General features: G+C 36.3%; 2 protein-coding genes and 1 pseudogene across 2 annotated transcripts; all 3 read right to left on the reverse strand.

The window, feature by feature from the left end:
* Positions 1-2,990: 2,990 nt before the first annotated feature.
* On the reverse strand, positions 2,991-63,826 carry LOC109101203 (annotated as a pseudogene).
* LOC109097516 lies at positions 45,786-47,475 on the reverse strand. The gene is made up of 2 exons (XM_042769374.1): positions 47,025-47,475; positions 45,786-46,852 (listed from the first exon to the last, which is right to left on the reverse strand). Exons 1-2 carry the CDS (start codon positions 47,433-47,435, stop codon positions 46,490-46,492), a joined length of 774 nt encoding a protein of 257 aa, XP_042625308.1. The 5' UTR covers positions 47,436-47,475; the 3' UTR covers positions 45,786-46,489.
* A 38,339-nt stretch (positions 63,827-102,165) lies between the features above and the next one.
* On the reverse strand, positions 102,166-114,280 carry LOC109100904 (secreted frizzled-related protein 5-like). The gene is made up of 3 exons (XM_042769375.1): positions 113,404-114,280; positions 107,639-107,716; positions 102,166-103,350 (listed from the first exon to the last, which is right to left on the reverse strand). Exons 1-3 carry the CDS (start codon positions 113,927-113,929, stop codon positions 103,022-103,024), a joined length of 933 nt encoding a protein of 310 aa, XP_042625309.1. The 5' UTR covers positions 113,930-114,280; the 3' UTR covers positions 102,166-103,021.
* Between the last annotated feature and the right edge of the window lie 29,899 nt (positions 114,281-144,179).

Consider the following 144,179-nt stretch of genomic DNA (forward strand, 5'->3'; position numbering starts at 1 on the left):
GAGAATAAACAATTAAACTACCATGATTTATAGGACATTGTTACAAAGTTACAATGCCATTTATATGAATATATTTGACTGAAGAATGCCACAACTGGGCAATCAGATACAATAATAATTGTACAGTTATATTAATTGTCAATTTTGTGTATCTTGAGGGTGAATTTGCCATAAATAGCATAAATATTAAATTTATATTTAAGTAGTTTGCAATAGTTTGTTTTGCATTAGTTAAATATTCTTTTTTGTATTCAGTGCTTAATGCAGGTTGGCAAAGCATGCAACTGCTGTGGATAAAAGTGGTTTGTTTTCAACAAAAAAAGTTAATGTGTATGTAGCAGGAAGCCGCTTGTGTTTGGCACAGATCGGAAACCCTGTCCTCTCACAAATGCATCCTGAGCGCTGATGTTCTGCAGGGGGTTACAAGACAAAAACTGCTATTTTTTGACTTACATGAACTTTTCCTCTGCTTAGTCAGAATACGCAGAAACCCACTGCAGCAACTAGATAGGGAAACATCCTCTTTAATCAATGCTCTTCTTGGCCGTCAGTGATTCCTCGTACAAGAGGATGTAGCTCTAATTACAATTAATGATTGTAAGATAGTAGTGATTTAGATTTCAGTTGAGTCCTCCTGCCCAACCCGACTCTGTTGGCATGTTAATCAATTGGTTTATTGTAAAGAGCAATTAGGGGTTGCTGGAAACAGCTGTAGTCGTCTCACGTAGCTCGAAGAAATGGGCCAGCTGCCTCAAAGTGAAGACGATAAAGCGCCATCACCACAGACTCTAAACCTGACAGTTCCTCATATAAAGGTGGCTTCATTTCTGTCATCTGTGTGTTATTGGACAAACAGCGGGAGCTCTACTACCTCTTTTCATCTTTCTCTCCACTTTCTTGCTCTAAATCATTTTTATTTCATTACAAGGTTGATGGGCATGTCCTGCTGGAGGCGAGTGGGTGTATTTGGAGGCAAACGGGGTGGCAGATAAACTAAACACCACTGCTTGATGCGCAGAGGGCTCTGCCAGACGGAAACAAGAAGTGACTTTAATTGTTTCTAAGTGCTCACAGGTGGCAATGTTTACCAACCTCGGTCTGAATAGAAACATCACGTTATACCAACCTGCGTAAATAAAACTTAGTCTAGCATGAATTTCCCTTAAGGTTTAGGCTGATCTAGATGTTTAGCCAAAATGCTTACAAGTAAAGCTGGTTGAAAGTTTTGCTTGTTAACCTTAGTTAACACTATAAATCCTACTGTATTATATTTGATATGCAGATTTGTAAAGCCTCTAATTATTTACAAACTATTGTAATCTCGTTGAGTATGAGCGCCATGTTCTCATTCTATATTAGCCATAAAAGCATAAAATAAATAAATAAAAAATTATATCACTATAAGTCTACATGGTTAAAGATATTCACCTAAAAATCACTTTAGAGAATCTTAAAGCTTTTGGAGAATCTTAAAATTAAATTCTGATTTCCAAATAATGACTGTTTAGCATGAACAAAACAAAACCAAAAAAACACCAAAATCTAATCATAAATCTATTTTTTGATTATACAATTGCATGATAATGTAATTTATGACAAAGTAAATGTAATCCATACAGCTTCTAAAGTATTCTGAAAGCGAAACGTGAGGGGGAAAAAATCATCAGTATCCACTACAAAAGCTACAAATACGGCTGTTAGTTTTGCGGACAGGCAGACAAAATTACAACACTGAGTATCAAACAAAGGATCTGTCATCATAAAGCACAGGTAACAGGACGGAAGGTAGAACAGTGTAAACCAAAACGAGACTGGACCCTGAGCACAGGAAAAGGATGAACTTAAGTGCTAACAAAACCAAGGTAAATTAATGAAACAGCTGAAACCAAAGAACTAATCATATCAGAAACCATGACAACAAATAAAAAGTGGGAAAATCAAGCCAAGGCAGACAGGAACTAAAGACTACAAGCTAAAAGTCCATGAAACTGAAACTAATGGTCACATGTTTAGTCCATGAACCAATGATGTTTAAAATCATTGATCTGTACCCATTTGAGAGCTACAGAGGATGAGGAAGATTTTCTGTGAATAATGGAAATGGTTTTGAAAAAGACCTGCATGGAGATTCTCCAGAACCTCTCCTTTAGTGAACAGCAAAAAAAGAAAAGAAAAGAAAAACAGCATATGGAACAACATGAGGTTGAGTAAATCATGACAGAATATTTGTTTTTTTGAGCAGACTATCCCTTTAAGACAGCTAATGGGAATGCAGCATCCCGTGGTTCTTAGTACAAAGCTGTGCTCTGAATTAAAAGAAAGACAGAAACTGATTTTTTAATATTGTATCCTTAAGTGAGAATGTTTTAATCACAGACATCCCACTGGTCAGCAGCACACATCACAGAATCCTGCATGATTTGTCTGTGCGGTGTGGAAAGTTTTGGCAGTATTGCAGTGATTTGTATTGAGCTCAGCAGGAGGCAGCAGACCTGAGCGACTATGATAACTGAGGCGACCACTGATGTTCCCCTTGAGGACAGAAGCAGTGGATGTCAGGTTATATATAAGACATATGAAAAAAAAGATAAACTTAAAGAGAAATATGAAAGGGTTTAAAGACTGTATTGAAGAACACCTGCTGTGAAATGGGAAGTATGGGTTAAGTATTTGCTAATACCCTTTAGTTTACATTATGTCCTTTTTTTTTTTGTTTAGATAATAATACTAATACCCTTTAGTTTACATTACAGCTTGGTAAAAGCAGAACTGAATTATTTTATTATGATTTTTTCATTCTAAACTACAGTTGGAGTTTGACATTTTCATTCCAGGAACCGTTTTGTTTAGATAATAATAATAATAATAATAATAAAAATAATAATTATATATAATAATATATAGATATCCATTATATATATATATATAATATATATATATATATATATATATATATTTTTTTTTTTTTTCATTTAAAAAATGCCCATAAATGTACATGTTTGTTGTCAGTAAAAACTTTGTGTTTTTGAAATAAGTCGCTTATGCTCTTAAGTCTCTTATGATCAAAAGTACAGGAAAAACAGTAACATTTTAACAAAAATATTACAGTTTAAAATAACTGTTTAATTGAAAGTTTTCAATGTACTGTAAAATAACCTCAGTAATCTCACGTGTCTCATTTAGAGCTTCATAAGACATTTCAACAGTCACAAACTCCGGTCCAATTTGTCGACACAGATGTGTGGAAAAGTAAGAAATAAAATTTTATCTTTTTTTTTTTGGTCTCATTTGTCTGTATTAATTTTTTTCCTACAGAATATTAGGAGAATCATCTGAGATCAAGCTGGTTCTTACTATAATGAAACCATAATGATAATTCCATTAAGTCTCCTTGGCTATCAAGAAAGCAATATCTTGGAAAGATTGGAAGGAAGGGAGTATCATTCAGGACAGCAAATTCTCACTCACTTGTTTTGGTGTTTGGAGCCCTGGAGATGTGCGTGATACTGTTCGATTGAATTCAGCACCACGTTGCAAACGCTGCACGAGTAACTCCGGCGCAGGCCTGCAACACAAAGCAAAAAAGAAATTCCGACTTGAAAGCAGAATGGAAACAAGTCCCTGCTGAAACGCTCTTAAAATTGTTTTGTCCCATTTTTCGTTTTCTTTTGAGCATTATTGATTGCTTTTTGTTTTTGAGATTGCCTTGGCTGACAAAGAGCAGAGAAATCTATATTTAATCCCTGTTGTTTTGCTTGTCTTGACATGACAAGGATTTTGTTTGAAGACTTCATTCTCTGTGTTGTCAGATGAAAACATACCCACTCCTATTATATGGCATCTCATTCTGCATTCTTCATGGAATCAGAAGTATTAGCAATTATACTGTAGCTTGCTTTTGTCCTGATGGCCTTTTGATTTGGGGTTATGATTCATGATGGTCTTTTACAGTGGAGGGGCGCCAAGTGCATCAGTTTGGGAGGGAGTGAAGCAGATGTGAGCTAATTAAAGGCTTTGCAGGTGGTATCACAAATAACGAAGAGCGTCGGACCAAAAATAGACGGATGCGAAGAATGGGAGAGAGACGTAGAACAGAAATGCATAGAGGCTCGTTCATCACATGTGGAGAGACCATGTGTGCTCTTTGGGCAATATTCTCTCAGAACATCTGCAGAGTTATTTTTGATGACACTGTTGTCTGTTCCTCGATCTGTTCAAAAATAGGCTTTTCACAACCCTTACATTATATATTGCTGTTACACTCTCACACCAAGAGCTCTGATAATATAAACTGTTCTCAGGTCAGGAAAGGTAATTACACATGTGAATGCATATGGAATTAGTATCAAGCCAGCCAAGATTTTTTCATATATTTTATGCATCAGAAGATTATACTTTATGTATAGATCCAACTCTTAATTCTGAATGAATGAGCTGCATTCAAAGCTGAATGCATACTTGTTACTGCAAATTTCACTGCTTAATAATGTGACAAGTTGCTACAGTACGTTGCTTGGAAACTGTAAACAGCATATTTCCGCACCAATATTAACAGTATCCATGCAGCATTACAGTATTCATATTGCCAGTGAAAGCACGGCAAAGCTGCATGAAGAGTTTTGTTCTGAGTCTTTTACACACACACATATATATATATATAATTATATATATATATATATATATTATATATATATATTTTTTTTTTTTTTCATTTTTTAATAAATGCAACTTTTTATTGAACATTAGTGTCTTGGGATGTTGTTCTTGCTGTTTAATAAAAGCAATATCCATTTAGGTTTTGTGTTAAAGTGACTTTACCATGGTTAATGTGGCTAGAACACCTAATGCTCATCCTCTCAAGGCTTAATGCTTTATTAAGTACTCTGTAAATTCACAAGACACCAATTTTCACAAATTTGCTTCCATCAAGGTCTGGAATACTTGACAGGAATCAGCTGAAGGGTCATTACAAAAGAAGACTAGTTAAATAAAGACTTCTCCATATTCTTTAGTCTAACCAGGTCTACGGAAATTAGAGGAAACTGAGCAAGTTCTTAGAGAAATGCTGTGATTCGATACCTGCTTTAATTTTTGATGGATTATCATCATTCATTTAAAGCAGGTTCATCAAGGGCATCTAGACTTTATTCAAATTTTTAATGCCAGTGTTTTGTCAGCGTATTGATTTCTCCCATAAAAGATAAAACAACAAAACAATTACTTACAAAATCAATAAACATCTTTTATTTCAAAAAATTAAAAATTTTTAAACATCTTAACATCCATACTCAATCAAAAATAAAAAAAAAAAAAAAAAACAAAACAAACTCATTAAACATTCTGAATGCTTTCTGTGAGTTGGGAGTGATGTGATGCATGTTCACAGACAGCTTGTGGTGTCAGTACACCAAACACATGGTGACAGCAAGTATGTGTAATGAATCCACAACACTATTCATAGCAAGCTATTAATATGAACAGGATGTAAGGCATTACAGAAATATTGCACTAAAATTTAACTGACATTATAAAACATAGTTTACAGGCTGCTTAAATTAATCTGAGATTAATCTGATTAATCTTGGCCTTCAGAGTTAATAAATATTTTTACTGACTGTTTGTTTCTGTTAAAAAGCTCTGTGTGATGGGATTTTCCTTCATGTAAGAACCCTGATGACCTCTTAATGTGCTACTCATAAAGCAGCCTTAGATATCACTGTGGTGGCTTCTAATCCCATTTAATTAAACTGACTGAGATTCCAAAAGAACTACAGAGAAAGACAGACAGTGAGAAATGTGGTTCAGGGTAAGATGAATGTTTACTGGGAGGAGATTAAAGTTTGCTCCTAACTGCTGGCTTGTGGGAAAGAGGTCTCACTTAATTCCAACAATAGGCCATCAATCAGTTTCTCTTCTCTTGCCCAGTCTCTCTCTGCCTAATCGTGCCCAATCAGACAGAAATAAAGAAATCATTAACAATTCACAAATCAGACAAACATAAAGAATCCATAAATCAGAACGGACAGTCCACCGAAAGACTTGAGTTGCTATGTGCTATTGATACTAGAATTCGAGTATTAAATTTAGAACTCCAAAAGTGTTCTCTCATTCTCGTGAAAAAAAATAAGGAAGGACTTTAAAAAATAGATCAGTGGAACTATGCATCAAATATGAAAATATTTCGAAGATGAAGATTTCTTGGGCGTCCTGGGTCTACAGGTTCCCTAGTAGTAGCTGTACTGGTGTTCAACTGGTTTGTACCAAATCCATTCTCTGCTAAAAAAAGCTTACTGTTCACAATTTACTAACCAGTTTAGTTAGTCTCCCTAGTAGTAGCTGTACTGGTGTTCAACTGGTTTGTACCAAATCTCTCAAATTATTTTGTTTGCAGATGCCACTTGGTATGATACATTGTATGGGTACATTGTCTGTGTGTATGTATTTATATATTTATGTATTTATTTATGTTTCAAAGCAGGCTGCAATGAAAATACACATATATCATTCAGTATACAATATACCTTCCAAATGTTTGAGATCAGTATTTTTTAAGTAATACTTCTGTTCAGCAAGTATTCATTAAATTGATCAAAAGTGTCAGTAAAGACAATTATAAAATGTATTATGGTTTCCACAAAAATATGAAATATTAAAAAGCACAACTGTTGTCAACATTGGTAATAATAAGAAATGTTTCTTGAGCACCGAATCTGCATATTAGAATGATTTCTGAAGGATTGTGTGACACTGAAGATTTAAGTAATTATGCTGTAAAATCAGCATTGCCATGACAGGAATCAATTACATTTTACAATATAAGTTAGAAAACCATCAAAATCCTCAGAAAACCCCCAAAACAAACAAAAAAAAGAAACTGAAACCCTCAAAGTTTTGAATGGTAGTGTAAGTGAAGCCTCAGATTTTGAGTTTTGCTGTAGCAAATCTAATGATCATCTAATCATGTCACTACTAAATTCATACATAATGATAATTCCCAAGAGGATTCTTCCAGCAATTACACACATTTTATGGAGGATTCATATCTGCTATGTTCATCAAATCCTACATTTCACAATCGAGACCAAATCCTCTGGGTTATGATAATGAATAGCTGCACTCAATTCTATAATTCTATCATTACTTTCAATATATTACACAGTCATGGCAATAATAATCCAGTATGAATGTCAATTTTCATCCTGCCTGTCAAGGTGCACATGAACGGAGCAGGAAGGAGGTGCTGGCTTGTTCTTGACTTTTTACAGATTCTGTGAAGCACATAAACTGCTCTTGCAATTTTAAACAGGGCAAATCGCTGCACTTTCAATATCCCCCCTTCACGAAATGGCAGGAGGCTCTTCAGCGTCGAGCTGGTATTTACATCCTAAAGCTTGTCACTCTCCCTGCTTTTTTGTTTAGGGGGAAATGAGAACCTGTTTGCAGCAGGAGAGGGCTGTGCTGCGCTCCAATTTTCTCAGCAACAAAATATAGCCTGAGTTGGAAGGCAATTACACTGAAGTGTTCTCCACAAAAATAGCAGAGAATCTGGGCCGGGATCTGCTAGCAGTCACCTCTCAGATGAGCCCTACCAATGGCTTCCTGAACCTGATGAGAAGCTCAAATAGTAATGAATAGCTACATCCATGTGAAAAGCCATTCTTTTGCATTCCCTTAATTTCCCCAGTCCTTTCCTTTTAAAAAAGGACATGTGTTTGTCTGTATGTTACATGGACCCTATACGCTCAGGACTGGATATGCTAATGAGGATGATGAATGAGAGAGGACTGGCCAAAAGAAGTCTTGACAGCTCCCTGAAGGATGACCAAACCCCAGGCAGAGCACAGGAGATCGAGACGCTCAGGACTGGATATGAAGCACGGCAGTGTTTTAAATATGTTATCTTGCTAAAACCTATTCCCTGTTGTACCCCTTAGCGGGTCTGTCCTTATTTACTTACTTTATGCTCATTCATTCAGAAGTCTCGATGCTGCTATACTTTCTAGTCGAATCCTTTTCATACGACGACAGTTCATTGTGACCTTATCTGTCAAAATGCACCAGAAATCACCATAAAGGAACCAAAATAAGCACACTTATGACATGCGGACAAAAATATATTTATCATGGCCAAAAAAAAATCTCATCTCTTTATTAAATAAATTGCCTCGCCTCTTATTCAGACATATCAACAAACAACTAACTATGTTCTCTCAGTTAAAAAAAACCTCCACAAATTGAGATTTTGTTCCCACAACTTAATTAATTCACTCATTTTAATAAATTGTGGCCACATTGTACTAATTCGTTTCCTCTAAATAAAATAAAAAAAACAAACAAACAAATACAAACAAACCATCCATAGCTAAAAAAAACAAGGGAACGGATGTGTCCAACATGGCCATGATTTACTAAAAAATATGGGATTATTTCTTAATATGTGACAACGAATTCTTAAAGGGGACATTGGATGCCCATTTTCCACAATTGTTTACATACTTTGTTTAAAAATTCCTCAGTGGTCATGTAAAATACCACCCTTTTTGCCTTGTCAAAAACAGCTCTGTTCACAGCGATCCGTTTCGGTGCATGTCTCTTTAAATGCTAATGTGCTCTGCTCACTTTATTTATTTATTCTGCTAATCTAGCTAAGTAAACCACCAATAATAATAATAATAATCCTGCTACTCTAACATACACAATTTTGTGCTCTCCATTTATTCATTCATTCATTCATTCATTCATTCATTCATTCATTTATATATTTATTTAAGATAATAAAAATAACAATGGTTATGATATTTATATTTATATCACTATATGATTGTTCTGTAATGCTTGAATTGCAATCACTGGCAAATGTATATATATTATTATTTCAGGCATTAAAAGGATAGAACATTCTGTCATTTACACACCCTTATGTTGTTCCAAACATGTTTTTACTGAAACCACAGAAACCTGATATCCCTCTATCCCTCTATTGAAAGTCCAGGTAACCAAAATGTAAAAGATCTGAAAAGGATCCATATGAATGGAGCAGTTTAATTCAAGTCTTGTGAAGAGATCCAATCACTTTATGTGATGAACAGAAAACACACAGTTAGATAAAATTCAGCAGATTTTGTCCAAAGCAGAAAATGAGGAAAAAGTTGTCATATTCCATCTGGGCAAAGTTATGACTGTATTTACATAAGCTACAACAAGATGATTTGACTCACATTATCCAGCAGCACAAACAGCAATCCCTGGATCCAAGGGGGATATGGTTTTGTAGGGATTTGGCATGAATGCACGAATATCATATGGACTCTCCGCCCCACACGTATGTACAAACCCTCCTGGCAGCGACCCGATGGCGGAATTTGTTATGCCTGCATATTCTCGCAACCATATTCAAGCAAAAGCCAACAGAGATTAGTTGTGTGAAAAAGCAAAATCACTGTAACTCACCTATCATCAAGAAACAAAGCAATCTCTGGGTTCGATCAGGCTCCTTGAGTTCTCTCAACCACTGGAAAGCTGCTCCAATATTTACATGGATGCTATCTCTTGCCTGATCGTAACCCTTCTTTTTAATGTTTTGGTCCCCTGAAATTTTCCTTTTTTTATTATCTGCCATCTTTTGCTATCTAAAGTCGATCTGTTAATATCCATCCTGTGAACTCAGTGAACGCTCTCTTCTCCCTGTCTTTTCTAAAACACCCCCCTAACTGCCTAATTGCCTCAAATTTTTTTAGGGACTCGGTCTGACACGTTTTTCATATCAATAAATTGCTTCTAGTGCAAACCGTTTTTAAGCTGAAACTAAACAGCACCTATACAGAGATGTGATGTTTGTTTGCGAGTCTGTGAGGACACACCTTGATAGAGTATGCTTTTGTCAATCATATTTCAATAGAAGACTCACTTTACAGAGAAAAGGGGGAAAAGTCTCCTGACCAAGGGCCACCCTGCTGTGTCATGGCTGGGGAAAAACTGATTACCTCTTAAGCGACAGAATGCAGCGTCAATGTTAAGATATTCATTTTTGTAGTCTCTAGTCTTAACAGACCAGAACAACTGCAGATTCTACAGGATTTGACTTGAAAGGAACTGTGCTTCTCTACACCAGATATGTAACGCACAACAGGTTTGTCCCCCAAGACCTTTTAAATGCATGACTTTATGACAGACTTTACACAGCAGTCGCCTTGGCTTGCTCATCCTCTGCATTGTGATTTTCTGCTGATTTGTGTGTTTCTATCTCTGGTAATGCAGAATCTCAGCTACCTGCTGAGCCTTGGCACATGGCCCCCATGCTCCTTTTGGACAATACTTTTTATTGTGACTGATGTCCCGGTACATGAGGCCGAAAGCTCAGAGTACCTTGATCTGTGATCAGTTTGCCGGGTATTTAAGAAAACATTAGGCCAGTCTTTTTCTTACCCTACACATGGTTTATCTATGTTTCCTTAATACTTTGGCATTGTTGGCTACAGTTTTTTTTTTTTTTTTTTTCGGCACATGATGTCCAAACTACAGGATTATCCCATAAAGAAATAGTTCACTCCATAGAAACCCATAATATGTAGTCAATGTGGACTCGTGCAATTGCAATATTCAAATGTCTTCTGATGCGATATTACTATAGCTGGACGCTTTCTTAGGCCTTATTTCAGCCTGGCATTTGCATTTTAGTTTAAAAAATGGCATTTTTAAACATGTTAGTTCAGGTCTGATGACAGAAACACTATTTGTTTTGCATATCACGTGTATGATATGGCAAACACCACTGCGAAAAACATACTGTGCAACATTTTCGAAGAAAAAGAGTGACACAAATCACATTGGTAATTTCTGTCTGATTAATGACCCCATGTAAGACTTTGAAAACGTCAGGTGGGGTCTCCAAAAACAGAATGGTGTGGTACCAATCACGACATTTTTTCTTTTGTATTCCACAGAAAATCAATCATCTTGATCAGCCAATCACGACATTTTTTCTTTTGTATTCCACAGAAAAATAAATAAATACAGGTTTGGAATAACATGAGGGTGCGTAATGACATTTTTGATTGAACCATCCCTTTAAGATCACTTATTGTGTTTTCGTTTGAATTTAAATAGGACAGTCTGTCTTCTGTAAGGTTTTACATACTTCTGTTAAAGTGTACAAAAATGTTCTGTTTTCTTAACTAATATGAATGATTATGAAAGTGAAAGTGAAAGTGATGTGACATACAGACAAGTATGGTGACCCATACTCAGAATTTGTGCTATGCTTTTAACCCATCCAAAGTGCACACACACAGCAGTGAACACACACACACCGTGAACACACACCCGGAGCAGTGGGCAGCCATCTATGCTGCGGCACCCGGGGAGCAGTTGGGGGTTCGGTGCCTTGCTCAAGGGCACCTCAGTCGTGGTATTGCCGGCCCGAGACTTGAACCCACAACCCTATGGTTAGGAGTCAAACTCTCTAACCAGTTATGTAGTAAATATTGTTACTGAATCCTTCTTAAAACATCTACTGAATAAAAGAAGCCAGACTGAAAAAGAAAAAGACTGACTTGTTCAATTCAGTAGCAGGCGAACCAGAATCAAATTGCTTTGAGTCTTATTTCCTAAAGACAAGTGACAAGCCTTTTGCTAATTTGCCTTGAGGAAAGTAACTCTCACGGCTTACGGATTTAGTTTTTAAGATGTATCCGAAGGCAATACTCGACTCGACCTTGTTCAAACCCTTGAGCAAGCATTGAGAAGTGACTAACGGTTTATTTGACCGAGATTATGGTATCTGTCAGGATATCTGGATCACACACTGATTACATCAGTGTGAAATATCTATTTAAAGAGCACAAAGTCACCAGGGGTGGAAAGAGTACTGAAAAAATATACTCAAGTAAAAGTACCATTACATTCCAAAAAATGTAGTGTGAGTAAAGTAAAAAGTACTTGTCCAAAAAACTATTTGAGCAAAAGATTAGCTTATTACTCATGTGACTACTGAGCTGCAGATTCTACCCCTTTATAATAAAAACTGTAAACCGCAATTAAGAAATATTGAAAACATTGTACATACTCTAATTCACATAATCTTTTGTTTGTCAGAAAGAATTAAGAATATCTGTCATCCAACACTTTTAAATTTTGACTGTCAGCTCTTTCAAATATATCAAAGCAACATGGAAAAAATACTACAGAGATGAAAAGATGAAAGAAAAAACAGGATACAGAGCGCATAATTCCCTGCATTATGAACATGTCTCTTGCGTGAGCTATTAACATTATACGCAATACCCAAACACTCACAAGAAATTTCAGGCCCAATAGATAGGCCCGCCTATATAAAGATCATTTAATAAGCAGAAGTCCAAAATAAAAAAAAAAAAAAAAATTAAAAAAAGCACTTTGGGGATTACAGGGGCTAAATATCAAGTAATTTTGGTTGTTTCAACCCCCGGACATGAAAAACAGTCCATGACAACAGTGTTAAAGTAGCCCAATTCCGTGGGACACAACCACAGAATTGGCAACACACTGTTTGATTTGACGAGAGTCACAAGACCAATTACTCTCTCCCTATCCAATCACATTGATGGATAAAAATATAATTAAAATGTAACGACCACAAACAGAGGGAAAGTACTGGAGTAAAACTACAGATAAATCAATTAAAATGTACACAAGTAAAAGTACACAATTTTTAAACTACTCAAAGTACAATTTCTGATAAAAGCTACTTACATTACAGTAACGTGAGTGTTTGTAATTCGTTACTTCACACCCCTGAAAGTCACTGACAAAATTCAACTATGGGGAGCAGAAGTAGGGGAGATAATTGATTTTTGAATTTGAAAAAAAAAAAAAAACTGGATGTAAGCAAACAATATGAGTGCTACAAAATGCATTGACTTTTTTTTTTTTTTTGTACATTGTTAATAATGCGAACACTTCTTAGTTTAGTTTATTTACTAAAGCGGAAAAAAAGATTATTATTTATTTTATTATTTTTTTTATTTTTTATTTTTTGTTAAAAATGAACTTGAACAGCAGTCAATGAGGTCAAAGATAGCAGGTTAGTATGGTTAAATTACTTGTCTTTCTCCATTGATGCTTCTTTTAAAAAATACTGAAGTAATGAAAGTTCAGCTTTGCCATCACAGAAATAAATTACACTTTAAAATATAAATAGAAAATAAACTGTAATAATATTTCACAATTATTTGTACTTTTTTGATCAATGCAGCCTTTGTGATCATAAAAAGCTTGTTTCAAAAACATTTTTAAAGAAATCTTACCAACCTCAAACTATTACATTTGTACTTTTTTATCTTTATTTTTGTGTAAAAAAACAAACAAAAACAAACAAAAAACCCCACATAACTGTCAATTATTTCTTTATATTATAGTGATGTTCTCCCAGTGAATTATTATTGTTAGATGGCTCTTAGTTAAAGTAACTTATTTTGTTTTATTTATTTATTTGTCTGCATTGATGATTGCTGGCTCTGTATAGTTGCTAGTGAAGGGTTCGGAACTGTGTGTATTCTTGAGGCACCATCAGACAATCAGTGTTGTCATGACAGTTTCATGTGACTCCAAATGTGATAAGTCACATGACATCTCTGACTCAGGCAGTTAAAGACTGACCTGTGCTTTCATTCACATCCAGACTGCCAGCCAGCTGCTCCAGAAGTCGTCCTCCCAAGCCGCATTTCTCTTATGCTTCTGCCTCGTAGTGTTGCTGTGCCATCAGTGGGTTGTTGAACCAGGCGGCCACACAAGCAGCAGTACTTGCCTGCCTCACCATGATTGGCTAGCGGCCGCCACGCAGGGAGGGGCGGTCTGTGGTCTGAAGGGTGGTGGGGCTGACTCTGCACAGAAAAGAATTCATTATCTATAAACATCCATCAATATAGATGATCTTCATGAGCCTATACAATAAAGATTCTGTTGAGTGCAGCTGAAACTGTCCTGCTGGCAAACACACTGATGACTCCAAGCCTAATCTACTGAACAGCTATGCGGGTCAAGAGAGGGTCAGCGCATGTGGAGATGAAAATTCACCCCTGAGTTAGGTTACCCTCCTCCATCTTATGAGGAAAAATCAAACAAATGGATTGATCTTCCAGGTGACACTCTCAAAGACACCATGGGACTTGTTACCATGGTTACCAACCCCAAAGGCGACATTGCCGCAGGTTAGAATGAGCTAAACACAGTGTAATTGTTTACTGGACTTTTAAATCCAATAGATGCTGAAAAAAGATGTAAAGTACATAGAAAGATTTTTTTAGTAACTTTTTACTTTTAAATTTTTTGTAATTTATGGAATGGAATGGAATATACTTAATTTAGGTCATTTGTACGGACAAGATAAGCATGGACATTTTGCTAAACATCTAATTGTTGTGTTCCAATGGAGTAAAAAAGTATAAAAAGGGGTTTGGAACTACATGATGTTGAGTAAATGATGACAGAATTAAAACATTTTTTAGGCAAACTAACTCTAAACATTTATAAAAAAGTCAATTAATTTAAATAGAAAATGCAAATAGAATCCAGTCTTTCTCCTCTAAATGTTGTAAGTGAGCATTTATAGAAAGGTTGCTTTCTTTTTAAAGGGACAGTTCATCCAAAAAATGAAAATTGGTCACACTCTTAGTTTGGGAACCACTCTCTATTCCTGCTTTTAACGTAACTAATAACCGACAATTTTTGACTCAATAAACTTCTGATTTGCTGCTTATTAATAGTTTGTAAGGGAGTTGTGAAAGGTTTAGGTTTTTGGGTAGGGATAGAATATTGTCATGCAGAATACGGCATCCAATATGTGGGTTTATAAATACTAATAAACAGCCCAAATGCTAGTAATATGCATGCTAATAAGCAACTAGTTAATAGTGAGAATAGGTCCCTAAAGTGTTACAGAAAAATTCTCCGAATACTAAAGAAGTGTTTTTAAGAAGTTTTTAAGAAAGTTGGTAACCAAACAGTTTTGCTGACCATTGACTTCCATTGTATGGAAACTGAGACGTTTCTCAAAATATCTTCATTTATGTTCCACAGAAGAAAACCACACAAACATGAACAAATACAGTCCCGCTGGAGAGAGCTAATGAAAGACGTGTTAGTACCCCGGTCACAGGAGCAACTGTAGTCCCGCTGGAGAGAGCTAATGAATCTTTGATGGTTGGATTGTAATTTAAATTGGACACTGATTGCTAAGAAGTTGATCATTTGATTTAGTTAATTTGTGATAGTGTAACAACCAAGAACACTTACAGTAACTACACCTCTCTGTTCTAACCACCCACATCTCACTCACATGAGTGAAGATGATTCATTCACTGTGCATGGATCACTTAAAATCAGCTTTCAGTGGTTTGATAAAACCAGCATACAAACATTAGGAATGGGTCAGAATGGTTGATTAGTGGGTCTTTTTATCTGTAGTATTAAAGAAATAAACTAAAAGAGAGCTTCTCAAACTGGATTTTTTAGCATGCTGACAGTGTGCTACTGCTGAACTGCCAGCATGTAAAATCCTTCCTCTGGAGAAGTTGTTCCTCTAAATTCATGTCTTTAACACATACTGCTACACCCCATCAATCACTGCTTTCATAACCATTCACATCATTCTCAATACATTTCAGGCAAATTATATGTTTTTAAGAATATTGTTGAGTAAAAACTAGTTCTACTGACTATTAAAAATTACGTCTCAGTCCCTTGCGTTTGTTTTCATTTTGTTGAGCGCATTTTAAAAGCATGTCCATGGCATTTGTCGGAACTCCTTTTAGCCTCTGATCAGGGTCCGGTGGATGTGTTAAACTGTATTTATGCGGGCTGAATATAAACCATGTTTGAACATCACTACACACATTCTTTGTATGGCATTTCCTGAGCGTAGCATAGGATGTTCAAGACCGTCTTTCAGATGAACCCTAACATCAAAGGATTTGGTTTAGAGCTGGGAGTGACAAGCTGAGTCAGAACAAATAAACCTTAGATCTTGGCGGACTGGGGCAGGGTAAGAGGCTCAAGGGCAAAATCCATTCACATCGCGCCATCGACTGTTCGGACACAACCAATCCTCGGTATCTGATGATTTTTTCCTGAAGTTGCGGGCGAAACAGCCACTCTGGATTTTCGCATTGAACGGTGTACTTTTTGACATCTAATCTCCTTCTTGATATACCTGTTCCACCACTTTCGCTCTTTAAATCTGTGGAAAAAGTCCTTTCATAAAAAGTCCTGCATATTGCTAAAGCCTCAAGCTCTAATATATGATCTCACCGTCCTTTGTGTGTGTTATGAAAAGGACCTAAATAAACAAGGACAAAAAAATTAAAAGCTGAGGGGAGTGAAACCATGATGATTGCATGCTCAGGGTCACCATTCAAGCGCGTTTTACTATCAATATCTACTGTACATGGAGAACAGAACATTTTGTGGAATAGGTGAATTAGTCCTGGAGGGTCTGTAAGAAAAAAAACACCCCCACTTGATGTGAACATCATTCCCTTTATGACAGGAAAACGAAGCTTCAATAGTTCATTGACAAGCCAAAGACTTACGAAACGCACCGCTTTCCTGTTTTGTCCCTGATGCCTGCAAGTAGACAATCTGTAATGTGGTTAAGAATCATTTTAAGTTGAAGGTCTGTTAGCAATGCTATAAGGGAAAGCGGCAGTAGAAGGCCAGAAATAATATGAAAACAAAATGTTTAAGACAATTTGTGTGACACTGAATATACGTAGCAGCAATTTGCGGTTCTCCAAGGGTTACGCTACTGTATTTATTACCCACTACCATAAGCTCAACTGCTGACTTTTCCACACTGGAATATATCCACGTGACCCCCCCATAAGCTCAGGTGATTGAACCGTGTCCATCACAAAAAAAAATCAATTAAGTTTTGCACAGTGGCAAACCTCCAATTGAAGAAAAGGTGATTTGTTTCCAGGGCAATTATGCTGATTGGAAAGAACGTGTCGAGACAACGTTGTGTCAAAAATTTTTTTACAAAGTCTCTTAATAAGTTCGGGTGGTTGATTTAAGATTTGAAAATATCAAGGCTGTTAAAATAACAAACTAAAAACACTATTAGTGACGGTTTAAACCAAATATTATAATTTTTAACAATGTTTCTAATTAAAGGTATTTGTTTCCTTGTGAGATTTGTAAACCTTTACAAATATGAAAGTTTTGCACGCAGCCATTACCTCCAGTCCTTCAGGTGTCACACATGCATCTTTCAGATATCCATCTTGATCCTGTACGAGTTGTCCCCCCATTTGCCCCCCCCCCCAGAGTTCCTGCAGAAGAATAAAAACGAATAAAACTATAAAACAATAAAATAAAAATAGCATTTTGGTTTGAAAATAAAAATCGTTTGTAACATTAATAAATGACTTTACTGTGCACTTTTGATCAAATTTAATACAGTCCTTTGCTGAATAAAAATGATTAATGCTTCTTTCAAGAGAAAAAAAAAAACTACAGGATTTTACTGATTGCAAACTATAATATATTCCAATTTTTTTTTCCAATTTTTAGGGGAATTATCATCATTTTTTTTCATGCCAAAATACTGTCAAAATTTATTCTACACAACCACTTTTTTCTTCTTAAGTGCAAGTGCCAAAACAGCTCACCATGTCAAATTCTGGGTTTTATAAAACGTAATAGCTGAACAATGGTCTAGTAAATATCCTAAATAATTAAAAATTAGCTGAATATACACACTTTTAGTTGGAATTGTCTGTGACATTCGCTTTGGCAACCATAAGGCAATAATACAGTGTATGTCCTTGTTTATACACTGGGTAGGTGGCTGGCTGGGGGGTGGATGAATGGATCAGTATGGTGGCGGTGGATGGAGGAATGGCCTGCTCTCTCTTTTATTAACCATTATTCATTCTAAGACTTAATTATAATTACAGTGAGTTTATACATGACAATTGACCCTGAGTCACACAAATTTACACTGCTTCAAGGCAGTTTCCGGATCAACCTAATCTTCAGGCAGTTTTGTGCGATCAACACAGGAAAATGGATTACTATGCTGCACTCTGGACAGACTGGTGTTTCTGTAAGCGCACATGAATGTTATACTCATCCATTGATTCATTGCTTGATCTCTGATACCTCAGATGCACGAGTCGGTCCTCTCTCACATCACACGGCAAACGACTTTAGATAGACTCGTCTGTATATGCCAAGGCCGACTTTACTGGACGATCCCACTCCGACATACTACCTGCAACTAGTGACTGATGTTGGGTCTCAAGAGCCAACACTTTAAACGGGCTTAGAAAATCACAGGATGTCCAATACTTCTGTAAACAAACAACTGCCGGGTCTGATGATTATTCATAGACAATGGAGCGGTAGATAACACTATTTGGTGTAGGACTTGTGAAATATCATCAGAGACATAAACCATCATGTTGAGGCAGGGAGGTTCTTACTGTGTTTTCACTAGTATTAACTACTTCCTACAGGCATTTGGCTTAACTGCCTCTGTTTTTAATCACCATAACACAACGTGATTAAAAGTCATGCAAGGTTACATTTCAGATCAAATCCATTCACAAATGTGGTTTTGCTGTGACTGTTTCAGCCTGAAGCATTGCTTATGCTGATTACGGTGACGTGAAATTGGGGCTAGAAGGTAATGTTGGTAATTTTATAAACATTTATGGATTGCATTTTATGAGTATGGGCCCATTAAGTTTCTAAAATGACCGACTCGTGTGCGAGTCTTATTTTTGGGAAAGGTGAACTTTTAGTAACTTACGATGTTATTGAAGACCCCAAATACAACAAAATGTTAAGTCAGAAATATCTCGAGTGGTAATCTACAAAGGACCCCTGAAACGACAACATATTGAGATATAGAGGGGTACAAGTTTGGGGTCAATGTAAGTTTTTTTTTTTTTTTGCGGTGTGTTTTTTTTGGTGGGAATAACTGAATACTGTTAGTTCGACACAAGTGCTAAAACGACATGTGTAAAATAAAGCTATTGCATTCAAAGGAAGGCGCTGATGCTTTGAAACGGGCCGAGCTGTTGAGGCAATGAACATAAAAAATTAGGAAACAGTCCAGACTGTTTTGGGACACTTATGAAAGATAAGAAAGTCTTTCCTATGAGCAGGCAAAGCAGCAGCTAATTCAACTGGTGGATAGCTAACACTCACAACTCGTGAGATTCAAGGCAGGAACATAGATAAATAGAAAAAGGCGAAAGGTGGAAATTAAAATGAACGTATTTTGGGTAGAAACAGCATTATGCCTGTGTGGGGCTATGGGATTGGCAATTCAATAATTGTCAGGCCGAGAGTAGAGACGGCGGGGTTAAATTTTTAACAAAGGTGGGGGGTAGAGGAGGGGGTGCCGGGGCCGGTGTGGTAGATGGTAGGACGGGGAGCGGGGGGTATCAAACATTTTTGAAACAAGGGGAGGTTTTCGAAGATAATCAGCAGCTAGGCGGCGCCTTATGGACGCTATATGGCAAAGGTCGTCTAGGTGAAAGAGCTTCTCATGTCAGGTGAGGCACGCAATAAACCAAACGAACATGCGGTGGAGATGAATCCCCGCGGCGGTTGGGGGACGGGGAGAATCAACTAGTAATAGACTTGAGGTGCAAATAGACCGAAGAGGAAGCGGCAGGCAGGGGGTGACACATGAGAGAGGTCGAGACATTCGCAGCGCTATATTCTGAGCAGGGGGTGAGGGGGCGGCTGAGGTGAGCGGAAAGGCGGTACCGTTGCAGCAGGGTGTGGGCACAGGGAACAGACAGCTACTGGGGCAGAAGCGACAGTGCAAATCGATACAGTATGGGGCGGGGAAGGCTTGCGTCGGGGGAGCCCGGTGTGTTGCTAGGACGCGCACTGGAGCTTAGGTAAAGTTCCGTACCACGGCACACACAGCTGGGGCCAGCGGGGCATAAACAAAGGGCTGCCTGACAGAAAGGAACAACTTTAGGTGAGTTTAGCACTCGTGGGCTTCAAGCATTGAACTCAGTCCTAGAGGAAGGGGAAGTCGTGGGCCTACGTGGTTAGAGAGTTTGACTCCTAAACCCTAAGGTTGTGGGTGCCCCTTAGAAGCAAGGCACCGAACCCCCAACCTCACCCCAGGCGCCCGCACAATAAATGGCTGCCCACTGCTCTGGTGTTGTTCACGGATGTGTGTCTGTGTTCACTGGCTGTCTGTGTGTGCACTTTGGATGGGTTAAATGCAGTAGCACGAACTTCTGAGTATGGGTCACCATACGGCTGTCTGTATGTCACGTCCCGTTTCACTTTTACCAGCTCTGATTCATGGGACTGGTACTGGAACACACCTCTGGGTCTCGTCCACTACTCGTATAGTGGTCTCTACTTTCAGTAAAAGTGGAAAAAGACCAGACCAAACAAGATTATTTTTTAGTGACAGTGAAAGTCGAATAGTGACGGATGACATCTTAGCAAGTTAACTCTTCCATTAAGTAGTAATCTAAAGAAACTAAACAACACAAGACTGCATTGAGAGTATGGTGTCTTTTACCTGTAGGAAAGCTGGCAAGACTGGGTGGGACTTGCGGTTCTCCCCAAGCACCAAAGAGAACCTCTCTTTACGCGGTGCGTTTTGCCCTGTGGTAACTGGTCTGAGCACTGGAGCCACGATGGCAGAAAAACGTGTACGAACATGTCTGCAGAGCGTACAGCATTGGTTTTCTGTCAACCTCAGGTCCTCTGCACTGTCCTTAAAAAAAAAAAAAAATAGAAATACCGGACATAGAGCAACATGAATCACATTGTCCCATATAGAACATCACAATGATCACATGTGAAACAGTTTGGGGGTTATTCTGATCGGTTGAGGCATGATAATCTTTCTCTATTATTGTTGATTGTAAATAAGGTATTTTTTATATTTTCAGATTGTGGCAACAACGGACATGAAAGGATTCTTAAGACCATTCCCAGGAGTGTTAAATACGTAAATTATGGTATATACAAATATATATGTATAATGGGCAAATATACATATATAATTGACAATGAGATACAAAATATTTAGATCTACGATATTACCAAGCCATAGTGTCTAGTATTCCATTAGTCAGCAAAGGCAAAAAATATTATACAATGGATTTAATCTTGAGAGTCAGACCTATAAATGCATACAAGTCACGTATGATATTGTGACAGACTTACTTGCTCCAGTTATTTCTCATTACAATAGATGATTATTTCAAACATGACGGAATACCATGATTGTGATTCGGAGGGAGAACGTATTAATGTGAGAAAGTCTAAAATTTAGAAATACTGTCCAAAATTGTGGGAGTATCACATTTATTTCAACTGGACGGCAAGTGGAAAAACAAACAAAAAATAGTCAGCCAGGTATTTCTGGTCATCAAACAAACTGCTGATTAGCGTGATTCAGATTCTAGAATTAAAAGCCAGAAGAAAATTTTGAATTTCTTATGCCAAGTTAAAAAATGCACACAGACAATGTATGATTTTGCACACTGCTGTGTCTGCGAAGTGCTGCCATGGCTTGACCTGTCCTTCACGCTCTGGGGGACTGGATGTGGATTACAGGGCCACTATTTCCTTTTAGCACGCGGGGCCCTTGGCATTCTCCCACTTTCAGTCTTTCGTGCATTTGTGACCAGACATTATGGCTTCCATTTTTTCTTCATAGTTCTCGATTTGATCATATCTCTTCCAAAATCAGAGCGATACAATGATTGTGACACAACACGAGACGTATGCAAAAAATAAACATATAAAATAGAGAAAGCAAGTGGCGTAAATGTTAGAAAATGGTTCCAAAATTTGTGGTAGCATCCACATTTATTTCAAAGGGCGCAAGAAAACAAACAAATATAAATATTCATCCAGTCGATGTCCTGGTTTCTATTCAAAACCTGATTAGATGGCTTCCGATTCTACGATCTACTTGACCAGAAGGAAATTTTGTAGATTCCTTGACATGCCTAACAAACATGCAATACAGACAATCAGAAGATTATGGTCAGCACTGTGTGTGCTGGCGAGCTGCTGCGCCAAAGTGGCTTTGAACTGTCCTTCACGTCTCTGGAGACTGGACTGTGGATTACAGGGCCACTATCAATTCTAGCACAGACGGGGCCTCTTCTGCATTCTCCCCCCAACCCCCTCTTTCAGTCAGGTCCTGATCCAGTGCAGCAGGAAAGAGGTCAGCTTTAAGTAAAACCAGGTGAAAAGAGAATCCAAGAACGGCCCCAAATATCAAAGCAACAGTCCGAGCTTATCATCTCTTATAAAACAGAACAAAATCAGTCAACTGAACACACCAAACACTCCTTCTTCAGAGCAGCCTTAGATCAGTGGAGCCCAGGACAGAGGTATGTGAAGCTAAGGGATAGTTAAAACAGGTTTTCTGCCCTACACACAGCAAAATCTTTCAAATAAAATAAATTAATATTTGAATAGTATAATAAGTTTTTGTTATTACCATAATCTGTGTAATCAATTTTTTCTAAGAATATATTATTGATGTTTCTATATAGCCAGCAAATAAACTCAGTACTGCTGAGTGCAATTAGAATCACTCTCAGTATGAGAGCAAAAGAACGCTTTAAAAATGAACATTGGCGAAAAAAAACCAACCAACAAAAACAACAACGCAATCATTTGAAAAGAGTGTACTCACCGTTATTGTTTTAATGTATTAATCTTTTGAAATTCAATTAATGGAAGGGAATCATCGACTCCAAAGGACAAGCACCTAAATTTGTCTTGTGATCTATATTTCAAGTCATCTGAATCATCCAATAGTCTTCTGGTGAGATACATCAAGATGTTAAAGCGGGTGAATTCATGTAAACTGGGAAACAGTTTTGCCATTAAGATGACTGGGAAGAATGTCCCAGTTAACCTCACTCCACCTACGGGGTATCTGTGGTGTGTGTAAACTGTACTGATGAGGGTGTAACGAAATCACTGCATGCACCTTCACAGTCACACGAAAATAAAGTAAATAAATACACTCCATTTTGGAACAACATAAGGGTGCGTAAATGATGACAGATGTTTAGTTTTTTAGGTGACTATTGTTGTTGATAACTGGTCAATGCATCTGCTTCGAATCTGAATCAGACTTGTAAAAAGTACATCTGGCCATATTTGCATTACAGAGTAGAGAAAAAGTTTGGCTTAAGCATGGGTCTCCAGACATTTTCCCCAGTATTAGGCAAGGTTTGCATCTGCATTCCTGCTCAACTCCAGCGCTACTGACATTGCTGCACTAAAAAAAAAAAAAAAGAAGGTGCAAAGCACACTCAGGCGGGCACTTCCATCAGCAAAACGGTGTCGTGGTAAAATAGCAGCTCCCTGGAAAATCGAAAGGGCGCTTGTCCCCTGGAGGTGTGTAGTGTCTTTTTCAGTCGTTTCTGTATCCCTTTTTCGCTCTCTCCCTCTCAGGATGGTCCTCCAGCATCCGTCGTCTGTCTCTTTGTAGATATTCTATCAAATGAATATCCGACAGCGCTGTGCGGGTCGTGGTCGGAGACGCGTCCCCGCGGGGCAGCCGGCTCGTTGCCGGTGGGTTTCGTGCCCACATAAATCGTGTGTAGTTGGCATGACATCTTGTGTTCCTCTCTACGACTGTTCATGGAGTTTGGGAAACCTGGACAACCACCCTACAGCATGTTAAGCGCGGACGCCTGACCACCACAGCTGCTCTGCCACAACTCTGCATTACCTCGCAAATTGGTTTCCCCTAAAATGCCAAGAGAGAAAAATGTGGGGACTAATTGATTCCTGATGTAATAGAATTTTCTCTTGAGGAGAGCAAAAAAAATTCATCAATATGTTTTGCCTAGTTTTATAGTATATATCTGAAATATACTACCGGATTCCAAAGCTTCTTGAAGAAAGTCTCGGTATTGCTCACCCAAGACGTGCATTTATTTGATTAACACTACAGTAAAAACAGTAAAATTGTGAATTATTATAACAATTTAAAATCTCTATTTTCTATTTTAATATATTTTAAAATGTAATTTATTCCTGTGATGACAAAGCTGAATTTTCAGCATCATAACGCCAGTCTTCAAGGGATAGTTCCCCCAAAAATCAAAATTAGGTCATTAATGACATCACCCTCATGGTCGTTCCAAACCCGTGAGAACCTCCCGTTCATCTTCGGAAACAACAGTAATAGAAGATATTTTAGTGAATCTTGACGTCCGAGTAGCTTTCTGTCTCCTCCATTGAGAATGTATGTATCGGTAATTACTGTCCACGTCCAGAAAGGTAATAAAAAACATCTTCAAAGTAGTCCATGTGACATCAGAGGGGTCCGTTTTAGAATTTTTTGAAGCATCGCTAAATACATTTTTGGGTCCCAAAAAATATCAAAAACTTACGACTGTATTTCAGCATTGAACTTCTCTCCGGAGTCTGTTATGAGAGCGCGTTCCCACAGCACATCCGGTTCAGGGGCGACGCGAACTTCACTCGATGTAACCGGATCTTCTTGAACCAGTGTCACCAAATCAGAAATGAATCGTTTGAAACGGTTCGCGTCAACATAAGCATTAATCACACAATGACTTTAAGGCTGGTTATACTTTTTAACAATGGACTGAACACTCCCCTCTGAGTTCAAATAAACCAAATCCCGGAGTACCTATCATTTACTCAAACAGTACACGAACTGAACCGAGCCAGATAACGAAAGGAACATTGCTCGTTCTCGAGTCCAGAACCGGTTGCATCGGTTTTCGGATCACCGGTAGTGATGGGAAGTCTGTTCTTCTCCGCGAACCGGTTCATGTTTCGGACAGTTTGATTCAATAAACCATTTGCCGAAAAACGTTGCACCAGTTCTTTTGCGACTCGAACGTAATGACTTCATTGGCGAATGATTGCCCTTGATTCAAGCCTTCGGTTTACCCGCGCTCATACCATTAGACAGAATCATTTCAGACTCATTCACCAAAAGAACCAGTTCGGTTCAGACGCGCTGTGTGTCCGTCTTGCTTCACGCGAATGATGAATGCGCAGTATCATCAGCCCTCGGTTCCTCGAAGTCGCAAAGGGGGCGTGCCGACAGCAGAAACGGTTCTTGAACTCGAGAACGATCATGTTTCGTTCGTTATCTGGCTCAGGTTCTCAGTCAAAGTGTACGTAGACGTTTGAGTAAATGAAACTTACTCCGGGATATTGGTTTAGATTTGAACTCAGCAGGAGTGTTAGCCATGTTAAAAAAGTTAACAGCTTATAGTCATTTGGTGGATTCTGCTTATTGTTGACGTCGAACCGTTTTCAAACGATTGCAAGTTCAGATTTGGTGAACGGGTATGCACACCAGAGAAGATCCGGTTACATCGAGGTGATTCGATTGTCCGCGAAACGGATGTGCTGTGAACGCGCTCATACACAGACCCGGGTAGAGAATTCAATGCTGAATAAAATCGTAGTTTTGATATTTTTTGGACAAAATGCTACTTTCGAGTGCTTCAAAAAATTCTAACGACCCCTCGTGCTGAATTGTCCACATGGACTACTTTGGAAAAGATGTTATTTATTACCTTTCTGGAACGGGGACAGTATACCGTACATTACCTCTCAATGGAGGGACAGAAAGCTCTCGGACTATATCTAAAATATCTTACACTGTTTCCGAAGATGAAACGGAGAGGTCTCACGGGTTTGGAACGCACACTGAGGGTGACGCCATTAATGACACAATCTTGATTTGTTGGAGTGACTATCCCTTTGCACAGTGTCACATGATCCTTCAGACCACATCCATTTATAATGATGTGAGAGTTTTGTCTGCAACAAGGAAATTGCGGATTAGTTTTGAAAACAGTTGATGCTGCTTGATTTTTTCTTTTTATTTTTTATTTTTTTTTTGAAGAAAAATGTAATGCATAGGTTGTTCAGAGATTCCTTTAAGTGAATAAGAAAGTTCAACAAGACAGTAAAAGTCTTAGACTGAACTTTTTTTTTTTGTATCATGAGGCACAAGTTTAGACGTTGTTAAAACAGAATCTTAATATTTTAATGTATATGTTTGTTCCCATTATTTATAGTACTTAAATATACAAACATTTCCATCAATTTAAACAAATATTAAAACTTCTGAGCAATGCTACTCCATTAATTGTAAAGCCCTATACTGACTGCATGACAATGTCTCAGTTTCTATTTTTTTTTTTTTATTTCTCTAAGTTTTAGGAGAAACATCTGAGATTGTAACACTTAAAAAAGAAACAACTGAGAGCTCTGGTCCCTCTGAGCTCTGAAAAGAACAACAACCACTGAGCAATGCAATGCTCCTCTGAGTCCTGGCCTACAATATCATTATATAAACCCAACCCTCAGCTCCATAAAACAATACTTTTAATCTTTTAGTGTGATTGAAGCTGAGACCTTGCAATGACAAACACAGGCTCAGCTGTGCTCTGCTTTCACATTCATCACATTGAAATCAGCATTTCAAGGAGAGGCCAGCCATATATATGAGCTGCATGCAAAAAAAAAAAAAAAAAAAAAACCTTTATATCTCAGCAAAAATATAGACTTGTTCTCTATGATATGCTTTGGGAACTGGATGCCATGTTTTGAGTAATTATGAACTCAAATAATTTTCAGTAAATTTGCATGCAATAAATAGCAAATTTATCAGGAAAATAAATAATAATATTATGCTCAATATATTCAAAGGTTTATTAAATAATTGCAGCCTTGCTGAGCATAAGAGACTTCTCTTAAAAAAATAAAAATAAAACCCCCCCCATAAAAATCATATTGATCCCAAACTTTTAAACGGCAGTCTAGCTATATGCATTTCATCACAATTCTCATGAATTGTACCATTGCTGAATGTGCAATCATGTCATGCCAGATATGGCACATACTGGCACATCTGAGTGAAATGTGAACTTGTTCTCACTGTTGCACTCGGTCACACAGGAGCAGACTCTCATTAACATGCCTGGGCCGGAGCACTGTCTCAGAGCTGTAGCTCTGTGTGTGTGGTGTGTGTGTGTGTGTGTGTGTGTGTATGTGTGTGGTGTGGTGTGTGGTTGTGTGTGTGTGTGTGTGTGTGTGTGTGTGGTGGTGTGTGTTGGTTGTGTTTTGGGGACCAGAGTGTCCGTCTCACTTTCCCTGCTGAAAGGAAACACAAATGTTTAAACTTCATGGCCTAGTTTCTGTTTCACTGTGCCTGTGACCTGATTCCAGTGAGCTGGCCAAGTGAAAAGTGTGTGTTCCTGACTGCTGTTTGCAGGAGAGGTTTGTGTGTAGCACTCTGAGCTCACAAACGCTGCAGGCACTGCACACACTGTATAAAGGCTGGGTGATGTATAAAATATAATATGTATTACTAATCGATTTGCACAATATGTAAGTACCTATTGGTTATTGAAGGCATTATTAGAGTTTTTCCTTACTTCGATTACTATCCTCGTCTATCAGTTATTGATGATTTTTTTTCTATTAATTAAAACTTTAATACTTCTATTTCACAAGGATCCATTAAATTGATGATCAAAGTTGAATTATAATTTCATTTAAATAAATGCTGTTCTTTTCTACTTTCTGTTCATCAAATAATCCTTAAGAAAGTATAATTTTCACACTATATATATATATATAATACTATAATATCTATATATATAATATATATATATAGGTAATATATTTATAGTGCTGTCAAACAATTAATCATGATTAATCACATCCATAATAAAAATTTTGGTTTACATAATATATGTGTATACTGTGTATATTTATTATGTAACTATAAATACAAGTCAAACACCATGCATGTAATATATTTAAAAAAGAGAAAACTGTTAGATTAAGTATTATGACTATAGGTTATATATAATAATAAATATCAGACTATGGATAGATATATATTATAAAAAAAGATTTTCAAAGAATATACTGTAATGTGATGTCTGTATTTATATATACATAATAATTATACACAGTACACATACATATGAAATCTAAACAAAAACTTATTTATTATTGGATGTGGATTAAATCGCAATACATATATTTGGTCTTTAAGTCGTTTTGACCTACTAATGGTAAAAAACAAAAAGAGATGTTGCTGTTTTAGCGATAGTTTTGGTTTTGTACCAAAAACCATCCTTTTCCGGCTTAAAAATTATCAGGATTTTCTAATTGTTTTAGTTGTAATCACCCACCTCTAAACCATATATGCAACACAAAAAAAATAAAAAAAAAAAAACACATAACCAATCATCCCCACAATGGTACCCAAAATGTACTAAAAATATATTTTGTTGGTAAAAGCTTGTTTCCTCATGACTTTTGTGCTTCCTCATGACTTTGGCTGATTCTTGCTTTTTTCAGGCATGTGTGTTTTGAGTCCTGGCATCCTCGCAGTGGTTTTCAAGTTCCACAGGGCCCTGTGCATATAGATTACTTTGATGATTATGATTCCAGAATAAGAGTGAACATTCTTGTCACACCTCTAGAGGGGACAAGACTGTGAACACTGAAGCAGTCAACAAGATCTAAAATAAACCACCAAAACAAAGGTGAGAAAAGACCAACAGACACTAAATAAAACGCGGAATTCCTGCACAATTGAATAATCAATTTTTTTATATCATATCATCAGAAAAAAAAGAAAACAATACAACACCTCCCCACATTTTTCATTCAAACTTGCCATTTTCTTCCTTGCCAGTGGCTTGTCACCTACACATTTGTCTGTGTGCATTTACATATGACCTATTTTAGGTCTGATTAATGAAAGCAAAGTCAGTGTGTGAGCATTTTTGACTGAAGGTGCTGGTGTGTGAAGTTACGAATATGTGTAAGAATGTGTGTGTGTGATGCTCTGGCAGTGTCTGGTCCCGTTCTGTTGTTACAGAGCATTTAATTAGGAGTCTGTTTATCTCTCCTCCTCCACTCTCTCATTCCTCTGTTGTAATGTTGGAAGGGTGTGAAAACAAGCTAAAAAGAAGAAGCCCGAAGGAGGAAAGTAACAGAGGCACCAATAATTGTGCCAGTTCAAAGCGGCATACAAAATATAGATTTTAAAAAATGGAGGAGAATAGAGGGGGAGAACGAAAAAAAAACATTCTTTAACTTTCATTCTCCCTGATGGAGAGCCACTAAAGCAAAGGAAAGATTATTATTTTTTTTTTTTTATATCTCTAAGTACCTTTCCGACCTACTTTCCTCTTTTGTTCTCCTGCGAGTCTGTGTAACTTCTGCTTGAAAATTTTTGAAAAGGAAACTCAAACATGCTTTCCATAGCCTCAGTGTAACTCACTTCCTTTCTTATGAAGTCAAGGAGTCAGGAAAACATGGCGAGTTTTAAGAGGTAACTGGAATGTCTCCATTAAAGAAGCCTGTTTTCACCTCAATGTAAATTTTTTAAAAAGGTAATCATGAAGTAAAATTTAAAATTAGAATTAATGTCAGATTGCATGGTATAAAGCCACTTTTAGAGAGGTAAATTTGCAAGTTTGCAAGATGTAAAGTCACAGTTGGCCATTATTTTTTGGTCACAATTATAAGAAATAGAATCACAACTTGGATTCTATTTTTAATTACATTTTTAATTCGGAGATGGTAATGGGCTTCCATACTCTGGCTTTGTTTGGATACGCAACATTTTTTTTTTTATTATTTATTTAGTTAGTGTTGTTATTATTAACTAACTAAAAATTAAAACCATTAAATAAAACTATTTTTATTACTTAAAATAAACTGAAATAAAATATTTATAAAACATATACTTTTTTTCAGCTAGTTGCCAATGCAACATTTTCTCATATTTTTCTAAGTTTATTTACTACTTAAAATAACAAAAAGGAAATAAACTAAAACTTAAACTATAAGAATATTTAAAAATAAATAATCCTAGAAAAAAAAAACAATAACTTACTAAAATTTTAAAATTAAAATTAAAAAAATATATAAATATACAAATAAAATCTAATTCTAAATACTGCCTAACTATAACAGTGTATTAATGATACTGAATAGTTTTAATTGATTTTGATTTATGTATTATTATTTGGACTCTTTGGCTCAAATCTGTTTAGTTTGTAGCCCACATAAATAAGACTTTAGCCAATAATATTTTTTTTTTTTTTTTTTTTATCCATTTCAGTCTTATGAGATTTCAAGTTTGTTTTTTTAGGTCATTCATGATGTGATATGACTACTGTATAACACCATGCAATGACACCTACAGTCTTATATGTTTTTTTGGCATTTATTTGGCCCCAATTCATTACTATGGCAACCAAGAAGATATTGTAACATGGATCTGATTTCATTTAAAAAATGACAGTACAAATGAGTCCTAAAGTTTGGAATTGGGTGCAGTGTGAGCATAATGAGAAATTGAAGCCAGAGAAAAATTTAATTGTTCATTGCTCTTTTTTTAGTTCATGAAACTTAATGGAGTTCTCAGTAATGTTTCATGTAACTATCCACTTTGTCTCAGATATTTTTCCATAAAATCCCTAAATGATTTAAAAACAGAAACATGTTTGATTTCATATTGACTGACAGACTGATTCTCTGACTTTTGACTGTAGACTTTGGTTTCTTGGCAAATCTGGGCACTGTTTGAGACACATGAGATCTCTTTAGGACAACTGTAGAGGAGACAGTATATGGAGATAACTAGAGTCTTTTCATCAGGAAAAAAGCAGGGTTTGAATTTTATCTCCATTTAATCATTTCTGTCTTGAAGAAACAACTGAGTCTATGAGGGTCTGTTTGTCTTAGAGAATACACAAAAATCTTAGAGAATAAAAGCGGTGGAAAGAAGATCTTTGTGTGATTTTCTGTCCTGTGGGAAACAGCATTGACAGGGCACATGATATCTCTGACTGATTCCAGACTGATAACTGAGCAAATGTGAGAAAGGTCTGCTTCAATACATCTATTCTTGACAGAGAAGTCCGTATTGACTTGTGTGGATGTGTGGAGTGGACAAAAAAAGTTGTGAAGTGACAGACTCAAAGTTTCAGTCAGTGAAAGACTTACAGCTCCGGTTTATTTAGTCTAGAGGCTTGTACTTTCTTTGTTTTTGTGTTTGGTTTTGATTTGTGGCCCGTCTGCCTCAATCTACCCAAACGGATGTTTGAAAGTGACGGTGCAGTCATCGCCGAGGACTGCCTGATACCAAGAAGAATTATTCATAAACAATCCCACTAATGAGCTCTGTATAAGAGCACAGGCTACGTTTCAAACAGAATGGTAGCTGGACACTTTTACTGAATGCCAGTGATAAACTAACATCTCCTCCCCTCAGACACCCTTCTGAAAGCATTTACAAATGCTCAGGCACTTCATAACCAGTCAGAACAACCTGTATGAGTCTCTTTGTCAAATCATCAATCCGCACTGGGATCATTAAGATTTTATAGTATATTCAGAACTGCCAGAAAAGAATAAAAAGCCCTGAAACTCTTCATCGCCTCTCCAAGTTGTCTCTCTGAAATCCTATATGGATTGGGTTAATCATGGCTTAATTCAGAGTCCATGAAGACATCAGATGACTGCTGTGCCCGTCATTTGCCTTTTGGGGAAATGGAACATTAACATTCTGTCTCTGAGGTGTTAAAAAAAAAAAAAAAAACAACAACAATCAAAGCTCTGTGCCTGTAATCTCCACTGCCCTCATTTAGCATTTCACCGAAGACAAAAATGTCTCTCTTTAGGTTAATCAACAATTATCACAAAGAAAAAATATTGCTAAGTTGCTTTTTGTTTTTTTATAGATGTTCTCATTAGAGTATGCTTAAACAAATTAGTGATATATAGTAAGAATACAAAATTAATGTGGATTTTAATAGCTCAGATTTTTTTGAATTTTAAGATGAGGGTTAGGATTTTTCCCAGAGAAATAACTGAGAGCCAAGCAACTTAAGTCTCAACTTGCTTTCCATTTAATCTCATGCTATCAAGGAGAAACAATTGACAAAAGACCTTATTAGTGATTTTCCTATCTTAATGATTATGAATAATCATTTTACGGTAAGTTCAGCTGTCCTAAACGCTGTTTGGGAACTGAAATTACACATGCATGTAGTTCAAATGTATGACTTGTCATTGCATTAGACAAAATATTAAACCACATGGCATTTAGTTTAAAAAATAGCACATGGGCACGTTTCAAGTAAAACACTGCACAAAAATACATGTTTTTTTAGGCTTTTTATTATAAAAAACAATAAATAATTTGCAGATGCCGCTTGGCTTGGTATTTCAATGAAATTACATTATGTGTCTCCAGATATCCAGATATACTGTTTTATTAATAATAAGCATAAGAGAGCGGACAACTATAATCTAAAGTGGAATTTTATTATACAAGCTTTAGAAAATACCGGATTGTCTGGTCTCAGTCTTTTGGATGGTGGACCTCCATCTTCTGGGTGGAGCATGTAGAAACAGACGCACTTTGTTGGCGTGTTTCTTGCTCTGTTGTGTGTGAAAAAGACGACAGAAAGACAGTAGAATTAGCACTCAAAACTGAAATCTGAAGTGTTCTAATTTGATTTGACATGAATGTTACAGTTTTATGACACCCAGTAAATATCCAGTTCTTCAATACTTAAAATAATGCACACATTACCAACAATCTGCAATGGAAAGGGTTATTAGACTATACTGGACAATAAATAGATTATAAATTAAAAACATGACATACTGAAATATGAAATACATAATTTTGATGCATGCTTTTGGCTCCTGTTGACATGACTGAAAGTTTTCAAAACAAACTTTGCGCTTTTTTTGTGCAGAATATTTAAGGTTTCTTGTTCCCTTCAGCTGTTATTGATATGAAGTGTCTATGTAGTTCTGACAAACACCTTACATATACTATATACAGTACTCCCTGTCTTGTTCTTTCTCTGTCAAACTTTGCAGTGCTTGCGAAGCTGCACTGTATTGACTTTCTTAAAACATTCTGGGTAAAAAACTCCACTTAAACTTTGTAGACAGCTTCAGCTATAGCTGGGTTATCAACTTTTGGGTTTTGTACAGTACATCAGTATCTAATTTTATTTGTATTTTTTTATTCTATTTTATTTGGCTAAATTTATATTAATGTGACAATGTTTTTTTTACAAATGTATCACATCGTCCTGTGACAGAGAGATGCACATGAGAAAAGTGATATTTTTATGACTGATGTATTTTTAATGCTAAAAACTGTACTTCAATACTGCATGCCATTTTATTTATTTATTTTTATTTATGCCTTATTTCATAGACACTTACTTCTGTTTTCATCCTGAAATATAAATAGGTATATTATTCTTATCCCTGATTTTGCCCTGCCTAGAGGACAAATTAAGTAAAAAGTGTTGCATTTAACCCTGATGGTCTCATGCTGATTCTTGTGTGGAGCTGACTGAAAATAAGACGTCCGCTGAGTGCCATGACAACAGTATGCAGGATTTTATTCACTCCGAACCAACACATCAGCTTATACCCTTCTTTTGCCACTAATACAGTATATAAAGGAAACATATATGAAAGAAACACATTATATATATATATATATATATATATCTATATATATATATATATATATATATAATATATATTATTTATACAGTTATACATATGTATATGTTTTCTTATTCATGTCATCTACATTGAATATTAACTGCTGTCTTTTGTTACGCCACCCAAACACTTTGATTATTTCATAGGAATCTAAGGATAGTTTGGCAGCAACTTGAACTTTGAAAAATGCATGTGACTACTTAGCTTTCAAAACATTTACAGCCACGTACATATCAAATAATCAAGGTGGGTTGGGAGAGCAAAGCCCCAGTGACCTTCTTAAAAAAGAAAAAAGAAACAAAAAAAAAGAAAAGCTAACATAACTACTTCAAGATTCCGTACTCTCCAGGTTTTGAATGTTTCAGTCTATGGTGACTTTTTTCATTTTTTTCTCCACTTGTACAGCTGGCCTCTCAGGTAACAGTTTTCTACCTGTCCTGATCTAACCCTGTATAATATGTATAAGATCAGGCCATATATGAGAGAATTTGAGATATAAAATGTGTCATGTTGGCAGTCTCCCTTTTTTTTTTTCATATCCCCCTTTTAATATAAAACTTAAAGCTGCTCTGCATTTTCAAGTTGGGCTGCGTCAAAACGCTCCACTTCACACAGTGTTTATGCAGATCCATTTCCTGAGTTCACTGAGGGAGGATATATTTCAAAACACTGCTTTTAAAAAATGTAATAGAGAAATGAAAGGCTTGCAGTATGACATTTCAGGCCTGTCTCTATAAAATCACAGAACATATTTATTCAGTCAATTACAGAGATGTGTTCCTGCAAGCAGAAGTGTTTGTATTAGCAGAACATGTAAACTAAAGCATGGTTTTATTCCAAAACCTAGTGAGGTTGCTTATTCCAAACAGTAAGCAGCAACATTATGCTGCCTTATTGGATATCTAATTTTGACCAAAATGAAAGGCTGTATTGTATTGTATTGTATCCCTCACTACTGTTTAAGCAAAAATACAGTAAACACTGTGAAATATTACTACAATTTTAACTAATGTATTTTAAAATTTAATTTATTTCTGTGATGCAAAGCTGAATTTTTAGCAGCCATTACTACAGTCTTCAATGTTACTTGATATGCTAATTTAATAAATAGCAAATATGCTGATTTCTTATTATTATCAAGCTGCATTTTTTTTTTTTCAGGATTCTTTGAGTTCAGAAGAACAGTATTTATTTAAAATCTCTTAACTGTTACTGCTGATCAATTTAATGTGTCCTTGCTGAATAAAACCATTATTCAGAAATCTTACTGACCCTCTGTACATACCGTTTAGTAATATTTCATTTAACACTGAAAAGTTATAATAAATTATTTTTAATTATTTTAAACTTAAAATATTCCAGTTTACATTTACATTTTGAGTAGTCAATTAAAATAAGACATTATAACATTGCACTACAAAATAGAGAAGGGTGATTTTGGATTATTTTTAACTCATCACGTCACTTTTTTTCTTCAAATTTTACACTCAGGACACTCAAAAATGAGCTAAATGTGTGTCGCAGTGCTTTAAATTGGAAGAATTTAATAGCAAAACTATAAAAAAGACTATTCAGCCTCACTGATTGGTTGTTGGTTTGGTCTAGCACCAAAAGCCCTCTCCAGACAAGAATGACCATATATCTTGTATTCATGGCCTATTTTTTTTTTTGTGCTCATTAAAGTTTTGCACATTCAGTTTAGAAACACATGCTAACGGTCAACTCTATTGGAATCAGTTGTGAGCCAAATCTCCCATTTGTTTTTAGTGAAAAGATCTATTTCTGCATATGTTGCTGCATATATAGAATGTTCATAATCACTCACAAGGTTCTGTTCCAGGTAGCTGTCTATGTAGGCATTATGGAGCAAGTGAGCTCACTAGGTTTTAGATCAGCCGCATTTGCACAGATAAAATAATCAAACCTGGACAGATTGTTAATGCTGTGATTTTACCGTGAGTTTAAGATGAATACCTTGAATTTGTAATGTAATATGCAGTATGTTTGATATTAAACACTGGAATGTGAGCATCTGTGGGTATTAAGCAAATGATATAAGTTTAGACTCAGAACAGACTGCAGGTGAGTTCTGCTGGTTCATGGAAAAGCTTGGATAAAAACGCTGATATAGATGTAGATCCAGACCCCTGACGGGGTCGCATGAGAACTGAAGAGTTCATATAGATGACACGAAAGGTTACCCACACGTGTGCTGTTGGAACGTCCATCTGAAGCCAGCCTTATTTTAGTATTATTTATAAACACTATAGTATTTATTAATATTATCAGTTAGCTTTTATATGTTCACTTCTCTTTTTAATTTTATTTTAAGTTTTAGACATTTTGTTATGTGCTTTTGTCATTTTTAGTTTTTTTTTTTCATATTTGTATTTATTATTTTTATTTCAGTTTTTGTTTTACAATTCAATTCAATTAAAATTTTAGTAGGACATCAACTTCAACTTATTTCCATTAGTTTAATATTTATATCATATATAATATTTATTTTTAAGTTTCAGCTTTATTTTAATTAACAAAAACAGTTTTAGTAGTTTTAATTGACAATAACAACCGGGTAAGCCCAGGTTGGTTTTACATATTAAGTATTGTACACAATTGATTTTTTTATGTTATTTAAAAAGTAATAAATACCCTTTAAACTCTCAGCTCTCCCAAACCAAAACATTCTACTACATCGTTGGTGATTGTTTGAAATTTGTTGTTGAATTTATCAAAGAAGTAGTGATGATTAACAGTAAAGGGAATTTAAAGATGAAACTCTCAGGTAGGTTTTAGTGTGCTGACAGCCAGTCAGACTCAGAACGCTAAATCCCTCTCAAAGAGATTAAGCACCACAACTAAAATATTAAAGCTCTATATTTTAGATCACTCTCATACATAAATAACGCTAAGCAGCCCTTTCCACCGATATCCCAAATATATCTGCCATGGTATAAACCGCATACTGTAGAAAGATTTCTACTGGTGGACACATTTTTACCGTCCCACAGTAGCTATATACTGTACTGTGTGAGTGTGAGTCAGTTAAAGACTCTGTTAGACTTGGGAGGAGAGTGAAGGCACGGCTGGGCTCAGGGTGAGTTCAGTGAGATGTTGTCTCTGAAGCAGTCAGACTGGATTACACTGGTCCAGTGAAGAGCTCAGTGCTGAGAGCGGATGAAAGGGGCCATTGATACACGCAGAATGAGCAAAAGACCAGACACTGAGGGGAGAGAGAGAGAGGCAACACTTGGTCTGGGAGAGATTTGATTTGAGAGTTTAAGAGGAGACAGAGCAAATGATACAGCTATTAAAAATACTGCGCTTTGGGGTATTTGAATTAATTAAAATTTTGCAGTGCCAGTAGTGCAGAGCAGTATGACTATACAGTTTGTACATTTGGCAACAGAAATGTGACTGAAAGTGGTTGAGATTGTGCTATACCATTCATAACAGCAAACCTTTTGATGCCAAGGAACTCTAACTATGATGATCCCCTTGCAATACAATGTCAAAAATATATTTTTTATGTATAAAGAGAAAATAAATACGCACTATATTACAACTTATTGGCTTTTATACTGCCATTGCACCGATGCCAAAACAAATGTATTAAAATATTATCTGAATAATATTTACCTTGTTCAAACTGACAGCATATATTCTTCTTAGCCACTATATAAGTAATGTTAGATGAATAAATGTTTATTTCTTACATTTAATAATGAATTATTATAATTTTCATTCTCTCAAATTCTCTATGGATAAAACTGTTATGAATATCTAAATATATTCTATATCTTTTTATATATTAAAATAGCTTACTGAAAAAGTTTTATAGAAATGTACAAATACAGCTTTTATGTATTGTTATATTAAAGCATAAATTATTAAATATATTTTTATTTACCTAATTTAGTGAAAGGCAGTCAGTAAAAAGTCAGTAAAAGTCTTTGAATATTAAAAGTTTTAATACTTATATATAGCATTATAAATATCTGAATATCTTCTGTATTGTTTATGAATTTTCTATCTTCTTGTTGATAAAAAATTCTGGTCATATGGCACACCAATAATTCCATGTGTTTTTTTTTTTTTTTTTTTTTTTTTAGACAGGCAGGGAAAGCAGGTGAAAACTGAAATAAACAAGTGGAAGCAGAATGGAGAAATGGACAGGTCAGACAATACAGAGTGATATGGAGAAGACAGAAGTGTCCAATCCGGACGGTGAAGGGCAGCTGACAGGTAATAAGGTTTTCCTCCAGACTGAGATGAGACATTAAACCTGAGCTTTTAGTATATGTCCGTTAGCTATCCATCAGATTATCAGCCATGCGTGCAGATGCTCACACGTAGCATGAGAAATTGAAAGAGGAAAAAGCCTCTAGATATCTGAAAGTCCATTAAAGTTGCTCTGACAGGTGGACAGAGTTTGTGTGGTTCAGTCCCAGGGGAACGACTCCAATGCGTGCTGTGCTGCGACGGACTCATGTTATCACACAGAACATCTCTATCTGTCCCTCTGGTTTTTTTTTCATTCTCTCCCTTTCCTTCTTCTTCTCCATTGAAATGGCCAGTTGATTCAGGGTCTGAAATGAACTGGTCACAGTGACAAGTTTATCATCTTGGAGTTTCTTAGAGTACACAGCAGTCTTTCTGCATACTGGGGAAATATTTGTTGCATTATTTGTCATGTAAGGTGTATAGTTTATAGGAATGATATATCAGATATTTTTATTATTAACCTTTAAGTTTCCTAAGCATCACAATAGGTCACAATAGGTCAGTTTAACACTGTTGAATTGATTCCTAAATGAATGAGTCTTATGAATTTTTTTTTTTGAGAGACTGGTGTTGGCCTACCTGAAGGACATCACTGGACCCTTACTGGACCCCCTGCAGTTTGCTTATTGAGCAAAGAGGTCCGTGGATATCATACAACATCAGGACAAACCAGGGACTTACAGTATGTGAGGATCCTGTTTGTGGACTTCAGTTCGGCTTTCAATATAGTCATCCCAGAACTCCTCCAGATCAAACTGACCCAGCTCTCTGTTCCTAGCTCTATCTGTCAATGGATCACTAGCTTTCTGACAGCTTTTGAGACTTGTGAAATTCATATCAAACAGCCGCATCATCGGCGCCCTCCAGGAATGTGTTCTCTCCACACTGCTCTTCTCCCTCTACATCAACGACTGCACCACTACTGACCCCTCTGTCAAGCTCCTGAAGTTTGCAGATGACACAACAGTCATCTGCCTCATTCGGGATGATGATGAGTCTGCATACAGAAAGCTGAGCAGCTGGCTGGTGCAGTCTTAACAACCTGGATCTGAATACGCTCAAAACAGTGGAGATGATTGTGGACATCAGGGGAAACCACCGCACTCCCGCCACTCACCATCATAGACAGCACTGTGGCTGCAGTAGAGTCATTCAGGTTCCTGGTCATTCTTGAACTTCCTTCACCAGCTGAGGAAGTTCAAACTGCCACAGGAGCTGCTCACACAGTTCTACTCTAGCCATCATTAAGTCTGTCCTTTGCACTTCAATAACTGTCTGGTTTAGCTCAGTTATAATATAAGAAATCAGAAAGACTATAGAGGACTGTTCGGACTACTGAAAGGATTATTGGTGCTCCCCTGCCCACCCTTCAAGAACTTTATATATCCAGAGTGAGGAAAAGGGCTCAGAAAATCTCTCTAAATCCCTCACATACAAGCCATCACCTTTTTGAACTTTTACCGTTTGGCCGGCACTACAGAGCACCGAACACCAGGACTGGCAAGCACAAGAAACGTTTCTTCCCCCAGGCAATCTACCTCATGAACAGTTAAATGTTCTCCCCTACTGTTCAATAAATGATGCACAATCTCACATTTATTTACTTAATACTACCCTACATCTTATTTAATTCCTTGTAAATTCTATTCTAATTAATATTTTATCTATATACCACAGCTATACATACAATTTTTGTCTATCTCGGTTTATTTATATATATATATATATATATATATATATATATATATGTTGTGTGTGTGTGTGTGTGTGTGTGTGTGTGTGTGTGTGTGTGTATTTTTCACATCTCCTTATTTCTTATTATCTGTGTGTTGTTGTCTTTGTGTACTGGAAGCTTCTGTCACCAGAACAAATTTGTTGTATGTGCAAACATATTTGGCAATAAAGCTCTTTCTGAATCTGAATGTCTTTCTGTTTTTTTTTTTTTTTTTTTTTGTGAATCAGAAAATGTATTATGATTCCCATCTCTAATTAGTCTATTTCAATGAATAATTCAATTCAGTGAAACAGAACCTTCAAAACATTCTCTATGTAGGATATATTCCCTGACTCTATCTAATATATATAAATCCCTAAAAAAATAAAATATATATATGATAAAAATATATTATTCATATTATTATTATAAATAGTAGTAGAAGTAGCAGTAGTATTAATTATATAATACATTATTATTAATATAAATATTAATAATGTAGAATTTTTTTTTTTTGCAAATTATAGCAATATATATATATATATATATATATATATATATATATATATATATATATATATATATATTATTAAACATTGTTTTGGTGTTTTTGTTTTTTAAATAGTAGTAGTAGTACAATAATACACCTTTATGAATATCTAAATTTCGTCTCTATATATTTTTCTATATTGAAGTGCATTATTGAAAATTGTGTAGATAAATACAGTATACCTTTTTATGTGTTGTTATATATATATATATATATTATATATATGAATAAATAAATAAATAAATATTTTTTTTCTTGACTTAATTTAGTGAAAAGTTTTGCATAAAACATGTCTTGGTTATTCTGAAGTAAATTTTTAATGTCATTTTACTTGGATTAGTCATTTTCAATCTACTTGGCAACAGCTGGTCGAAAAGACAGTTCCTCTAACTAGCAAAAAATAACCCTTTTAAGCCATCTGAGGGAAAGTATGTAATTATATTTAAATAAATACAAGTAAATCCAGCCTTGTTTAAGCGTAATTCAGGACATCAGCCTCACGCTGTGACATCTGAGAGTGTTTTCTCAAGATGAGAGATCGCAGGGATTAATGACAAGAGAGCTAAAGTGTTACCGTAGTACTGAATTTAGCTCACTGGCTTCTCTTTGTAAACCAATCTGGCCAAACGATCCAGTTGAACAGACACGTTCCCTCATCTACACTGATTTTGTGCATGGGAGTTTGTCCTCATTAGCGCTCTCATTAATCTAGTGATTGCGTACTCCACGGTCTCAGGAACCATACGTGAGAGACGTAAATAATGCAGGAGGATGATTATTTAATGGTCAATCATTGGGTTACTTTTGAAGGGGTTGTGGGTCTGAGGAAAGGTGCACTGCATTACAACTTTAAAAGCAGCGACTAAAAGATACATGAGAGAAGCATTTAGGTTACAAATGATTATTACATCCCTGATGATCAATTAATGAGTCCTTCCTTCAACTTAACGTAATTCACGTCCCCTCTCTCTCTCTCTCTCTGTTTGTGTGTGTGTGTGTGTCTGCGCGCTCACCTCATAGTGTGCCACACGCTGGGACTCGGAGATCAGCTGAGCATTGCAGATGTTACAGTAGCTCTCCGTAAAGAGTCCTTCATCACCAGCTCCGGCAGACTTCATCTGGGCAAACACACACACACACACACACACACACACACACACACACACACACACACACACACACACACACACACACACACACACACACACACACACACAAAGTACGATGAGACTCACAGAACTTCTATAAATCACTTTTTTTTTTTTTTTTTGAGTTGAGACTGATTTGACTCATTTTCAAGTCGTCAACTTAGTTTTTTTGTGATTTTTCTGCAGTTAGGATGTACAAGGACACATTATTTTTCTCAAAGATGTAACATAAGACCTTGCATTGCGACAGCATGTGACAAATTACATAAATATGGCAATAAATAATGTGTATACAGATGGAAACAAAGACTTTATAGAGCTCTCAGTGCTGAAATAAAAATCTTTAAAAATCCTGCTGTCCTTACCTAGTCAGACAAATCTGATTTGTTGTTGTTTTTTTAGGGGTTTTGGCCACTGGTTAGCTAGTCAGTCTATAACAGTTGACTAACCAGCTAACACTGTGTCTACACCGGATGTGAGCAGCGTGGTGCGACACGACAAATCCCAGACAGTAAACTGATGCTTTGTTCTATTTATGATGTACTGACACAAAGTTCAAATGATTTGCAATGGTCACTTGGTTCACACTAAGGATGACAACTATAACAATATTGATTTAAAAATAGTTATTTCAAAGAATACTTACAAAGTAGATATTTCAAATAATTATTTAAAAGAATAGCAGAGTTCATGCCACAACTATGAACTATGTTGTGTACTTTTACTTGAAACTATGAATTCAAAAACAGTGTATTGTGCACTTCTTTTATTTAAAAGTACTGCTATATGGACAAAAGTGCAATAACATTTGGTTTGGAAACACTTTAAGCAAATAAGGTGCTTTTTTTACAGCAGTATTCCTTTTACATAGTAGCAGTAAGCACGGAACTACTAATACATGCAGCATGATTACATGAACATTTCTGAGTGGCAAAAGTGATAGATCTGTAAAGCAATATATTGTGAGAGGGCCCTGTGTGTTACTATGTCCCAAACGACTCAAAAAAATAAACCACAAAGTTAACAAAACGATGCACTCCACTGTGTAGAGCAAGAGCATTTCTCTCCTGTCTTTTCACGTGCGGAAACTTCCTATTTCACACTTATGAAGTCATGAGCGCTTCATGTGACCGTTGCTGCAGTCTTAGGCACACCCGAAGTGCTCTCATTGGTTGAGACGTGTGATGACACCCATCCCAAGCCAGTAATGATCAACATCCCACCCCTCCTGTGACCCCTCATGGTTTGTCTGTATGTGTATTCAGAGCCAGTGAGCAACGGACCTTCATAATAATAAAGAAACTTCGTTAACGCACGGTAAAATAATTGTCGGCATTCTTCTAATGCTTAAAAATCAATTGAATGTTTAAATTGGCAAGGCTTAAAAGCACGCACAAAAACTTTCGTGAGGAAGCAGCAGTGACCTGATCGGACCAGTGACAACTCCATCAACTGTCCTGAGCATCTTTCACGCTGGCCTCAGGCCATCAGCCAGTCGGTATTGTAGAGCCCTGTAACACATTTCTTAAGTTAAAATGGTAGCTTTGACAGAAGTTGTTTTTTTCTCTCTCGAATATCCGTTTATCAGCTATATTGCACATCTTTGATCATGGCTCATTCAAACATATTTATAATGTACTGTTTTGTATGTGTTGTTTTCATGTAAATGTAATCCAAATCCAATATAAATGTGTGAATATCTTCAAAAAAAAAAAAAAAAAACTTTTTGCAATACAATTTTGTCCATACGGCAAACCTATAACATTTCTATGGACTTTTTTCACTGATCTAATTGCAATGTATTATGGAATTGCTTTATCCATGAACAATACATGTAATGTCTTAGAATCAGCTAAAGTGCTTTCTAATATATGCTACATAACTTTTAGGAAAATATGGCATCGGGAACACATCTATGACACTTTAAAATGTTGTTGATGCAGCTCACTATGTTGACGTTTGCAGTTTTATATTTATTCCACTGAGGTAGTGAAGCTATTTTTCACTCTATGCAGAGGAAAGGTGTAAATGTTTATCAGCCCTTGGCACAGGCTACTGTTTGCAAAGAGCTATGCAATGTGTAAAATGACCTGCCTTTCTCAAGGTCAAACATACATTCAGAATGTGACCAACAGTGTGGAAACATGGGATTATTTCACTCCCACTCTGTTATTAAAGAGAACAGCCGATATTGACTGATGCTTGAAAAGATATTTCACAACCCATTGTTACTGCACATTGAGGTTTTCTTACAACGCCCATGAGTCAGAGGAAGAATTGGCATTTAGCATTTATCACAAAAGAAAACTAGGCTCAAGATTCCTCAAGAATTAATAAGATATTCGAAGAAACCACCCATCAAACCCAGTCCTTGCTATATAATTGAAAAGTGAAGAGTCGTGAGAATTCACCATCGCTGTTTTGCCATCTGAGTGAAGGCGATTCTGATGTGCAGAATCAATAATTCATAGTATTGCACTTGTGAAATTCAATTGTGGTCTAATCTTGATTCTTGAAGAGCCTGCATACAGAACTGAGGAGTTCAGGTGCAGTTAGTGCGCAAGGACTGATGGGTACACATCAGCCTGACAGCATGTGTCACACCAATGACTCAGAGGGCCCAAGAATCTCAGATAAAGGCCAAATTTAATCAGGCACTAAAGGAACACGGAACACACAATCAGATATCAGACTGTCCTTATCATGACAGCTGAGAATATAGTGGAGCTTCTCTATACTGTTGAACTCAGACAGACTGTTATTCTTTGATTGCTTGTATGGAGCTTATCGAGAAGTCTTACCTGTGCAATTTTTTGAAAATTTTTTAGGTGCACTAAATAGTTGTGTACACAGGTTTTCAACATACAGTAAACCCTGTGTTTGTATGTATTTTTTTATTCCCCTGTCGTTTTAATGCAAATGTAATTTGTTAACACTTTTTCCTATCAAAATTGGCTCTGATATTAAAATCTTGATAAGTGCTAACTATTTTCATGATATAGTCTATATTACATTCTGTAGTATTTTGTCTAAATAAATGAAAATAAAAACTAAAATTTGAAATGCTACCAAAGCATTTGTATTACATTACAGCATTACAATATATGAATGAAAAAATGGATGTTCAATTTGATATTTACCTAAGATTAAAATTCCAGAACACATTTATTATTGTTAACTAAAACTAAAACTAAACTATTCAAAAATGTTGTTCATTAAAATAAAGCTGAAATAAAATAATGCATATTAGATAAAAAAAAAAAAAAACTTTTAAAAAATTGACTGTAATAAGTTTAAGTAGAAGCACTTAAATTACTGCTAGAAAAACTACAATGGAAATTAAAAATTAAACACAAATACTAATATTTATAAAGAACAAAAAATAATAATAAAAATGGTAAAATCACATAAAAATATAAAAAACTATTTAAAAAAAAAATAATAATGCAGACATTGTGTGCAAATAAACAACATTATCAGCAAGCACAATTAATTCTTATTGAATTGCCCTCTCAAGAGTGTTGTTTGAGGCACTTAGCAGCAACTAAATGAGACAAAAAACTGAGCACATATATTTCACTTTTAGTTTCTGGTTTCAGATTTACTAGTCCTTAAAACATCACATAAAAATAACATACTGTGTTTGGTCAATATCTATATTAGTGGTTCAAACTGCAAAATGAACTGGATTTGGCCAATAGTCAAAAGTTTGGCTATGGGAGACTAATGACTGAACATTCGCTTGTGCTTCGTGGATGTTTTTCTCTACCGAGATGCTGACTGTTAGAATCTTGATTAAAATAATCGGGAAGGAAAATGATCCTGTGGCATAATAAAGTTCCTTTTTTGATTCACTCTGCAGTCTTGTTAAAGACTTCTTTCTATCTGAGTGTCGAAAACAAGCCCTCCGTGTGCATTCAGACACAAAACCTGTTTCACACAATTTAATTTTTGGTGATTATAATTGTATTGTGACTCTTCAGTGATCTTCCACAGCACCTCGGTGGCTGTCTAATTTAATATGCTTGAATTTTTATTTTCTTAGAATGACACAGAGCCCTTGAAAGTGGATTTTTTTTTCTTTTTTTTTTTTTTCTTAGAGAAAGTCTCCAAAATGCATTTATCTGTGCCTTTCTCTCAGGGACATGACCACGAAAGGAATAAACTCTACAAAATCATTAATAAATAAAATACAAAACTAAGTAAATATAAACCTATAACAATTACAAATGCTCAATAAACATTTACGTAATACATTCTATCACTTATCACATCATCAACAACATTTTCAAAAAAATAATAGAATAACCCACAACAATTACAGTTTTTCTCAGTCGCTTTGGTGCGTTTTTCACATCATCCCCAACATGTGCAAAATAATAAGTGCATTTCTCAGAACAATTTGTACAAACTGCAATATACAATAGATATGTTTCTAAAGCTAGTCAGTCACTAAAAATCCTTAGTACATCTCTCAAAAGTAAATATTCATGCCAACGATCATGTCAGTGCTATCAGAATGATAAGTCATTGAGTCATTGTTCACGAACAAGCTCGTCAAAATGTTTAGGCATGTTGTCAATGTAACTGTGTACTTTGACAGTATTACCAGATGTAAACTTAGGCTACAGTTTGGATGACAGTTACTGTATTGAAAATGCACAAGGCTGCACTTCTATGGCATATATCAATTTCAACAGTACCATTTACATATTACTGTATGTGGTTATTGATTGAAAGAGACAAAAGAGATTTTGTTTTTCACAGCTTTTACTAGTGCTACTTTATGAAAGAAAACAACAAAATAATTTACAGTAAGAAAAAGACAAGGGGCACAAAGGAAAATAAAAACTAAATTAGAAAGAAACACCGGAAACACCCCTAAGGCACAACTTTGCCCGCAGCACTGTTCTAGTTCTGTCTCTACACATCCAGACGTTCCTGTCTGTCGGCCCACATATTCTCATCCACATCACACCGGATATTTTCCCTTCCAATGCAACGTGGAAAGAATCTTTTGGAATGCCTTATCCATCCTCTGCAGGCGTCTACTGTGATGTCCTCACATGCTGCATCCATTGCAGCCAGCAGGGTCATCTGTGTGTGTGGCTGACGATCGTACACCTTCCACCTCCATGCTGAAAAGAACTCCTCAATTGGGTTAAGGAATGGTGAATAAGGTGGGAGGAATTCTATGAGCATCCTTGGGTGGGTCACAAACCATTACCTTATGATGTTTGATCGATGGAAACTCACATTATCACAAATGACCACATACTTTGGCAAATCCTCTTTAAATAGACCCCTCTCATCATCAGGGATGAGAGCCCTGTAGAGAGTCTCTAAAAAGTTGAGTAGATGCTGGGTGTTGTATGGCCCTATAAGGGGGATATGGGTTAGGACGCCATGCTCCAAAATAGCAGCACACATGGTGATATTTCCTCCCCTTTGGCCTGGCAAATCCACAGTAGCTCTGTGACCGATGACATTCCGACCCCGCCTTCTGCATTTGGTCAGGTTGAAGCCAGCCTCATCCACGTATACAAAGTTGTGAGAGGGTTCACTTGATTCCAACTCCATTATACGCTATATCCCAGAACACACAGTTGAATTTGTTTTGGTAAGGAAGAGTGACATAAAATGTACATATATTGCATGTTCCTTCCACAGCAATGAAAATGTGTGCAATTTATGCTTACTGTACTATGTATCACTATAAAATGTTGCTGTAAATTAGTTACATAGATATATGTTTTACCTGTACATACTGGTACCGTAGCTCCTTAACTCTGTCCTCATTCCTTTGGAATGGTACACGGTACAGCTGTTCAATACTCATCTGGTTTCTGTGCAGCACCCTGTCGATGGTTGAGATGCTAACCATATGGATGTTTTCAAAGACATCGTTGTCTTCTATAATGGTCCTTTGTATTTCCCTGAGCCTCATAGCATTGTTTGCTCGGACCGTGGTGCAAATAGCCTCCTCCTGTTGAGGTGTGAAAAGGCATCCTCTGCCACCGGTTTGAGGTAATCTTGCGGTCCTATGTGGGGACAAATGCAGTGATGCATCGCACACTTTCACATAGACAAAAATTATGCAAACACACATTTTACTGTAAAACATACAGGTGGGTGCATGTAAGGTGCAGTATGTATCTGTATAGAGCATATTTCTGTATGCTGTGAAATACAAGTGGACTACTGTAATATGAAGCATTATAGGAAGTATACAGTATACTGCTTATATACAGTAACAGTGCAGTGTACATTGATGGACATACCTGTTCTCTCTTTGAAACGTTTGAAATATTGAGGACACGGTTGATCTCCCAATATTCGGCTGCACCCTTCGACCCGCCTCAGCCATAGTAAGGCCATGATTGACAACATGGTCTACAATAGTGGCTCTAATGTCATCAGATATGCGCCTATGTCCTCTTCTGCCTCTTCCTCTGTTTTGCCTTCCACCACGCATCCTTGCTACTCTTCTTCCTCCTCTTGGCTGTTGACCCTGTTCGTTTCCTGGTCCATCCATTATTGGTAAATTGCAACTCTGTGTTGTGGTCTGTCTATATATGCTTCCCAGTTGATTGTTCATGAGACCCACACCTGATATCCAAATATCTAAAAGTCCAACAAAGGCTGATTTATACTTCTGCGTCCGACCTACGCCGTAGCCTACGCATAGACACACACCCTACGCCGTAGCCAACGCCGTGACCTGATGTGCACCTCTCCAAAAATCTAACAGCGCGTCAATTCTACGCGGACCGCAAGCACTGTGATTGGTCTGCTAGAACCCCTTCCTCTGTATGTACTTGAGTTTGGTGTGTGTTTATAATGTGCACTTTAATATATTTTAATGTTACACCTTCTTATATAAAATAAAACAAAGCAAAGAACAAGTGTCTTATCATTTATTATACTACATAGCATTATACATCAGTATTTGTCCGCGATAAAACAATGTTGATCTGCCGTGGTACAAGTCCTTGTGAAGATTGAAAGAATGCCATCTTCTCTTGTTCCGTTGTTGTCTCCTTTTGTAGTTTTAAATACTGATTTAATATTTATTTGTCGCCGTCATGGCTATAATAATGCTTCTCCGCCGAGCCGCTTCTTCTTCGGCTTTTGTCATGGTACTGCGGGTTACACCAGCAACATGCCCGTGGACACCGCAGACTAGCGGTTTGCATGTGTACTGCATGTCGACGCGGACAACGACGCAGAAGTATAAATTAAAACTGACGCATAGCCTACGGCGTAAAGGCTACGGCGTAGGTCCGACGCAGAAGTATAAATCAGCCTTAACACTTTACATTCCTTGAGTGAGGGTCAATTTCACCTGCACGATTCATCAATTCACGTTTTTGTACAAAAGGTCTAATAGAAATTTGTAAAACTATGCTTGACAGTTTATGACAAATAAGTTCAACAATTTTGCATGTAATGGCTTATGCAAGGAACTAATGCCTAGATGTTTTGAGGGGTAAGACTATTGCAAAGAGAACTATATAATACATTTTGAGCAACATGACATTAGCAACTGATAATGTAGGAAACCACAGATAAATGTGCATAATCAATTGGATGAATGTACAAAAGCAATCACAACTTGTTCAAAAGAATGAGAAACTGGTTTTATGATGTGTATAAATGACTAGATGATGTGGAGTTTGTAAAAGTAGTTTTGAGAATTTCATTTCTGATTTGAGAAATGCACCAAAGCAACTGAGAAAAACTGTAATGCTATCACTGATGTGAGTCTGAAGCAGTTTGTTCACTATATGATAGAGGAATCTACAGCACTAAATTGATAGCCTATATTGTGAGCATGAATTCGAGCTCTAGAAATTTCTTTGATCTACTAAACAGTGAGACATTGATTACTTAATTTCCTGCAGCAAGACAGGGATCTGACTGAGGCAAACCATTTACAAAGAGCAAAGCCTTGCCATCACAATGCTAGGATGTCCTGAGCAGGATTGTGTATGATTTTGAATCAGGCATAAGCTTGATTAACAAAATATAGGAAGCAAACATTGCAGCAGTCTGTCATTTTTAACTTGAAAAGCAAAGTTAAGTTTAAAAGTCTAGAATAATGTTACGAAGCGATAGATAGATAGATAGATAGATAGATAGATAGATAGATAGATAGATAGATAGATAGATAGACAGACAGACAGGCAGATAAGATAGATAGATAGATAGATAGATAGATAGATAGATAGATAGATAGACAGATAGATAGACAGACAGACAGACAAGACAGACAGACAGATAGATAGATAGATAGATAGATAGATAGATAGATAGATAGATAGATAGATAGATAGATAGACAGAAAAAAATTTGTCGCAGTATGGGGCCCTGTCATTTATTAAATTGGAATGTTACCTGCCCATCTTTACAAGCATCTTTGTAAACACATTAAGGTCTAAAGTGAAAGCAAACAACTGAGAAAGAAAACACATGTGTAACAGTATTTTGGATTCGGACAGCTGTTAAAGGGACAGCAGTCTAATATCCCTGCTGTGTGTCATTCATGATAATCAAACAACAAAAAAGAGAAAATCTCTCTTACTGCTCATGACTAAATCACTTTTGTAACTTTAATATGAAGAAATATATATTTAATTTATACAGTGAAGAATATGCAGTGTTTTTATACATTTGATTACTTTATACAATGTATGTAGCATTTTTTTTTTAGTTTGAATTTTAATTTTAGTCATTTTGTTATGTGCCTTCGTTGTTTTTGTTTATTTATTATTTGTTTTTTATTATTTTATTAATTTATTTATTGTTACTGATTACCCTATTTAGCTTTAATTTATTTTTATTTGAGTTTTAGTTGTAGCAATTTAAGTACTTCATCTTCAACTTATTTTATTTTGGTTAGTCAACATTTCTAATTTATGCTGAAGTTTTTCTATTTCACCTAACGAAAACATTTTCCATTTCACACTTTACAGTATATACACACACACACACACAAACACACACACACATATATATATAGTTTTAAAGGCACAATATTATATAGTATAATTAAACATGTACTTTACGTGTTGCTATAGCAAAAACAAACAAAAACCTAAAAGACCAGAATACTCAGCAGAACATCAGTCTCTACGGGGAAAAGACTCTGATATGATGGTAGAGAAACGTGTATGTAAACGAAATTAATTTTGGCAGGCTTGAAAGCCTCAGGCTCCCACGACTAGCACCGAATCCCACAGTCACGTCTCTTCAAAGCGACCCTAAAAAGTTGATGAAAACTTTTTTTTTTTTTCACCCATCCACCAGCATGAGGGAAGCATTAACAATACATCAACTAAAAGACTAAATAGATCTGGGCCTCGGTTCTCCCTTTGTGTTCTCTTCCCCCACCAACCCCACTGAGAAGAGGAGCAGAAATCTCTTAATCTGCTTCGCTTTCTTTTCTCAATTACTGTAGGATCATCTCCTGTCCAATTTTGTCGATTAAAACATCAGAAAGAGGGGTTCTCCCTTTTGCAGTGATATTAAATGATGTGCTGTATTTCTGCAAACACTGTTGGCCTGTTTCCATCACTCTTGTGTGGTAAAATAACAAACAAGAATGAAAGCAGCTCCACTTATAAAATAAAATTATCAAATTAAACATTTCCATTTTCTTTGTATTTTCATTTAACTTTTACTTAATTCCTAAAAATTAAGTACTTGTAATTAGATTATATTACATTTTTAAATACTTAGCTACTTTTTATTGCTAACATTGCTAATATATTATTAACACAAATTCAGAATTTATGTATTCTGCCTAATTTGTATTTTTAATTGTTTTTTATTTACTTTTTTGGAGTGAAATGACACATACTGTATGTCATGAGACATTAATAAACGTGGAGCTGCATGTGCTACATTATGGTCTTCATCATGTTATTGGCTAATGCATTTTTTTTTTTTTATAGAGGCTTGTGCATGTTTTAATTTTAGTGTAACTTATAGTCGAGATACACTAGGTTCATATAAAATGCAAGTTTTTTTTTTTTTTTTTTTTTTTTTCTTGAAATCAGCTAACTATATCAAAAAGCAGTGACATTTAAATTTCAGAGCCGCAAATACAATGCACTGACCCACCAGCTCATTAAGACTGTTTGAAAATGCCACCTAGCCAGTGAGCTAATATAGATTATTCCATCTCACTATTTGCATAGTCAGATACAGCGCTGTATTAACTGTGGACTGCAGCAAACAGTAAGCTTCTGTATGCTTCCATTTCAGAGGGTAATGGACCAGAACATTAGCATCACAAGCTCATTTACAGACTACAGACAGCCCCAGAAGAACGCCTCATATGGACAGAAACATCATTCCTCAAAACACATAAACTACATTCATTACCTCAAAAATACACATGCATGGGGAAAAAAATAATCATATATGCACTAATGATGCAGTGAACTGACGCAGTAAATCATGCCCTCTGACCCAAATTTAGTTAAAGAAAATGTTACCTTTTTTATATTTTTATCCCATGGTGGAAATAAAAAATAAATAAATAAACAAATAAAAAATTGATCTTGAAAATGTATTAGTAAATGCTGAGGATAACATTTTGCTGTAGAAGTACTGCTCATTGTTAGTTCATAGTTAACTACAAATGCAACCTTATTGTAAAATGTATTTTAACTAGTATTTTAAACTAGTCACTAGTGTTAGCTAGAATTATAACTAGTATTTTAAAGTGCATGTATAAATACAGGGTGCATGTAAATTATTATAAGCTATAAACATTCTAGTATTAATTACTTTGTATAGTGTAACATAAATTATGTTCCATAAAATTGTGTAAACATCAAATGGAGCAGGAACATGAGTTTATACTGGACTGATATAAAGCCCAAACCCAGAGAGGGACTATGCCTCTTCATTTCAGAAGTCTCCCACATATCACTGCTACACAGTCCAGAGTCTTTGACCTTTGAGAGAATCCCACTGTCCTTATACCTGCCAAATCTAAGCCCACAGTGGAAGCCCTCAGTGAGATTGGCCATTTCTAGCAGAGATGAGAAATGAGGATGGCACAGCAACAAAAGCCTCCAAGCTGGATGAACAACCCCCAACCGCAGAGCTGGAGCATGTCAGTCCAAATAGAAATCAGAGCCATGAGAAACCCTCTTTCAAACAGCAAGAGACACCAAAGAGCTAATGCCGCTTTGTTAAACTTGCGTCTTAATGTTTTGTGCAGGCTGTTACTGTGTAGCGCAGATATTAGTGTGTGGATCCATTATTCAGTTTGTGCACCTCTGCTCTCCAGGGTTTTTTGGTTCATTTCACAATGCTCTGGATACGGTCTGGGGCTAAATGTGGGCTGTAGCTGATATCGGAGCTTCCAAGAAAATCCTTTGAATAAATGCCTATTTACCCCACTTTCAAGATGACAGAGGATTAGCCCTGCTTGCTAAACCCTCTCTAGGAATGATGGGACACACACATCCACTGTTTATTAGATACATGCTCTCAAACGATAACACTAAAATCCTGTTTATGTATTTCCCAAAAGGAAACATTTACTTGCACTTTAGCCAAAGGGTTTGTTCATTAGAGTCTGATATAATAATATAATAATAATGACAGAGAAACAAGCTGAGAAAAACTGAGGCAGTTGCTTCTGAGAGGGTCGTGAAACCTCAAACCTCTAGATTATATAAATATTGATTTTCACATCAACACTGACTTCTGTTCACCAAGAGTTGGATGCTCTAAAATGCCACGCTCTTTCTCTACCACACGTCTCTTGAGATGCAACATTCAATCCTATGCGCAAGTCGATGTGAGCCATTTCGCTAACTTCCACTGACTTGGCCACTGAATTAGAGCACGCTCCCTTAAATTTCCATCCTGCTCAAAATGACTGATATGCAGAGACTTGGCTCTGATTGGCTAAACAACAGCATCCTGCAGTCTCTTTTTTTTGATGAGGGATGTCAGAGACAGGTGGGATATCTCAGGACAACTATTTTTGCACATTTTGTGTGATATTCTAGAAGAAAATCACAGCATCCTTGACTAAACGTTAAAGCTTCTTATCGTTATCAAATGCGTTATGAATATGCAATCTCCTGTCCTTTTGAAACTCCAGGAGCACAGTTTACACTCCTCAAAACCTTCTCTGTTGTTATACGGTTCATATTCTATGATATCTCCTGTGCTTTAAAGTGCTCGGTTTAGTTTATGTACAATGACAGCTAAATGGTTTATTTAAAGTCACCGTACTTTTTCATTTTTTTTTAAGTGCCTCCCAAGTCTTTATTGATATTCGTTCTTCAGCATCTTCAATACAATTTTACATACGTTTACATTGACATTTATTCAGCAGCTGCTGACCCAGTTCATTAGAAGTATATATGTATATATATATATATATATATATATATATATATATATATATATATATATATATATATATATATATATATATATATATACAATATACAGTATGTGTGTGTGTGTGTGTGTACATACAGAAATACATGTGTATAAATAAATACATTTTTGTTTTGTTATTTTATTATTTAATAACAAAAATTGCACTTATACATGCTCACGTGTGTGTGTGTGTATATATACATGAATTATTCTCATTTTTCAGTATTAATTTAATATTTTAGCATTCAAATATCCTATTTTAGTATTAGTATTAAAATAAACTATAACTTATATTAATATTATTTAAAGTAATAATAAATAAACACAAATACATTATTATATTTTTACATTTCTATTTGTTTATATATATATATATATATATATATATATATATATATATATATATATATATATATATATATATATATATATATATATATAAAACCACTATAATATTTTCAATGAGATATGTAGTATAGGAAGTGACTTTGTCTTTGTGGTTGTGTAATTTTATGCATCTCAAACCTGTACCACACACAGACTGAATTCACATATTTTATCCTTACTTTTTAAGAAACTGCATTAAGTTACAGTACATGCTGTGATTTGGACTTTGCCAGTTATATTACAGCTATCTCGGCAGCTGCTTCATGCATTGATTTACATGCATAGCTGATAGAAAACAAGATGCATACTGAATGTCATAACAGCGGCAAAGCAGCTCTGATGTGGCATTTAATCTATGCACCAAAGCCTAAAACCTTTAACACTATACTTTTGCTGCCTTGCAAGGACTGGTATTTCATTCAGGAAATGCAAACTAGTCACTTTTTGTATTATCTGCCTAGTACAGGCTTTGAAGGATGACAAATAATAAGAGTGGTCAGTTATTGTTATGGATGTGTCATAATTAGGATTAGAGCAAGAGCATGCTTTATTCATATAGCCATCATTAAAGAACAATTACGGCCACTCATTTTCACACATACTGTACCTTGTAGACGGTACTGTCCTCTACATCATGCTGTTATTTTAGAATGACCTTAGACATGTCTTTATTGAACGTGCTTTAATACTAAATGTCATGAGAATATGGCCTCAGTCAGCATGTAATGAGACCAAAAATAGCTGAGAAGCAATAACTGCAGAGATGCATTTCAGTAAAAAATTCATTTTCTGTTCTTCACTGAAGCACCCTGCCATGTCCTTCACTGTCAATCACAGTTGTTCATTTTCCCCTCCTCATTTCACGCCATTAAGACAAATATATGACTGCCAGATGCCTGTAAAGCAAAGTCATGTGCGTCACTTCCTGCAGGGCATTTTGTGAATTTGCATTTCCCTATTATGTAATTCTTGGAAAGGCATTTGGGGATGAACAAACTATGCCTACAGGATACCAGCATATGAGGACAGTTTCCATGATGTAGCGAGAGCAGAAAGACGGTGTTTCCTGCTGGGGCGCTAGCGCATCGGGCTCTTTGTGTGCCAGGAATCATGGAATGGCCCTGAAGCTACACGTCATTAGCTTTGGCACCTCCATGGTTACCCTTACTTGTACCTGGGTTAAAGAAATTGTTCACCTACAATGACTATTCTGTTATCATTTACTTATCCTCATGTCATTCCAAACCCATAGAAATCACTTTCTTTCTTGAAATACAAGTTATAAACTCTTAAAGGAATAGTTCACCCAAAAAATGACAATTTGATGAAAATGTATTCACCCTCAGGCCACCCAAGATGTAGATGAGTTTGTTTCTTCGTGGTGACAGATTTGAAGAAATTTAGTATGACATCGCTTGCTAACCAGTGGATCCTCTGGAGTCCAAACAGCTGATGAAAACATCACAATAATAATAATCTACACAACTTAAGTCCACCAAAGCTGTGTGTATGTAAAAAAAAAAAAAAAAAAAAAAAATCCAGCATTTTAAATTTAAACTGTTATTTCTTGCCCAAATACAGAGTCCATAATCACGCTTCCTCCAGGTAAAATGTCCATCAGCCTGTTGTCCTCACATTTAAAAATCCACCATCATATTTGTTTAGAACTGTTTTTGAAAGGGGGTGCTTGATCTGTGCATATTTCTCCTGATTCTGACTACGATTCAGATGAGATTACTTTTTCACTATATCCATAAGTTATTAGAGGACTTGTATTTTAGCCACAAACAACAGTTTGAAATCAAAAATGTCTTAATGATTAATTTGTTTCTTACAAACTTGCAGCTTTTCACTTCACGATATGTTAATAGATGGACTGGATTTGTGTGGATTATTGTGATGTTTTTTATCAGCTGTTTGGATTCTCATTCTGACAGCACCCATTCACTGCAGAGGATCTAATGGTGAGCAATGCTAATTTTCTCCAAATCTATTCAGATGAAGAAACAAACTCATCTACAACTTGGATGGTTATGTACATTTTCATCAAATTGTATTTTGTTGGGTGAACTATTCCCTTATAAGGTTCCAGAAGAGGGTTTTACTAGTGATGCAACAGAAGAACCGTTTTGGATTCTCCCAAAGTTAAGAGCACCAATTTTTTGTTCTTAGTATAAAGATTTCAATAATCTGACGTACCTTTTCCCACTATAAAGTATATTTGGTGCAATGAAAATGTCCACGGATGTTAAAATTTCTTCATGGAACCATCAATGCCAATAAGAAAAGTTTTTTTTGTGTGTGTATGGTCCAAATTTATTATATTTATATGGCACTTATGTTGTTCATATCCCTATTCACTTTTATTAAATGAAAAAATAAGGCTATTACATTCTGTAACATTTCTCCCTTTGTTTTACAAAGAATAAAAAAACATCATGCAAGTCTGAAACAACATAAGGGTGAGTAAATAATAACAACTTTCAGTTCAGTTATTCCTTTATATCACTTGGCCATTTCAAAAGAAATAAATCAGGGATTTTTCTTCCTTCTCATTGCCTTTTTAGCATTTGCTGCTCAAATTTCTACAAGAAAAAAGTGATGTCCTTTTCCGCCAGCAGCTGTGGTATGGCATTGACCTTGAAGTGATATCATTAAAAGCGTAAACAAAACATTAGAGAGAGAGCGAGATGGAGAGAGAACAAACAAAATCCTGTAACAAAGGCAGACCACATTCATTTCATCCTGTTGGTTGGTTCACACCAGAGCATGCGGTCTATGACTCACAGCCTTATGAGCTCCGGCTCTCATTTGAAACGCAAGTGACAGAAGACAGATAGCAGACAGACCCGTCAACCCAGTAGCATGAGAGATATCTCTGCTGCACAAGTATCTGTAGACTTAAACTCAAATACACAAAGAGACGTGTTTGAAGCGCTACTGAAACAAAACGAAATTCAGATGAATAGTCCGTATGTGTACAATTTTAGTGGTTCTTGCAATATTGCTTGTCATTGGGGTTTGTTTAATGCCACTAAGTGTGAAACTCAACCTGAACTGTTTTCATAATGGAGATGAATGAATGAATATTATTGTGTGGCTTGTTGAAGATAAATTTTTCTGTATCATTTATAACTCATATCAAATTAAAATATAATTCATACAAAATACAAATCACACATCTTACAGTATATATCTCCTCTTATAATATGAGAAAATTAAGTTTTTACATTGTAACTGTATACATTGTGGTTGTAGGATGTTAATGGTTGCATAGCAACATGTAATTTACACTAATATGCTAATATAGCATGAACTAATATAGAATTCAACTGGTGTAAGGTCAGACCGTCATTATAATTTGCTTTGTCTCTGCATATATTGGCTATTTCACAGTGGCTTCAAACGTGTCTCAAAGTGACATAATTTTCATTTACCAACTTATCATTCATCTGATATGAATAATCTTTCTTTTTGGTTTGCATTCATTAAGTTATAATGAATCATATACGATCATGTCCTTTTCATTAAAGCATCTGCGTCACTAGATTATGATTAATAGACATTAAAACATGGTTATGTAATGTATAAAAAAATACAGGAAAATTCCACTACTGTTGCAACTATGGGATCATTTTCATGTTTTTGAAAAAAGTCCCTTATGATCACCAGCACTGCATATATTTGATCAAAAATACAATAAAACAACAATATTGTGAAATATCACAATTTAAAATAGCTATTTCCTATTTGAATATACTTAAATGTTATTTATCCCTGTGATGGCAAAGCTGAATTTTCAGCAGCCATTACTCAAGTCATAAGTGTCACATGAAATTAATTGTTTTTATTATTTATTATTTGTATCATATAAATTCTAAAATCACTGTAATAGCTTTTGGTTACACTCCCCCTAGTGGATAAAAAAGCTAAATTTCCAGCAGCCTTTACTCCAATCTTCACTGTTGCATTACAGCTTAATTATTTATATTATTTATTTTTTATATCATATATATATACACACACATATATACATTACAAGCAAGGACATTAGAGACAATAAAGACAATGTCAATAACCGACTAAGCCTCCAAAAACATCCTAGAAACCACATAGAATTCCCTAACAATACCTATTCTCTGCAAAAATACATGCTTATAAAAGAGATGTAAAATATCATATAGCAAGCACAGGAAACATGTTTGAGGATCAGGAAAATATTCACCACAACATCCTGTGTCACCTCTCGAAGCTCTAGGCTCACATTTTCAGCCCATATTCCTGTCAGGTGTTAGTTCACACACACACACACACACACACACACACACACACACACACACACACACACACACACACACACACACACACACACACACACAAATGAACTGTAACAGTATGTTCATCTTAGTTACTAAAAGAACTTACAGCTGAAGCAGAGACAAACACTTGTATATGTCTCTGGTTAACAGCATCTCCAAAGCCTTTTTACACACCAACACACTGTCAGAAGCCACTGAAAAGATTTTCAGCATGATAGGAGAGCATTAGTTTTAAAATAGATGTTGTTTAATGTGCAAGCTTGGATTATACACTCAATGAGAAGAGATCGGATCTATCATTTACACTGGCAACCAGCAGGATTTACTGTCTTTTAGTCTCAAATGTCTTTTCATTACATCTACAACAACATATCTCATAACGATGACGTGGGGGGTTGCAAATGATTAAAGTGTGAAAAGCAATTAATGCAGTTCTGGAGATATACCAAAGATGCACGTTTTTTTCCCCCCAATGGATCGTCATGCCTGTTGCCATGGAGCAGTGTCGAGAAAAAAACACAACTAGAGTGCATGGTCATAAGATCAGCCTGTCTTTGACAAGAAAAGAAAGGAAGAGGCACATAATTATCATTTCCTCTGAGATGGAGCAATTATGTTGATTAGGCAAAAATATGATATTTAAAGGAGGCCACATGGGTTTTGACTCCACTTATTATATTAACAATAATCAAGGAAAATCATTTGCTGCTATCTGAACTTCTTTTTAGAACACACAGGGATGGGTTATGGTGGTCAGCTAGTTGAAAAGTGGTAAAACAACCAACTAACAGCATAATTATCCTTTAACCTACTAGTTGATATACTGTAGAAAATATGTTGTTTTGCACATCCAAAGTTGCAGTTCTGCATGCACACACACACATATTAAAGGTTTTGCATTGAGTCTCTGTGCAGGAGAGTCAGCGGCTCGCATATTGCATATTTCAGCAAAATCATTTGCTCCGTAAACTTCCCCTGTGCACCAGTAACATATCTATCATTCAGTGCAGACAGGTGTCACAGCTATAAGAGAATCCCTGCTCACCAGAGATAAAGCACAGAGGGCACAGGACAAATATATCTTCTTTAGAGAAAGCCCCATGCACCTGCCATCCAGAGGTGTAAAGTATTAAACAATACAGCTGAACCCAGAAAAAAACTAAGCAGATTATAGAAGAATGGACTGTTTAACAGAGCATATGAACCTGCTGTACATTCCAACACTGAATGGACCAAAGGTTTAAAGGGTAGAATAAATTTGTAGAATAGAACATCAATCTGTTCCTAATAAAAAGTTGTTTTCTGGCTGATCAGAGTACTTTACACTTACAATATATACAATATAGTGCATGAATCACAGACTATTTGTTTGTCATTTTTTAAACTTAAAGTATTAATTCCCCCAAAAATGGAAATTTTCTGAAAATGTACTCACCCTAATACAAGATGGAGATGAGTTTCTTTCTTCATTTGAACAGATTTGGAGAAATTTAGTAGTGCAACACTTGCACACCAGTGGATACTCTGCAGTGAATGGTTGCCATCAGAATGAGAGTCTAAACAGCTGAGAAAGCAATATTATGGACAGAGGGCTCATATTTTAGTCTGAAAGCAATGATTTGAAGTTAAAAACATCTTGATGAATTTATTAAAAACACATAACTTTTCAATTCACAAGATGTTAATTGATGGACTGGAGTCATGTGTATTACTTGTGAATTACTGTGATGTTTTTGTCAGCTGTTTGGACTCTCATTCTGACGGCACCCATTCACTGCAGAGGATCCATTGGTGAGCATGTGATTTAATGCTAAATTTCTCCAAACGTGTTCTGACAAATAAACAAACTCATCTCCATCTTATCTTACTCACCTGAGGCTGAATATATTTTCTGCAAATTTTCATTTTTGGATGAGCCATCTAAAACTTCTTCAAAAGTACTCCTGTTCTCTTTTTGCATTCCATAGGAACAAACAACAACAACAACAACAACAACAAAAAACAGCATGCAGGTTTAGAACAAAATTGGTAAATATTGTAAATAATGACAGAATTTTCATTTTTGGGTGAACTCTCTTGCACTGTAGATATGATTTATTGTTTCATGTTTTTTTTTGTCTCATAAAAACAGGAAAAGCTGAAACCCTGACCCAGGACAATGAAACAAGAGAGGGAGTACATTATTATGAAGCAACTAGATTAAAGAGAAGTCAAAGAATGTTCAATTTTAAGTGTATTATCGTTCACACAGTTGCTCAGGGACGAGTCTTAAAGGGGTCATCGGATGCAAAATTCACTTTTGTTGTTGTTTGAACATAAATCTGTGTTGGAAGTGTGTGTAAACATCCATCCTACAATGATAAAAATCCACCCAGTGTTGTTTTTTTAAATCCCTATTTTAAAATCTCCTTTATCAAATCAGGCTGTTCTGAGATTCCTGGCAGAATGACGTAGTTCTGCACAGGCCCCTCCCATGATAGTTGATTGACAAGGCCGTCTTACCTTAGACCTGCCCTGAGTGAGCTGTCATCAGTCCGGCACTGTGTTGTCTCTGGTGCAGGGGAAGACAAGAATGTCTCCGATTAAGCGATTGAGGTGTTTTGCTGTTGGATGTAATAATAAACATAGCAGTCGTCATTTAATTCACAATCTGCCTAAATGCGTCTATGTTTGCGCGAATCATTCGTGATCGAGCTTCAACTACACAAGAAGTGTGTATAAGGTTTTTTTTTTTTTTTTATAAATCTCTGCAAATCGCCTTTCCTAATATGTGCTTGATAGCAAGTTTCACGTCTTAAGTAAACAGTACTGCTCATCACCCCACAGAATTGAGGGGCAGGGTCAGCAGAGGTCATTAGCATTTAAAGCAACAGGGACTATAATGGCTTGCTAAAACAGAGCTCATTTTGACAGGGTAAAAAAAAAAAAAATACACTACCATTGAGGAATTTTAACCAAAGTATGTTATAGACTTTTCAATAAGACCCTAAAGAATCATATCAGCTTATATCAAATAGGCATCCGATGACCCCTTTAAATACTTTATGGTAATGGTAAACATTCCACACATGCAGTCAATCCAGCTTCAGTTATATTTGACCCAGAGCATTCTTTTAAATATGATACAAATCCAGGGACTAAATAATTTCTGCCCTTGACAGAAATATTTACAGTTCATATTCCTGTTTATATTTTAACATTTTAGTCTATTATCAGCTTAAAATCTACCAAAAGTAATCACAATAATTAAAAAAAAAAAAAAAAAAAAAAAAAAAAAAAAAAAAAAAAAAAAAAAAACTTTTGGATGATGTTTACATTCCATAATATACTACTTTTATAAAACAGTAGCAACAGCAATATAATAAATCATACCATTCCTGAATGCCTGTTTACGGTTCAAAAGCAACATAGCAAATTGGGGCAGTAGTATATTAATATGGAATGTGTGTTGATAGGTTTGTGAACATGGCTGAACCACTCAGAACTTTGTGTTGTAATGTGTATTTATGTGTTTTCGCAGATGATCCAATTAGTGTACAGCTGGATTATATTTAAGCATCTACGAAATTAATATATAACTCAGTTCATCAAGCTGCTCTGATCTTTGAATACCACATAAGACAGTGTGAAAGTTTATGAAAATATACCACAGATGGTATAAGCAGCAGATAGCAGGTCCTAGAGGACTGTAACAGAATTCTAACCTGAACTAAACAAAACACCCACACTGGACATGCTTCTAATAAATTTACATTTTAAAGCAAAAGACAGGGCTGGAAAAGCAGGGATGTTAGAGTGCGAGCATGTAGTGTGTTGTAAATAACACTTGTGCGTGTAGTGTTGGCAGGAGAGTGCACTCTGAACACTATGAATCAATGTGGCAGAGGTTGATGTCAGCACGCTTCTATTCTTTCAATTAGTTTCAAATGCTCATAAAACAGACCTTACAGCACTCTAACAGTATCTATATCTGCCTGAATATTATGGACTATAATGGCTTGCTAAAACAGAGCTCATTTTGACAGGGTAAAAAAAAAAAAAAAAAAAAAAAAATTACACTACCATTGAGGAATTTTAACCAAAGTATGTTATAGACTTTTCAATAAGACCCTAAAGAATCATATCAACTTATATCAAGTGGGCATCCGATGACCCCTTTAAATACTCATATATCTGCCTGAATATTCAGTGTCCTGTGATAAATGGTAATGTTCACTCACTGCTCTTACCAATCAACGGCTGATGATGACAGTTACGACATATGTTTTGCATCTTGTTAAAATGAACATGTTGTCAGCACTCTGTGGTAACATGGCACTGACAGGCAGCTCTAATCTGTGAACATGCTTATAAGAGTCTTAATGGATAAAGATCAATGAAACTTATATTTGAACAATGTCAGGTTTCTCAACAAATTTGTGCTACAACTTCAGTTTAGGAAGAGTCTGACACTTTAACACACTGATAATGGTTTAAAGAAAAACTTTTAAGATAATACAGTCTAATAACATAAGTAACATTCAGTTACAGTTACAGAAATTAATGAACATACAACTGATAAATAGAGGAATAAAAAGTTGGATCTGAATGATAATGAAAAAAACTCAATACTCCAGCTACAACACGTATTTTCTCTAACAGTGGTTTAGTATGTTGGCTTCAAACACCAAGTTCAAAACTGTTGTAAATAAGGATATTTTTATGCATTGTACAAACTAAATTCAACAAAGGTATATTTTAACTGAAAATGTTAACTGTTTGTTGGCCAAGTAATTTGTTTTTCGTCATTTTGTGTCACATAATTGTTGTGCTGTTTACATTTTGCTGCTAAGTATGTTGGGGAAGATAGCCATATCTTCTTTAATAGAGATATTATCTCATATTTAAAAAATAAAAATAAAAAATGCATTCATTATAGTCGGTGTCAATAAACAGAAGATTCAAATGTGACAGCATGCCCCGCTGCCAACGTGCGTTCAACGATCGTTGTTCTTGTGCAATAATTGTTGTTCAACAGCTTTTTTTGTTGTTCAACATTTAAAATATGCCTAAATACCAATGCTTCCCAAATCAAACCTACCCTGAGAAATATATACTGGAGCTAAAAGTGTAACTAGTCCAAGTGCCTTATATTTCTGTAAAAAGAGTATCTGCTGCTGTCAGGGCTCTCCTTCACTGAGAAAACTCTAACCAGCATCAGCAACATGATCATTATAATAGTGTGTATCTGAGCTCACCTTGCGCTAGACCTGATATGATCTACTGGAATCCGGCAGTCCAGATCCGTGTCTGTGATCATCAGCTGGAGTTAGAGAGAGATCGCACCTGTATCCGGCAAACTTCTTCTCTTTTATCTCTCACGGCACGGCTCGGAGCTCAAGCAGTGACAGTTTCCACAGAACACTTTGGCGAAGATGTTGTAGAACCAACCCAGACAATGTGCTACATAATATCTGGTCCTCGCCGTCCATAAATCGTCAGATTGTAAGCGATGGTCGAAGAACACAGAGAGGAGGAGCGCGGCGAACGCCATCAAACTGCGAGTTGTAAAGCGAGGAGCGCACAGATATGAAGAGCGCGGGCACACACGTCAGTAACCCAGCAGATATACTACTAGCAGAGATATGGATACACTACACCTACACACACGCTAGCACGCACGCATACACACGGTGTCATTCTCACAGCTCGTTTGCGAAATTTCTTGTAAAGTGACTGTAACGAGTTACTTTTGAGGAGTCCGTTGTTGCGTGACGGTACCATGTTACATGATGGCAGCATTTAGTATACCAGATGTATCGCATGGTACTTGTATTCGTGAACCTTGGAATTTACAGTACATGGTCCTCTAAGGAATACAGTCTATTTACACAAAACCATAGTAATACAATTTTAGTCCCAATGACCATATTGACAGTCACATTATTTACACGTTTTTAATTAATAATTAAAAATGTTCCACTGTTATATCTAGAAATCTGGCATCTCCCATTTTACCTGATGCCCTTTTCCGAACTCACCCTACTTTAAAAGGATGCCTCCTGAAAACTATTCTATTCTATTCTATTCTATTCTATTCTATTCTATTCTATTCTATATTCTATTCTATTCTAATTCTATTCCCACAGTTATTCATATGCTGTATAAGCTCTTATAATCTTGTATAAGCAAATAAGCAGGTGTTTCCCTCTTTAATTCAGACTCTAAATCAGAAGTGTGTCTGCCTCCTAAATGAAGCATATTATAGAGGCCTAAACGTGTTTCTGTCTTCACAGTTTATTAATTCCATATTGAGACAGCACTGTTTAATCACACAAAATCGTTTCGTGAAAGTGTCGTTTTTTTTTCCTGAACACAAAAGACTGCATGAATCTTAGAAGATGAATGTCCTATTATAGTGTCTCAGCAGATTTGACAGCTGCTTTTGTAGAGCAATCCAAACAATTCCATCCCATCCCAATGCATTGCGCAAAGACAGAGGAAGCCAATTCATCTAAAAGCATATTAATCTTCTTATTCCTCCATTCAACTTTGAACTGTGCACATTCTCTCTCTCAGATTCTTTTTTAATGTCAATGACAGACAAATTTGCGGTGGCTGAAGAGCTTGCTTCTGGTGTAAATGCTATTGGAAGTGCGAACTTTGATCCGGCCTTATCCATTCGTCTACAGGAATTAGACCTTGAAGTTAAAAAGCAGGAGAATGAGAATTTACGGTTAAAACTCAGAGTAGTAGAGGCAGAAGAAACTGATAGAGAGGTTAAACTCCGTACTATAGCAGTACGGTCGGCGGAGGTGAACAGGAAACCTATTCCCGCTCCGCGCTCGAGATCTCCCTCTGTTTCTTCTCCTCCTGCACCCGTAATCTCACACATAAGGGGTGCTCAGGAAATTGATTGTCAGCAAATACATCAAGCTTGTGCCTCCCTTCCGCGAATCAGAGGTTGATGCCTACCTCTGTTTGTTGCTCAAACTGGTTGTTACTGAGCTTTTCTTGTGTCACCCTGGAACTTGGAGACGGCAGTTCTCTCAGTCTCTCCCCCCCGTTTTTGTTACACCCCCTTTCACCCCTAGATCTTTTTTTTTTTTTTTTAAGGGGTACGTAACACATGGAACTGGAATGTCCCTGAAACATGGATGTGATGCCATTGCCATTAGTAGCGCTACAGGTATTTGGTTTGATGGATTTGTTTGCCATTTCACAAAACATTGCTTGACCAACTGGAGTTGTATGGATTACTTGTGTATTGTTATGATGTGATTTTTATCAGCTGTTTGGACTCTTTCTGACGGCACCCATTCACTGTAGAGGATCCATTGGTGAGCACATGATGTAATGCTAAATTACTTGGATGGCCTCACCATAATAACAATTCCAACAGTGAAGAAGTTCAACCCCGTCTTCTCACATCAAAAATCCACTGACATATTTGTTTAGAACTGTTTTTGTTTGTAAACAGTGCTTGATCTGTGTAATTTCTCTCCTGACTGATTCATATAAGATAACTTTTTCATTGGACCCAGACATTAATGGATCAACTGGAGTCATGTGGATTACTTATGGATCTGAAGATAAATAAAATAATCTACATATGGTTGGCCTGAGGGTGAGAAATATATTTATTTACAGTTAGGCTTTAAAGTGTTATATTTCTTTACAAGTGTATGGTGCGCACATGCATGTTGGTTTGCACCCTGAAATGTCCTTGGCATTTATTTTATTTTTAATTTTATTTTTTAATTTTTTTTTACTCTCTCTCTCTCTCTCTCCCTCTCTCTCTCCTGGTGTCTCTGAATCAGCAGGGATGAGGCCGTGGGTCTCTCACGTGACTGTGCCGCAGGACAGAGCCAGAGGTGGAAGCCAGCCTGTCTGGACAGTGGCTGAAATCTGATGACAGCCACTGAGAGCAGGTGCTGCCAAACGCAGGCTAGCTGCCAAGACGAGGTCAAACAGGACTCGTTACGTGTTGCTTGTATCCCGCCTTACGTTCCTCAGATCTGACGAGACAAGCATCCAGGCACAGCTCATTAGACTGCAGGATAGAGAGAGTGAGTTCCCATCCGCTCCCATTCGGCATCTAAAAACAGTGAGCCAGTGTGCTTAATGGACTCTGTGTAATAGCTGGAGGGCTGCAGAGCACTACTGTCAATTACACAGATCTGTTTTTCATTTTTAGCAGTTTTAGCAAATTAACTCACTTGGTGGCACTGACATCACAGTGCTTATGTGGTGCAACTGCTTGCTTGCTGGCTGTAGCTGTTATAGATTAGTTTAGACACCATGTATCAGTCTTTATGTAAACAAAAAAATAATAATAAAATAAATAAATAAAAGGAAGTAAACCACACCTCTCTCAAATTTGTTACAATTTTCCCAAAAATGGTAAAAAAGTAGTTAATATGTTTTGACCATATTTAGTTTAATTTGTAACTCAGTAATTCTAATTAAGTCGTATAATCATTTTCAGTCAGAATACATGATTGTCTATTAACTTCTTCACTGAAACCTAACCAGGGGGTCTGAATCCTGACCTAACATCAAGTACAGTAAAGTTGGCTTATTTGTCATTTGCACAACTTATTCTGGGCATGCTGGGCAATGCTTATAATTGAATTAACTTATTTTAATTGACATTTGAACCCGACGGCATGCAGAGAGATCTGTTTTAATTTTCAGCAATTTTAGCAAGTTAACTCTCTTGAAGTTACTAATGTCATGATTCTTGTTTGGCGCAGCTGCCTGTTTATAAGCTTGTAGCTGTTATTAGTTTAGATAGATTCATTTATATTATTTTTATTTTATTTTATTTTTTTCCTTTTTTTATAATGACTTTTACAAATGTCAGTCTTTATATAATGAAAAATGTAACTGAAAATTGCACATGCAAGCATGTTTTCTAACCATTATTAGTCATTTTAGTTAGTTTTTATTTTTTAATTCATTGAAATTCTGTGTTTGTCAAACAGAACTAAATTATGATAAATAAATGTGCATTTCCTTAAGAGCTTATTTCTAGTGAAAATTCACTGAGGCTGCTATTGAATTGGAGTGTACAGTGGATGGTGATGATATTACATATCAATTACCAACCAACACTTTCATCTGTCTGTAAAACTGAAATATGAGAGGTTTATGTTAGTACTTCTTGACACCTCTGGTCCAAAAGTGAATGTCTTTCATAGTGTGGTCATCGAGAGCTGTGATAAATCTAATGCATTAATCTCCATCAGCTGTTTGGGTTTACAGCTCTTGGCAACACACATGGAGAATGTCCCACTCCAACAAACACCTGATACAGGAATGAGACCTGTCAATCACCTGTCTGCATATAAACTACCTGAGCTCTGAGATATGATGCTGCGCTGAGCAAGTGTGTGTGTCTGTGTTTGTACTGAAGAAGCTTGATATGTAATTCAAGTTTCAGGCCCTCATCAAATGCGAGACGCATTTAAAGAGATACAAAATCAATTCATTAAGTTCTGTTTCCTCACACTGAGTGATAAACACGTGGAGAGGAGAGAAAATTAAGATTTCAACTCACGTTGTAAGTTTCAGGACTCTCACAGTAATGCAAATGCAAGTCTTATGATTCCAGTTACACTCATTAGTGTGAAATTTTCAGTTGAGAGTCATGTATTGTCTATTAACTCCTTTACTGACCCTAACCAGGTGTTTCAGGCACTTGCAAGGAGTCCCGGGGTTTGAATCTCACCCATTGAAATACTTAACTGTATATAATTTTAAGCACTTGTATTTTTAGTTGACAGCCAGCGATCACTGTTCATTTTTGCTGTGTGAAAAAAAACTTTGACATTTTAATAACTATTGTTTTCTAAGTAAACAATTTTTTGTGTGTGTGTGTGTGTGTGGGGGGGGGGGGGATGCAAGACAATAATGACTGAGTGATGCACAAATAATAACAATATCAAAGATGTATCATATATTATTACTATTGTTTTCTAAGTAAACAAAATAGTAATTATAATAATATAATAATTTGACAAATACCCCCGTTCAAACACTATAGACACCCATTTTTTTAGTTTACTTTCAGGAATATCTCAATGTAAATCAGCAAAGTTTTTTTTTTTTATGTCATACTGTATGTATAATAAGAAAGGGGATATTTATTAGAGTAAACAAGGTCAATGTTGACTTTAAATGCACTTTGAGCTGCACATATTAGACTGACATATATTAATGAAGGTACTGTGTTGGATGTCTATAGTGCAGCTCAGTAAGCACTGGTGTCTTCTCCCATCTAGTGGAGAGATACAGCAATACCAGAATACAGCTAAATAATGTTGAAAATAAAATAATAAAATTTGATATTAAGTCTCAATATTCAATTAAGTTTTGCTCAAAGTAAATATCCGTTTTATTTTATTTTTCACTGGATGACAAGATTTCTTTTTTTTCTTCTTTTTGCAGCATAATGACAGTCTATTCAAGAGGGACTCTAAATCAGCTTAACTGGGCAAGCTCCACAAGGCCTGTACAATTACACCACTGAGACTCACATCTCTGCATTTTTATCTCTTGCCCTCCCTTATGTGACTTGTGGGGGAATAATAGAAGAATACTAGTTTAGGAAAAGGAAACTGAAAGGACAATTTTTTATAACACCTAACAAAATCTTGCTCATATTTATATAACCAAAAAGTAGGATGAAATTCTGATTGCTTGTAATGTGAATCAGTGAGATCTTTATAACAGTATAATAGACTACTTAAAATACTTTAAACAATCAGTTGTCACTTTATAATATGTTTCAGAAAAATGATACTTAAATGCTTAAAATACTTTTATGATTTCTTTTATTTTTTTTTTTTTTTTTGTGTGTGTGTGTGTGTTGGGGGGGGAGGGCACAATAAAAATGCAATGCAAGACAATAATGACTGAGTGATGCACAAATAAACATTCCTCAAAAGCCTGATGTATCATATATTATTTGATACTTACATTTTAACATTACATGTTTTTTAACATTACATTCATTATATTTTAACATTACATGTTTCTATACACTCAAGTTGCTTCAGTAAATGTTCATCTTGAAATATTAGTAACAATATAAAAGTTATTCTTACATTTACTAAATAAAAATAACAAAATATATACACAGCAAAAAAAAAAAAAAAAAAAAGAAGAGGAAGAAGAAGAAGCCACATGTACATCTACTCAGCTCCATTTTATGCTTCTAACAGAGGCTGTTGTAAATGTTTTGTAATGAAACTGGCTATTTGTGCATTTTATTTTGTTAGAATATATGGATACTTTTCAATGGCTACAAATGGTAAAATAAGCAGTTACATTTTCTAATCACTCGGGGGAGCTAGAGAGCTTTGCATTAAACTCATCTTAGCCATGCCTGATTAATAGCAAGCAAAAATCCCGAGGCAAAGCAGCAGTCTGGCATTCCACTGGATTCTCTCATTAAAATGAAACATATTTTTTAGATCTGCTAAAGTGAGTCAAATATTTCCACCGTTCATGAAACAGACCTCAACCAAATATCCCGACTCAAATCCCATCCAATAATCAGTACTTTTTAGAAATGCAGTTTTTATTTGAGCCAAGCTCAGACATCCTTTGGAGAATATTGGTTATTCCGGTCCATTTAATGTACTGTACCAAGAAATATTATTAAATAACAACATATCTGGTATTCAGATGTTTTAGGAACAAATAGTGTTGTTTCAATTTGTCTCGTTGATAGGCTGATCTGAATGTTTCAGACAGACTTGCTGCTGTCCTGACTGAAGGTCAAACTCGTTGCCTAAGTTCTTCCATGATCAGAGTCTGGGCTGCTGGAGGATGAAGTTATGAGCCGATACATCTGGAAGCAGTGGTGCAGACCTCAGAATGGACCTGTGGAACAGTTAGAGGTGAAGTGAAAGTGTATTTTTACAGTTCTTTTATGGTTCTCTTGAGTGCATCGTTTGACTGCTGTCTTTTCCATTTCAGAAATTCTCATATACCTACTGATTTTTGTGTCTCTGAATCTTTGCTGCATTGTTTCTGGAAACATTTCAGACATTTCTAATGACCCAAAAAGCACTCTCTATATAACCAGACTATAAAACAACAAACTAATGAAAAGGGGGCAAAAGCATGCAGTTTGTTGCCCCTGGCTTTTCATCCAGTTGTGCAAAGGATTTGTTTTACAAATCATAAAGTGTTATTCTGTGTTTGGAGAAAGACGCAGACATTTATGAGGGTTCTTTATAGTGCTGCATCAATTGTTGCTCATGTTAGCTAGCCCATGTTGGCATACTGTAGATGTTTTGGCGTGGCCTCAACACCTCTGTGTTCGGCTTTTACTCTAATTGCATTAGTGGTTTGGAGAACGAATCCTCTGGGGTTGATGTTTGGGTCAACAGCTCTTTTGTTGGAGGTAAAGGCCTTGAATGCTTCAGCAGGATGCAGCTCACTTTGCTTGGTAAAACCATCAAACTTGATTCCCAGTGAGTGCTAAGACTGTTATCCGCCTAACTCAATAACTATCATTTTCAGAGACCATTTTACTGGGATTTCCTTGCATGGAGATGATTTAGCATTTTAGCATTTAGGGATTTGTGTGTATGTGTTTTCTCTCTGGTAATGTAAGAAGGGTGCATTGCATAGGTACTATATTAATGGTTAGTTTATGGTGCATCTCACAGGAAAAAACAAAACAAAAACAAAAAAAGGCTCACTGGCTGGACATTAATAGCGCAAATCTGCCTCAATGTTTTTGAGTGATGGAGTATCGATGGAAACATCAGAATACTGTTCACAAAATACTCTTTACAGTCAGGATCATACACCAAGGATGACAAGACTGTATATCAGTATTCCACGATAATTTTCATTAAAAGGCAGATTTTTGGGAATTATTTGTTTTTAATTATTAATGAGTGTGTGTCTATGCCTGGCATTCCTGCACAATGAGCCCATGTTAAATGTGAATTGAAAATGTGAAAATGAAAGTGCATAAATGATTACTTTCGCAAAGCAATGCATAGATATTGCAGTCATATTTTTTGTGATTTAGATTATATATTTTATACAATTGCATCTGTCAGTTCAGAATTTACTGTATTTTTGCAAGTAATACAAAAATGCATTTTTTTTAAAGAAATATAAAATATATAAAAACTGATAGATGCAATTGCATGTTTACCTATATATATATATATATATATATATATATATATATATATATATATATATATATATATGTGTGTGTGTGTGTGTGTGTGTGTGTGTGTGTGTGTGTGTGTGTGTGTGTGTGTGTGTGTGTTTGTGTGTGTGTGTGTGTGTGTGTGTGTGTGTGTGTGTGTGTGTGTGTGAGAGAGAGATGGATGTATATTTAGGGAGGACTATATTAAAAGCTCACTGTATTAAGTTGAGTGGACTGCATCTGATACAGCATTCAATCTTCAGTTCAATCTCATATTCTCAATAAAACAATAGTCTGAATGTCTGATAAGGAAAGCCATATCTTTGTCGTACTATCCTTTCATCTGTTAAAGGTGATTTCCATTGACAGCACAGTGCATTTGTTGGCTGCATAGCGAGTCAAGTAGGTGGTACTGCACATTAAATTAAATTAAATTAAATTAAATTAAATTAAATTAAATTAAATTAAATTAAATTAAATTCAATTCAATTCAGTTCAGTTCAATTAATCTATCACCAACTTGAATCCATATGCACAACTGCCAAATGTTCTCTATATTGGTATCATTATGATCACACTTGTAATAATCGCTTTAATGAGCTTCTGCCCAAAATTAATTCATGCTAGGTAACTGTATGGTTCTATTATCTTGAACTGTTCATTTGTGAAATGAACATTACTTGGACACATTCATCACTCTAAATTGTAATGTAGAAACATGCATTTTCAGTAAAGCTGCTTCGAATTGATGTGTATTATGATACAAATAAATTTGGATTTAATTGATTATATATATATATATATATATAGAGAGAGAGAGAGAGAGAGAGAGAGAGAGAGAGACAAAATATACAAGTGACAAACAAAAATAACTGTATTCCGTTTGTTTTTAGGACACTACAAAGTTAAGAGTGAGAGTAAAACTCAGCTCAGCACCTGTTCAGTTCTGTTTCTCCCTTTACTGCTCAATGAGTTCAACACCTTCAGTGCTCTTTGATTTCTTCTGCCTGTGCTGTCAGCAGTCTCATTAGAGCAGGGTATATATGGCACACTCTCCATCCTCCACAACAATAGAGCTCTTTCTGTGAGGGATTTTGTGTTTTTATAGCAGTGAATATGTCGGCCTTCTCTTCCACCATACAGAGGGTTTTCACCCCCTGTTTAAATCATCACTGGCCCTGCTCTGAGGATAAGACCATTTTTAGGTTGAACGAGTCAAATAATTACTCTAGTAAGGTGGCAAAGCGTCTCAGTGCTGTCCTTACATGCTTGATCTATGTGCTCGGGCCTCACAGTTCTACAAGCCCTAGCTGGAGTCAACGGCCCTCCGAAGCCACATAAAAGCAATAGGATTTGGACCTCGGTGTCGCAGCAGGCAGGCTAAGTATGATTTTGATTTTTTCCAATGAGCCCCAAGTCAATTATAAAGCACAGACTTTAGTGTTAATGGCCCTGATAAGCCTGGACTTTGCACTCTCACCCTTTTAAAAGAGTCCATTTGGTCCTGCTTAGTTGACCCAGGCTTTGAGGTTCCCTTTAGGCCTTGAACGAATTATAATGTTGACCTCAGATCTCTCGTTGTTGTTTGACAATCCCACACCAGACATTTATGGAGACAATCTAAGTGCATTATACTAGCTAACACTTTTTAGTTCCCAGAATCGTGTTTTTTTGTTACAAAATAATTGTAAACCATAACCATAAGAGAATGCTCTATATGTTCTCTTTAGGTTGTCAGCAAAAATAAAAAAATAAAAGTAAAAAAATAAACTCCCACCAATGATCTGGCATGGTTAGTTTTTGGTTACAAAACCTACAAAGAATGTTTCTAGAATGTTATTATTTTGCTCCAAAAAATAACCAAAAGGGAACCGTATGCTAGCATTAAGTGAACATTTTGTTTGTGTTGTGATTGCTGACATGAAAGCACAGTCAGTCAAACTAGAAGTATGGTTGGGTTTATACTTTTGAATTTGTGATGTTTCCTGCTTTCTGTTTACCGGATATTGAGGCTAAACTGTCTGTTCTTCATTAACATAATTCACATAGTTTTCTGCTTCTGGATTGGGTTTAACCCGATATGTTTAGTTGTTTAGACCACCACACAAAGCATTGTTCCTCACAATTCAAGCTTCTTGTGCCCAGTTGTGGTAGCACATGTTGAACGTGATGGAACTTGAAGGTAGACAAGTTTAGAGTGTTCTTAAATCAATAACCTTAAAATAAAGCCAGCAATAAAAACAATAAGAATCACATGGACATGGTACCCATAATTCTCTCTTTCTGAACCAGTGAGTTTAAAGTCAGAATAAAATGATGTGACAAGATAAACAGCTCAAACAGCATGAAAATACAAGAACGTCCAATGACAAATTCACTCTTAACATCCATCTTTCTCTTGATGGTTGCAAGCTTTTCTTTTGGAGCTCATTTTTTAGCACTTGTTTCACTGAGAATTTTTTCCTTGTGTTGCATGGCTTTTCTAATGACCCAGCAGTAAACCTTACTCTGGTTTCTGTGTTTGAATTGGCTCTTTGGGGGTCATATGTAAGCTAATGATTAATGGCTTTCAATAAAGTGGATGAAAGGAAAAATATCTGCGTTTTCTCGCGCCCCTCTTTGGGGGGCTTTAAAGTCACAAGTGTCTTCAATGTTTCCCTATATTATTATAGCAGCGGAATCCAAACATTCAGAACACCCACAGTACAAATTATAAAATCCGAGTTCTGTGAGCACGCGAATGCTTTGGCGTTGATAGTGTTGCCATAGAAATGACGCATAAATCCAAGTCTGAGTAACGGTAATTACAACATAGCATGAACGCATCTTGTAATCCAGCCTAGTCTGCGTCACGTGACGGGAAATTCCACAATCCACCTGCTTCTTTTATCATCTTGTCATAGTAATTTCTATTTCTAAAAATAACCATATATTGGCTATTCATTGCTATTTTAATCTTTAAAATGAATGAGCAGCCATGAGCACATGAGGTGAAAACACCTGCGATTAAACACACTGCTTGTTCTGGCTAATTTCACTCACACTAGACCGAACGTGTGTGTGTCTCCAGGGCTGACTGCAGCATGCCATCTGTGCACAACCAGAAGCGTGAGCCCTCCAGAGATCAGAGCCAGACGGAGAAACTCGCAGCAGCAGGATGTGTCCCAGTGAGTCTGAATACACTGATGCTTGTCATTGAAAACAATGATCTGGTCCGCTATGCTAAAGACAATAAAAGCAATGCAGAGTTTCCACTCATTGTCCAGATGTAAAATGTATCATTTATAAGCAAACTAATAAATAATGGCCCCAAATATTACTGTATTTGGACACTTAACTCACACTTTAATACAATCAAAACTCACTGTTATTAGATGCAAAACATGAAACTAGTTGCCAAGGGAATATTTCTGATTTGTTTAGTTTAAGTTGAAGTACAAAAGTAACTAAATAAACTAAAAGTAAAACATAATAACTATATATACACATAAATGGATAGTAGGCTATAAAATAGTACACAAATAAAATCTAATTCATAATATTAACCAAAAACTATCATTTCATACAAATATATATTATAATTAGAAAAAAATTGTTATTGGAAATTTATTTTATTATTTTTATTTGTGACGAGAAGGGACTTGTTACATTTGTACAATGCATAATGAAGCAATGCAAATAAATGCAATTTATCTGTTTATGTTCATAGTGTTTCACTGTAAAATGATAAATATAATACAATAAGATATAACAGGGCTGGCCCAAGCCTTTATGGGGCCCTAAGCAGAATTTTATTTGTGGGCCCCCCCGGTGCCGACAATATGACTGATTTGTCAATGCTTGATTATTCGCACACTATAAATCTAACACACCCATTATCAATTTTATTTGTTGTGGCTGTGTTGATTACGTCATACCAATATCTGCCTGGCATGTTTACCCTTCGAAGATTTTTAATTGCAACAGTAGCAAACCCACAAGAGTGGTCGGGTGTTAATTTGCACTTTAACATTCAGTCTTACAGTAGGACTAAGTGGCATACTTAATGTGGTGTACTGAAAAGTAGCTAAATAAATCAGCAGACAGTGCATTTATGGAACAGAATGTTATTTTAACAAAATTGTGACGAGTGGGGCGGGGCCGAGAGCTGTGGGAACGGAGCTAGACTGGTGGAGTGAAAGTGATAATGAGCGACACCTGCACCACTCACCGGTCTCGAGTCCCATGGAGGAGCTCCGGAAGGATAAAAGGAGGAGTGATGGCAGTGCAAGACGAGAGTGGACCAGGCCTTGACTTCTCTCATCTTGCACTGCCGTCAATGTAGATACAATGACTTGTGGCATTCATCTCTCGGGAGCACAGATCCTCTGCCCGTGGATTTGTTCTGCGTGTCACACTGTGCTGTGAATTAGCCTCTGGCCCACTAGGGCTCTTGTATGGGGTGTCATTGTGCTCCTTTCTGAAGTGCTGAGCATGCTGGTCAATACTGCAGGCAGGTAATGACTTTCCCAGTTGGACCCTGAGATGTGAGGGGAGAGGAGGGCTGGACAGTAGCTGAAGGCACTGAAACCACTACATAGTTATTGTTGATTTGCTGACTTCATAGACATATGAAGTTGCTATGGAAATGTAAAATTGGATGCAATGATCAGCACCATTCATAGAAAAAAAAAAAAAAACATGTTATGTTTTTCCAAATGAATATTAGGGGGAATATTGTTCAGTTCATTGGCCAAGCAGAATGCAAACCATTAAAACCAAAAAATTAAATGCTCTGCAAGCCATCCTGATTCGTTGCACCAATGCACACACTTTCATTTGAAACTGTATCACTCCATTAATGGTTGAACATTTCTTTAAAAAAAATCCTAGAAAAAAGGCCACCTGGTTTCTTTCTTGCTTTTAAATAGGTATCAGTGATATTTTGGCTGTGCAAGTAGTGACTTGAAATGAAGCAAAAGTGATATGGATGAATACGTATTGCAAAACTGGCCAGGAATTTTGTCATGCCCGAGAAGCAGCATGAAAAAGCAGAAAAAAAGCGTATTTTACATTTTAGTTCAAGTTAAGTGCAATGCATTATGGTATCCAGTATTCTGTGCAGTGTGCTCTGTTGTAGACTACAAAATGTGTTCAGCTCATTTCATCCTGTGGTGTAATACTAGACTCTGAGATAGAGTTGCTCAGCCCTCACTTGAGTGAAAATTCATCAATCCAAAACCTCCCAGGATCCTGTAAAATTTAAATTAAAGATGAATAATGAAGTCATTCAGAATTATTTTAAGCATGTCAAAGATCAGCATCATAATTGCACTTTTTTCCCTATATAACTTTGCTTATAAAGTCATCCGAAGATTGCCTAAGCTATAATAAATAAATAAATAAATAAATAAACCATCAAGGCAGTGATACTTAAGGTGGCTGTGGCCAGATAGAGGACAGTCACATTCAGGGTAAAGTTCAGTGAGACATCACCCCTGCCACCTACAGGCATGTTTAAGAAGTGGATTTGATAGCGTTATTTTTGCACCCTCAAGGTATTATGCAAATCAAGCTGTGCCACAAACTACTGGTCAATATTTGCTCAGGGCAGTTCTTCAGCTGGCAGGCCAGTTCTGAGTGCTACTGTTGGCTATGAAGGATGTAGCAGATCAGTGCTGCAGAGTAATTGAATAAAAGTGTGTGTATACTCTATACACACCAGTGTTAATTTTAATTAGGTGAAAATTGAAAGTATAAAAATAAAACTATTCAAAATATTAATACAAACCTGATTCCAAAAAAGTTGGGACACTGTACAAATTGTGAGTAAAAAAGGAATGGAATAATTTACAAATCTCATAAACTTATATTTTATTCACAATAGAAAATAGATAACATATCAAATGTTGAAAGTGAGAAATTTTGAAATGTCATGCCAAATATTGGCTCATTTTGGATTTCATGAGAGCTACACATTCCAAAAAAGTTGGTACAGGCAATAAGAGGCCGGAAAAGTTAAATGTACATATAAGGAACAGCTGGAGGACCAAATTGCAACTTATTAGGTCAATTGGCAACATGATTGGATATAAAAAGAACCTCTCAGAGTGGCAGTGTCTCTCAGAAGTAGTCAAGATGGGCAGAGGATCACCAATTCCCCCAATGCTGCGGCGAAAAAATAGTGGAGCAATATCAGAAAGGAGTTTTCCATAGAAAAATTGCAAAGAGTTTGAAGTTATCATCATCTACAGTGGATAATATTATCCAAAGATTCAGAGAATCTGGAACCATCTCTGTGCGTAAGGGTCAAGGCCGGAAAACCATACCGGATGCCCCTGAACTTCGGGCCCTTAGACAGCACTGCATCACATACAGGAATGATACTGTAATGGAAATCACAACATGGGCTCAGGAATACTTCCAGAAAACATTGTCAGTGAGCACAATCCACCGTGCCATTCGCCGTTGCCGGCTAAAACTCTATAGGTCAAAAAAGAAGCCATATCTAAACCTGATCCAGAAGCGCAGGCGTTTTCTCTGGGCCAAGGCTCATTTAAGATGGACTGTGGCAAAGTGGAAAACTGTTCTGTGGTCAGATTAATCAAAATTTGAGGTTCTTTTTGGAAAACTGGGACGCCATGTCATCCGGACTAAAGAGGACAAGGACAACCCAAGTTGTTATCAGCGTTCAGTTCAGAAGCCTGCATCTCTGATGGTATGGGGTTGCATGAGTGCGTGTGGCATGGGCAGCTTACACATCTGGAAAGGCACCATCAATGCTGAAAGGTATATCCAAGTTCTAGAACAACATATCCTCCCATCCAGACGTCGTCTCTTTCAGGGAAAACCTTGCATTTTCCAACATGACAATGCCAGACCACATTCTGCATCAATTACAACATCATGGCTGCACAGAAGAAGGATCCGGGTACTGAAATGGCCAGCCTGCAGTCCATACTCAGTCCCCATAGAAAACATGTGGTGCATCATAAAGAGGAAGATGCGACAAAGAAGACCCAAGTTGAGCAACTAGAAGCCTGTATTAGACAAGAATGGGACAACATTCCTATTCCTAAACTTGAGCAACTTGTCTCCTCAGTCCCCAGACGTTTGCAGACTGTTATAAAAAGAAGAGGGGATGCCACACAGTGGTAAACATGGCCTTGTCCCAACTTTTTGAGATGTGTTGATGCCATGAAATTTAAAATCAACTTATTTTTTTCCCTTAAAATTATACATTTTCTCAGTTTAAACATTTGATATGTCATCTATGTTGTATTCTGAATAAAATATTGAAATTTGAAACTTCCACATCATTGCATTCTGTTTTTATTCAAAATTTGTACAGTGTCCCAACTTTTTTGGAATCGGGTTTGTACAATCTATAATAATTTTTTGTTAAAGTAACTTTAACGCATTAAACTGATACATTTATAATGCATGCAACCATTCAGAAAATTTGCTGTCCGTCTTCTCACGTCTTCCCTGTTGGTTTAGAATCATATGACACTTCCTCAGTCAACCTCCAGCCCTCTGATTCCCCCGTCACCTTTATGAATTGCAAGAAGGATTTACACCCTTAGAACTGGAAGCGGTCAATCAACACGTTGTTTGAAAGCCTCTAATATCGCTCCAGACCCCGAGGTGTGCTGTTACCCACCTCCTTCATGTCAGAATACTGTAATCGGGTGAGGGCTGATATAGCTAGAGATCTCTAGTGACCAGCCTTATGAATGCCATCATGGGCTGTTCTGTTTTTGATGGACTGCAATATGTAGTCATGTAACAATGTTCTGACTTTAAAAACATATAATTGAGTGTTTGGGTTTGTTTGCATTTACTGTGCTCAGCTGCTCTCACCAGTTGCAATGAGAGATATGACAAAGCCATGGAATTTCTGGGCCATGGAAAAAACGTGCTTGCCTTCAGCTCCCAACCACATTCCAGGAAACACTGAGGTTAAGAACACAGTCCTCTGTGGCCTTTGAACAATCATCAGCACTGCATATCTGCTAAGTGGCTGGGACTTTAGCTTTGGATCTCAACAGCTCAGTGGCAGTGCAGGTGTCCATCCAATAACCTTGTGTGAGCAGGAAATACAGACTCATTCAGAATGCTGGCATGGTCTCATCAACACAGCCTTTGTTCTTTGACTTCACAAATTAGACTACATTATTTTGCCAATACTTTTTTGAAGGCAGCCAGCAACACTTACAGGAATGGAAGCTATTTAATTTCAACTGATTTGACACTCGGTTTATCCGTGCATTGCAACAGTGAACATTTCCAGATATTCACTGAAGTAACTTCTTGGATTTTCTTAACAAAATGAAAATAAATGCTAAGAGGTATTTGCTTCTACTACTGTGGAGGCCCACTAAATCTGTTGTTTTTCCCCCTTCAGCTTAAAGTATGACTTTCATCCATAGCTACCTCAAAAAATGAATTTTCCTCCTTCTCTGTGGACCCTTTCAGACCGATTATTTCTCATCGTGCCTTATATTGAAAAGATTAATCATAGCTGAGAGAAGCACAAAGAGGATTAAAATTCCTGTTTCTCTTGCAGTAGGCCTCAGAGAGTCTTTGTTAAAAGGCTAAAATGGTCTAAAAATGCAATGTGATATAAAGTGGTCACATCATGAGAAATCAAATTTTCCTTCTTTTGCATTAGGAGATCAAATATAATAATTTTAGTTACTGTGTAACTAAAAACTTCCTCCCCACTCCAAAAAGACTTTTGTTGAAACTAAGCTGCAAAAAATGCCCATTTGGCACTTTCTAAGTCTCTTTCCAAATCTAAGAATGCTTTAAAAGTGAATTTCTGCTTTAACCCTGTAATGCCTAACATAAGAAATAACAGTCTGAAAAAAAGTTTACATGTATGTGTATACATGTATATATGTGTGTCTGTGTGTGTTTTTGTATTATATTTGTTACATCAGGCTATCATGTTTCATATACTGTGATATAGTGAGAAAATTGAGCTCATTTTCAAGGAGGAAAAATACCTCAGTTTTATTCAGATGCCCAAACTGAGCAAAAATATGCAATTTAAAGCAGTTGCTGGTAATTTGTATGTCCAAAAAAAGTAAGATGAAATTCTGAGAGCTGGTAATGGTAACCATAAATATCTTCATAACAGTTTAGCAGACTACTTACATAAAGTGGATTTAAAATATCAACTGACACTTTTATGTCTCTGAATAATGTCTTAGTAGTAAGATGAATTACATGCTTAGTTTTTATTATCAAAGCTCTGTAATATTTTATTGTGCGGGGGCAAATCATATAATGCAATCCAATGCAATGATGATTGACAGATGTTTGATAAATGTTCCTCAAAAAAGCTGATATATCATATTGTGATACATTTTTTGAACACAAATTTTGGCTTTATAGTATTAAATGCACAAGGACTAAAAAATGGGTCAGATTAAAACTAAATTATGGAGAGGAAAAAACATTATAAAATGGATCTCGGAGGGGAAGAAAGATAGTATGGTATAGTGACTGGATATATGCACTGCGACTCTGTTTATGCTTGATATTGCACATATGATTAGATACACGGATGCTAATTTTCTCATGTAAGCCTAATGGTGTGTATGCAGCCTGTGTTCTGTATGAGGTGCATACTGGGCCATAGAGGTAATTAGTTTACACAAAGATTATTGTGGTTATCATGATCTCAGCAGTACGTCTGCTCAATACTCCAATGCAATTACATGAACTAGCATTTCTATGGCTCAGAATAACGTGGAACACAACATATATATATATAAGGTTTCCTGCAGAAATTGTCTATCAGTGCTCCATTTTAAACATATAACCTATTGTATCATTATTCGCTTGAAAACCCCTTCTGACCATCAAGAGGTCAACATGTTAAGGTGAGCCATTCCTTGTATGTCTCTTGAGCTCCAAACACTTTCTGATCAATTCCTGCTGATGATTAACCTCAGGACAGTGTCGTCACCGACACAAAGTGCTATTAAAAGCTCTGAATGTCTCATAACGCAAAAACATAGTGACGTGTACACCTCACTATAGAGATGGAGCTTTCACAGATATCTTATCTCCTGGTTACTTCGGAAAGAGATAAAAACCAACTCAAAGGCTCTGGCCCTTGACAGGAAACCAATAAAGCCATCATTTTTTTAGTGATTAAGTCGATGATTACTGCAGACCTGGCTCTCCTTGAAGCTCCTTCACCCCGGGAGCTGTTAGGAGGTTGTGTTTGGCTTTCACAGCGCCCGGGTGTTACTCAAAGGCCTCTTGATAAAGGAGTCAATGACTGCCTCTCCCTTAACCTGAGCAGTAAAACAATTAGGAACCTGTCGGAAGTGTTTGTCACTGATACATCCACTAAACCCCCTCGACTTGTTAATGGATACAGGTGGTGTTCTCATTGCTGTTACTCTCTGAGCAAGTTCATCTTCTCTATCAATAATACCATGTACAGACTTGAAACTCTCACAGGACTTTAGGGATGGAAAGTTAAGCAGGAAAGACAGAGATTTTTTTGGCATGTAGTAAATTAAAATAAATAAGTGAAATAAAAAACAGCCCACCAAAATTTATTTTCCAGTGATATTGCACAGCTTAAACAAATTGATTAGTCTGTTATGTGCTGCATATTTCATAAAGCATTCAGTCATCTAGTTGAAATGGCAAATGTTGCAACAACAATTTTTTTCCCCCCTGAGGTCCACTTATAATGCTAGCGAGTTTGTTTTTGCACCAGAAAGTCATAATTTAGACCATTTTCCATTCTCTCTGACCTTTAGTTATGAAACAGGCAGTTTTTCTGCTGCTGTAGACTTTTATGTAAACACCCTCATTGCATGCAAAATAAGATACAGTGCTGTGCTGCACTAATTGAAGAGGTGGAGGTTTGTCAGTATAATTTTAACACTGGACTGTTTTTGATGGATGGGAGAGTTAAAAACTACACTGGATCAAAGATGCATTACATTGTGAATAAAAGTCTTAGTTGAATGTGAGTGATTATTTGTTGAAATGCATTCATCTGTATGATGTCAGCATTTTTCAAAAGTGTGAATTTTAGAATTTTAGCTTTAATAAATTATCTTTTTGAACTGGATAGGATGTTTTAAGTTCTGAAAGTAACTTTAAATTAAGATTGTACTATTATTGTATCTCAAAATCAATGAAAATTCAATTCCTCATTATATGATCCCTTTAATATTTCTTTTGCAGACATACTATGTCATCAGTCCTTGTGTGTGGTGTCAGCAAAATCTTGCAGCATGGCAACAAAGTTCAGATGCATTTGTCAATCAGCCTGGGTTATGAGATGCATATTTCATAATTTCTAGCTTTTAGCCATCCAGTCGAAATGGTTGATACAGCAAATAAGGTTGTGTAACTTAGTAGGTTTAATCCACTGTAAAAATGTGCTGGAATGGTAAATGCTTTGAAATGGCAGATCCAAATAACTGGTTCCAACGTTGGGGCATTATTTCATAAGAGCGGTTCATAAAGATTAGCCATGCATTGAGTGTTACACACTACTACAGAAAAACAGTCTAGTTTTCCTAATTCCTGTTTTAGAGGGGCCATTTACTGGTGACAGACGACAGCACGAAAGAAGAGAGACCAAAGACAGACAGTCAATAATCAGCCGGCAGAAACAAACCCCTTGAGGCAGAACGAAAGTCATCACTGGAATTATTATCTTGATTGAACTGTGCTACGAAAACAAGCCTGGAAACATTCTTTGAACACTTACTGTCTGGGCCACAGGCAAGATGTTAAAGACAGTCTACTGATGTTAAAAAATGTCATCTGTCCCAATTCTAATTATACCATTTAATTATAAATTCTTTACACACACACACACACACACACACACACACACACACACACACACACACACACACACACACACACACACACATACAGACACACACACATGAATGAGTGTGTACAAAAATTAACAAAGTTAACAGTTAATTAACAAAATGTGGTTTAAGTGGCTTTAAAAGTCAATGTATTGTTTGTTTATTTCCATATCATTAAATGTAAGCCTATTATGCTTAAAAAGTATTGAACACTTTTAATTATTTTTTTATGTGCTATTAAATATTTTGTTAGTTCGATAGCCCTAATATTCAGCTAATTTCATTCAACACCCTAAACTTTTTTTAAGATGAGTTCAGCACTAGCAGAAGTTTCAGCATCATCAGAAAGTCTGTCTGTGTGCCTTTCACAATTCTTGTTTTCATGTTTATGTGTTTCATATTAGCCTTGGCTGACGAATGTCTGAAAACATATTTTTAGCCTCTCCAAAGTCAAACTGGAAGACGCTGCACAGAATTGGAATGAACCGAAAAACTATTCTATGTGCATGTGCGTGTACTGCCTGTTGTATGTGAGAGACTAAGTGTGTGAGGATATTTTGGTGGTGTAGTTAGCGTTCACATGAAGCAGTGGATTTGTTTACATGTGCCTCTCCATGAACAGATCTGTTGAGCTTTCACTCTGAGATGATGAACTACGACTCGATTAAATCGCTGTCAGCTACACGTCCAGGCCAGCCAGCAGTCAGCAGGCACAAGAGAGCCATACACTGATGGAGGTCCAGCTCAAGACTGATGAATTCAAAAGCATCAGTGTGATTCATATGGGTGTTACAAAAAAGAAAGAAATTTAATCACATGTACACATAAGTCTTGCATAAATAAATACACAGCCCTGCATCTTGTAAAAGTTTTCTGTTGATTTGCAAAAAAAGCCTTAATATTACCAAATTTGATGACGGTGAGTTAAAAATAGCAATAAAAACTTTCCATCATTTACAGTTTTTTCACAGAATATGAATAGAGATTTAGTTATGTAATTTATTATACTTGTAGCAGCTTTAAAAAATAGTAAACCCAAAAATGAGAATTTGCTCACCCTCAGGCCATCAAAGGTCTAGATAAGTTTGTTTCTTCATCTGAAACAGATTTGGAGGAATTTAGCGTTACATCACTTTCTCACCTCTGCAGTGAATGGGTGCCGACAGAATGAGAGTCCAAACAGCTGGTAAAAACATCCCAAATAATCCACAAGTAATCTACATTATTCCAGTCCATCAGTTAACATTTTGTAAAATGAAAAGCTGCATGTTTGTAATAAACAAATCTATCAAGACGTTTTTAACTTCAAATCATTACTTCCAGCTAAAATATGACTCCTCTATACATAATATTGCTTTCTACAGTCTTATCTGAATCAGGAGAGAAATATGCACAAATCAAGTACCGTTTACAAGCAAAAACTGTTGGATTTTGGATTTTAATGTGAGAGGACAACAGGGGATGGGCATTTTACTGGAGGAAACGTTATTATGATTTTGGATTCTTCCCAAAAGCAAAAATGTGAGAAAGTATGATGTGCTAGAGCAAAACGAGCACTAGATATTTTTTGGTATCAGCATCTCCCAAAATTAGTAAGAAGCAAGTATTGCATTTCAATCAGCAGATATGATTCAGGGCAGTAATATACATTTGGCATTTATACAGTAAAATATTGTTAAAATTGTTTCTTATTGATACAGTCTAAAATTCCAGACATCATATATTATTTAAATATTTAATTTTTTTTTTTTAACTACAAGATATAATCAACTAAAACTTTATTAATATAACAATTCAGACAAGTAAAATTTGCCATTTCTTTCTACCATCATTGCTACAGATGTCTCTCTAGTCCCTGCACATTTTAGTTTTACAGTTAATAAGGACTGAAAATTCTTAATTTAGTTCCTGATGGTGTTCCTGTTTGATTTAGTCCATCCCAGTCCCTGATGGTGTCATCATCTGCTGTCTAACCTAACAGGCACAGAATGCTTCTCTTTCATCATGAATGTTCATGTATTAGCCTGTCAGCTTGATAGTTATACATTGTACAGCAGAAGTCTTTAATCTCTCCCTCTCTCACTTTCTCTCTCTCTCAGCCCAGTTCCCTTACTGCTGCTGGAGTCTCGAGGAGCCCGTCAGTCAGGTCATAAGAGAGACAGTCAGCTCATACACGGAGCAGAAGATTTTATAGCCGTGAGGTGAGAGCAGGTGAGACAAAAAGGGAGCATTTTTCAGCTGCTGCGTGCTAGTCATCAGCGGGTCAGATCTCATTAGCCGGCTGATTTATGGAGATTGAGGAAGGGTCACCCAGCTGAGGGATTTAATGTGATTTAATGGTGATAGTGGAAGCGTCATGGAATGCTTGGAATCTTGGAGGAAAGAACCTAGCTGTCTTTTCAAAGAAATAGTATTTTATTAAATCAGTTCCTAAACGGTCATTTGGTTATGAGATAAACTCAAAATTGTAACATTTTGCTTGCAATTTGTCAAACAAAAAAGCACACACTCATAGGGTGTTCAGTAATAATTACAACTGAAAAATGCACAGAAAAGAAACACATGTAGGCCTTCTCGAAACATAAATCTGATTTTTATATCATAAACTCAATAAGCAAAATATCCTGTCTCTCTCTCTCTCTCTCTCTCTCTCTCAGTATATATATATATATATATATTATATATATATATATATATCTATATATATATATATATATATATATATATATATATATATATATATATTATATATATATTTTTTTTTTTTTTTTTTTTTTTTTTTTTTTTACAGTATGTAATAACTGAGGCTGATAACCATTTAGCCTGCCACCAGTAAGTACTGTGACAAGTCCCAGTAGTCTGATGCAGTACACGTAGCAATTTTTTTTAAAAATAAATAAAAAGAAAACAGATATATATATATATATATATATATAGAGAGAGAGAGAGAGAGAGAGAGAGAGAGATGTGTGAGAGAGAGAGAGAGAGAGAGAGCGCTATTTTGCTTATTGAGTTATCAATTATCATACTGTAGGTCTTGAAATTGTATTAAACTAGTATGCATGTACTTGTGCAGCAGGTGATTTTTCATGATTATGAACTGGAGGTTGCCTCCTCTCATCCCTTTTAGATCATTCCAAATTAACCTGAAATATACCCTTAAGGTTAGGACATTCACAAACATTCCCAAGACAGAGAGCCAGGCCTGACCGTAGATAACACAGTGAAGCTGTCCACCCTGCCTGAACATACTGTCTCCAGATCTGGACATGTCCCACTCACTCCTGAGCTTTGACTCAAGTCTCATGTGTCACAGACTTAACCCAGGATGTGGAAATGTGGTTATTGTGATGGAATTCATCATGTTCCATGTTTCCAGGAAATGACGGCTGCTCTGCTGCCCACCAGTTCCCCTAGGTGTTATCCAAAAAACAACCTTCCAAAAGACACCACTGCTGTCACATTCAGCAATCAGCTGATTTCTCCAAGGAATTACATCACCTGGTGGAATCACTTGTCTGTATGAAACTCCTGGATGAGCTCAGTTTAAAAGCACAATACGTTGGACGTGTCCTTGGCTGTGATACCTCAGATGTGGGACTCATAAATGACTAAGATTCGACTTTTACCTGTTCGTGACGTCCATGTGCAGACAGACGTTTAGCCCGGGGACTGATGAACTGCTTTTGAGCAAAATAAAGAGGCCATCAGCTCACCAGCTTTTGGCTGCCAGCAGAATATCACTCTCACTTTATACGGAGGTGTTGAGTGCTGGAGACAAAGAGAAGACCCGGTTGATTTAAGATCCAGGGAACAGAGGGCAGGGCTATCTATGCAGCAGGACCTACAAACAGGGTTTTTGGCATAAGAAGAAAAAAAAAAAAAGTTCAGTTTCCCCATGACAGATGCTTTGGTATATAAATTAAGATGAATCACCTATGGCAACCAGCTCAGGGGTGAATTTCTGATAACCTTTTTAAAAGGCGTTGGGTGTTCCTGGATCACAGAGAAAATTCCAAGTGGTTCAGATCCATATTTTTAAAACTGAAGTGTCATTTTTCAGTCATAAAATTCTACATTCTACTATTTCAGACTCAAGTTTGGGGCAGGGACTATCTGAGTTGGGGGTAAACAGTTGAAAAATAGGAAGAAGTGTTGAAGGGAAAATTCCATTTGATGAGTTTTTGAGAAAAAATTCATGTGTGTTTCTTTTAAAAGAAACATAAAAAAAAAAAAAAAAATTGGTTATTATTTACTCATCTTCATGTTATTCCATAACCACACGCTTCATATTGAGGACATCTGTCTTGCTGATCAAGTTAAAGTTGGCATGTTTACAGCTAGCTACCTTGGTAATAAAACATTCAGTTTAATGGCAAAAATTTGAAGGTAACTCTGTTGCCACCTCGAGGTTTGTAACCATCCAGCAACACAAAAGTGCATGTTAAATAATGGTTAAATGGGTCATATGATGCAATTTCAAGTGTTCCTTTCTCCTTGGAGTTGTTACAAGCTCTTGGTGCATAAAGAAGATCTGTAAAGTTGCAAAGACTAAAGTCTCAAACCAAAAGAGATATTTTTTATAAAAGTTAAGACTTGTCCACACCCTCCTTAAATGCCTCGTTTAAACACGCCCCCACATGTCTACATCACGATGTGGAAAGGTTGCATAACACCGCCCAAAGTTCACGCAAAGAAATAAGATGTAACCTTTGATTCTCGCTATTGCCACAGGTGCCATGTCGTGGAGATGCTGTTTCGTTGTGAAAGTGAAAATACTTTGTTTGGCCTTCCAACAGAGGACACAACGAGAAAACAGTGGTTAAAGTTGTATTTACGTTACAACACTGATCCAGAACAGTTCGACCCAAATATTCAGATGTGTGCAGCACATTTTATGGAGGACTGTCTTCCTGATCCTGGGTGAGAAGACTACAATGCATGCGCTTCTGACTCACAGTCTGTAAGTACGTTTACATATGTAAAGGATTTGCCACTGATGATTCAAACATGAGTTCTGAGCAGTGTGTAGCAGCGGTTCTCAATTCCAGTCCTCACGCCCCCCTGCTCTGCACATTTTGTATGTTTCTCATATGGCTTCAGACGTTTGTTCTATTCGAAGGCCAATCACAACACACTGGATAGCTGGCCAATAAGAGCACACCTAGCTTTTCAGAAGGCTGAGCTTTGTAAAAATCAAGCATTTCAGAAAGGCGGTGCATAGAGGAGAAACAATAATGTACAGTATGTGGAAAATAATGTGTTTTTTTAACCTTAAACCACATAAACACATTTCATTACACCAAATACACAAAATAATGTTCTTTTTAGCAGTATCATATGACCCCTTTAACAAACTGCCCAGAAGCTCAATGAAGCTTTTCCCCACTTTGCCTTCACAAAGCCTTTGAAAACTCATCTTTTGTATTCAGAAAACATTTGATTAATGATTACTCTCCCATCTGATTTGACTGAACTGATTCTTCAGTTTTTATTTTCCTGTTTTTCTTTCCAGAGTGCATTTATCTGCATCACATTTCCTTCTGACTCAAATTGTTCCCTTTCTGTATCCAATTTTTTTCTTTCGATTTGTCATGTTTTCTGTAAATAATAGCTTGTCATGCTATTTTCTAAAAAAAATGTATAGCTGCCGACTGTAGGCCAGTTCATTCATATGGAAGTACAATAAAACAACACATAAATTAAACAAAACAATATAGAAATTAATAAATAAAAAATTTAGTTAAAAAAACAACTTTTCGTAAAGATTGTATTTGCCACACTAATAAAGTGTCTTAAATTATTTTAATTCAAGGTCTTTTCTTAGTAAAAATTTATATATGCGAATAATTGTGATAAATTTGATAAATTAGCATATCACGTAATTTATTGGATTACAAAAATAATCAGTTGGTAGGGCCGGTGTAAGGTGTGTTCAGAACATTTGTTTTTTCTTATGCTAAATTTTTGCATTATGATCATGATGGAACGAGTCACCTGATGTAATGCTGCTACACAGAGAGGTTTTCAGACCACACAGTACAGTACATGTGACTCGTGACAGCTATGAGTCCAATATCTGTGCTGTTTGCTGTTTTCAGTTGATGTCATTTACAGCACATCATGTATGTAGAGCATGAATGTATGAGGTGGATCCTGTTTGCACCTGCTCCTAAATGCAGCCCTGAAAATGCTTCTTTTTTTTTTTTTCTCAGAGCTATTTGTTTATCAAAGTGCATGGATTTAACATGCTGTGGCTTTGCATTTTGGCTTGATCTGTTAAACAACATCCATAGCTGAGGCAGCAGACTAATCAAACATTTCAATCGAACATTGGACCCCCATGTCGTTCTAAACCCGTAAAAGCTTTGCTCGTCTTCGCAACACAATTTAAGATATTTTGGATGAAAACCGGAATGCCTGTGACTGTCCCATAGACTGCCAAGTAAGTTACACTGTCAAGGTCCAGAAAAATATGAAAGACATCATCAGAATAGTCCATCTGCCATCAGTGGTTCAACCGTAATGTTATGAAGCGACGAGGATACTTTTTGTAAGCGAAGCAAATCAGCCGTGCCACAAGGATGCGCTGTTTTCTTTCAAATCAGCGCTAAATACACGTAGAAACAGCGCATCCTTGTGGCGCGGCTGATACAGAAGAGCATACGCACCACATGGTGATATGGAGAGACACAGAGGAGACTGTTGACAAAGTAATTGTTGAATAAAGTTGCTATTTTTGTTTTCTTCGCTTACAAAAAGTATTCTCGTCACTTCATAACGTTACGGTTGAATCACTGATGGCAGATGGATTTTCTGACGATGTCTTTCATATTTTTCTGGACCTTGATAGTGTAACTGTCTTGGCAGTCTATGGGACAGTCTCAAGCCTCCTGGTTTTCATCCAAAATATCTTAAATTGTGTTCCGAAGACGAACAAAGCTTTTACGGGTTTGGAACGACATAGGGTTAAGTGATTAATGACAAAATTTTCATTTTGGGGTGGAGTATCCCTTTAAAGAAATGTCCTGAGTTCAAAACAAGTTTAACTCTGTCAGCAGCATTTGTGACAAGTTGTTGATTACCACAGAAGCTAATTCTCTAAATGCACTGCAAAGAAGCAATGAATGAGAGTTTGTGTAGGGCAGTGCATTTAGAGAATTGATATGTCTTTCATGATGGCAGACTCTTTTATTGATTTCCGGATCATGATTTTGGATCAAAATAAAATAGAAAAAGTTTAAAAAATTGGCCCTCTCATACTTTGGGACATATGCCAAAGAACATGATCTAGAACTGATTTTATATCTATTTGTACTGTAGGGTGGGCTACAGTTTTATGTTGACTGCATGATTCACTCATCAGAATTAGAAAAACCACCACTTCACAAACCCTTTTAGATACCAATACATTCTTTACATTTAAAATTCAATGTGGATTCCTTTTGTGTCACGTTGCATGAAAGCATAAATGAACAAAACAGAAATAAAATATGAATTATTTTTCATTTCAGAGCTACACGTGCCCAAATGTCCACCTTACCACCACCACATTTTCTACATTCTCATACATGACAGTCAAAAATCTTTCCTGTGTTAAGAAAGAAAGGCTGTCTGGCTCAATTTGTGTCAGCTGCTCATTAGATTGAGCACCAGGAACGTGAGGTGTGAGATGTATCGCAGTGCTCATTTGCCAAGGATATCAGCTAAACCTCAGATCTCTTAGATCTGGCTTGGGTTGTTGCCGTGAAAGACTCTTTTGGCACTTAAAATGTGTCACATGATTTCTTGCCAGCCTCATAAACAGAGGGGCACACTACTGTGATAAGCCCTTCTGATTCATTTTGAAGTGCATGACTACTCATTTAGGAAAGAGATCATGGCATGTATGAACAGAGATCTCAAATTCACAATTGAGAGTTGATTAGGGTATTAGACTTCCAAACCCTCTGAAAGCTGAGCAGAAAACATTGTAGTCCCTCATAAATCATTTAAATCTGTGACTTGGCTCTGCTGTACAAACACATAAGCTCAATATTTGTGTCTCATTTTTTTTTTCAAATCCATCTTTTCTCTCCTTTGTTTCACAAAAAGTCATTACAATGAAGTTTAAAAGTAAGGCCATAAACATTCAATTATAGTTCATAATTTAACCAGGGCCATAGTTTTGTTTTTAAATTAATTAACAATTTTAATTATATAAACATTAAACTTCTACGGAAGAGGATTAGGGCCAAGCAATAATAAAAAAATAAAACCATCTCGAGATTAAAGTCATTATATTGCGAGATTAAACTCGTTAAATTTCGAGAAAAAAAGTCGAAATACAATCTTCAAGATTTTTGTATGTGACAAATAAAAATCTTGAAGATTGTATTTCGACTTTTTTTCTCGAAATTTAACGAGTTTAATCTCGAAACACAACGACTTTATTCTTGATATTTAATGAGTTTATTCTCAAGATCGTATTTCGACTTTTTTTCCTGAGAATAAACTCATTAAATATCGAGAATAAAGTCGTTGTGTTTCGAGATTAAACTCGTTAAATTTCGAGAAAAAAAGTCGAAATACAATCTTGAGAATAAACTCATTAAATATCGAGAATAAAGTCGTTGTGTTTCGAGAAAAAAACTCGTTAAATTTCGAGAAAAAAGTCGAAATACAAACTTGAGAATAAACTCATTACATTACACGCCATTAATGGCAATGCCGTACGGTTTTAATTTATCATAGCTGTCCAAGTGCCAGAGTGCATTTGGGTGAAGCCAGCCAAAACCTTGCATTTGTCCTCTGGTTGTCATTTCATGTTGGACAAAAGCGAGTAGCCTACATCGCACAAATTGGACTGATTTTTTCTTCTAAAAAGACCTAGCCGCTTGCAAATTCTCTTTAAAGTTCGTGTGCTTATTATTATTGTGTCATAATTAGCTAAAGTTGATAGTATTTCTTTGTTACTGAAAGAAAGTCTTAAATATAGCTTGACTAAGTGATCCAACTCTGCCATGTCCTTGATAGGCTATGCAATGAACACTGATCGAATGCGTTATTCTCTACATTTCATTTCGACTTTTTTTTCTCGAAACACAACGACTTTATTCTCAAAATTAAATCAGTTTATTCTCACGATTATTTTGACTTTTTTTTCTCGAAATTTAACGAGTTTTTTTCTCTAAACACAACGACTTTATTCTCGAAATTTAATGAGTTTATTCTCAAGATTGTATTTCGACTTTTTTTTTTCTCGAAATTTTAACGAGTTTTTTCTCGAAACACAACGACTTTATTCTCGAAATTTAATGAGTTTATTCTCAAGATTGTATTTCGACTTTTTTTCTCGAAATTTAACGAGTTTAATCTCGCAATATAATGACTTTAATCTCGAGATGGTTTTATTTTTTTATTATTGCTTGGCCCTAATCCTCTTCCGTAAACTTCACTACAGTACCAGAAAAAAATAAAAATAAATAAATAATGCAATAGAATGCACTGAGAAATTGGTTAAAAAATTAAAGCTAGTAAAGAAATGTTACATGTCATGCAGAGACATTTTCAAATTGTATAGTTAAAACAACTGTCTGTACGAATTCATTTACTAGAAAGAATTAAACTTTCCAATTCTACATATGAGAGAGGACCATATATAACCGACCAATTAATTAGAATGATTCAAACTTTCCAACACTACATTTAGAGAGCCATTTGGACAAACCAATTCACTGATGATTCGAACTGTCACAAATATGATAGTCTAGGATTAACCAGCATAACTAACTTGGGCTGACGTAGAAATTCAGCAGGACAGTATTCCTTTAAAAAGTATTTCATGGATAGTCAGTCATACTTAGGTGATGTTAATGATAATGACACAAAACTTAATATACCTTAATTTAATGATAGCTTGCAGTTCCCTGAGAAAATCAGATGTTGATTCAGTAACCATTCTGATCGATTCAGTTCAGTGAATGAGTCATTAGTTCGGGAATCTGACCCTGCCCTTCCCATCATACTAGATTGGTTTGCCAGAAAATTTGGGCTGCGAGATTCCTCCAGGTGGAGCCTCTGATTCAGCACAAAGATATTGCCTCCATATTTGTAATATATCTGGTCTGCATGTTTTGTTTTAGCTTGGGTTTAATATGAGTTATGTTATATGCATGCTTTTACACACCTTAGTCAGGTAGACAGCATATTAAATTTAACGTGGATGAAAACGTGTCTGTAAGGGATAGACTTACGCGTTGTATAAAGGTCCTAGATGGAATTTTCACAACTTGATTCAACTTCAACTTTTCATTTTCATCAATGTTGAATTAAATATGGCATCTAACCTAAATAAGGTTTATTGCTGCAGCTGCTTTTATATGTTATTGTAATTTACTTCATGGGAAGTTTTAAATGGCATACTTCACATACTTCAGAAATATTACAGTATATACTGCACACTTTGCAGTTCACTAGTATGCAGGGTGTGAATTATGGGGGTTGAGTCTTGACTTTGAAAGTCAAGCACGTTTTGTTCTTGTTGGATCCTTATTGTATTGAAAGACAATGCATTATCATTTACTAATATTTTTGTGGATTATTTTGTATTTGTTCACACAGGAGAACTTTTCACAAAAAAAAAAAAAAAAAAAAAAAAATCTTTTTATCCTTTTATGATAAAATATCTGTGTATAAAATGTAATCTTAACACTATTATAAGGCTACTCAGAGTATGTGATTTTTTGTGGTATCGATTGTTCCTATTTTTTTCTTCATAAATTTAGAAAAAGTTTTCGTTATTTAATTATTGGTGAATCATGATATTTGGTGCGAATGTTTGTATACAGATTTCACATACAAATTTGTGCATGTGCTTTTTTATTATTAAGAATGACCCTTCTGACTGACATTGTTCTCATACTGCGGTACTTCAATCATACTGTAGTCCTACACTTTAAGAAAACTCAGTAAAAGGGGGCAAATGTACTGTGTTGATATGAAAGAATTTTCAATATTGATTTAACTTGTTTAACTTGTATTTCAAATTACACATTTTATTAAGTTAAAGGTAATGTCAGGAAACTAAATGGATAATGCCCTGGAATTTTTTTTTTTTTTTTTTTTTACAGTGTAGTTTGCAAAGTTCTTTAAGGCTCTCTTCCTGTTAATCAACCTGTTTCCTGTGGGCATGAGCAACCTGAGCTCCGTGCTACAGATGGAGTCCAGGGGAACACCTACAGTATGTGAAGTGTGGGATGACATAATGCTGTTCTGTTCGTTATGTTCAACTCACTTAAAGGCAGGCATTGAGGAGTGTTTCTGGGCAAGAGCCAGGTGGATGTGCTTTCCTCTCTCTGGGGGCAGCGGACAGATCCATGCTGGTCCCACAGATCCAGGTGCTCACAGAGAATCTCATGGAAATCCTTTAATCCCTGAATAAATGAGAAAATTGTTGGCATAGAGTAAGAGTATGGAGCTATAACATTAAAGTCATGCTGTTCGCAAGAGATTTTGCTTAACATAGTCTGATGTATTTTTGAGTGAAACAGGATATTCAACTAGAAAAAAAAAGTATGGTGGGACTTTGATCCATTGGGAATTGATTGGACTGTGAAATGTGAGCATTATATGCTTGAATGGAAGTAGGCGGTTTGAGGGGATGGGTTGAAAAGGGCATTCATGCAATTATGTCTATAATAAATAGAAAAAGATATCCATTTGTGAGTGGTTGACCAAGATGGGTTTTTCAATTCTTAAAACATTTAAATTGGTGAATTTTGATTGCAGCCTTTGGTATCTTGGAAAATCTGAGAAATACAAGTTGGAGACACATGACATTATACAAGTCATCAATTTAATATATAAAAAAATAATAAATAAATAAATAAATAAATAATCTCATTACTGTCCAGGAGAAACAATTCAGATGTTTAACACAACTCATTTGTAATGTGTCTTTCCTCTGGAAGACTGTAGAGATGCATTTGCTGTTAGCAAATAAATGTTTGTCTTTAATTTGATCTTATTTTTCAGTGGGGACTTGATTTTATCTTCTGTTTCCATTTATGTAGATGTAGTGTCACATGCTCATCATGATTTTTACCACATATTAGATGTGTTACAGATTTGTGTCTGGTTGAAACTAGTGTAGAATAGACCATCTGTTTGAATCATTGCCATCGTCAGTGTTCCTTTTTATTTTCTCTGACACTGAATTCATGTTCAGACAGCAGGCATAGATTGCAGTGCTAGCCAGTGTTGGGCAAAAAGTGTAGTTAACTGTGCTAACTATTCTGCTATGAGTTACAATGTGACACTGCTATAGTTTATATTTTTGAATCGGGGTGCACATACGTTTTTTTCAGCCTGGTTTATTTTTATTATTTTTATTTGAACTTTCATAATTTTCAAACTGAAAATCAGCAAGCTTTTATTTTGGCAGGTTTCCGGCAGTATGCACTTCTAGGTTTAGCGTTGCCGACTGTAGTGTGTCAGTGAATGTTTTGCATTGTGCTTTGAAAATGGTAGTGGGTAGCCTAGATTTATGCTTTCAGTTTGAATATAAATCTTATACAGTTCAGTTTGTCGATCTAAAATGGTAATTGTGCATTAACATCTGTCAACCATGTTGGTACGCAAATGTGCGCTTTGAATTTATGTACACAGCGCATTTCTTATTTTGGTCGCACATGCGGACCTGCGGACCACTTATGTGCACCTCTGGATATAATGGCATTTTGGTACTTTTATTGTGTTAAAAGAGTGACCTGAAGCACCCAATCACAAGTTGTACATATAGATGTTGAATTTAATTAAGGTCCTCCTCATTGTTGGCTAACAAAAAGGTCCAGGTTTGGTTTTAGCTGAATTTAGGTACATATTCACTCTACTGTTTTCTATGTTTTAAAAGTGACAAAAGTGAAGATAAATAAATAAATATAACCCTCATATTCTGTTCAGCCATTTCAATAGCTTAAATATACTTAACAAAAAAATTTACAAAAACATAAAATAAACATATAATAAACTAAATGAATTAAAAATTTGTTAAAAATTTTAAAATTACATTTCCTTTCAAATTGGCCTTCAAATTATTTACAAAAAATGCATAATTTCAAAGATTTTTAACTCTAATATAAGATTTTAATTTCAGATTTTTACATTTCTAATGTTTCTAGTATCATTTCAGTCCATCTCAAAAAGATGCTACCACTTCACTATTAAGAAACACAACTCATCTAATAGCTTTGGTATTTGTAGACACTTCTGCCTAACACAGCATAGTGATTTAGTCCAATAGCCCATCGTATACGTGCTGTTTGACAGTTGTGAGTGAAAGATTGATTGGCAGGTCATCAGTGGCTGAGCTCCTCAGCAGCTTTTCTCAGACCACTTATGCATATGAATGAGGGACTTCTGGAGGAAGGAGGGTGGGCTTGACTACAGCAATGAGGGAGGTAAAGGTTAGTGTGGGGGTGGCACAGCCCTAATGACCCCAATTCTACCACCCTGATAAAAAGCTGTATTTCTCCTGCTAAAGGGGCTTTGTGCTTTCCCTCCACTTGCCTCATGGGAACTTACTTTGAGTGTGTGCTGTAAGGAGTGGGTCGCAAGAGCCAGACATGGCAGCCGGCCATTCCCAATGAATAATGCCAGAGAATAGCTTTATTTGTCAAGGTTTCCTCAAGCCATATATAGAGGAGCTTTTGGAAAGGATGAATGGCTTCAGACCGCTGGCCCACTCTCACCCTTCATCGTCTCAGCTCTATTGATTAACCCACCCGCTCGGCTGAGAAACGGGGGCAGATACTGGAGTTTACAGATTATGTCAATTAGCGAGAGATGGTGGTCCCCGTTTAACTCTTGCCTGGGCGGCCCTCCCAGGTTTGGGCTCTCAGGGCCTAGAGGTCAAAGTTTGCGACCCTGCTTTCAAAACACGGAGGCTTTTCGCTCTGTGTGACCTTTCGAACAACCTTGACACTTCAGGGGCCCCTGTGTTGGTACTTCTCACAAAACAGTGACAGATAAGCCTCACTGCTGATGATTCGCAAGGGAAATGGATTTATTTATCAGATTTTGTTGTTTTTCCATAGAGGCGTAAATCTACCCGGTGGACGTGTTTGTTCTGCGAGGCGGTCGGCGGGACTGCAGTGGCATGATGGACTTTACAGATGCTGCGCTCCTAAATTCTGAGCTCCTGTGCTCACAATTAATTCTGCGCTGCTGATTAGAGTCGACCGTTGTGTCTGCCTCAAATGATTTTTCAAGTCAGAAGCCATGAGCTCTTCCACTGCGGAGGGTCTAGTTGTATCCTGTGGAAAAGAGCTCCCATTAACACCCATCTCTCAAAGCAGAGCTGTCTCACCACACATCCAGTTTGTCCAGGAATGCAGACACGTTGATGTCTCTATAGTGTAGTTTATATCAAGAATGAGTGCAAGGTCTTGCCTTCTCAAGTGTTTATATCAAATATTCATAAATTATATTTAAAATTAAGCAACAGTGTTTCATGTAATTTTTATTTACCCATCAATTTTCCTAAAATTGTGTCATTATACTAATTTAGATTTGGTTAACATAATTCATTTTCATGAATAATTTCAAACTGTCTATTTAAGTGAATCAGTTCACAAGTGAATGTTATGTTTTCATATCACTCAAAAATGTTCACTGAAAAACTGCTTTCTATGTGGCAGTTTCGATTTATTGATTTTTTTTCAGTAATAAATAGCAATATATCAGCCACAATGTATGCTGCATTTTAATTATAAAAAAAAAAAAAAAAAAAAACGTCATTCAGTGTAACAATAGTTAATATATAGTGAATATAAAAATCTTGTCAGGCATAATTAGAACAAGAATGAAAATATGGACTTCTGGTTCATTCGTTCATTAAATAGAAGGTTGAGTCAAGTGGACTGCATTGTGGGATACAGTATTGTGTACAGTGTAAAATCAGGTACACTACGTTCATGCCGCAGATGTTTTGTTGCACTTCTTTTTTCTTTTACTTTTTTTGTTACTCCCCAACACTGACTATAATTTCTTTGAGAGATGCTTAGCTCTATGCAATAGATGTGCAAACCTGTTTTGAAGCTCCTATAAGACATTTTAGTTTGGCCAGAGTTTTTTAGAACTATTCAAACATGCTGTGTTAAAACATTGGATGGAAAAGTTAGGTCTGATCTCAGTGTTTCTTGAGCTTTCCTTCAGCTTAAATCTGTTGCCAAAGCTCAAAAGCATCCTGTCTGTAATTCCCTGTCTTACATGTACTCATCAGACCACATTCATTAATCATGAGCAGAGCAAATGTCAGTGCTTATCATCCATAAAAACATTCTTACATAAATTGTCGCAAATTCAATGCAACCATTTACGTAAGAATGGGTTTATAGACGAATTGCACAAAAATGTTTCTGCTCTATTTCATGATGAGGCCCAGTGTGTGTGTGGTATGTGTACATATTTAAATAATTTTCAGCTAAAATGACTGCTAATAGCAGTAAAACACATTCAGAAAACATTAACACATCTTGATGATTGCATCACATAACTAGCTCTATATGTATGACTTTTCTAACGTCGTAAACTTGCTTGGGAGCACACATGGTACAGCATTGCACTTGCGATGGAGAGTGCTTGGGGTGCTCAAAGGCTTGTAAATGCAAACTCAAATGTCATGTTTGCTCCAGAAAATGTTTTTTATTTTTTTATTTTTTTTATTTATTAATTTTTTTATCTCACGTATGCTTTCGTTCATACAGTCGGTTTTGTTTATGGAAGAGTTTAGTGAAGGTGGTATGATGCTTTCAAATGTGGTAGAGCATTAACCTTTTAGTGCCACTTACTGAACTTTTCATTTCCAAACTGAGTATAATTAGTATATATAATAGCCAACTTAATAAAACATTGGCAGATTCATGTTCATCTGTTCCAGATAAAACTTAACACGCTTTTATCACCACTCATTGGATATTTCACTTTAAAGTTATGAGAAATGTTCAAGAAGCAAGATAATGTCATGTGTTTGCAGAAATGTTGACAGAGACAATGAGCCTTGGTTGCTTTTGGTGCCTGGTTTCAGAAAGACTGCAGATGGTTATGATTATGACTAAGATTAGTTTGTGCTCTGAAGTACCCGAAAAGTGTCGCAAGTGGTATGTTGAATTCATCCCTCCATGTCCGCAAAGGCACTGGAGGGTCTGCTGATCTCTCAGCCGGTTTTTAATCAACAATGCGCCTGCAAGCACAGTAGCAGCAATTGAACAACACAAAGGCACCATTCTCCATCTCTGCTGATGAATCCGAGATTACTGGGGTGAGATAAAACCACAGAAAGTGAGGGTTTGGAGTCCGATCTTGGCTGGGCCCTGCATTCCCGGTGATATTAACCTTTCAGGGAAATCAGTACGACACAGAAGCTGACAGAGGGTCTAAATTATCTTTTGATTGCTGGTGTGGTGGGCTGTTTATATCATCGGTCATCTGGCACAAAGCGGAGCCCTGTTCCCCCTGTCTGCTGCCGTCAGGCCTTTTTTTAATTACGGTAAGTGACCTTTGCAGTGATGCTGACAGAAGGATGAGAGTGAGGAGCCAGGACTGTCCGTCTGATAAGCTTCTATGAGAAGACTCTTTCTCTTCTGGTGTCCTGTCTCTCTCTCCTGCACTGTTATCCCATGTTCACATCTCACTGGATCTTTCCTCTCTTTCTTTTTAGTCTAATTGAGCACGTCTCCATTACTTTCAAATTTGTACAGGTTGTAGAATCTGATTCATTGTTGTACGCCACTGGTTTTTTCTTTTCAATAAATCATTTGGTCAAGTCTCAATGATCTGCAGTGCTTAACAGCTCACTAAAGGAAGGACTATCTGTAAATAATGACCTCAATTTCATTTTGTTCATCACACAGAGCTACTGTATCACATCACTTCAGAAGACTCTGAATATAGTGCACAAGTCATGCGGACCACAAGATATATATATATATATATATCTTGAGAAGAAAGAATTTTTATTCCTTGACCTATTGTTTTTTTGTTCTTGAGAAGAAAGAATTTTTATTCCTTGACCTATTGGAATAAAAATATCTGTTGTAGTAGTTTTGAGAGCTCTGAAAAGCCTTTAAGATCTTATTGACAAATTGCAACAATTTTATCAGTGAATCTTTCATTTCCTTTAAAGTTGTGATGAATCGGATGTAGTGACAGATCTTTTCTTGACTATTGTGATGTACATCCAGGTGTAACATTATCAAAAAAAAATAAATAAATGCCAGGCAGATTCTATGCATCAGTTGCTTGTTGGATTTTAAGATGTGGACACTATACTCAAAAATGTAGGGAGATGAGTATGATTCAAACGATTGAAGAAGTCTATTGTTTCACCGGAAAGACCAGTTATGACATTTTGATTAAACATTACAAGGTCACAACATTTAAAAAATATAAATAAAAAAATTAAACCTACAGTATGCACGGATGAATTACATGCATTTAGAAAATAGATAGGGTGAATTTTTCCTTTCGAAGGTAATCTGAAATCTGGTGTATATGTACATATTTCTTTATACAGAAACACATGCACATATACTACAGAATATGTATAAAACTAGATGCCAGTTGGCTACAAATGTAATTTGAACAAAATTCATTGGTCAGAAAGAGGTGGGAAACCTAATTAAAGTTGGTAAGAGTGGTGCAAATAGCAGTTTGTTAGTTGCATGGTGGTGCACATCCTGTAATTGAACAGCCTGAATGTGTATGTAACACCTCTGGTGATCACCTGATGTTTGAGACAGCACTGTGACTCTGTAGGGCATGTGCAGGAGCCCAGATTAGACTGTGGTGCTGTGTTTGGTATGATGTAAGCTGTGTTTGAGAGTGTTTGAATGTGAGAAGTGGGGGTGGCATGAGCTGGCAGGTCCCCACAGACAATAGGCCAGTAATGAACGGTTGCTCATCCATGATTCTCAATGCCAGTACCCGCTGGAGGAGGCATTTGCTTCTTGATCTCAGATAAATTCCACTGCTTTTTCATGGCTTTTTGTTCCTATTCACTCTTACAGAAATTGGCACTGAATTGGTCCTTTGCTCTGTCTTGTTTAAACAGGTTGGCACTTAGATTTGTTGGCACTTAGGTTTGTTCTTAAGAGCAGCTGTTGGCAAGAGGAAATGCATTTACTGTAGCGTTGTCAGTCATGATCTGATTTTGGTGATTCAGCTGTCTGATAAATATTCCTTATTTTAGACTGTGTTCATCGCATCTCCATTTGTGGTTTTGGTGTGTAATTATATTGAGCATTGTCATTATTTTAAATGAATAGCGCTTTGCCTTATAGGGTTAGTTCCACCAAAAAGAAAAATTCTGTCATCATTTACCCACCTTCATGTCATTCCAAACTTGTATTAGTTTTTCTTACATGGAAAAGAATAAGGGAATGTTTTGGAGATGCTATGCTTCATACAATTAAACTGAATGTGGTACATATGCTGTCAAACTCCAAAAATCACAATAAAGCACCATAAAATGGTCATAAAAGTAGTTTGGACAAATTATATGCTATATTTAAAGTCTGACAGGATCAAAATGAAAGTCATTTTCTGCTGAAAATGTCTCCTTTTGTGTTCCAAGGGTAAGTAAACATTTCAGTTTTGGATAAACTATTATTAATTAAAGATAAATAAAAAACTGACAAAATCTTTGCGATGTGCAAATGTGGCCAACAACATAAGGTAATATTGTTAAAAAGGTTCCTGTTTTCTGATTAAACAGAACTAGCAGAGTGAGATTTGAACTTTTATTACATTGAACTCAGATGTAATGTTGGAAGGCTTTTTCCATACCATGTATATTTGTAGCAATATATAATAGTTTTAGTAAAAAATAATGTTGCATACTGTATAGAAAAGATGAGAAGGACCAAACACCTCACCAACCGAATTGCTTGAATGAGTCCAGAGTCTGTCATGAGCTTGGCTGATATGTTGAGCAGAGAAATGGTCCGAACTTGCTCACACGTCTGCGGTTGAAGTATTTGGGCTGCCGTCCTAACCAACGCTTTACAATCCTTCATCTTTCTTACCTCCCACGATTCAAGCCACAGCTGTCCCATCTTGGCACTAATGATCACGATTGTATCTCCGTAGTATATAATAAAACCTTTTTATTCCTTTTCTACAAAATAAAAGATACAAATAAAAAATAAAAGAAAAAAAACAGTTGGCAATATTTCGTTCTTTTTCGTTTAGTGGATTTTTGCCATTTAAATCAAATATGAGCTCATTAAGCTAGTGCGCTCTTTAAAGCTCTTGTTCACAATTTTCTTTTTCTCACATTGATTGATAGTGTTCTCCGAAAAATCTCTTGTGCTTTGAATGAGGGAACCGGGAAAGTTTCACTAAAATATGCATGAGCATCATAAGTGTGCTGATCGCTTCATAAACAATAAATTTTATGTAGATACAGTTGCCAACAAATTGTAGCTGTACTTGATGATGAATTAAGTCCTAAGCAGTTTCCAAAAGCCGTTTCTTGAGTAATGAAATACATCTGTTCTAACTGTCGGAATTAGGCATGGATGTGGTCTCTGAAAGAGTTATTGGAAGACGAAGGGCCTGCTGTAGGCAGAAGAGTCATTGGTCACTGGAAGACCGTGTGATAAGTGGGGCATTGATGAGATTTCATGTATTTAATGGCAAACTTGAGTTCCTTGCTCTTTTTGTCCCACTTGTGGATGGACATGAGCAGTAACTGCTGGTCCACTTTGCGGCCCATGATGAGAAAGTTGCTCCCAAGATTGTCCAGTTGCGAGCAGGGACAGTTTGCTCCATTCTTGATGTATAGCGTGAGCTTTTTCAAGTCTTTCTTCCTCAGTATTCCCATCTTCAGAACCTTCTTCTTCTTTTGTGCTGCGATGAGTTTGCGGTCGCCCTTTTCCTTTTTTACCTCTTTAATCTTCATCTTGAGTGCTGTAGATAAAATATACAAAGAAAGAGACTTAGAGCAGGGATTCCCAATTTTTTTTGTCAGCCGAACAGTAATTTTCAGTAATTTGCAACAGATTTGCATGTTCACGGTTCTCTGCTGTGGATTAATGGTCACATGACATGCAGGTAAACAAGTTAAATAGAAACAGTATACGGTTTGGAACAACATGAGGGTGAGTAAATGATGACAGAATTTTCATTTCGAGTGAACTGTCCCTTTAAAAACACCAAGGATAGACCTGAGAGACCTTCTGGGGAAAAGTCTGGGTTCTATTTGTCGCCATTTTACTTTATCCATTGGAAAGAATGGGAAATTTTCTTATGGGACACGTGCTCACACTCCGGTTCTCCCATATATTTCTGCTGTCTCAAGCAACAAGACCTTTCACAACGAGCACACAGGAAGAACCAAGGCTATCCAGAAATACTGGAATAGTTTACATCTCCCCAGAGGAGCATCATTTAAAAATGGATGGCACTAATTGCACTCACCCAGGAGAGGACGGAGAGTAGGAAAACAGAAAGTTTCAAAGACAGATGTGAACAGCAAACACCCCTTCAGTAGCCCAACCACTTAAACCACCAAAATTTCCTTCTTGGAAAATTTTCTAAATTTTCATAATTATTATTATTTTTTGTTTTTGGTGATTACATTTTCATTTTCTTTTGGAAAATTTCAACAAGTCTTGTTTATGTTGGGAACTCATTTCAGAGGATTACAATAATCTTTAGCACTATTTTATGGCTGTGGCCTACCCCATCCTTTTTTCCACCCTCAGTTTTAAAATTTCATATGTAACTTTTCCTTATTAAGAATTAACTTATCTGCCTGTTATTTATTAAAAATATAATTAAATTAATTAATAAACATGATTTGATTTAATGCATTTAAATGATTAGAAACCAAACCTCTGCTTCAAATCCCATTCAAAAAAATAAAAAAAATAAAAGTGATCCACATTCTCAGGTTCACTTGTTTCTATGTTGCATTTGACATTAAACATGAGAGTTGGAAGTAAAACCTGTAACTGATGTCGTGGAACAGAACTCATGCTGCAAGATTGCTGAGAGCACATTCATCAGCATTTATCCTGAAGCATCTTGAGATTTTATGCATTATCAGTGTAAGTATTGCTCTTTTGTCTACTATAATCAACATTCACGCTTCTCTGGAAGTACCAGAATGTATGTTTAAATGGTTTCTCTGATTTTAGTTGATCTGCATGGGGATGTTTGGTATTGGCATAAATATTTTGTTAAAGATTTCTTACATTTGACATAATTTCTTGTGTCTAAATATGGTGTAAGTTCCTGCTTCAGTATAATCTTGTTGCTTAGAAAGTAGTAGGCCTACTGTAGCTGTGTCAGGACTCTCAAACAAACAAAAAATGTTGAAGTCTCCCAGAGCCACAGTGTTTATTTAAACTTTTGGGGAAGTCAGGATTCAAATCACTTGTTTATAGCTCTCTCTCTTAATGTAGCATATATATTTAATGTATTTTAAAATATTTCACTAGATACAGTAAATGCACACATTAACTTTAAGTCACAGCTAAGTAGAACTATAAAATAACTGTACAGCTCACATGGCTAACTGTAGTTCAGTGGCATATTGGGTTTTTCTCTCTGATTCAGGTGATCACTCATGACCCATAATGCTTGTGGGGACTGGGCAATATCGTGGTGACAAGCCGAAACCACAAGAGCTGCTTTAAATTGCTGGCAGTAGGTCTGACAGCAGATGAAGGAAGGCAAGAAGGAAAAGTGTCACCCTGAGCATTTGCAGCCTTCTTTCAATAATTCTGAAATCAAACCTTGCCTATATGTGCAAAGCCAGAGCCAAGCAATAGACTTGAATAGAGCTTTGGGGGTGAGGGGTTATCAATAGAGAAAGACCGTTAGAACTGGTAACATTTAGTGTTAAAAAAATACTGAACTGGCAGGGAACATCAAAACATCAAAATGCACATTACTGTTTTGCATTATTATACAATAATTACTACTTTATTTTCTAACTGAAATGGATGAAATTCTAGCCTAGCCTGTGAAAACCATTAAAATGGTAGACCACTATAAACACTTAAATCATTCTGGACAATTTTAATAGCATTTATTAAGTTAGAAATTATATAAATGCATTGTATACAATTAGCTGATTCGTGATAATGCTCTAATTAATTCTGGCTTTTGTTCAACTCAAAGACCTGTCAGTGCAGAGCTGTGATGAATCTTTAAAGAAAGGAGTCTCTATTGCTGCACTTTACTCTAATTAGGCATTCTTTATATAAACGTGATTAAAAACATTTGTCTTTAAGTTTCCCCAGAATCACCATTAGAGAGGGAAATAAAGTAAGTTTAAACCACTGAGGTCACAGGTTTTTTTTTTTTTCTGACTTCACCCAAAGGAGTTAAATTCTGTCATCATTAACTTACTTTAATTCTGACTTTCTTTTTTCAGAAAAAAAAAAAAAAAAAAGATATCAGAGTAAAATTTCTTCTTTTGTGTTTTAGAGAAGAAAGAAGCATCATAGAGTTTTGGAACAACATGAGGGTGAGTAAATAATGACAGGTTTTGTTGTTGTTGTTGTTGTTGTTGTTGTTGTTGTTCTTTCCTTTTACAATGGGACAGATATTCTGTTCTGTCCTAAAAGAAGTAGATCACCAACATAATTTTAAAATCAATCATTGGTTAGTCATTGTATTTTACTGTATTCACTGCAAATATTAAATAACAATAAATTGAAGGAATTTTATTACATAAAATATTTATTATTATCTTTATTTATTATTTGAGCACCTGAGATGTAAATAGCTCTCACTAAAAAAAGGAGAATGACAAATCACAGATAAAAAACTAAATCACACATATAAAACTGAGCCATTTAAAATCTCAAAAACAAACTTATAAACAATACATTTCATTAGCTCTATTCAAAATTAAAATTAGATCAAATTAAAATCAGCTGTGTTTAGAGCCAGTAATACACTCTAATGGAGAGTTTTCTCTGCAGTGGTCTGCACATGCAAAAACCTTAAATCATTTGACAAGTGTGCTACTGTCCAGAATGTGTTGATACACTGATTACTGCTACATTGTTAAAAGTGGCCATAACATCCGAGTAAGATTAACAGAGTGCACTATTAAACTTACAATCATAATAAACTGTACAGCACTAGTCAACAAACAAGTCATGTGAGCAGGTACCAGTGCAATGACGTGAGATGGTGATCAGGGAGGAAATGAATCAAGCGGTAATATCCTGCCATGCATTCTACTTTCAATATACGAAGTATTAGATCTCAAGAGCCATAAATAGTGGAATTTTTTAAACATTATAACTCATTTTCTGATGTCTGGACTTCGCTTTCTGACTATAATGTGTAAAATCTACAACATAGAAGAACACTCAGACTACTACTAACAATATTTTCTGGTGTCATCTGGAAAATACATGCAAATCCAAGAGCAATAGGCCTCACAGCCAAAGATAAGTCAGGCGTATGTGTGGCTTTACTGTGCTGTAATCCTCTGCTCTCTATAGGGAAGGCTTTCAAATGACTTTTTACCTTGAAACTCTTTTATTCAATGCCAGAGACTCATTCTAGAGATTCACATTTGACAGATCAACGGAGCTCCAGTCAGAATACATCACTTTAAACGAACCATAAAGAATCCAAAACTATTACAACAGGAATCCTCCAACACCGTTAAAACTGGATGTCCTTTCCATACAAACTCATGTGTCCCATGCTTTCAAATCTATTAATACAATGTTTTGTATATTATTTACGTGGAATGTGATATCTTTCTAACTGAATTCAAATTCTCTACTTTGAAAATATGTTTATATGTTATTATAATTTAATTCTGTAATTTAATGATACATTGCTACTAGCATGAAATATTGTATTTTTTATTTTTGTACAATATTTCCTGTTTTGATGCAGTTCAAAATATTAAATATATTATTGTGAATAGCTAATTTTATTATTATTCTTAAAAATATATCACTTTTCATTATTGCACAGTAATGTTACTGCAATTAATAGAACAACCTCCTCATATTGTATCTTTTTTTTTCTCATGAGGTCACCTTTTTATATTCACCCTATATATTAAAGTGGGCACTTTCCCATGCTAGCAAACTGCAGACTTTCTCATCAGTTTTTTTTTTCATCACATATTTTTATGTCATTATGAAGAGATCATTCCTCTAGAGACAAGTTATTAATGTTGTCAAATTTAATGTCTCAAAAGTTAATATCTTACCAAAATCACTGGCGCAGTAGTGCTCCATTATGGTGTCAGCTTTCAACTCATTGTCACAGGGTGGACACACTTTTGAAACTGTAGGGTAAAGAGAGGGAAAGTTAGTGTCTAGAACATTTAGCCAAAACATTTTGGTATTTAAAGAATACTGCAAGACTTGTTTGTTTTGGGGGAAATCTTTTGGGAAATCTAAAAATATTGCATACTTCAGGTAGTAACATCAAAAATAACTCAGAAATATTATTTACCTATGAATAATTCAACCTGCCTACATATATTTTTGTCTGACAAACTGATAGTCCCCGCCCCCAAACTTGTGCAATTGGTTGATTCGGTGTTGCTGTTTCAGGATGGTTGGGATAGATCAAGTTTTTTGCCATGTTTACACTTTTGTGAAATCAACCTACGAATTGCTTACTTGTAGTTGTTATGTGAGGCATCAGTAATGATACATGAGTTCAGTGAAAGATGAACTCAGTGAAGCCTATCATCAGTTAACCACAGTAGACACACACAAACAAATGAAACATATTTACTAAAATGATGTGATTATGTTGATTCTAAAACTCCAATGGGGGGTTGGTTTCGTGCACTTTCATTTCAGTGCTGGACTCATGTGGGGGCAGCAGGCCAGTGCTAATGGAGCTTAATCCGCAGCGTTTGAAGCCATGAGAGGGAGAGGTTTGGCAGCTGCTAGTTTTATTTCCTCACAGAGGAAGGGGAGTTATAAAACAAGATTAAGACTTTCAGTGGTTCATCACTATGAAATCATATCCCTACAGATCTGTAGTGTCACTAGTGTATGTCCAGTTCGACTGCATATCACTGGACCTGAGAAAATACTTTTGGCCTCTCCAAAACAGGATGTCTCAGGATATTATAGAAACCATAATATTTCACACCCTTTGCAGATGTACGAAGACAAATGCAGGGGTAAAACTTTAAGAGGTCACTGTGAAAACATACTTCTCAGCAGTTTGACAGTAAAAATGTTCACTGGAACATGCAAACAGCTGTACGTGACCTTCTTGGAGCTGACAGCTATTTGCTGATCTTATTTTTAACTGTAAAGCTGTCACACACAGCAAGTGAAGCTACAGATGTTTATTGTGCCACCTACTGCAGTATCAACCTCTGTTCAGTGGACTTTAGTATTACTGTATAACACACATACTGTACACATATTTAGATATTTAGAAGTTCACATTTATCAGTACAAAAAAAAGTCATTATACTAATGAGTATTTTGTATTGTTTTCCAGTGATATGTTTATAAATAAGACATTTTTTTAATATACATGAGAAGCAAATTTGGGAAATATATATATATATATATATATATATATATATATATATATATATATATATATATATATATATACTTATAATAATAAACCTAATAACTTTTTGCTTTGCATGGATGTGGATCTGATCTCTGAGGTGGTGAATATGATTTTGTCATTTACTCAGAGCTGGTACTCCCTTAAGCTTACAAAACAAAAGCATCTGGTAACAAGAACTTACATGGCTCATCTTCAGACTCCCCCTTCCAGGTTAAAAACCAAGGGTCAGAGTTTATCACCTCAGCCTCAAGCACAGCCATAGCGGTAGATAATGAGGAGAGGGGTCACAGTTCACCAGGCTACAGTGCATGGGTCATAGGGAGTTGAACCCGTCTGTAAGTTTCAATCGGCAGTTGGACCCTTAGCAGAAATTCCCATACATGGAATATTCGGCAAGTCGGAGACGTGATGTGTTTGGTGAGTTGTGCACAGTGAGTGTGTTGTGGAGGAAACTTTGTTTCATATTCGCATGCTGTAGCAAACTGCATACATGAAGCTGAAATGTCTTTGCACTGCAGAGCGATTTATTCTGTTTTGCAGGGTGGCTCACTGGCAGGATGCCCGGTGGAAACAGAGCCAAAGCATGTGTCAGGAGACTGAGAAAGGGTAAATCTGCAAACCAAGTTTCTGCAAGAAGTGCCAATTCAGAGACTGAGTGATATCAGAGCAATACTGGCTTTTTTAAATCTATTCCCTAAATTTCCTGTTGAATTCCTTCTCATGTTCATTGAAACGTGTAAGGAATCAACAGAACTGCTTCTGAAAGAAAACTTTTTAATCAGCAAAAGTGCTTTAGTGACATGCTTAACAGCTCAGTCCTAAACCGGTTTCTGCAATGTAAAACCTGTTGTCAGGTAACCTAAAAATGTAGTTCATGTAGTACGATATAACTCAAGTTTACAGACCAAAACAAGTTTAACCTAAAAGTTATAAAACCTACTGTACTGATTTGTTTGTTTCAGTCATATTAAATATTATTTTGCGACAATAAACTTGAATAAACTCTGTTAAGTCCTTTGGAAAACAACTGATCTCATATGTAGGTATGTATTTAATTAAATTTTGTTTCCTTTTTTTTTTCTTTTTTTTTTTTAGTGATTGGTGACGGACTTTAGTGGCCACATGTAAACCACACATTCAAGCAAGGGTCAATGAATTCATGAAAATATATTTTACTTCAAAGGCTAAACTGTGTTTTCACAAGAAGGGCATTTTTCATAAATTATTGGTCGAAAGAATGGTTTGATATATCTTTTACATTTTTGCTGTTCCGATAATGTTTTACTGGATAAATTTGACCAGGAAAAAAAAAGCCTATGATGTGTGATTTAATGGCTGGCATCCCTGTGATACATACTCCATATATTGTGACAACATGTCCCACTATGTTAGAAAATATCATTTGAAGATATTTTTTTTTTTTTTTTTTTCCTGGGCAATAATGTTGGAAATGTTAGTCAGTTTTTTTTTTTTTTTTTTTTGCAGCCATGACTTTAAAGTATGTTGCTTTAATATACCCATATTGAGATATTTTTACAGGAGTAAATACTGACAACTGGCCCTGGTCTTCCTTATTACTGAAAAGAACTTGACTAAAACCCATCACTAACTACTTTTCACAGTTTGTCATTGTGGATATACGAGTGCATTGCAAGTCCTCACAGTGTCCTCAGAGAGACTTGCTACACGTGTTTCCGTGTCTGAACGATTTCTGCATCGCTGACTTTCTGTATCACAGTTTATGAGGGAAATGTTCAGTTTAAACTATGCACAGGTCATAATTTTATGGCTCATTTGGACCCTTGAAGTTATGAGCAGCAACACTTTGGACATTAATCATTACATTACATAATCCAAACATTAATCAGGATGAAAAACTGCTGTGATTTATGTCTGTTTAAATGTGGAGTGAGCAGAGACAGAGACAGGTTTACATGTTTCTTTGAATCGCCCCTCAGGCAGCAGCGCCTCTGCATTCACCAGAATCCTGCAAACAATGGAATACACATTCACTCTAATCTGAACTGTTTAGTTTGTTTTATCCTGTACTTATTATGTCCGGCCGAATCAAATGTTTCAGTCCTGTTCTTATAATAAAATGTAATCCTCTCTGTAAAATGTATAATGTATATCCCACCAGTGTCATCAAGAAAAAGCTGCAAAAAATAATGATTTTCAAACAGGTTTCCACAGAAACTTCCCTCAGTTAACAAATAGCCCTTGCCAAACCCACACCATTGGTTGAACCAATGTCACTACTAGAAGTTGTCTCTGCACATTAGAAGAAAAATGTTAACATTTTCCATAAAAAAACTTACATGCTTCAGGTTTAAACTCATTCAAATGTTATAATCACAGAGATTAAGCATGAAATATGCCACTTTTTATGATTAATGTTAAAATATTTCCAGTGGGATTGTTTTTGTTTTGCTATCTGTCTGTTATGAGAAAATCTTCTATTTGTAAAATGAACAATATTGTTTAAAGAGGATTTTTGCTGCACTGTCCAATGTGATTTACGGGAATGTATCGTTTACATCAGTCTCCAGAAACAGCCCATGATGCATGTCTGAGGCTCTGGTTGTGGACGGGCTGTGTCCCAGGGTTTCACCTCAAACCACAGGGGAAAAAACAGCTCTTCATGTCCCCGGTCTGCTGGAGCTGACGGATGCAGGACGGAGCGACTGGCCGTGTCAAGCAAGGGTTTGTACTGTCATGTTATCTCTAGAATCCTGTTTCACGTCGATGTGCACACTCACCAAAACACACATCACTGGAAACGCTTGGCCGCGAGCTACTTTCCCATCCAGCTGTGATGTAGAAAGCACATTTCACTTAGTTCTGCAAGTTTTTTAGCTTTCAGTATCATGTCATTTCAGAATGGCTATGGTTTGTAATTGATATTGTCTCAAAGGTCCCCCTCTTTCTGTACCTGCTCTCAAGTTTGCTGCAATTTTAAGGAGCTTATTTTTCCAACAGAAGCCAAGCTTGGAAGTATGAAAAGTGTCGTGGAGTCACATTTTTTTCATAAGCCGCTTTTTTCTTCTTCTTTAAGAACATTGTAATCCATCAAATCTTAGTAGTGAAAAGAGAAGCTGTGTGCATGTTTACACACGTTTACTTGCAGACATATCATAGACATCATTGTTTATATATATATATATATATATATATATCTATATATATATATATATATATATATATATATATATAAAGCTAATTATGATTACACAGACTAACTCAAACCCATCATTTTACCTCTAATTTTGCTTTTTTTTTTAATAATAACAATAATAATAATAATAAAATTGCTTTATTTTTGATGGAGTATTTCATTTATTTACTGTATTTTTGTAAAGTAAATTCAAGTTTTCTATTCTGGGTAACATATGAATGATATTTCATTAGATACCATTTGGCAAGCATCCAACTGTTATGTTAGTTTTTTATTTCTATATGTATTTCTATATGTCTAAGAAAAGCTGTGATGTGATTCATGTGAAAAAAAAAAAGATTCATTTTGTATACAGCATACACTATGATACATTCATATTTTTCTCATTGTTTTGTACACGGAAGTGTAATTTTTGCATCACTTGGTGCAGTTTTTTTTTCTTATTTCATTATACTTTACAAATGGTTCTGAAAATAAACACTTTTTTAAAAAATTATTTTAAGCTTTTTATGTTTTATTTTTATTTTTTTTAGTTAAATTTGTATGTATTTTTATAGTGTATTGTCCTGTTTGTGTGGTTCAGCACCATGCTCAAACTTCCCCTGAACACTAGCTACACTCCCATTCTCTCCTCTCTTTTCCTTCCTCTGTCTATTACAATAGACCTTCTCATCTCAGTGAGACAAAGTAATGTACAACTTTTCAGACTAATTAGTGATCCAAAGGGTTTGGCTGCCTGGTTAATTGGAAACCTAAATGCACGATTAAACAAAGAGAGAGAGGCATGGCGCAGCAGGAATGCTCCTCTCCACATTCCACATGAGATGTTTGCTTTAGATAGTGAAAGTTTTTTGTCCTTCCAAGAGCTTTCCTTAATTTTACTTTCTCAAGAGCCTCAGGCTAAACAGAGCTAGAGAAAATCCACCAATAGGACTTATTGTATAGATCTATGGAGACTTAATGTTTATAATTTTCCTCTTTTTAAACAAAAAGATTTTTTGGAATTGGCAAGAATGAAGCACTGATGCTTTTTATAGTGCATACAAATGTTTCATTAAGAAACAATGCTTAAGTAAGATGGATATGAAGAAATATAACTATATATAATGCTGTTAAAATTAGATTTTTTTTCCTGCTTATTTATGCAAACTTTAATGAAATCAAAACCTGTTTAAAGGCAATTCTACCTTTCAATGAATGAATCAATAACAACTGAATCACTAATACAATGTTCTTGTAGGTCCTACCTGGAGTCTGAGTGGCGTGACTCTCAGAGAACTGCATAGCAATGCACAGATCGTTGTCGATGGGAAACTTCTCGCACTGTAGCATCTCTGGCCAGGGAAAGCCATAGGTCTCCATGACCGGAGCGCAGCTGTCCCGCACCGCCTCGCACAGAGACCGGCAGGGGTAGATGGGCCGGTCCAGGCACACTGGAGCAAAAAGGGAGCAGAGGAACACCTGCGTGTCAGCATGGCATCGCTTTGCCAGGAGGGGCACCCAGCTGCCTGCCTGCTGCTTGACCTCAGGCATGGTCTCGTGGTCAAGTAGGTTTGGCAGGCGCATCTTTTTGTAGCCCACGTTGTAGCAGAGCCGCAGGTCGGCTGGAATATCCACACACTGTGGCTGCTTGGCATAGAAGCGGCCATTGTGGCCATTGTCCGATTGCCAGCTGTAGTAGTCGTACTCCTCTGCCGAAGTGGCTGAGGTGAGCAGAACCAGCGCTAGGGTCACAGCCTGGGTCAGAGACACCTGCCTCTTCTGCTCTGCCATGCTTTTAAAGTCCTGGTGTAATTCAGAAGAGGAATTGGGGGAAGTGGTTCAAAAAGATGAATTTTAATCCTTTTTTTACGTGTGTTTAAAAAAAGGAAAAGGACAAAAAGTGTTGGGTTTTCCCTCGTTCTTGAGTCTGGTTGTCCTGCAGTTTAATGCAAACTCCTGGTAGCAGGCAGCAGTGGCAGATCTCAGAGCTCAGCTCTTCTCTAGCTTGACTCAAGTGCACCTAGTGTATAAAAGCCAGTGGACTCAGGGCCCTATGAGCTGACAACCCTGGAGTAAATCTCGCCCGCACACCTCCCACTGGTTTCCCCTGTCCACTGTAAGCCCCGCCCCCATCCCAGCCACAGCCAACTGCTGTGCAGTGGGCGGCGCCCTGGCAGCCCACCCCCCTCGCAGACACTTCTACAGGCAGACCACGCGCTGTCCTGCAGCACAATGTGTGCGTGGAGTGCGCTAGGCTAATTCAGTTTCTCTTTAGCTCTGAGAACACACACACATTTTCCACACACATCTTCTGCCCCGGCCTTTCACATTCCACTTTATTGGGAAATAATCAGAAGGCAGAAAAAAGGTTCATCTATAGGTGGTCAGGGCTTTTGGTCCATGCTGTTTGAGATATGCTAATGTTGCAGCTGGATGTGAATAGAAACTGGCTTTCTCTCTGTCTCCTTCTATCATTCGCTGTCACACTCTGGGGCCCAAAATTCAACCCACAGCCACCCAGCAGCAGGGGGCCATACTGCCATCTTACAGCTGCCCAAATTGAGAAACCTTACTGACAGATCTTTATCTATTAGCTCAGGTTTTATACTTTATATTTTACTGAATGTGCATTTTGGTTTGCTTTTGTATTGTCAGTGTTAGAAAAAGCACATATATAGCTAGATAAATAGATAGATTTGCTTTTTCTTGCTTCATATATATAAAAAAGCCTATATATAAAGCCTAGTTTTGATAAGTTATCTTTAGACATTGGTGCAGTGGAGAGAAGAAGGAAACAGGCCAAGAATAGTGCATCAGATGGGTGGCATACAAATGACACAGCAAACAGTGGTTACAGTAAATCTAGAAAGCTAACAGAATGTGGTTAGCAGGCTCTCTGAATGTTTACTTCTTGGAGTTTTACAAGCTGGCAGAAGATGTCAGTGTTTTATATAAGACAGCAAATGCTGCAAATAATACAGAAATACTTATTTTTGTAGAAAGTCTGTTGAAATGTTGTCTGATAGGCCTCCATAGTTGGTTCTTTACAAAGTTCATAACATTTTTCAATCCAGGACAGATCTCTGCGGGACTGAACTATAACCACTCTCTCTCTCTCTAGAATTGGAAGCTCATTCAGTCCTGTTGACTGCTGCCCAGATTGTGTCAAAGACTGAAAGAGGCACAATTTTACGCTCTTTAGAAATCAATAATCACCACAGCGGATATAAATGAGATTATAGTGATGATGAGGAATGTTATTGGAGAAAATATTCTGATGATGTTTTGTGTCCAAGAGAAATTTTCAGAGAATCAGTACATAAAATTGATACCAAGGGATGCCCAAAAAACTGACTTTGTGCGGTTTATGCTTTGATAGGAATAATATTTTGTGGCATTCGATACACAGAGACACAATAGCACATCAAAAACAATCTATGTCTGTCTGTCTTTCTATTTATTTCATATAGACATGGGTGGATGGGGGTTCAAAAGGGTATTTATAAAAAGTCAACAAAAGTTTTATGGCTTTGATTTATTTCCAATGTCATAATAAATAATCCTTGACTATAGCTCCTTACTCTCAGATGTAGGTAGTGGAAACTGCTGTGTGAGCAGGTTCTCATTAGATGGAGTTGTAGTTTGATAAAAGACAAACTCTTTCAGCAGGCTTCATCAGCATGCAGTGCTGTGTTAATTGCCTATTCAACTCTACACTTCAACTTTCTCCAGCTTTGTGATTGGCTCGGTGTTTAGAGATTAAGTTCAAGCACCGCTGGAAGTGCACTTCCAGCCAAAAGCTTAAAGAAAAGATTTGAAGTGACTATTAAAAGGGTTGGTTTTAGGGTGCTGGAAAGGTGGCCTGCTGCCCAGATATCCTCAGTAAATTCTTGATAAGCCGGGCAAGGAAACAGAATGGAGAGAACGCTCTGGTCAGTGATGTTTATTTCTTTATAGTAAATGTTATTTAAAAAAAAAATGTAAATGGTAACACAGTGCAAAATAGAAATAAACGGCCAAATTTGTTTACGTTGGAAACGATTTTCACAATTCAAATGTCACAAAAGTTCCAATGTGTTTTGTGCATTTCAAAGTATTGTGAACATTTTCAAATATATATTATAACCATAAAATGTTTATGCATCTGAAGAAGTTCCTGGATTAGACAATCTAGGATTCAGAATGGAATTTAAAACATGGAAATAAACATTTTTGTTTTGTGCTCTTGACAAATTCTAAACAAAAGAGCATTGTGCCAAAAAAAATTGGGTCACTAATATAATAAGCAAATTTGTAACCATGTGAACTCCTTTGTGCAAAGGTCAGGTTTTCTTGCTTCCACTGCCTAGATGTTCTACTCATTGATTATTTTTGATTATTTGCAACATGATTGGGCAAATCAAATGCTTGTCTAGTGCAAAATTGTAAATCATCCTTCCACAAATTAAGGCCTTGAAAAGTCAAAGCAAAAAGTCTTAAATTCATAAAGTCATGGCATTAAATGTTGCATGCATTGCTAAAAATGATCTTCAACAGCTTTTTTTGTTATCCAATAAAAATATTTAACCTGAAATCAAGATACATGTTTCAGTTTCAAAATGAAGATATGTAGTTTAGATTTTTTTGAGAAAATTAACAAAATTAAATGAGTTTGTTTACAACAAGACCAAATATCTATCAGTCAGGTATGAAAACTTGTTTTTTCTTTGAATTGAGTTTTTTTTTTTTTTTTTCTGAGCCTGTGTGCAGATATTTGTTCTTATTTTAATCATAAACTTAATTTATATTGATCAGTTTCACAGAAAATAAGACTTCCTATCTCAAAAATCCCTACACATCTTGATCTAAGAATCTTTACACATTTGCACTGGAACTTCCCTCTTTGCAGTGTGATCAGAAGATATAATAAAAGTTATTTCAACATTCTAATGTTGAGCAGAGCTTTTCGAGCCTTTAGCCTTTTTTTAATTATTTTTTTAATTAAATATTTTTTTCATTAAACATCAATTACTGAAATTATTCAATATTTGAAATTGAAAAGTGATTATCCAACTCATTGTGTGCTCTCTAGACATTTACATTTAGATAACTTATTGACGTATTCTCTTGCCTTCAATCTATCTCTTAAATTTTCTTTACTTGGACTTAAATAGGTCTTATATTGTTTATAAAAAGTGAAAACCAAGATCTAAAAAATGTTGTCTTGTCTAATGAGGCCTTTGACTGCCTATACAGGGGCTGTCGATTTTACAATTTACGTTTAAAAGGATTGAATCACAAAATGCATTTCTACTGACAGTGTATCTAAAGGGAAGTTTGTTATAAAATCACATAGTCGCTGAAATGTGATGAAAAACAGAGGTGCATTTCTTACCGCAGATTTGAGATAGACCCAAAATAAGTACTTTCGCTGGCAAATGAGTTCCACAAAACCACTTGGACACACCAGACTGTGAACCAATTTATTTATTATCCCTGGAAACGCAAGATCACATTTTCACTGTATTAGGCTCACTGCCTGGCACGGCTGAAGGGACGCCACACTTGCGAGGCAGCCATGGAGTCCGGCATGCTTGCGGGAAACGCACTTCAGTTTGGATTGCACTTTCCCCAATCACAGGCAGGTCTTTAAGAGACCCTTGAAAAGATTGTGGTCATGGAGCAGAATTCAAAGGGACAGATCAGAGAATAAAGGGCCCTCAAAGCCAGGTTCTGCAGAGGATGGAGGGGTCCGGGAGTCCTGGGGGTCTGCAAATTCAGGCGATGATGTGAAACTTCCACTGACATGCCCGAGCTGCCACACCAGAAACAAAACATTAAAAGAGATGAAAATGAAGTTGAAGTCTGCTCAAGATTTATATGTCAAAGGAATTAATAATAATAATAATAAAACATTTATGAAAAGGCTTAGTGGACTCACTCACACAAGGAGATTTTATGGAGAACCAGAATAAAATAAAATGTGGAACATTTCAGATGGAAGCTTGTTTTGCCATGAAATAAAAAAGAAGGGTAAATTGTGACTTTTTATATCAGAATTCAGACGTTTCCTGCACTTTTTTTCCCCAATTTTTCCCTCAGAATTATGATTTTATATCATGCAATTTTGACTTTTTTTTCCTCAGTATTTAATTTTGAGTTTTTTTTTGAAATTCTTTTTACATCTTGCAATTCAAACTTTTTTCCTCTGAACTGAGTTTATATTTTGCAATTTAAAGTTTTCCCCTCAGAATTCTGAGTTGACATCTCACTTTTTTTTTCTCCCTCAGAATTCTGAGTGTTCATCTCGCAATTGTGAGTTGTTTTTTTTCTTTCTTTGTCAGAGCTCTCTCAATTCTGTTTTAATTTAATTTTAATAAATTCTTAACTTTTTTTATTATTATTCACACCACAGAATAAAAATTAAATGGTAGGCTAATTGTGCTATTTTATCTTGCAATTTAGATTTTTTTTTTTTTTTTTTTTCCTCACAATTGCAAATCAATCTCTCAGATAGCTTTTTTTCAGAATTCGGGGGGATATAAACTCATAATTGTGAGAAAAAAAGGTAAAAATATGAGATAAAGTCATAATTACTTTAACACTAACAATAAATCAATTACACAATTAAATTTTATTTTTTAAATCCTGTGGTGGAAACAAGCTTCCATTAGCTTGGCATCTGTGTCATTTTGTCAGCACAAGGTGGAATAATTGGAGTACTGTACTAAATTACACTACTGCCATTTTCTGTGCACATTTACAATATGTAATGTTGTCCTATTAAAATGACATTTCATTGGAAGCTGTAGATATTTATCCCTAGATCAGTTAGTCACTCCTTAATGCTAGTTCTTATAATAGCAAACTAACTTAGCAAATAAATGATAGTTTGTGTTGGGCAAAATCTTCGGTGGGCAAAAATCTCTGATATCTAATAGTTCTAGCATGTGTCAAGTGATTAATGCCAAGCCTAGAGTAATTACGAAGTTCTCCGTCTTCTCACATGGCAAGTGTCAGCAGTGTTGAAACAAAATGGGTATTCAGACAATTCCAGACTTTCCTTAACTGTCTCGCTGTTTCTGCAGAATGTGGCTTTTGAACAGGCAAACTCAAATTCCCTCCAGAGGATTTTCTTAATCATTTTATATGCCCTGCAAGGATGCCCGTGGCTCAGCTACCATAACAGTCTGCAGCAGAGGAACGGAGAGGGGTTTAAAGGCACTGTAAGCAATGTTAGCTATTCAGGAACTCCACCAAAAGAGACTTTAATTACTCCTTTCACTTCCATTCATAGGCATGTGAATGTGGGAGAGAAGAAATGCAAGCACGTGCATAAAAGTTCTGACTTCTGCTGCATAGTTTGGTCCACTCTGACTTGCAAATGTGTATGTCGAAAAGACATTTGACCAAAAGAGAATGTAAATGTCATAGACTGACCTCTAAGCTCAATAGACTGCCACAGTAATGAGTCCTAAAACCCAGTTCAAATTTTTAAACTTCCGGTTCCATTGTTCTGAAGTCAAAGGGTTTTTGGTTTAAAGTTCAAAATATTTTCACATGTTATTCTACAACATAAAATACATTAGTAATACTATTCAAACTATTACTTTCTTAACTTCCTAAAACTTTTCAACTCATAGATTTTAAATAAAGATTAAAGGAGTTATCAGAAGCTTGGTGGTGACATTGAAGTCACGTGACCTTGCTGTAGTTTGTTTAAGCATATATCCCAAATTATTTTTAGCAATTGCTAAATTAGGCTTCAAAATTCATAAACGCTGTCATAATTTATAAAGATTTTCATGATGAGCAATGCATTTAGGAACTCATAAACTTTTGTTGGTGACAGAGCTTACTTTCTGCAATCCAAATGTCAATGGAAAAAATACTGCAGATACACAAACAAAACAAAAGCAGAGTAAACTGTGTATTTTAATAATATAAAATATATATATATATATATTTGAGTTAAAAAAGAAGAAGAAAATGTAAATTTTTTGATATGTTATTAATGTTTTTAAATAGGGCTTTATTATTTATTAAAAAGGATTTTGTAATTGAGACGGCCCTTAAAATGGCCGACACCCTGATTAGTGCCCTGCCTACTAAACTACAGTAGGATGCTGATTGAGAGACGCAACCCTTAATCCTATTGAGTGCAACAGCACCTTTAGCTACTGAATTAGGCACGCCCACTCTTCTCAAAGCCCCGCCCTCAAGACATGCTCGCACGGAAACGTTTGGAGACCGCGGAAATCACCTCAATGTCACAGGTAAGAGAAGAACAAACAAAAACGCAAATTTGATGTCAGCATCAGCTAACCCTAACTTTAAACACTGAACTCTGCTTTAATATGACCCTGTACGTACAAGTACCATAAATTAGCAAAAGTAGCTGAAGCGAAATAACATGTTCGCGGCCGTGCGGCAAACTGACGCTCTCAGCTTCCGGTGTGGTTTGTGCGCAAAATGATTGACAGGCAGACGCGCCTCAAAGTCTTCTTATTGGCTAAAAGTGAATTCGCTGTTACATAATATAGCAAAGTGATCAAAAGAGTCAGAAGCATGTTTTGGATCAGGGCCGTGCACAGACCTTTTGAGGGGCATGTGCTGAAACTGAAAAAGGGCACCCCCCTCCCTTTTTTTATATCATCACGATTATTTAGTAAGCCTGCATAAAGGAAGAAATTGTCACATCTTCATGACAAACTCAATAACACAAAATAATAGTCTCAAAAGCTTTAGATTTATTCACGATTAATAACAACCATAATAATAATATTAGATAATTAGATAATATAGATAAACAGGGTTTTAGAGTACTGAACTGGAGTAAGGATGCTGAAAATTCAGCTTTGATCACAAAAATAAATTACATTTTAAAATATATTCAAATAGAAAACAGTCATTTAAAATTGTAAAAATATTACACAATATTACTGTTTTTGCTGTATTTTGGATCAAAATAAATGAAGCCTTGGAATGAATCATGAATTACATTCTGCATGATATAATATAAAGATTTTCACAGTGATCTTCTGTAATTTTTTTTTTTCGTTTTACTACTACATTACTGTAGTAAAACCATGTTTTACTACATTTTACAATGTGAGGACGAGCGGAGAGTATACCATAACATGATTAGCCTAAATGTTAATAAATTAAGTGTATCAGCAATCATAAATCAAAGAAGAAATTCTTATATATGGTTATCTAGGTGAACTCGTCGGAAGTCACTCGTCGCTCTGTGTAAAGTGTCCAGTAAAGAAACAGCGCGATGGATTTTCCGATGGTAAAAACAAATTATATGTTGTTGTTATTACTTATCAATATATAGTTTTTGACCAGCGAATGTGTTTGCAAATGTGAGCCTCACTTATTTTTTTGTCCGTCATTAAAACGGCGAAGTCGCCTCAAATTACATTTTCATCTACAGGTTACAAACTATTTTTTTGTAGCTATATAGACGGAGCGCTCAGTTTTTCCTGTGGTAAAATGCATTTGGCCAAAATCGCATTTTATAAAAGATGAAATGCTACTGTATGCAGAGGCTATTTAAGTGTTGGCTATGTATTGGCTATGACTAGATGGCAAATGCTAGCCCTCTCTCTCAGGCGACGTCCCACATGTCTCAGTCAGTGAGTCAGTCAGACATCAAATAAATAAAAATATGAGCCTTTATAGACATAGTGTTTTAGTAGTACTTATTCAAACAACAAGATATTTATTTAACCTTCGCAAAACTTTGTTCAGCTCAGCTGTTGTCTACTGTGCGGCTGCTGTGAAAACTTCAGTTGATTTCATGAATATAGAGGGGGCGGAGTTATCAGCTTACTGACAGCGTGAGGATCGAATAAGATTTACACAAGCTCGTTTTAAGAAACTTTCATTGCTAAATATTGTAAAACAGACAGACAGAAGACGTAAAGGTACCCAATAGCATTGATTAAAAAATTTTAAAAAAAAACACCAAAAAAAGGGCACTTCGGAGTGTAAGGGCAAAAAGGGCATGTGCTCTGCACAGGTTGAGCCCTACACACCATTACTAAAAAAGAGTTGTAATATAGCAAAGTGATCAAAAGAGTCAGAAGCATGTTTTGGATGGTTTTTGTCTTGTTTTTCCTGCTCGGTTTTTCTTCTCTCTCAGTCTTCATCTGACCTTAAACAGCATTCTATTTCTTATGATCGGCAGCTAGCTTCTGCTCTGTTTGCATTTGCCCAGTATGTGGTGTCACCCAGGTGTAGAAATGACTCCATGAGGTGTTAAGGAACTTGGTGACTGGTATTCATGAATCACCTAAAGATTCTTCTCATATGACTCATAGTTTTCCCAAGTCTGTTCAAGCACACAAGAGTGCAAACCATGTGAATTATTTACTCTGTGTGTAACCCTTGTGCCCTCTATCCATACTGATCAACACTGACCACCTTCACGCTTTCCTCTATTTCAGTGGGCAGATGATAAAATTACGTAGGACAAACTATTCTAAAAGATTTTTTATAAGCCACGTTCTTGAGGTTTGTTTCTTTTTTTTCTTTTTTTTGAGGCCCCTAGCTTAAAGGTTTTATAGTAAAATTGCTGCAAAAGAAGAACTTAAGTACTTTGTCATATAATTTTATAAAAAATAATAATAATCATAAATAGTTACTTTTATTATTAGTAGTAGTAATAATAATAATAATAATAAAAGATTTCTCCTTTTATAAAGATTTCTCCTCATTCAAACACAACTTCTGTTTGAATGTCTGTTTAGAAGTTGAAGTTGAAAATATTGTTTCTTAAATATTAAGCTTGAAAATAATTGTAGTATATTCTTAATGTGATATGCAATGTAACATTTAACCACCATTATGATCCATTTTTTGTTTATCTTTTATTGTATGTTAACAGCAGCAGATGTCATTCTGCAAAATAATTAAAGGGATAGTTTACTCAAAAATGAAAATTCTGTCATTAATTACTCACCCGTATATCGTTCCAAACCATTAAGACCTTTGTTCATCTTCAGAAAACTAACTAAAAAATTTTGGGTGAAATCAAGGACCATGAATAGGAAATGAAATATTATTTAGGAGAAAAATTGTTGAATAAAGTCATTATTTTTGTTTTCTTTGCGCACAAAAATTATTTTTGTAGTTACATAAAAATTATGGTTGACCCACTGATGTCACATGGACTATTATGTTCTTACTACCTTTCTGGGCCTTGAATGTTTCAGTTGCAATGCTATCTATGCAGGTCCAGAAAGCTCTCGGATTTCATCAAAAATATCTTAATTTGTGTTCCGAAAATTAAATCAATGAAGCTCTTATGGGTTTGGAACGACATGTAGGTGAGTAATTAATTACAGAATTTTCATTTTTGGGTGAACTATCCCCTTAATTGTGTGTTCCACGAAAGACATATGTATGATATTTATTAATATACTGGTGGAATCACAAATGAAAAATAGTTTTTTATTTTTTTTTATTTTAGCTTTGGATATGGATAAATCACTTTTTAATTTTGATGTATCGCCAACAGAATTAATATGTCTTTGTTGGAAAGGTGCAGAGCATTCAAAACATTTTTTTTTTTTTGAAGGAGACATCCTTGTTCTATACATGGTTGTCATATTCTATTATGAGCTCTAATGCAATTAAAGCTCGCTGTTTGGTGAACAACTACAGATTCCCAGAGGTCTGCCAGATCTCATCTGTTTTCCTTCACCACACATAATCACCCTTATTCTATTGCATTATTGATGTCATTCTTTTCCTTTTCACTCTCTTTTTTCTTGTAGCGTTTAGGTGTAGCTGTCAGGTGAAACAAGATCACACTGTTGCCTGTGGTGTGAGGAGCAAGAAAGCGGCTGTGAGGATGATTTCAAGTTGTACTTTAATTTTAAGTCACAAGCATGATGCACTCAACACCAGAACAAATAGACTTAGCCCCAGATGGCTCAGCCCACATTGTGTTCACTAACCATATGATGCATATTTTACAGAAAACTGCCAAGTACTCTCAGAAAATAGGCAGTTACAATTTGATTGGCTAGCGTTAATGCAGTTTCTGGCAATTACGGGTTCAGTCTAACTGGAAAAGCTGTGTTTACAAGGTACTTGGTTTATTCAAGTGCTTTTTGATAAGTTTACCAGATTAGTGGCATAAAATATTTGGCCGATATTTAGTTTTGTTTGAGGCACTTAGTTGCCAGTTAACTAGATGTTCACAAGCAGACATAAATTCTGATCATAATATTTGCAGTCATTTTTTCAAATTTGTTTGGTGCTTTTTTATACAACTTACTATGGAGAGTTATTTGAAGTTTTTTTTTCAATGTTAGTCTATTATTGTGGCGTCAACGATATTATATGAATGGCATAAAACAAAGTGATCTGTGATTGGTTGCTTTATACATTGGTAATTTTTTGTGCAAGTAAGCTTTTCTTGGACAGAGTAACATGCAGTTTGGACTAAACATTGTGCCATTAGTCACAAATCTCGCTAATTTGAGATTACAGCATACACATCCTGACCACAAGAGGGGGTTGACAGTGTGAAGGGAAACAGGACAGATATAGCAGACCTTTCTTGACATTACCAAGGGACAGCTGCTCCTTATGGCAAGGTTCATGTGCTGGACAGAAATTTTGCATAAATTGAGATTAAATTTGGTCAGGATCCAGAGCAGGTTACTGCATATGAAGTCATAAACTTCTACTGAATCTATTATGTCCCAAGACTGACTAAAGCCAGTTTGACATAATCCAGGGGTGTGCAACAGGATCTGTCCCCTTGAACATCAGCATAGGAACTCTGACGTATAATTACCGAATATGCTTTCATACGGCATTTGATCAGTCACAGCTGCACATGTGCGCCGAGAGCCAGCATTTGGTGTAGTTTTTCTTCAACACCAGCAGGAAACTGGACCCAAACTAAACCAGCCTGTTCTGATGGCTGTTCTAAGCTCCATTCTGACTTATTATTTTTTTATAGTTTATATTCAGAATACACAGGACCTTATTGATGAAAATGTAAATGCTATTTTATTTTTCCCTTTGCTTTGCTAAACTGGCCACCTTCAGCATGATGCTTTTGTCTTCAGGATGTGTGGCCTCGTGTTTCAATGATCCTTTTCCTTTTCAAAATGCAGCACTTTCCAAGAGCAGCAATTGCAGGGGTTGTATGGACTTTTAGAGGAGAATACTCTGAGCTATTTGAAGCAATTGCACAGTCATGTTTTATGGTCTGTAAAAATTTCAAATCAAATACTTTCACTGGACATTATCCAGAGAATGATGCTTTTAAGCTACTGTTAGTCAGTTTTGGATGTGCTACTCAAAATATGTAGCTAGCTGTGCTACTGACTACTCTACATGAAGTTAGTTAAGCTAAAAGTTATCATTTAGGTGCAATTACCGAAATATTGCAGGCAGTAAAGGCATTGTCCACTGTCAGTAGCATAGCAGTGTATAAGTGGGCTTTTACATGAAACAATTTTAAACTAAATACAGAAAATGCAAAATAAATTTTAACTATTCATTAAAACAAAAAACTAAGAAAAACCAATTACAAAAACCAAAAACTTTAAAAAAACTCCAACAAAATCCAAGACTAAAGTAAAATACATGCACATTAATTTTTTAGCCTATAGGTGTGTGCACAGGTGAGTAGTTCCTCTTCAGGAACTTGAGCTGCGTCGATGACGCTTTGTTTCATTTACAAAACTTACCATCTGGTATGCATAATACAATGTTTTTGGCCATTTTGGTAGATTGGTGTAAACAGGGATAATGTTGTCGTTGGCACATGAAATAAAAAAATAAAAAATGCAAAGAAAAAACGTTTCTGTTTTTGGTACATTGTTGTCGTGTAAGCATACCCTAAAAAACTGTTAACACAGAAGTCAATTTCAAACCAAGCAGCTTACTGTTGCTCAGCACGACGAATTCGCGTGAACTTGAAAAGTGAATAGTATACTTGCTACTTCTACACTACTTCATATATATATGTTTTTTATTATAGTTTTATAAGTTATTTTTATGAATTGTATTATTAGCAAGGTTGTGTGCCATTCAGATAAATTTGAGATTGCTTTTTAAATTCCAATTAAATTCCTGAATCTGATCATTTTTTAAGACAAACTTTGAATGTTGGTTTGACAAAGCCTTACTTGAGAATTTGAAGGTCTGTAGATCTCCGTATTTTATATCTCACATTGTTGAACTGTTCAGAATCATTCCCATGTGATGGTTGTTTTCATTACAGGCAGCCCAGGTTTGAATTCACTGACTGTAATATCCTGTTTCCTGATTTGATGTTTTTGCTAACCTATTGATTACTGAAAAGAAAAATGACACAGAAAAAAAATAAAAAATAAATTAACACTAAGCCTTGCTTCTGAGAAATGGAGTTAAACTTAACCAATACACATAATGCTACTGCTAACACTTATCTGTTTTGTTTCTGTTTTATTCCTAAACAAGTTAAAATATTTTGTTGACAGATTGTTACATCTGCAAGAACAAGAATCTACAGATCTGTATCCTGAGCTAGTCCTTGTGCTGAGGCCTTGTACTGTTGTCGCAATAACATGTCTATTCCCCATACTGAGTTTGTCTTTCTTATCTGAGGAAATTTCAAAATATTCCCAGCAGAATGAAGCGTTTGTGGGATCTGAAACTGTATGTAATCTCTTTATTGTGAAGTGAAAGCATCAGTCAATGTCTCATATCTCAGCAGGGGACCCATGACTGAGACGGAGTCCTAATTTAAAGCGCTTCATGAAAAAGTGATCTGAGCCCTTCAATATAACACAAACATCCCCAGCACTCCCTCCACCCTCCACTGCCCCCCGCCCCCCAATCAGAGCTGGATCTGTCCATCTAGAAGTTCATGGGTTGGGGAAGTGTACTTATCTTAATCAAAGATCTCTTCTCTTTCTGACCTGTGGGAATGGACACATAGTCCATAAATGTCTCTCCTTAATCCAATGAAGGCCATGAGATGTCCTGGGATAAAGAATTAACCCAGAGACAACAAGAACAAGTGTGTGTGTGTGGGTGTGGTGTGGTGTGTGTGTGTGGGTGTGTGTGTGTGGTGTGTGTGTGTGTGTGTGTGTGTGTGTCTGTGTGTGCTGATATATGAATTTTTTTTTTTTTTTGGCTGTATATAGGCTATGGCAACAAAAGCATATATAAATTTTGTGGAGTATACTAAATTAATAAACTACATGGATGGAGGACTATAATGGACCAATAATTGCTTTTTGACGTATCAATGCTTTGTTTTGCTCAAACATCCAAAATACATTTAAAAGATTGATTTCTTAAACTGATAATCACTTGTTTTGAGATACAAAATGTCCAAAAGTAATCAGGTTCTAATATTTGCAAAAAAGGCCAAAGAGAATAATTTAGGCATTCAAGCTTAAGCCTTTTCAGTATGTTTTGTGAGAGTAAATACAAAACTTTTTTCTTCTAGAAGAGGAGATTTAATTAAATCTGATGTTGCTTTTGCATTCTGTCAGTCTTTTTCTTCAAAAACGCCCAGGGTTATTATATAAGCCTTCTGTTTAAAAGAAACACTCCCCTCATTAGAAATGGGATATCTGAACTTCTATAATGGACACAGTGTTCTTCCCCAGTCTTTAGCCTCATATGCATGTTTCACCTTCATTTAAACTTTAGCTCTTTCTCCTCAGCATTCATTTGCAATTCCTTTTAATAATTGTTCAAATGAACTGGGGATTTAAGTATGTCATATCAAAAGCGGGATCAAACACAACATTGTAAATTTAATGACATGCTGGGTTGTTTCCATGGTCAAAATGTCGTTCTAGATACATGGCTTTGCATTCCAATGCAGCAGTATGTGTTTTGAAAATTAAGAATTAATTATTAGATTCTATTATATAGTTTGAGTTGATGCAGAATGAGCTAGACAGTGCTGTGAAGGGAGCTGAGTGACAGGATATTAAATTGTGCAGTTAGATAGACTTTGGTGTGCTAACATTTGAGCCTTGAACTAATGGGCTCATTTTACTATTACAAGCAATTCCAAACACCTCAATCAGTTTCTTACGCACACTCAATACTGATGATTAGAAAGAGATACTCCTATGAAAAACCAGGTACGACTTACATAGATCCATATTTCTGATGGAGTCTGGCTAGTATTGACACCTCTACCGTGAGGGGTGTATAATGGTGCCAACAAAAGTCATGCATGTGGTCAGTACGTACCTCAGTTTTAGGGGGTCACGGTCCGAATGCGAGTTCGGTACAAATCAGAAATTACTTTTTTCATTTATTGTTAAACAGACAGTAGTGCATACATACATGAGCATAATCATATTTTTTGGGTTTGAAATAAATTGTATATTTCAAGATTTAAGCAAAAACAGAAGGTCTGACTTTAGATTTGAGACATTATGCTACAATAAGATCTACATGCACAAAACAAAAACAGAGGACGAACTAACTGAAAATCCGTATATTTATTTCTCTGATAGCTGGTGGCGCTTATGGAACAGCAGTGATATGGCGTTTCGTGGTTACCGCTGTAAATAAAGCACTGTTTCGCATTAAAAAAACTACTTTTAAAATGCATTAGCTATATGGAGGTAAGGAAAAAGAAAATCCTGTCTAAACATTTCTGAAGACGGTTTCGTTTCTCTAAGGAGGTACATTCAACCCCCATATATTTGTCCTTTCTATATTTTTGAGCATTGCGAACAAGTGAGCTTGATCTGGCCGGTACAGTAGTTTGTTTCTCCTCTTCACAGACTTCATAAGAATTCCCACACAAATTACAGGTAGGAACTGATTGCAATGCCAGTTTGTGTGTAATTCCAGAATAGAGATAGGCCAAAATAAAAAAAAAAATAAAAAAAACCGGTTCCAATTTATAGCCGGTCCACCAGTGCATCTCTAGAACCCGAAACTTTCCCACAAATGCTGATTTAAAAACAAGCAGGCGGTTCTTGGAAGCCCTTGCGTGCCATCTGGGTTGGTACGTAGATCAGTCTCTTCTTCTGTTCTTTTGTGTTGTGACAGTAAGCGTTGCATTACCGTGCGCACCTCCTTCTAGATTGATCACCTATTAATGGACCTGTATTTGTTGTCTGTCTGTCCATACCATGACAGGTTCGGGACGAATACATATACCCAATACATTTACCATGATTCCTGATAGAGCACAAGAGGGATGTTTTCCTGCTTCTCTGAAGATACATCTTTGTTTTAAGTCAGGACAATATGATTGTTTACATTTCAGACACATTTTTGAAAAATCGTTGCTGATTACTGTAATTAATTAGCATTGATTTTCAATGAGCAACAGTTAGTTGGTTCTTCAAGAGGCAATAAGATTCTGTAATTATTGATTAGCTGATAGTAAAAACCATTTCAGTCATCAGTTTGCTCATTTTACAGGTTTGTTAATCATTTTTGCATTTTAAGTAGGCTAGTAGTAACTAAAATGTTAATGTATCACTAGTTGTCTTGCATTGGTTCCAGTGTTTCAGTAATCCAGTGTTGCTCTCAGTGTGTCAGACTTGTAAAAAATCACAGTGTCTGGGAGTTTTTTCTAATGATTTCCAATTTTTTCAGTGCCTGCACTCTGTTGAAGTGACTTTAGGAGTTTCAGGATGTTAGTTTTTGGTTTCCCCTTGGGTTTCAATGATCCCGTGCTTTTTATCTTTCCAGTAGTCCAGTGTTTTATGTTTAATGTTTTCCCAGTGTCTTAGTGGTCCAGTTTCTTCAGTGTTTTATGTGTCTCAATGAGTCAATAACCCAGTGTTGTCATGTTTCCTATGCTCCTGAACTTGAAAATCTCTGCCATTTTGTCCGACAAACAAACCAGACAGGAGAGTAGATTAATGGTCAGTGGGATGCGTTTTCCTTCTTCCATCGCATTAACTCTTTTTTAAGTTCAAAACCATCTCAAGTGAGTGTTTAAAACTTTTTTGTGAATTGTGATTTTGTTCCCCATCACTCATTTCTTTATGCGACACTTCAAAATGCACATAAAACAGGGTGATACTGTGTTGCTGTTTCCGTGATTCAGTGATTTTATGCATTTTCCTGTTTCCATTCATAAAAAGTGACAGTGTTACCACAGTTTTCCCAGTGCTCCAGTGATTCAGTGGGCCGTTTTTTTTTTTTTAGGCCATTTCTAATGTTTTTTTTTTTTGCACAGTTTTAAGTCTTTCAGTTTTCCAGAGTTGTAGTGTTCCAGCATTTCAGTATTTCCATATTTCCAATGTTTCTCACCTTCACTCCACACAGAAGCCTTTCACTCCAATTCCTGTGAACCTGGCCTGGACTTTGCCTTTGTCAAATCACAAAAATCATTCACCTCTGCTGAGAGCATTACATTTTCCGCAAGCAGGCCAAACCCTTTGCAAGTAGCTCATGTATTCCTGCAGCTATGAAATCCTGGGCAGTGGTGTTTGAAAACCGCCTAGAGAACATTAGCCTGATAACATTTTTTTGTTCATGTTTTATTAAGTTTTCCCATCCAGAACTTGGCTATTTCCTGCGGCAAGAAGGCTAATTTGCTGTGCTGAAAGCAGATGTTTAACAGATATAAATTTTGGCAAAACCGTTGGATCTTTCCCCTCATATTACAGTATGGAGAGTCTTAGTCCATTGACATCAGTGATGAGTGACTAGCACTCCTGATATTGATTACGGTGTGTGGCCTTCAGATGGAAAAGACAGTGCCAAAGAGGAAAAGTTTAGTTACGAGAAAATGTTTGAGATGACAACTACCTTCAACGTTTTCCTTTCGTGGCATCTCTAGCTGGTCAGGAACCATAGGAACATAGCCATGTGAGCCCACAGAGCAGGATAAGTGTTTCTCTTGGTGTTAATAATTCCTGCGCTCACACTGCTGGTGATTATCAAACCAGTTTGCCATAATGATGCCCCACAGATTCTGGCCTCGTTGCATGCAAAAAGGGCCAAACGCAGGGTGGGGATGTGCTATAACAGTTTGGAAAGCATACTTGACTTCAAAGCATCAAGACATCTTGGCAGATCTTTCAGAAAGATGGAGAGAGGGAGAAGGAAAGGGAATGTCGGACCAAGTTAATCCAGAGAAGGGGGGGAGTTATTATTATTTTGGCTGTTCCTGTTCCATTCCTTCCTCCCCCCATCATTCATATGGTGTTGGAGCTCCCTTTTCAATTTTAAAAGCATAAGAGTGGAAAGGAAAAAAATGTGGCTTCTTGTGCAAAAAGACCAGTTAAGGAGGAGTGTGCAAAATGGTATTCAGCTCTTGATTAGAAAAAAAAAAAAAAAAAAAAAAAAAAAAAAACATGCTGCTACGAGAACAGGGAGGCGATTTGGCCCTCATGTAACTCTCGCAAGGATTTCTGTATTTAGAATCCATGATGTGAATTCCAGCTCTGAGTTAATGAACCATGACATTACACCTTTTGTAAGGAATGGAATGGGATTATGACATCTGATTCGAGAGCAAAGCGCAAAAGTTTTCTTGGTGCCTCATTACTGAAAAGTTTAACTCACAATTGTCTCGTCTGGGTTGGCGTTGAAATATTTGTCATTCCTAATTGATGAAAATGCATCCATGCTCTAGCACAGTATTTTCCATACAGTTTCAGTGATAGTATCCATTTGGATCCTTTTGTTTTGATCCATCAGTCTGTGGAATAAATATAATTTTGATATTTTAAAATCTACACAAAGCATTCCACTGTTGTGAAGCACATGACCCTAAAGTTGAGCTCATATTTTTATAGTTTTGTTTGAGAGGTTTGTACCCCAACTCTTAATATTCTCTGGATAAATTCACTGGCATAATTACCAAAAAAAAAAAAAGTGAAATGCATGCAAACTCTAAGCTTTGTCCGCAATCGTTAATAGTATCACTGTGAATACAATAATTATTGTAATTGTTTTTAATCATTACATGAAACACCTAAATTAACATTAATGCATAAACACTGCATGGTAACCGATTACAAAAGAGGCTTTAGAAGTCAATGTGTTTTTTTATTTTCCATAATTTTTATCCCCCTTGGCCACGGTAGGTGTTCGTTTATTTTATTTAATTCCTTTTAATTATTTATTGTGTTTTTGTTCTTTTTCATATGCAGAGGTTGCATCTCTGGCCCATTGCTTGCTATTTTTTTGCCACATTTTTAAGAAACTCTTTTCCAGTTCCTGGAAGTTTGTACTTGAATTGTGGGAATATAAGTATGAGTCAGAAAGAATGATCAATTATGTTGTTTATGTTTTTTATCACATCATTTATTTTAATAATGAAGGGCACTAAATTACTGGTTAAAATGACAGCGCTACATTAGTAAAGATAAAAAACCTGTACAATCTGTTTTGTTCCAATGGTATATGTGCACATTTCTATGGATTTTAAATATATGTTGGGATGTAATTGTTGTTCCACTCCCTGGCGTGGGAATATTAGTGTTACATTCTACATTATTACTTGAATAATGAGTGTTTTTTTCTTCTTTTGGTGAACTCTCCCAGCCTGAACTGAGAATTAATAGGCCCTTTCTGGTAGGTTCGCCCCAGGGTAAGCAGCAAGATGTGGCAGTTTTGGATGTGTTCCAGGAGTGAATGTTAGATGGTTTAAAACCTCCATGCCAGCATGCATGAAGACCTCTATTCATAGTCTGGCCCACTCTGGGAGATTACAGTGATAAAGAGTTTTAATAAACAACACGTGACAGTTCTAGCAATTTCTAACTTGACAACTTATCTTTATAACTTTGGCAAGTCTCTGATCTCAGACATCCATGCCTTGAGTTTTCTTTCTGAAGCCTGATTGGGTTTCCTTCTAATAGTTTAAAATGTTGCTGTTATCAACCATATACATATTATTTTCCTTTAAATTGAAACTGTAGCTTCAATTGACTGTGATTTAAAAAACACAATAATGCATCCTTCTCGTATATTTAGATATTTTTTCTTGTTGACGGATATTATTCTGAGTTTGTAAATTGAGATCATTTAATGACCAGTAATTAATTATATCATGACCTCTTTATTGACATTCTGTCAGTCACCTCCCTGCGTGTAAATAGTGCATTATTTGAAATAAATCCAAAGCAAACAGTTAAATGAGTCAAAAAGTCCCAAGCTTTTCAAGTATTTTTATTTTATTTTATTTTATTTTATTTGAAATATTCATTTTAAGTTTTATTATTTTATTTTATTTTATTTTAATTTTATTTTATCAATAAATCTTTTTTTTTGTTTGTTTTGTTTTTAAATACAGTCAATAAATCTTTTTTTTTGTTTGTTTTGTTTTGTTTTTGTTTTGTTTTTGGACCAAACATAAATTTACGCACTCCTTGCTAACAGTTACGCAGAGAGCTAGAATGGATTTCACATTACACCTCTGGAAGCAAGCAAAAAAAAAAAAAAAAAAAGAAGAAGAAGAAAGAAAGGTTTAGGTTAGCTGATATATATTTTAACAGGGCAAGTTTTGATCTAAATGTGATGGACGTTTAGCAAAACTCGCTTCCAGCATGCATGTAATTAATTGGTGTGCTCTTAACTTTGCTACAATAGTTTTTAGTCCACTTTGAGGGCGCTGGTCTTGCAGACCGAATTTCCATCCCTCCCGTTGCCCATCCTTTGATAAGCCCTATATTTAGTCACTCCCCCTGGATTCTGTCATGTTTGTCCTTATGTCACTGCGTCTGGTGTAAATACATAGAATGGACAAACTGTGGCTCTGACACACGGAACTTGGTGAACAGAAATAGCACCCATGCTAGAGCATGGAAACCCCCCATTGTTATGTCAGGATAAGCACAGTCCCGCCTGCAGTCCCTCTCCCTGCCAGAATGATGACAAGGAAATGCAATGATGCCTTTTGTTGACACACTGTGTTCGATGTTGAAATTTAGGCAGGATTTCTCAGTATTTGTGCAATTGCAATTGTGTGCAATCCGTATTATTATGGCTGCCTGTGAGAGTGTGTAATTTTACCTGTTTGGAGGAGATGCGACAAGTGAAGGGTAAAATAATAATAATACTATGAATATTAAACAAGTAAAAAATGGTTGTTATCTATCAAATATGAGAGATTTCTATGGAACTCTGGTAATTTAAAAACTCTTATTATAAGGTATATATATATATAGTATATCTAATATATGATATCTAAATTTACAGCCAGTAAGTAGAAACGAATGACCCTCCTTTAAATAATATCCCATTGTGGTTGTTTTGCAGTGACCCGGTTTATTTGTTTTTATTGTGTTATTTTTGTTTTACCTATATGATAATTATTTTATAATATTTTAGTCTTTATTTACCTGCATTGCAAATTTGTAACCTCCACACACACAAGTGACAGATATAACACCCATCATCAAAAAAAAAAAAATCACAGAGTTGGAAAAAGGATCATCCCCCTCCTAATAATGACCTCTAAACATCACTCAGGTGTAGCTAATCACCATCTCCAATGGCACACAAAGCCATTTTTGGCTTTTCAACCGTTGATCACTTGTGGTAATTTTTTGATCAGCCTCCAGCATGACCAAGAAGCTTTTCCTGAGGCATTTCAGCCTTGGTTGGAGTGCAGCTGAAGCAAACAATCAACTATGGTGGCAGGCAACCTGGTCAAACAATCTCTGGGATAAAGTTGTGGACAGGCACAATCAGATGAATGTACAAAAATTTCACAGGCTTTTATCAATCATGCACTAGAAGCACGGTGAAGCTATTGATTAAAAGTGGAAGGTATGTGGTACAACACAGACCCATCCCCTGATGCAGGACATCACGCTCAACTGGTTGAAAGAGCAGGAGGAAACTGGTCAGAGAGGGTACCCAAGAGACTACTGCAACCTTTGAAACTTTGCGAGAATTTGGGAAATATTATTACATATTCTCCACAAATGTGGCTGGTATGGGAGGGATTGCAAGAAAAAAGCCACGCCTCAAGAAAGGCCACATGCAGTCCATGACCTGAGCTTTGCCAACAGCGCACCTTGAAGATTCTAAGTGCAGATGAGAACTAAATTATAATTAATTTGGCCTCACACCAAACAATTATGTCTTCCAAATTCTAATACAACTCATAAATTAACAGCATTACAGTAAAGCATGGAGGTGGTGATATCCTGTTATGGGGGTGTTTTCTCCTGCAGCAGGGACTAGGAGCACTTGCATGATAGAAGGAGAAAATGGATGGGGCAAAATATCTTCTAGAGAGAAAAATCTGCTCCTCTCTGCCAGAAAGTTTGTACAAACAATGGGAAGAAGGTTTTTACCTTCCAAAATGACGATGAACCCAAAGCAACACAGCAAAATAGAGGACACAGTTGACTGAAGGAAAAAAAGGGGGGAGAATGTCCTTGCCTGGCCCCTAATCACTAAATCCCAGACCACCACTGAAAATCTGTGGAGACATGAAAGACTGCAGTCCACAAATCTCAAATCTCACCATCAATTTAACTGAACCTGAGCAGTTTCTGCAAAGAAGTCTAGAATGTGCAAAGGTATAAGATGATAAGTTCCCAACAGACTAAAGGCTGTAAATCAAGTACAAGGTGGTTTCAACACAAATACTGATACAAGGGGTTGATCCTTTTTTTCCAACGCTGTGATTCCTGTTTTTTTTTCTTTCTCTCTCTCTTCTGACATGTTGTGTTACTGTCATAGTTCTTTCACATGTATTTGTGTAAGTAAATATCACTGAAATTATGCACAAATTGCTGAGAAATACATCATCTGTTTTCATTAAATATCAATAGTTTTTCGGTCATGAAACTCATGTCGCAGGCTTGATTGGTTTGTTAATGTAACTGTTTGATATTCCAGAGAGTTAAACGACGCTTGGCCCAGGCTGATTGGGTTCATGTCTGCAATAATGCAGCCAATGAGCTTACTGACTTTGCATTTATATGGCTGGCTAGCATTCACTTATAGACTTCCTGCAGCACACTTTCATAGTTTCTCTTAAACCCTCCACCTTCCCCCAGCTTCACCTGTACAATTGCTATGGGTTTTTATTTTATGTGCTATTTGTGCAGCAGCAGTATGTCTTAAACATACTCCACAGCACCCATATCACCATATTCAATTGGCAGTAGCACGTTTTTCCTGTACTTGGCTTGCAAGCAGCATCAATAAGCGACACAATTAAAGCTGCAAGCAGCGATGAAAGGCCCCTTGCACCCGGCGCGACCACCACCCGGTGGCCATAGAGAACTAGCGAAACTTTGCCCGATATCTTATAAAAGGTGAATATTTTTGTGCCATAGTTTCCTGCTGCCAACAGGCGGACCGCTATGATTATAAATGAATATTCAGCATGTATATGTCTTCGGGCCATGACTCTTACCAAACCATGCAAAGTTTTCGGGGCAGATCAGACATTGCATGTTTTTTATTTAGTGTAAAATAAGTAATTTCCTGTTGCCCAGCAGGTGGGCTGCTAAGGCTATTAATAAATATTGTGGCCTAAAGATGAAGCTGGGGCCAGGACCCCATATCACCACACATGAACTTTGTGCATACACGGATATTGTCAACTGTTTAAGATATTTTTTTAAAACAAGTAAATTCCTGTCCCGCCAGCAGTTGGCGTATGATTTATAACTGAAATATTGGCCTTAAGATTCTGTTTGAGACCAGAATCTTATCAAACGTGAAGTTTTACAGGGGCAGATCAGGACATTTCATGTTTAAGGTTAGTTATATAATAAGTTCATTTCCGTTTGCCAGCAGGTGGAGCTTACAATTATAATTGAATATTGGCACTTTAGAATGAAGTTGCAGGCCATGACTCTTATAAAACGTGTGAAGTTTGGGGCGAAGTGGGCATTGTATGCATGAGTTACAACAACTTCCTGTTTCATAGTATTAATATCCTTTTAGCACATAGTAAGTGTTGCTAAGTATGTTTTTGAGGACATATTCCTAGTCATGAATTAGCACACTATGGCATATTTTTTACTGTGTTGTTAATAAGTGCATAAAAGTGTCAAACATGTCCTGTTCCTGTTGCCAGTAGGTGGCGCTATAGCTATAACCAAATTATGCAACATGTTAGATATCTTCAGGCCCAGGACTCTAATAAAACGTGTGAATTTGTTGAGGCAGATTGACCATTGTTATACACGAGTTACAGTAATGTTCTGCTTCACTGCATTAATAGCACATGCTTTAAACACTAGCTACGTGTTGCTAGCATGTTTTTATGCAGTGCTTTCTAGAATTGTGTTCCAGCCTATTTAAACACTTTTTGATGCTTTTTTATTATGTTGCTAGGAGTCCATAACGTGTAAAACATTCACTTTCCTGTTGCCAGCAGTGGCGTATGACTAATAATCCAAATATAGACATGTAGGTGTGTTTCAGGACGCGGACTCTTCATCAACTTGGTCATTTTGGGGTCAGATTGGACACTGCATGCCTGAGTTTTACGTAACTTCCTGCTTCACTGCATTTTCATAGCTGCTTTTACCACTTAGCGAAGTTTTTGCTAGCATGTTTTAGTATGTTTTCTAGCAGGTTCCAGCCTAGTTAGCATTTTGACACTTTTTATAATGTTTTCCGAGGAAGTCCAAAACAGTGTTAACCATATGTCACTTCCTTTTACCAGCAGTACGCCGCTTATGACTATAACTGAATATGGGCATGTAGGTGTGTTTCAGGAACAGGACCCGAGATCAAACGCAGGCAAGTGTGTGGGCAGATCGACATTGTTTGCCTGAGTTACAGCAACTTCCTGTTTCACAGCACAAACATCAAAATTTGTCAGGCCGCCAGGACACGCCCCTTTGATCGAAAACTACAAAATCTTCGCAATTTAACGTCCAAATGTCTTACCCGCAGCATGACCACCAAATTTGAAGATTATCCCATTAAAATTGTAGGAGGAGTTCGCCAAAGTAACGAGGCATGGAATTGGCAAACTGCACAAAAATCGTACAGTAAATTGAAAATATCTTACATCCCGTTGGGATTTGACGGATCTTGTAACAAGAGACTTTTTTGTAGATAGCACGGTGTGCTTACACGCAGGTAACACTTTCATGCATGTAATGAAAGGTAACTCCAGACTCGCTCGCTGAAATTTAACAGGTGCATTTATCGAAGCCATTTTGCCACACCCACTTCTGAAACCTATATCAGATGTAGGTGTTCTCTCGCCAGTTCTGATGCATGCAAAGTTTCCATGAGTTTTGGAGCATTATGTTTAGCCCTCAAAAAAATGTGATTCATTTCGGAGAAGAAGAAGAAGCGGAAGAATAATAATAAACAGAGCAATTCCAAGAGGGTCCTCGCACCACCGGTGCTCGGGCCCTAACTACAGCAATAACCAACAGCCGCAGCAATTCAGCAGCAGCATAGCAGATCTATTTTGTCAAGACCAAATACATTAACACTGTCATATCCATCACCATGCTAAAATCTTCCGAGAGCTGTGGTGATTGAAATGTTTATCAAATTAAGAAACTCATACACTAACTTTCATATTTGGGGGATGGTAAGACTTTTTTTTCTCTTATGCTCGCAAAGGCTGAAGATGAATTAACTAAAAAACAGGGTAACAAAAAAAAAAAAAACAGTGATATACTAAAGTATTATTACATTTAAAATGGCAAAGTTTTTTTTCTCATAATAATTATTAATAATAATGTGAGTTAATGTAAAAAGTTCTTATTGAACAAATGTTCAATGGTAGTTTGTATGTATATATAATTTTTCTCTGTCGTAGTCTTGCCTTTATCCATTGTACTACTAATATTGCCAGCATTTTGTCTAACAGCTTTTTGGTCAACACTTTTATTTTAAATGTGTCCTTGTTACACATGTTACATGCACTTACTATTGTAACAACAAAAAATTATGCATAATTTTCCATGCAAGTAACCATAAACCAACCCTCATCATAACCCTAACCATATAGTTAAATACATGTAGTTACTTTGATATTACTCAGTAATTAAATGTAATAATTACAAAACCGTATAAGGAACACCTTAAAAATAAAGTTGTAACCCATCTCTTTTTGTGGCTCACAGAATTAAAATGGATCAGCATGAAGGTCAGTAAATAATTACAGAATTTTTTATTTTTGCAGTACATTGTACCATTTGATTCCGTTGCGATTAAAAAGCTCTCTATCGGCCAAAACACACAGACTTTTTGTGCACACTTTTGTGGTCGCGCTTTACCAGGTTGGCAGTGATGCCTTAGTGCACATACATCAGCTTTTGACTGATTTATAGTATGTTCTGCCAAGGGTTATTGTTCCGTGTTGTTATATGAGAAATGCATCTGGCAAAATGACCTCCTGATGAAATAATGATTTCTTAATTTAAAAAAAAGGAGCCTGGGATGCACTGGCTTTTAGAATATCCTGGCGAGCTAATTTACAGAATCATAATACAGAAATTTTGGCCCAGATATCTGTAATTGAGGTGGTCTGTCCTCCAGAGTGGAACCACAGAGACAAAATGCTGGGAAATCGAACGATACATCAAATGCTCACTCTAAGGCATGAAATAGAACTAACGTTTTCTCCTGTTTTTTTAAAGGACTATATCACCTGAAAATGCAAGAGATGTCCGGCTGCTCTTTTATTTGCATGAAGCATAAAGGGGCCAAACTTTTTGAACTACGATGTTGCTCGCTTAAATGTTAACTCCTAACAGATAACTTGAGGACCCACAATAGGACTGGAACATTTGAGTCTCAGTAATTTCTGGAAACAAAATTCAGTACATTTTGAAGAAATTGTCTAAATCCCTGATAAAAAGTAGCAACCTGAATGTACTTTTATCCTATAAATTCTGTGTGGTTTTCTTTCATTATATAGGTTTAAAATGTATTAATCATAGGAATAGAATCCATCTTGGACCAAAACGGAGCCTTTCATACACTTTCATCCTAGAAGAATTGCAAGTCCTTGCATATTGAAATGGAACCCTATAGTGTCTGAAGTCATCAGTTTTTGGAAAGTTTTAATCAGAACCAGACAAGAAGCTGTTCGGCAACTTCCAAAACCCGCAGCAAACACAATAGCAATCCCACGCACAGCTAAAACCATGGCCTAAACGCATCAGAACAGGCATAAGTCATTTCTTTACCACATTTGTTTGTCTTTCCAGCTATTCGCATGAGCTAATCACTAACAATGTTGTGCTTCCATGGTTGGCTTTTTGGAATGTGCAATTGCAGAACATTTATTGGCCTGCTTATGGAAGCCATTTTTTATTCTGATATTTTTTTGAACCAATAGCAATGATTACTGACCACTAATTTCTACCTCAGCAAAAAGATGATTTGGAGTCCTCGGTTTTGTCTGTCCTGTCACAACGTATGAATTATGGAGAGAGTTATCCCTTGGTGGCTATATACCGCTTTCCCTCTGGCCTACCTCATAGATTCAGAACTAATCCTGCTGTAATATCTCAACTTATGCTTTTGCGGGGTTTTCTATTTTAAATCGGCCCGGAGGGGGCCTGTGGGGTCACAGGCCCTTAACATGCCCGATCGACCCTGTTATGAATTCTGGCTCCTTTCTCTCGTTTCCTGCCCTCTCCAACTAGCCTTCTGCTGCTTTGGCCTAAGGGGAATTCCACCAGGTTCATTGGGGTTTTTGTTTTTTTTTTTTTTTAGTCACAGCAGATGTAGTGATTAAGTATTTTCTGGTAAAGGTTATAGTCTCTCTCTTCCTGTCTGTTTTATTGCCGAGGTTTGATAGGATTACAGCTGCCCTAGAACTAAATTGTCTGCCAGAAGTTTTCCTCCTAGCACCTTGACATGTCCGAATCGACGTTTTTTTGCATTGTACAAGGTGCAGCAGGATCGTGCCAAAGGAGTTGCGGTCCAAAGGAAATTATGAAACAGTTCCTCCATTTTCTCCATGACCATCAGATAAACCACCATATATGCTGTAGGTTTCCTTTTTAGTGGTATACTCAATTTTAAGTAGAAAAATTTTTGCAAATTTGGGCATAACAAAAACACGGATTAGGAAGATTGATTTTGTTTGCTGTGTATGCGTGGTGACGATATAGGATACAAATAGAGTTTAAAAGTTTTGGGGTCAGTAAGCTGGCTTTTAATGTTTTTTTGCAAGAATGTTTCTCTTACGTTCCACCAAGGCCCGCACTGATGTGATCAAAAAAAACAGTCAAAAACCTTAATAGTGGAATGTTTTATTACCGTTTTAAAATTGTTTTCTGTGTGATTATATTTTAGGTGTAATTTAAGCTGATGTGACAACCAGAGCTGAATTGTTCAGCCAGTTTAGCTCGAACATCGTTCAGTGCACATAATCCCTTCCATGAAACTCAATCTAATCAAGCACTAATCCCCGTCCTTGGCGGCTCAAAAAATAAATAAGTAACCACACACGGTCACTGTCACGGGCGACTGTGAGGGAGCACAGTGGCGAACGTGGAGACACCAGGAGTACACTCAACAAGGAATTTAATGATAATGCAAGGAAATCACAAGTAGCATATGCCCCCTGTCAGATATAAACAGAACCGACGCTGAGCTAAAACAGGACAGTATGAACCCCTAAAGACACGGGGAAATGAGCCACACCTGGGATCACTAAAACAAGACGGGGGGTACAGAAAAAGAAAAAAAAAAAAAAAAAAAATGAAAACAAAACGGGAACACCTTGGAATTAAATCAACAGATCAGGACCGGAAAACAGGAAACTAACCAAATATGTTTAAGACTGGGAACATCAGGGAGGCAACATTGGTAACCAAACAACAACACTTAAGCCTAACATGTAGAATGGTTTGTGCTGTATATTGTTGTGGAAACCATGCACATATTGTTCCTTTCATGGATTCTTTTTGATCAAAACATAGTTTAAAAGAAGATGGGGAGATTCTCCTTGGCCATGCCAGAGATTAAACGTAGAGTGTAAGTGTCCACAAGCCCAGCTCTTCGCCGTATGGGTAAGAAGTCATATTTGTGTTTAGCCTCGACGATCTGATAAAAAAAACAACTATCATACTCATTTAATATCCTTTCTACTGCTAACTTGATCTCCTATTGTTTTTATTCCGGCCGACTGTCCTTCTACTCCATCGTACACTGATTACCTTAGCAACAGTATATGCGGCAAGATTTTGACTTTGAGTATCATTTTCCCAGTTATTCAAATTAGGATTAATAATCACATTTTCTCCTCTTGTTGTTGTTCCTTTTAGAGAGTGGATGTTGTGTTAGACTTTGTTCCCATGCAGTGTTTTGGCCACTGGATTTTTAGGAGTCATGAGATCTCTTGACCGCCTATCGCATCTTCCAATACTTTCATGAAGCAATACCCACCTGCCTTGCCAATGATTATGCTGCATTCCCCAATTCCCCTGTACTTTCTGGTGAAAAAGGCCAACAAAGTTTCACTAGACCTCTGTGTGCTAAAAACTGTGATCATTGCGTTATTTGCTTTTCTAACAAGGCCAAGTTAATATATATTCTTAATTTTTTGCCTTGTTCAGAATTCTAAGTTCCTGCGGCTTGGAATGGAAGAATATTTTTGACACACTTACCAGCCATCTCTCCTTCCTTTTTTTAAACACACCAGTTAGGTCAAAGGTATTTTTTTGTTGGCAAAGAGCCTGACTAGTCCTGTGGCACAACACACACACAGAGAGAGAGCGAGAAGAGAGATAGAGAGATAGAGAGAGAGAGAAAACTCATAAATAACAATTGCACATACTTGCAAAATCCCTAATAAATTGAAATCAGAAAATGTCCCCTTACATTAAGGCAAATCAGTTCCTGAGAAATCTGAAAAGGCATATGTTTTCAAAGCGGTTAAGAGGCACTTTTGAGGTTTTCTTGAACTTTCTAAGGGCAGACAGTAAATTTGCAGGACAGCATAGTTTGATTGGCTACACACCTTTCGTGCTGTCTAAAATTGGTTTGTTTTTTGTTGTTGTTGTTGTTGTTATTTTTTCTCCAGTCTGAAAAATGCCAAAACTGCTGTTGTTACCAAATAACAGATGCACAAAGTTCATTTCATATGAAAAATAAAACTCATTTACAGGTATGGACTGGCACCACCATCTGTATTATTATTTGACATAATTTCATTAAAATTATGTCAAACAGTTTTTGAAATAAAAAGTAAATAGATCACTCCAAACCATGCAGTTTACTAGAAATGCTTTATTCACATGAACATTAATAAAAATTATAAATGGAATAAAATGTAATGAAATTAAAAAGTATTACATTTGCATTACGTTTTTCCTATTAATCCATTAGATTTGCATTATAAATATATCATTTTATAATTTGATTTATATTGAAGTATGACTTTCAAAGCAATATTGGTGCTTTGTCATGATAATGTCCTCCGACTACAAGACAGTAACACTAACCGTACATGTCTACACCAGTCTAATATTACAAAAAGAAATGCCAGATTTCATAAACAATATGCCAAGAGAATGGAAACAACCTTAGGAATGCACTTCACACACCAAAATCAATAGTTCCATGGTCTGTGAAGTGTTGCAATATGTTTTTCTCACACGTTTCTCCATCTGAATGTGCCTAAGGATCCTACTGAGAGTTTAAGTGGGAGCCAAAGATCAGTCCAGGTGGTCAGATTATAAAAAAGAAAAAGAAAAAAGAAAAAAAATCTGTTTTTGCTCTGTTTCCTTAGCAACAGGTTGACTTTTCTTGTTGTCCTTAGATACATCTTCCTATAGCAAGTATATACAGTGAGGTCCAAAAGTCTAAATTCACAATGAAAATCTGGGATTGATATTCAGATTTAAACCAGGAAATAAACAGATGGTTTTAGAGTTTGGGGGGGATGATAAAATGTTATTCTGTTAAATGAATAAGAAATATTTGATGTTCTGTGGTATTTGATCAAATATGAAAATTTGTGAACTCCTTAGACTGCCAGATTTCCCCAGAAGTCAACACACATCACATTTCATTGCATTAGTTCGTATGAAAACAATATTCCCAAGAAAGCATGTTGATTAGAGAATAAAAGGAAAAGGAAAGATCTGGAATTGTTCTACTGTATACACATCCACTCAAGCAAAAGTAATGAAAC

The sequence above is a fragment of the Cyprinus carpio genome, chromosome A13 (genome assembly GCF_018340385.1).
Source record: "Cyprinus carpio isolate SPL01 chromosome A13, ASM1834038v1, whole genome shotgun sequence".
Lineage (NCBI taxonomy): Eukaryota > Metazoa > Chordata > Actinopteri > Cypriniformes > Cyprinidae > Cyprinus > Cyprinus carpio.

Coding starts and splice junctions, on each gene's coding strand:
- LOC109100904 (XM_042769375.1), bottom strand. CDS start 113,929: ATGGCAGAGCAGAAGAGGCAGGTGTCTCTGACCCAGGCTGTGACCCTA. Junction 107,717..113,403: donor TCACGCCACTCAGACTCCAG/GTAGGACCTACA, acceptor TTTACCCTACAG/TTTCAAAAGTGTGTCCACCC. Junction 103,351..107,638: donor CTACTGCGCCAGTGATTTTG/GTAAGATATTAA, acceptor TTTTATCTACAG/CACTCAAGATGAAGATTAAA.
- LOC109097516 (XM_042769374.1), bottom strand. CDS start 47,435: ATGCTCTATACAGATACATACTGCACCTTACATGCACCCACCTGTATG. Junction 46,853..47,024: donor TACGGTACCAGTATGTACAG/GTAAAACATATA, acceptor TCTGGGATATAG/CGTATAATGGAGTTGGAATC.